General features: G+C 39.1%; 3 protein-coding genes and 1 long non-coding RNA gene across 13 annotated transcripts in view; 3 read left to right on the top strand and 1 right to left on the bottom strand.

Moving 5' to 3' along the window:
• snap91a (synaptosome associated protein 91a) overlaps nt 1-13,958 on the top strand; it is a 46,927-nt gene extending 32,969 nt beyond the window's left edge. For 2 of the 8 annotated variants that reach the window (XM_088409855.1, XM_088409854.1), the window contains 14 exons: nt 938-1,015; nt 2,467-2,709; nt 3,746-3,829; nt 4,108-4,176; nt 4,441-4,587; nt 5,955-6,026; nt 6,184-6,399; nt 8,744-8,941; nt 9,028-9,046; nt 9,805-9,895; nt 9,956-10,042; nt 10,692-10,829; nt 12,136-12,232; nt 12,398-13,958. In XM_088409855.1, coding sequence (XP_088265981.1) covers nt 938-1,015; nt 2,467-2,709; nt 3,746-3,829; nt 4,108-4,176; nt 4,441-4,587; nt 5,955-6,026; nt 6,184-6,399; nt 8,744-8,941; nt 9,028-9,046; nt 9,805-9,895; nt 9,956-10,042; nt 10,692-10,829; nt 12,136-12,216 — 1,523 coding nt within the window. In that variant the 3' untranslated portion in view covers nt 12,217-12,232; nt 12,398-13,958. The remainder of the gene's footprint in view (nt 1-937; nt 1,016-2,466; nt 2,710-3,745; nt 3,830-4,107; nt 4,177-4,440; nt 4,588-5,954; nt 6,027-6,183; nt 6,400-8,743; nt 8,942-9,027; nt 9,047-9,804; nt 9,896-9,955; nt 10,043-10,691; nt 10,830-12,135; nt 12,233-12,397) is intronic. The other 6 variants (XM_088409858.1, XM_088409857.1, XM_088409856.1 and 3 more) reach the window with 6 other exon arrangements.
• A 267-nt stretch (nt 13,959-14,225) lies between these two features.
• prss35 (serine protease 35) lies at nt 14,226-22,505 on the bottom strand. The gene is made up of 2 exons (XM_088409862.1): nt 22,330-22,505; nt 14,226-16,644 (listed from the first exon to the last, which is right to left on the bottom strand). The coding sequence occupies exon 2, from the start codon at nt 16,624-16,626 to the stop codon at nt 15,355-15,357; it is 1,272 nt and encodes a 423-aa protein (XP_088265988.1). The 5' UTR covers nt 16,627-16,644; nt 22,330-22,505; the 3' UTR covers nt 14,226-15,354.
• A 19,233-nt stretch (nt 22,506-41,738) lies between these two features.
• me1 (malic enzyme 1, NADP(+)-dependent, cytosolic) lies at nt 41,739-121,433 on the top strand. 2 transcript variants are annotated; one of them, XM_088411528.1, is made up of 14 exons: nt 41,739-41,997; nt 72,957-73,090; nt 77,558-77,707; nt 94,579-94,654; nt 94,773-94,934; nt 105,926-106,029; nt 115,330-115,439; nt 116,212-116,309; nt 116,800-116,913; nt 117,427-117,532; nt 118,708-118,850; nt 118,941-119,114; nt 120,625-120,723; nt 120,823-121,433. In XM_088411528.1, the coding sequence occupies exons 1-14, from the start codon at nt 41,869-41,871 to the stop codon at nt 120,988-120,990; spliced, it is 1,767 nt and encodes a 588-aa protein (XP_088267654.1). In that variant the 5' UTR covers nt 41,739-41,868; the 3' UTR covers nt 120,991-121,433. The 2 variants fall into 2 exon arrangements, with proteins under 2 accessions (XP_088267654.1, XP_088267655.1); XM_088411529.1 differs by lacking the exon at nt 41,739-41,997 and adding an exon at nt 72,739-72,884.
• Nucleotides 121,434-122,303: 870 nt separating this feature from the next.
• On the top strand, nt 122,304-127,427 carry LOC148425741 (uncharacterized). Of its 2 annotated transcripts, none has more exons than XR_015865211.1 (3): nt 122,304-122,466; nt 123,063-123,173; nt 127,055-127,427. It is a non-coding gene; the product is annotated as an uncharacterized LOC148425741 (long non-coding RNA). The 2 variants fall into 2 exon arrangements; XR_015865210.1 differs by having other exon boundaries at nt 123,063-123,183.
• Nucleotides 127,428-144,179: the final 16,752 nt, after the last annotated feature.

The raw sequence follows: 144,179 nt of genomic DNA, 5'->3' as shown, positions 1-144,179 counted from the left end.
GATCGTGACTCACACTTTTCTGATATGCTGCTTTGCCCCATTTTCTAGGACCTGCAATAATTTTTTCAACAAAGCCCATTTTTTTAAATTGGATTCTTCTATGCTTAAATCAACATGACCATGTCTGATTTATTCTTGATTGTACCCAAAATCTAAAGTGTTTTACGCCACATAGATTTTGATGGAGAGGTTTGCAGGAGATACTGTAAGTCAAAACATTATGCAGCTGGACCACAGATATGAAGTAGAGAGTGAGGTTGAATCATTTCAATATATTCAAAGATCACTAAAAAAATGGTGAATTCCAATATTGGGTACAGAAGATCAATTTGGCACCTAGACCTATGATTTGAGTATTGACACAAAGAACTGAGTCAAAATACAGGCAGCAACACGCCTTTGTAATTTCTGCCCTCCTGAGCTACTGTCGTATAATGTTTACATCCACCACAACATTAATACTGTAGTAGTAGTAGTAGTGGTAGATAAGCAGGCGTTTGTGAGAAAACATCTGATCCTTTAATATCGCTACATAGTATTAAATCCTACCAAATCCAAAGGCCAAGTATGTTTGTCAACAAAAGAATTAACCTTGTCCATCCCTGAACTTAACATGCTATGTCTTGTCACAGACTGCCAGCAACTCTTTTTTTTTTTAAATTATTTTGGCATGGTACAGTGGAATACCAAAAATGTTATAGACAAGCCTAAAGATTGCAAGCAACTCGTGACAACTTGCCTCATCTCATTGAATGCAGCATTATGCAGCCCCTTAAAACTCTCCTCGTGATGAGGCAGTCAAAACCTGACTGTTGGGCTGTATACTCCTTGTATTCTTATCCTGATACTGACCTCTCATTTTTTTTTGTTGTTGTTTTTGTCCATTCCATATTTCCCTCCATGTGTTGCATGGGTCGTGTTTGGTGTCATACCCTAGATGCGTTTGCACCCTCTCCAGGAGATGGTCCTGCCACTGTGGCTGCGGGTCCTGCTACTGATGCATTTGGTGAATCTGGTGGGTGAAAAAAAAAAAACTTGCGCAAGAATATTGATACACCCCCTTCCTTTTATGTATGTTTCGAGAAGTTGACGTTTTAACAATGATTTTATTAGGATGTCACAAAATTTAAAACTTAACATTTTTTCATCTCATGACTGCCACAGCTCAGCATGGTAAGCACGGTGCTTAATAAAACTATGTCTACTTTTCTTCTCCATGACCAGTAATCATAGTACAGAGGCTAAACAGCCATGTTCTTTTTCTAGGCACAAACTTTGTTTTTTATTTTTTACAAAAGACATAACAGTGTGCAAGAATGTGGTGTGCAGCCGCTTACCCTGAGTCTCCGTTGCCCCGAGCCCCACCCTCAGCTACCATACTAAACTTCTTAAAGGGCCAGACTAAGCCTGTGCTGTCCATTCCTGCTGCTGTCCCAACTTTAGTCAGTAGACATAGGTGTTTCTCTCTCCAGAGCTGGTTGTCATCGGGGTAGCAGCCATCGCACATTGACCAATCTAGAGCCCTTTATGACAATGACAATGCAGCAGTCATATTACTTAGTTTTTTTTTTCTTTCATTTTACTTGCCACGTCAGCACACGTGCACCACCTACTTCTCTTTGTACAGCTGCAGGTGTGCCCCATGCAACCAAACCCTCATGCATGTCCAAGCAAACAGCTCACCTGTTACAATTGTGAAGAGGATCGACTTGTTGCGGCTGTAGATTCTTTTGGGCTAAAATACCTCTATATGGCACCATGACACTGTTGATGTAGAATAATGAGCAGTGATTTAGTATTAGGCAAAAATGCCTTTATTTGCGGCTGAGCAATGTTGAATATTAACAGGCTGTTGACTGGTTCAGACCTGAGCGTGGAAGTGTTATTGCAGTACATCGGGTGCTTAATTTCTTATTAAATATGAGGGTTTTTTTTTTTTTGGTACTGACATTACTAACCAGGAAATAAAATGTCTCATTGGCTGCGCCTCTCACTGTATGGTGGCAGCACACCTTTCATGGCATCCTTCGAAAGCTGTCTGACCGAGAATCGTCCATACATGAAAATTTGCTGTCTCTCGTCTATAATGAAAACGAAACTGAAACGCGTGCTCATCTTTAGATAAGGCGGCCGTGTATTACCACTTGCACAGATGGTATGGGGATGGTGTAGAGGCGATACAAGGGCGTTCCTTCTCTGTGCTAAGAGTGCAGAATAAGCAAGGCGTTTTTAGAATTCATCAGTGAAGGAAAATAACACTTTAGGGTGTTTAGGGTGATAAAATAACATTGTAACATGGTTAAAATCTCCTAAAAGTTGAAATTCCATAATAGGGCACTTTAGATTATTCACAAGCATCTTGCCACACAGATATTCATGTTTTAATCCTCCACCCCCTTCCTTTCTTTTCTGCTCAAAATTCACCCAACCCTGCAACTTCACCCCCTGCTGCTTCTCCTGCTGAAGACCCTTTTGCGACGACCGAGGGGAGTGCGGATATTACTCCGGGGTTGGACCTGTTCGCTATGAGACCCGCTGACACGGGCACCACTGCCATCACCCCTCCCGCCTCCATTGAGGCGCCGACCATCGCTGCCCCCGTCGTCGCCCCCGCCGCTGCTCCCACCCCTTCTATCACAACCACCACTAGCACCTCCGACACCACCACCACAGAGACTGCAGCCGCTCCGACTCTAGATCTCTTTGGTGGTAATGTCCTTTCACTCTCATTATGCTCTTCTCATTAGTCTTCATTATGACACTGATGTTTAGATGTTGTTTGCTCCTGCTTTCGACCTCATTAATAGAATCATTGCCGATAACAGAACATCATTTCATGTATTTCAGATATCTATACGCTGCATGTTTATGTTTCAGTATTTGCTCACATATTTTTTACAAACCTCCAGAATTTCTCGTAGGAAAATGGATTCATCCTTTATTTTTTTGCCATTAGGCCAATGCGGTAAAAGTATTGCTACGGTGCCAATGAACAATGTTTAAGTGAATTGGTGAGCTTCGTTTAGACAAATGCAGTGTTTTGCCTGTATCTTGGGGCATTTTGAGCACAAGAAAATATGTTGAAATTAGTTCACTTGCTTCAATTCGACAAAAGCAATACTTTGCTCCCATCTTTTCGTATATCAAAGATTTTTGCTTTTTGGCTCTCATGGACGAGGGGCACTATATGTATATTTTCCTTCATTTTGTTTTCTATGTTCATTAAAACAAGCATCTCAAACACCCATCTAAAGGCCAACCAAAAAAGAAAAAAAAAACATTTGTCATTTTGGGGTGAAATTACAGTTCACCCCTTTGGATTCATGTCTTTCCTCCTATCTCTATCGGCAGATATGGCTCAACTTGCTTTGATTCCTAACCTAACAGTAATTGAGACAACATTTAGACAAGCGTTCTCCTACATATGAACACTTTCTGATTGAGACAGCTCGTTTGAACAATTTGCACTTTAGTTTAAGTGGAATATTTTGCAGTTAGCTGCAAAATGTGATGGTTTGAAATTGAAATACTTTCATTCACAAGGACAAACGCAATGCTTTTTTTCTTTATAATCAGAAACTTGCAATAGTTCCCTCAAATAATAGTCTGGTCATTGGTTTACATTGTATTGAGGTCACTGACCACGGAGCACTTTCTCCTTTTTCCACACCACTCTTGTTAATTCCTCATTTTGTTTACATTGGATTTGAAATCTGAAATTACGTATTATGCCTCTGTGTTCTAGATATGCTTGACTCTATGCCTGAGCAAAGTCCCACCACGGAATCCAAAGCTGCTACCACTCCTAGCGTAGACCTTTTTGGTGCAGGTACAGAAGCTGATACTCAAGTGCAGTATCTGTGTATAAAACCTTACCATACTTGCACTCTTCTGTTGAATACCTACTCCTTTCCTACTACACATCTTGATTTTCCCTGGTAGTCATATGAGAGCTATGCATGAAACCCACAAGCATCGTGTTCTCCCCAAGGCTGCCTTCTTACTTGAGCTGTTTCTACCTGCTATGCTAATACTTTTCTTTGCTCCTCGACCTCCACCATTTTCTTCTTTCTCGCACTCTGCCTATTGCTTGCCTTGGTCAATTAGACCTCCCTGCTGTTTCACGCGGGCCTTCTCCTTTGCCTGAGCCGGCTCCGTCTGGAGAAATTGTCACTGGTGAGTTAAGGTGCATTATTTAAATGGAACCTCTTCTGTTTAACTTTTTTCATGAAGGGTGCAACAAGTCTCCACTCGTCATGCCCAGCACTATTTAAAAGAGGCGGTAAAGATGCATGAAAGCCTGCTCTCTTGCTTTGCTTCCTTTGCTATAGAATGTTAGCGCTATAATAGTTTTGACGTCTTGGAAAAATATGCTGTAATAATACCGTAATTTCACTGCTTCCTTGTCTGTTTCCTGCTTCAACTCATTCTCATCTCCAGACCCTGCTCCTGAACCTGTTCCTGTCCCTGCTTCAGCTCATGCTCAAGCTCCTGTTGATGTCACAACACCAGCTGCTGTGGCTGTTCCAGACACTGATGCCTCCTCTCCACCCAACGCAGAGCCAACCCCAGTGATTGACCTTCTAGGCACGTCTAACTCTCATCAGCAAACACTCTTATCAATAATATTAGCTTGTCATACTTAGTGGCTCAGGAGTAAGAGCAAGTCGTCCAGTAACCAAAGAAAATAAACACTAACTTAAAAATTATTTTTCAACAACATTTGAGGAAGATTGCATCTGTCAGCCACATGAATTATGATGTTCAGATGCACATTTCTCTATCGGATGTATTCTTACTTATGGTAATTACGGGCGAGCTAGGCTAGTTGGCTGTTAGCAGTCAGGCCGAACAACTTTGGCTAACACGAGCAGTTTATCGCCGTCTTTTTTTTTATGCCTTATGTGTCCCCGATCGCTTTGGGAATTGGAATTGTTGTGAATCATGAATACCAGTAAAATTTGCTCAAAAAGTTAATTAAAAAACGTGGAAAAATTCCATAGGTCCCAAAGGCTTCGAATTCCAGTGAACAAAAATATGTTGGTTGCGTTGCCTAAATGTCTGACAAACACAGGTGTGAAGACAAAGTGAAGACATGAGCTAGTGACTTTTCATCCCAAATTTCGAAAAAGGGAGTTCCCTCACTTCACAAGGCACAACAGCAACTTAACACAAAGGCTTAGTGCTTTTGTTTCCTACCCACATATACAAAAAATATAAAATACTTGCGCCCACATAATTTTGAGTCACAAAATGCTATGACTAACAGGGTGAAAAGGACCCTAACATATCGGTGTTATTAACATGCCCTTTTCAGGTTTATTTTGGCCTCAACCCCATAGAGTCATGTAAAATCCTGGGTATTATCCATCTATCCTTCCAAGCATCCATTTTCTTAGTCACTTATCCTCACTAGAGTTGTAGGCATACTGGAGCATATCCCAGCTGGCTTCGGGCAGTGGGCGATAACACCATAAACTGATTGGCAGCCAATCACAGGGCACACAGAGACAAACAAAACAACTATTCACACTCACAAACACACCTAAGGGCAATTGGAGTGTCCAATAAACCTATCATGCATTTTGTTGGGAACGTGAGAAGAAACGAGACTACCCAGAGCCACGCAAGCATGGGCAGAACTTGCAAATTCCACGCAGGAAGGTCGAATCTGAAGTCAAACTCGCGACCACAGAACTGTGTAGCAAACATGATAACGTCTGCATTATAATAACTTCTTTCTTGTCATTGCACGGAACACATACTAAAATTTGTTAGCTCCTTTATGTTTCCTCACATATTGAGAACGTTCATTACAAAGTGGAAAAAGTCTTATAATATATCCTTGAATATGAAAACTCAAACACTGTTGTGCCATTATTATTATTATATTTTGTGTTGATTTTTCACTCCTTTTTTGAAAATTTATTGTGGACATTTGGATCTCCCTCCAGACACCTTCAGTGGCTCAGTGAAGGAAACACAGAGCTCTGCTCCTGGTGGACCTGGAGGCGACCTGTTGGGAGGTACAAGTGTTTACCTTCATAGCAAATTCTTCTCGCTAAAAAGTGAGATGGGATTGGCTATATCTTACCTGCAAGCCTAATGAAGAGCAGCATTATAGGAAATAGATGGTTGTTGTTTTACAAACAATAGTCACAGCCCTATGTTTTTGTTGATTAGATATCATGTCCCCCACCCTGGCACCCGCTGTGGTCCCGACCCTCGCTCCAGCTTTGGCTCCAGCTCAAATGCAGAATGATCTTCTTGAGTCAGGATTTGAAGCTCTAGGTTCACTTCCGTCTCCGACACCACCTGCGCCAGCTATACCTATGGTACCTGTTACAGTGGAACCCGTAAAAACCACACCGGCACCCTCTGGTGGCTTTGATGCTTCAAGTAAGTTCCATTTAAAGGTTTGAATTTGGCAGAAATGGTAAAGGAGGTGTAAAGCTTTTGAACATACAGTATCACAATCTTGCTTAATTTTGCATTAGTGCATCGTACACTGAAACACAGCACTTTGGGTGTCAGTCCTTAAAGGCAGCCGTAATTCTTGTTGATGGCTTGTCTGGTGCATGGATGACATCATGTGACATGCTTCTACCACTATTGTTGACTGCTTAACTTCTCACCATGGCACTGTCGATGATTGATCGGATTTTTCGCTTGTTTTATTGTGGCCCATTCACACAAGATGTGCTTTCTTCTGCTTTGGCTCTGTTTTGCTCCGCTCACTCTCCTCCACTTCCTTCATCTTCACCTTCTTCTCTGCTGGCTTCCTCTTGCTTGTTTCTTCTAATGTATAATTGGTGAGTTCAAACTCCACGGTGCATCGTAGCATGTGCACTTTTTGAAGTCCGCCTCTTGTTTAAGGATAATTTGCATGTTTAAAAAGGAATTATGTTTTCCCTGAAAGTCTGCATGAGACAAAATTAACACGTTTGTGGAATTATTTGCCCCCAGTCATCTCGAGTGTTGATTTATTTTTTTTATCCCAATGACATTACAGATGAAGTTAATAGTGATGTTGCGTGTAATGAAATGGGAAACGTATACCGCAATGATTATAAAAAACAATTCATAATAGTTTGTTTTACATATCATAATAACAATTATAATGCTCCTCATACCTATAATACTAATAATGAGACACGTTGAGGAGATGATTGTACAATAATTGTATGATGTTATTATCATGTAACAACACTCTTTATTTTTATAATAAAGAATAACACTTGTAACAAAAAAAAATGTATAGACTTTGAAAACTGATTTGGAGTCATTTTGGGGAGCTGGACCCAAATGGGCTTAGATTTATTCAATCACCACATTTTTTTTTTTTGGTATTTCTTCTGTAACACTGTCTTCCATATTGATATGTATACTGTAATCCATACAAACTTGAGGTTAGAGAAATGTGTGTGTGTGTGTGTGGGGGGGGGGGGGTATCTTTCATGGTGCCAAACAAGCATGCCAGACTGCAGTTTTTGTTTCAATGTTTGATTAAATACAGGTTTACAAAAAGGGTGATTTCCATACAAGATAGTAAAACTTTTCCACAAGTTAGTATCAGAATAAAAATAATGCATATGTTTCTACACTTGACAAGGTCACATACTGTAAGATTACATTGCGCCTTTAGCAATACGTGTATTACAGTGTAAAAAGTCTTCATTTGTAGAGACTTGTATTGTGGCAGGTGTCTCCTTATTCTGTGCTTGTGTTTACCTGGATTAAGGACATGTGAATTTACATTGCATTAATTACTTTCTTAGGATTTATGTGAAATTGAAAACAAGGAACAACTAGTTTTTGGTAGCAGTTAATTATTGCACCTTTGATGAGCACAATGCACCAGGTTGATTTTTTTTTCTTCAATATTGTATATTTCACATATATAGTCTTTAGACACTGTGCTCAATATGCTCCAAAAGCATAAAGGTAGTTTTGGAAATGCATTCTCAATGAAGCTCAAATGCAACTTTTTTTGTTTTTATTTCTGCAATATTAAACAGTTTTTGTAATCATTTAAACCACTGCTTCTCAATTATATTTTGCCAAGGAAAGAGATCCCCCAGCTTATTGCGCCTACCATAAATAGACTATAAAAATTGTAGCAATATACCTAAACCTAAAAGCAATATAAATCGACTTTCAACAACTGTTGATTATTTTGTGTGTGTGTGTGTGTGTGTGTGTGTGTGTGTTTTTACAACTGTTAAGTGTGTCAAAGTGCCTTCTTTTATTTCAATTACTCTTCACATGACAAAATCAAAGGATTTTCCCAGGGGTCATGCACCCCCCATCACTGCCATCACTATTTGAGAAGCACTGTTTGAATACTGTTGTTTTCATGTCTCATAAATGTCTTGAAATTAGGAAAAATGAACGCTAGATTTAGTTGGCACCCCGATTTTATCCCAAATCTGTTGAAAAACTCCATGCAAGGAAGGTTGTGCTGACCACTTTATTACCACTACAAGAAAAGGAAAACAAAACAGAATGTGACATCAAGTATGGTGACACTTGTTTGTAAAAGAGTTCTTTACTTAAAATGTAAAATAAAGCTCAGGGTGTACATGTTATACTAATATACGTTACACTGAGGTCACTGTTTCCCTCGCCTTATACTGTCTAATTCACATCTGCCCACTGCCTGTTCTGGCTAGATTGGGGATTAAGAGTCGTGTCATCTGCGGTGGCTTTTTAATGTTGCGCCTTTCCCATCCTTTCTTGCTAGTGTTTGATGGATTAGGTGACTTGCTGATGGCTGCCGTAACACCGCAGAGCACCGGGGGAAGCACGACAGGAAGCGCAGCAGGGAGCATGGGAACTCCCGTCACAATGGAAAACATTGCGGCTGCTCCACCTGCAACCCCACCGCCGACCAAAACTATTGCGGGGGATCTTGACTCTTCATTGGCCAACCTGGTCGGAGGTACAGCGCATGTATTGTATGAATGTCATTGCTTATTTACATGAAAACCAATGTTCCATTTCTTCTTTTTTCTTTCCTTTCTTTAGACCTAGGAGTGAAAAAAAAGTAAGTATGCTCATTGCTTTTGCCTTCACATGTCGTAACATGCTATATATGCATCCATGGTGAACAAGTGTGTCATTGTAATTGCGTTTTCATTACAAAACAAACTAAAAATTTAAATAATGATGTGTTTTATCTATTTTCATTCGAAAACCCAAATTTTTTCATTAACTGAAGCGCACCGAAAGTAAAAAACTAAACAAATAAAAGATTGTGGCTCATTTGGACATTTCATTCAAATCGGATAGTTTCATCTTCCAACCTATGTTTACATTTTTGTTTTATCCTATTTCATACTATAAATGCTATATAATGCGTAGCTATTTTTGTGGGAAAAGGCATGTTCGTTACAATTCAAAACTTAATAAATGTAAAAAAAAAAAAAAAGGACACTTTGTTTCCCTTTGTTATTCTGTCTTGCAAAGCAGACTGAAGTAGTATGATGATTTTTTTTTTTTTTGCACATCTGTAGATGAAAGCAGGAAATAGTTTTCATTGAATCTAATTGAATCGTTTTGAATTGAAAATTGTTTTGAATCGAACTTGGAAGAAAGTCTGTTTATAGCGATAGACTGCAAGATCTTCCCGTGAAAATGATGTAGTTGGCCGTGCTCGGGATGTGGGCAGTTGGAGATGGCTTTTTATGCTGAGCACGTGTCTATGTGTGTATCCATTCTGATTATTCTCCTTGTGTGTACTGTATATGTGGCAGAGGACAAGAAAAAGAATTTATAGGGCTTTCTAATGATATCTTTTTGTAGGGACCCACAGAGTGAGAAGAAGTTAACTGGAGGAGCCAACTGGACCCCTCATGTGGCCCCCACAAGCTGGACCACGCCCGGTGTACCCATGGTGAGAACAACTCTGACTGGTGGGCTGACTACACGTGTAAATTTTAATGTGCACAACCAGGCTGGTGTGGCTCCTGGCGGACCTGGAACAGCGCCCACCAGTGGAGCAATGGTGCCACCAATGAGTGCTCAGCCTGGTTTTGGTATTGTGAGTATTTTCCAGTGGTGGAAAAAGTACTCACTTGCTTTGCCTGAATAAAAATACAGATACTTCTGTATAACATATTGGAAAAAAATATAGAAGTATTGACCTGGAGTGAGTGAATCATAAGCGGCGACTCCAGATATAAACAACAAAGTGTTGTTCTGAAATCACGTTCCGTCGCCAATTCAGGCCATTTAAAAGGACCTATTTTTGTGGTGTTTTGGTGTGTTGCGCCTGTTGCCAGCGTTTAGAGCAGTGTCTAGCATAAAGTAGCCACTTGAGTTCCCCAGAGAGTATTTGGACTACTTTTCAGAGGCAGGTTAATTGTCAAAAACGACTGGACACTTTGAAGCGGACACGGTCGCCGTTATTTCCTGTCATTGTTGAACACACCTGGCTCCGTTAAATGTATTTTCTGTGGGTCTGTCACTTTGTCTCATTTAAAAAAAATAATAATAATAATTTGGGGAGAGATGTCCAAAATCACAATTTCAGTTTAAAAAAAAAAAGTTATTTGAAAAAATATAATATGACAATTCAATATTAAGTGGAAATGTGTCATCGGGTCTTTTGAAACTGTAAAAAAAAACCATCCTGCTTTTTTGTGTTAGCTTGTTGTTCCCATTTTACAAAGCACATGGACTGTGTTCAGCCCGCTGCAGGAGGACCGGGAGCTCCCATGATGCAGCCCATGGTGGGTCAGCCTTTGATGGGTCAGTCCATGATGAGACCTCCCTTCGCTGGAGTAGTTGGAGCCGCACCTGGAGGAGCTGTGGTACCAGGAGCACAAGTAAGAAGGCACACGCTATAGAACTACTGAAGCATGAACGTTTCTGTTTCAAAACATGGAACGTTTCAATTTCAAAACAATTGTTCCCAACCTCAAACTTTCTTTGCTGTACTGCCATTATCATCAAGACAACATTTTGATTTTCTCCGCAGACAAGTGTAAAAAATGTTACAAATAAGCAACACAAATGCAAAAGCATAAAATATACTAACTTAGGGATTTTCCATTTACTTTTCGTGACTCAATCAGTGTAGTACCAGTCGTTAACTTTAGCGGTTTCTCTATAGAGCGTTCAGTGAAATGTTTAATTGGCAGGTCCCATCATCGTTTTTAGTGAATCTGTGTACACGTAGTAATATCAAAAAAACAGTACAGATCAAAGTTTTGGACTCACCTTTGCATTCGGTTTCTTAAAGTAATGATGGTCACTTGTTTTTCTTTATTCAAGCTTCAAGAGATTCAAGCGTTTTATTGTCATATGTATAGTACAGTATTATTATACAACAAGGAAATGTTTTTTTTGTTCACTTCCCCGAGTATCAGACTACATTCCATATTCGAGCGACAAGTAAATAGCAATAAAAATAGCAATAAAATAAAATAAAGGTAGCTGATTGGTTCTTGCCATCCTATGAATTTTAACAATCATCCATATAGGGCTGTGTATTAAACTGACTTCTGCAGCACGACTGATGGTCCCAATCCCAATGGTAAAGCAATAATAAAAATACGTCTTGAAGCTCGTTGCGAGAATACCAAGAGTGTGCAAAGTCCTAATCGTTGCAAAGTGTGGCTAACTTGGGGCGACACGGTAGACAACTGGTTGCTACACCCGCCTCGCAACGTGGAGGTCGTGGGTTGGCTTCGGCTCCAGTCATCCTGTTTGGAGTTTGCATGATCTCCCCATACCTGCGTGAGTTTTGTTACCTCAAAACTGCGATTGGCCGGCAACCAGTTCAAGGTGTAACCCGTTTACTACATGAAGACAATTGGGGTAGGTTTTAGCACACCTCCGACTCTCATGAGAATAATCACCAAGGAAAACGGTTGGATGGAGGGATATTTTAAAGAAGCTAGAAAACAAGACGTTTTCATTTAATTACCTTTTAAGTACGTCAATTCCTATACGTTCATTTATAACCTTGATGCCTTTAGTGAGTCTACAATGTAAATAGTCAAGAAAATAAAGAGAATACATTGAATAAAAAGCCACGTCCAAGCCACTGTGCCTGTATTCTGTGTTGAGTGTTTTGTAAATACATTAACCCATGGCGAGTACTTTTTTTTTCCGAAATCTTTTCCGCAGATTTCTCCAGGGCCCGTAAGCCAGAGTCCCAAAAAGCCGAAGGATCCCCTAGCCGATCTCGACCTTAAGGACTTCTTATAACACAAATGAAAGAAGGGTATGTATATCAGTTTGTTCAAATAATAAATAGGTCAAACACAGTTTACGGAAGTAACAACCTGAAATCACGTAATGAAAAGTTTGCGATAGATGTGTTTACGCATTCATGTGTTTAGAATAACAAATAAATAAGATAATGAGGGCAAACCGTTCTGTCTTGTAGACTCAGATATTTTCCTCGACAGTCGGACGCTCCCATCGTTTACCCGGCGTCTGTCAAGATTCCAGGGATGCCAAGGGCCCTGCCAGTCCCCCTCTTTTGTCTGCTTCTCGACATGATAAAAGCCTCCTTCGTCCATCTTCTTTCTGTTTCCTTTTCCCGTGTGATGTTGTAGCACAAACTGTGAAAGTGAACCATAGCGGATTATAAACCGTATACGAATATATATGAGAATCGAATTACAAGTGCGTGCTCATGTAGATGTTTTGAACTTTTTGTCTCAAGCAAAATCTCACAAAAAAACTTATCTTGAAAAAGTTCTTGAGTGAAAGTGAAGGCATACTGTATGTGATTAGACTTATTTCTTGTGTTGAATGATGGTTGTACTTTGGTGTCTTAAGCTCCAGCCAGTCTTGTCCCTTGCCTCCTTAAAAAGGGGGAGGAGCTTCTCTTCTTTCTGCTCTAATCGGATGAGCGTGCCCAGCAGTTTCTTGACAATGATGTTGTGTCCCGTTTACGGAGAGGTCCCAATTGATGTACATAGACTACACTGGTGAATTTGACGATTGCGTCTCTATTCTGTACTGTATGTCTGTTGAAGAGAATTATAAATGTGAATCTGACATGAAACTGTAAGGAGTCGTGAGTGTCATTTTGTCATCATTTGAAGAAAAAAAAAGAACCATAATAATTATAGTGTATAGTATTGAATAAATTGTGTGGGCCTTTGAGATATCAATTGAGGCTTTGTGTTTATTTTTGTTTGTTGGTTTGTTTGTTACTATTTTGTGTCCGTTGTCTTATCTTTTAAGGATGTCTGGCCCAAGTGTGGCAAGGCTACTGTTGGAGATTATTTGTTTTGCGATGGTCGTACGTCCGAATTTTATTTTAAAGAAAAATATGTATTCATTTATCATGGAAACATTTCACTTGAGCCCCCAATGATACAATTCCACTCTTAATTACGTGCAGTGTAAAAAGAATGAAAATAATAAACCCTATCAAACCATTTGTGGAGACCAATAGCCAAATAACATTTCGACTACTGATTTTTTTTTCTAAGAACATATGGTTTGCAATTTTATCCAAACTAGGCACTGCTGTAAAATGAAACAGGTTTCCCTCAATCAAGAGATCTGCTTTTGTGTTTTACATCCCAGTGACCAAATATCTGGGTATAAACAGGTTTTTATAAGGGCACTGCAATTTTTTTGAAAGCTGTTCATTGGCATCAAAGATTTGTAGTTGCATTGAAAGCCTCCAATGAATAAAGTGTGCAGAGCAGAACCCCAATCGGTAGCCTTTTTTGCCAATGTTACATGTATGTATATTTACGTATGTGTTGACATGGATTTGAACTAAAAGCTATTTGCATTAGAAATACAATGACATATCTCTCTGTGATTTGCATTGACTTTCAAATGTAAGGTTGTACAAAAGAGATCTGATTCAGATTAGCAATTTTCATGGATGAGTTAGAATTTTATTTTTGTTGAATTTATTTTATGTATATCCAAATGCATGTAAGCCCTTTGAGATGCAATAAACGAAGGATTGAACTTCACATTTCCCCCTCATTTTTGTCTTAACATAGGGTGGATGGACAAGGACATAAGTCCATTTTCAATTTCGCTTATGCTGTTAATTCCGCTTTGTCTTTGTTACTGGGCCCTGCGAGTATCTGGCAACAAATCCAGGATGTACCCAACGTTTTGCATCAGCTGGAAAGGGTTCAGGGCAACCCAAGTCCAATTATGGAAACCTAAATTTAATAGAATATTTTGTTATCTTCATGTTTAGAAATGTACATTGGTACATCAACTTGCATCAATAGCATCAAGAATTTGGTATTTATTAGTTTTTACAAAAAAATATGGAACATCAGCAACCATAAAAAAAAACATTGCATTTCATATTACAATTGTTTTGGTATAAAACAAAATATGGTCAAATTAAAGACTTTGCATCAAAAATCAATTAAATTATCAAGTATATTATTGAAAGGTTCAGTCCAATCTTAGTATAACAGCCCCAAAATCATAATTACAGTAGTAGGCTCCCCTTTCCCTGGAAAAAAAAAAAAAAAAAGCTTAGTTTGATAAATTAGCACCATGTACTTTGGATAAGCACCAGTACAACTATGTGCACAAAGATGAAAGGAAAAAATTACATATAGATGCTACAAAGAAAGGCTGGTGTGTCAATTCCAATTGAAGTTCCTTTAAATCCAGCTCTACTGGGACAAAAAGTGATAGAATGCTATAGACGTAAAAAAACCTTTCAACATACTCATTGCAAAACAGCTTTTTAAAACCTTCATAGCCATCAAAGCCATATCACCAACTCTCCAATAAGAACTTGCAAGGCGGGAAATCTTTCCCTAACCCTTGTTGGAAAAAAAAAAGACATTTAAACAAGCTGATGCAAAGAAAAGTGTCTGACAATGAAAAATGGACAAAAAATGAAAAGCTAAACTGCAGAGCGGAATGATTTTTAAACAATTCAAATACATACAGTATATTTTTCTCAGTTTTTTTTTCAAATAAATTATAAAAGCCACAGTTCTCTTTTTGTGTTACTGAGTTCCTGTTGTTGTCAACACTGAAAGTCTCTAAGGATGTACTGCAGGGGTGTTCAAATTCATCGAGGGCCGCTAGCCTGCATATTTTTGATGTTGCCCTCTCCCATCAGCTCAGCGGAAGCCTGATAACAATCCTGATCATTTGAATCAGGAGTGTTGGTGGATGGAAATATCTAAAACTTGCGGGATAGCAGCCCGAGAGGACAGGGTTTGGACACCCCTGCTATATGGTGTTTGTCGCGCGTGGTGTGTGGTGGGAGGCACGGGCAAGAAGCGAGACAGGCAACATGTTGGTGACAATAGGTGAGGGGTCGGGGAGACTGGGTGTCCTTTGTTGTAAAGTAAGTGGATCTGTGTGGTCTCCTGAAGGACTGTTTTCTTAGGACACCTGGCACTCAGTTGAGTCCCCGTGGACCCAGTAGCAGATTTGGGCGTATTTGAGAGGTGTTATCCTCACTGCAACGTTGTAATCCTGCTGCAGCCCATTTCCATTAACATCCACCCATTGATGACCCGAAAAGACCCCGATGATCTTTCTCTTCCACTTCTTCTTGCCTGGCTCTTTCAGACGAATGTAAACCCCGGAGCCACTGGATCCGGGTTTGGCATCGCAGTACTGGTACAGCAAATCGTTGGACTCCTGCGACACAGAGCAAAATCTGTATACCAGGTTCCCCGGTCGGTCATCATCAAAACCAGAGAAGTGGATTCTTCCCGCAGGAAGCTTCTTGACTGAAGGGATCACACCCAGATCCATATGCTTCAATTTGGGACCACGCTTCAGCTCCAGAACCGCATAGTCATAATCTGCTGTCAGTCCGTCAGACACGCCTTTGAACCAACCCTTAGGCACCTGGGTTTTCTTGACCCTGGTCCACCGAAATGAAGGTTTCTCCGCTTCTGCGCTGCGACGACTACGGCTCTTTCTTCCCTTTCCTTCCTTTCCTTTACGGCTCCCCCCTTTCTCTTCTACTTGCTTCACTTCTTCTTTAGCTCCATCTCCCTTTCTCTTTTTTCCTTTGCCTCTCCCTCCTCTCCCTTTGCCTCCTTTGCCTCTTCGGGACTTTTCCTTAAGAATACCGACACGAAGCTTCTGAACGCCATCCAAATAATCCTTTCCATCATGGATGCAGTGGGCAGCGGTTAAGACGTGCTTTGGTGACACCAGAACTCCAGAGCATCCCGTGGAAATCTTGACAGTAGTGGAGAAAGGATACTTAGTGGAGAAATGCTTATCAGAAATAGTGAAGCGGGTGTCCGTGCCGTACACCTCTCTTTTGTAACGGGACCTGGAGGAGTCATTTCTGGGCCGGTCTGTCACCTCGTTGAGACCTTGCACAGACACAGAGGTATACGTGCGTGTTCCGTTCTCGTAAACTGTCTCGTAAGATAGGAGCTGTTCCAGGTCATTCAGAGAGGGTGAGGGAAGGCCACGCTGACACTCGATCCCGCATGTTCCGCTCACCTCTGCTTTGGCATGAGCTGAGAAGTTGGGACTGCTCAGAGGCAGAGTGCGCCTCTTCCTTACCAGAGGCAAATTCCACTGAGGCCAGGTGTATTCGTCATCAACTGTTGCAGTCAGCTCGGCGGCGACTGCCGCCGCAACCAACACTGTTACTGGAAGCAGCAAACACAGGTGTAGAGGGCCCATTGTCAATTGGGCCTGGTTCTGAAATACAGACAAAGGGGAAAAGGGTTACTGTGTTGACAGGCCTCGACTAAGGAGAGCCCACACTCATGTTTTTGCAGTAAAAATGATGACCAAAATTGCAGTTACAAGCTAAATTTGGATACACTGCCACTGAAGCGGTGTTGGGAGTAATGCATTACATAAGTGATGCATTACATAAATTACACACAATAAAATAGTAATATTGTACTCAATACAAATGAGATTAACACAATGCATTACCATGCATTTTTAGCCTGAAAGTGGTGGTGGGGGGGGGTGTCCCCCCAAATTCGCCAGATCGGAGGAGCAAAGTCCTGGGCAAAATGTTTACTTGCTGATCTACTACACCTGAGATGAAACAGCTGGTTGAATATGGACAATATGTACACAGAGATGGACATACGACCATGGCTTTCAGTTTTTCAGAGATAAAGACAAGAACAATATAATCGTATAAAAAGCTCTTTACTTTGCAAATTAGAACCAATAATTTGACGAGGCGAGGCGATAGTAATGTAAAGTTAGTGAAAAGAAAAGACGTGGAGGATTGCGCTCTCTCGCTGAGAGATGACACTTCGACATCAAGATGGTCAGGATATTTGTTAGGAGATGTACTGCCACTTTTCATTGTGGAGTCACCAAAATTTGGAAACCTTTTCGGCAAGATCCCCGTCGCCAATTAGCAATAATGACAAAGTAAGCTAACGCTAATTTTCATTGTACAATTGCTATAGTTGTGGTCAATGTGTATCATGATGATGCACACAAAATCTCACGTTAAACCGTATATGTTAAAAACAATAACAAATTGTTTCTAAAGCCTAAACAATGCATAACTATGCTGTGAAGCTAAATCATTGAAAAAAATCTGTATCTTGTTATGTCTTTAAAGGGTTACAATACAATATAGAGCAAATGATTTGTACTGTTTTAGGCTTAAGCCAACCTTCCTCTGGATGTGTACCGAGCGGAATGAGCTACATTTTGAATGGTAAATGCGTATTTCCATTTATGGTGATGAGAGTAATTTAAACGTACTGCAATAATAGTGTAATGCATTACATTTCAAATACAGTAACACTGTATTGTTTTGTAACTAATTTCTTTGAAATAACAGCAAACAGTAATAAATATTGCACTGCAGTTTTGAAGTAACTCGCCCAACACTGTTGATTAGTGTAGGAGCATAAACACAATGTTTTCTAAACTTGAATCTTCAAAGAAGCTTTTGCCCAGACAACAGCGATGCACATATTGGTATCTTCTATGTCAGTTTTGTATATGGATTATGCTTAATGACCTGGAATGACATTAAGTTCATGTGCTGACCTCCTAATGTGTTTGAGACCGTTTTGAGTTTGGGAGTGTTTCCAAACCTTTGACTGGCACTGTACATTGTGGTCACAGAGTTGAGCGTTTGATGTCACCAATTCATCTGTTCACACACCTACTAAGTAGGATTGGTTTGCAGGTGTGCAAGTAGGCAGGAGTGCTATGGTTTGTTGAAAATGAATTTGCCATGGTTTTTAAATAATGGAACGTTTTGGAGCCTCTAATTTTACTTATCGATGATCCAAAGCATTTATAAATACAATTCAGGATGAAGTGTATTAAACCACTCCACCTGTCTTTACAAAAGAAGAAGACTCAGAAGCTACAGAACATCAAATCTCCCGTCCACACTCATAACAGAGACATGTTCCCAACTTCCCCCACAAGGCCACACCTTAAGTTATTATTTACACATCATAGCTTCATGCAAAAAATAGCTCTATATAGTATGTTGTTTTGTTAATTATGTTGTTTAAAACGTTTTTTTTCAAACCATCCATTTACTCGGGGATGCCACTTTCCCAAGTTAGGAGGTGCTACTGCCCTGTCGGAAATTTGTGTGGACTCAGTTAAAATCCTCCAGCATTTCGTTATATGTTCTAAAATATACTTATCAATTCATTTCGAAGCCCTTCTACGTATCAGCTCTTTTAACAACAGAAGTGCAAAGAAAATCCTGACACTGATGCCTGCATTTTGATTTGGCAGCATCTACTGTATTTTGGGGTTGCAGAGCAGCTGGACCCTAGTCAACTTTGGGTGAGGGTTGTTGCCGGTTGTTCTCACAAGTAGTAAATGTTCCACTGAAATGTTAGTACCTAATTGTTATCATCTGAGTTTGAAGCACCACTTTTTCCCGGTAGACAGATCCATGCTTGTTAAACTTCTGAGCAAGTGGGTAAATGGTTTATGAAAATAGACACAAAGGAAACAGTGGGAATGGGACGAGATCTCATCACACAAAAATATGAGATTTGGATGCCACAAGATTTCTTGTCCCTGCAAAGCATGAGATCTGTTTTCTTTGGACTGTTTTTTGGTTTGATGGGTCAGAAGTGCAATGGAGAACACAGGAGAATGCTCTGCCGTTTATGGTTTGCATGACATTAAAACACGCCGCCAATACAGTGAGAGGGCCAACTTCAAAATAAAACTCACTACACTATATACAATTTGAACATGAATGCTTTGGTTTGCTTTTAATTTGAAGTTATTCAGCAGCATGTCTTTGTATAACAGCATGCCTAACTTTTCTTTCTACTGCACAAACTGTTGCTCCTGAGTCATAATCTAACCAACACAACATTGTTCTGGTATCATGTACATTGCCAATTCGGGGAGAGTGCTAAAAAAAATTACTTCATTACTATGACACTCTATTGCATTGCATTGATGACTCCTTCTGTATTAAAGTGCAGTCAGTGTCTTGCATAAATTAGCCACTCGAGAGCCCTATATAGCCTGTCGAAAGAAGACAGAATATTTTTCAAAAGCAGTATAATAGACATCAATGACTCTACACATTTGGATACTGACAGCCTAAATACTCATACTAAATAGCTGCAAACCTGCAGGAGAAATACAGGATGATTTGATTACGTTTATGTCATGTGTGTAGGGACATTTTGGTTCTCCAAAATGTCGTTACACACATGACATTACACATTACACACACAGTTAAGATAAGACTTGTAAAACATTGGATGTTGACATTAATACATACTGCATAAACAAGACCAAAAAAATCCACCATACACTGCAGCTACCACAGCTTGGATGCATTTTGTTAAACTATTGGATAAAAGGAAAGGTCTCTGCCTCGCAGCAATCGTTAATGCAGCAGCATTTGAAAAATGAGCCTGTGATTCTCCTGTTTATTTTTCTGTTTACACTTCAGAGGTAGATCGTGGATTTTCTTGCAGTCTGCTCAAAAATAAAAATCATTTTGTAAACGGTAAAATTTATACTAGGCATTATTTTATATGACAGATTTTGAAAAAAATCCTGCCCCGGCTCTTTCTTCTGGAATTAGTCTCGTGAGAAATTTCGTCTCGTAGGTGCAGCCATCAGAAAAACAATTGCATGTCCTGTTAAACACACACACATCTTTTGGGAAACAAAAGATTTTTCATACAGAATGTGTAAATTAGGTAGTAAATAAATCCAAGTTTTCCAAAAATATGCAGCTCACTTCCATTTTTTCTTAAATTGAATAAACGCACACAAACCAGGCTTTTTAAGGCAGGATTTGGACGCCTTATCCACAGTAACTCATCGGCCAGAGGGAGGCGATGTTCACCAGTTACACAGACACGCGCACACACATCAGTTTAAGCGCAGCAATTCTGAATCCGCCGCTCACCATTTCGCCAATCTTTCCTGCAAGTCTGCACAAAATGATTGGTAGCGTTATTCACAGGCTATGGATACACTGGCCACTTGCTAAGTTGTTGCATCAGCTCTATGGTTAAGAGATTTATATGGAGTTTGAGTCACATCTGTGGTTAACGTTGAGGTAAGGATGAACCATGATTCTCAGAATGAGCTCAAGACAGTGGCTTGGAGGTTTGCCACAATGGTTAACCTTCTCTTTTAGTTATGGCCACGTCTGGTTTTCTGTGTCAATAAATGACAGGACACATGTGCAGCATACGCGCTTCTGCCTCTTTGGTATGGCACTGATACAAACATATTCCTGATAATCCAATAAAGAAAAAGCTCTTTTGGATCCAAGTTAATAGAGTTCCGTCCATCCAGCATCCTTTAACTGCAAAGTCGGAAAATGTAATTTTGTAAGCTCTGCTGTGGTCATGATGTCACACAGACAACTTCCAAACACACAAGGAGAAAGCCGTTTGGACGGCGCTGCAGACAGTCTGCTATCTGCTCTTTCCAGTTGGGGGATAAACCTCCGGTGGTGTGGGTTGGAGTGGGCTTGGGGGTGGGGGGCTTCTAAAGACCCATTCCTTTCCCCATTCAGTTATATGGAAGCGCAGTATTGCAATGAGCTGCAACCCAGCATTAGCGCCTCACCGTTCAGCGATGAGATGCAATGACCTCACTTACTCAAAGACGTTTCAAGTTTCTTTCCATGCATGCTTGACAATAGCGCAAAAGTTCAGAGTCTCTACATCATTTGTTTAGATTTCCAAATACTTTACCCTATGTCTAATTTAACCTTTACCGTCATAATCCTACCCACCCATGAAGACTGTACTGATCGAGTAACATTTTGATGTAGTTCACGGTGCAAAGAGACAAGTATCAAAACCAACAACAACAGAAAGCATGTATCAGACCAGTAATGATTAGTTTCTGTACCATTTATGACAATCACTCTTTAAGTTACTACTTTCACCATTTACTGATACCACAGTATAGACATAGACCAAGACCCCCAAAATGCAGAAAACACTTTGAAAATTGCACCAATAAAATGACTGCAAGTTGAAGATTTGGCAGCTGTGTTCTACACAGCCCTTTAATGTAGTAGCCAAGACAACCTGCCAAAAGCAAAGAATCATAAAACAAGCCTCTGAGATTTGCACAATAGCTTTAATAATTGAGACTAAAATGATCTTTGGTGTCTGTTCAACTTCACACTCCCTCGGCCAGATTCAGACATCACAAGTAACACTGGAAAGTCTGCAATAACTCACAAGGGTGGAAAATGACTGATATACAGCCACCAAGGCTCTTAGTCATACGAAACCCTCACACTTGAGTTCAATCTTTTTCCCTTCAAGTAAACTTAGCAGCGTTGCGTGCCCTCTTCGTTTGTGTCATGCCTGTTGCCGTGTACACCTGATGACCGGCAGAGGGCGAAATCGTCCTCGAACGTCTCGAAGAGCACGCCAACCAAGTGTTTATCTTGGAGTTGAGCAATAAATTGCAATGAGTGTATTTTACCCATGTGATCCCAACTTGAAAATGAACTTTTCGTTCGTGAACTTTTCTAAAATAGGTCAATAAAATATTTTTTTAATATAGTGTATGAGTCAAATAAATACCAGCAAGATATCCCTGCCTTTGCAAGGTAGCTATATGAAAAAAGACTGTGCAGCACTGATTAAACGCTATACAGTCATTACAATAAAGTAATGCAACCCCCCCCCCCCCCTCCCCCAAATAGTGTGTATAAATCATTAATAGAATATGCTACTTATGGGTGCAGAAGGATTAAATCGCCCTAAGAAAGACCTACCCATTCAAAAGCAATTATAACAAATCAAATGGTATCGACATATTCTTCTGAAAAAATATATTGGTTTAAGAAAAAAAAACATAATAAACATACCAAACAAGACAGATTGCTCCTTAACTAGGAGGAAAAATACAAACTAGTCCTACCTGCTTGCATCCGATTGATGGAAATAACAAATCCGCAAAATCTTTGTCCTTTTAAAAAAACAAATAGTTACTTCATCCCACAGTTGACATCACCAGGGCGAGAGCTCCTCTCTCCTCATTGCTCCTTCTAAGTGGCTGCAAAGAAAGTTGAAAGCACTTGATGCTGAGGAGGGAGGCAGAGAGGGGGGAGGCAAGCACAATCTGAAAGACTTTTTCCCCCTCTCTCTTTCTCGTGACAAAGCCTTCTCCTCACATGTGGGTGGGGCGAGAGCAAGTGGTTGAAGCAAGTCAACGGTCTCGCATTCAATAGAGGCTACACATCACAGGAGATGTGATGTGTGCGGCCTGTACGAAGCACAAAACAGAAGCATGATCGAGCTTCATTCTGTGCCCGTGGGACTCGACAGGAATTTGTTCCAGTGGTCTCACAACAATAGCATAGGGGCGCTACAGATAAGATTGCTGCATTCGCAACACCTGCAACACTTCGACCTCTGCTGTTGCTATGGTCAAGTCATTTGCCATCTTTGTCATTTTGTGTTTATTACCTTTGTCGAATAAGGTCGTTTTTACTGTTTTGTCATCCATCAATGTATTCTTGTGGTCTGTTTCTCATCCTGTCTTGTGAGGATTTTTTTGTCCAACTGTGCTTGTTTCCCCAGTCCCTTGTGTCTTCCTGCTAATTCCCTCAGGCCGCAGACGCCCGTGTCTTGTCCAGGTGTTCCTTGTTGTCTCATTGATTTGCTTGTATATGTCAAAATACCCACATTTCATACAAGCCTAATTTATGTGATAGTGCATGAGGGAAAAAGAGCAGGTGCACCCAGACGGTATGAGGTGTTTCCCAAATTTCTTGTATTAGCTCAGCTGGGAAAAGTATATTGTGGTATTATTCCAGATGAAGCATACCTGTACTGCTGCCATATTATTCTGTACATCTGTTTTTCTTTCCACTGTCTGAATATGAATACTGTATGGGATCCAGTTGGTCTCAGCAATTTTCAAATCCGTGATTATGTTGCATGGTGTGGTACATCTGGCATGAGACAAAATATAGGCTCTGATGATGTCATTTGTAGTAGAACCTGACCTTTATAGAATCCCTTACTTGGCCCCATCCTTTTAAGCCATCTGTTTATAATATTCCACCACTGATGATAGTGAGTGCTTCTGTCCATGCAGACATGCTTGGGAGAGGAAATCAGTGGTCAGGAAGACTTGGGTGGCCATTTGCCACCTGATGTAGCTTGTTAAAACTCATGATGCAGATCATCATCCGTGAGGGCGATGACCATAAGTGTGGGTGCGTACAATATGCATAAACTACACTGCACAATCCTCTTCATACTGAATGTGCCTGTATCATCTTCTATCAAGCGTCCCGTCATATATTATAAGAAAGTTGCTGATACCTCTGGGGACAAATACTGCATCTTTCCCATTACAGTGAAATTTTTAATGTGGGCGGGAGATTGGCTGGCTGTTTATTTGAACTTGCATTCAAAGTATCAGGGAGTTTATTGGTCAATCGTCACAATGTAGCTCAATGGACCACCATTGCTCATCCCTCGGAACACTTTTTGGTTGTCATTTAGGCAGATGACACAAGTTCCTGGATATGTGACGAGCTTCTCAACATTTGCATGTATTTTGCCTGTTTGGATCACATACAGTGAAATGTACCAAACATGTACTGAATTGTTGCAAATATAAAGTGTGTCAACCTAATGAGAGCCCTCAGCTTGTTTCTCTCTTCATACAAATGTGATGTCAGTCTCAAACATACTTTTGCGAGCTCATCTGGTTTGGTAACAAACAGGTCGAGAATCCATTCTTTGTCTGTTTGTGGGTACTTTTTGGCTGGAAAGTGGTGTTTGAAGTCCTCCCCACGAGATATCAGTATTTTAAGTTGGAATCCTGCTATTGCCTGTTAAAAACGTTCTTTTTTTTCAAGATTGTAAGCTCGTCACCTGTCCCTTGACTGGGCCTTATCCCTTTCCCAAAGATGTCTTACTCTTTTTTTTTCTCCAGGAGTGAAATTTTGGAACTCACGTGACCGTAACGAATCCAAGAAATCTCAGACAAAAAAAAAAAAAAAAAAGTGTTTTTTCAAAACAAAATATCTTTTGGACGCAGATCATATATAAAATGGAAATATTTTATTATTTTGGGTGCCGCCCATGCAGCCCGGTACCAGTTGAACCACGGACCGGTATCAGTCCAGGGACCGACCGGTTGGGGACCTCTGTCTTAGTGTGTTGTTAACGGCTTGGAAGTAGTGCTTTAATGTTCATCTTGTTTTCTTTTAATAATAGGAATTTGACTTTGCCTGAACGAAAGAAAATAAATAAGCTCACCAGTAGGAAAAAAAAAAAAAAAAAAACTCTTTAAACTTTTTAAATCATTAATTAGGATTAATTTAATATGATCCGCTTGGAGTTTGATTTTTTGTTATACAAAAAAATATTTTTTTCCATACAGATTCATCGTTCTTTCTGTATGTTCTGTTTTTTTGTTTTTGTTTTGTTTTTGTTAGTTTTCCCTCTATCGTTGTTAAGTTCCAACCAGGGGCATGCTGGCCATTGAAAATTTGAGGGGAACAAACACACACTCATACCAAAGCACACACACACACACCCATGCAACCCTCTCATTCTTACCTCTCATTCATCCCAGCTCATCACTGCCTTCAAGTTGCCATGGAGACAAAGTTCTTGACACAATTGGACAAGCATTCTCCCAAACGGTTGGAGGTCATCAGCAGCAAGGGAGGATGTGTGATAGGGCAGACCACCATGACTTTGTAGGCTTTAGTAAAGTATTTGTTTATGAGTTGGCTGTCAGTGGGATTTGTGGTTAAATTGTTGACCACCAACAGGAGAGAATGCAACCTCAAATATATGATCTACCGTGGTAAATTTTTTTGCCTGCTTGTACCAACTTTCAAAATGTATTTATCATTTTGACATAGGAACTTTAGTTGTTATTTTTGCACCACAATTTCTGAAAATGTGTCCCATGTATTAAGGAATCCATGTTTGGTCCTAAAATTTCAATTTAATAGTGTTTACTATGGTTTGGATCCATTCAGATTTTATCATTTCAAACAAGCACAGTTAGTGCTAATCTGTGAAAAACATACAGATATATTTTTTGACTGTTTTTCCCCTTAATTTCCTTAAAGAACGAGTAATGTAAACGTGAAATTGGAAATCTCGGTAGGCAGCCTCAAATTTATTTTAGACTCAAGCAAGCTGAGGGCTCACATTACCTTGACGTTAATGGTGTGACAATTTAGTTAAAAAAAATAATTGTTCATTAAGAAATCAAATTTCAACTCTAAAGTATTTTTATATCATTCAATTTTATATCCATTAAAATGACAGCATGGAGGCTTGTCAGCACAACCACCCCAAAGTTCAGAGGTTGCGGGATTAATTCCAGGCTCCAGCCTTCCTCTGAACAGTTTCTCCTCCCTGAGCTTGCATGGCTTTTCTGTGGATATTCTCGACATTCTGACTTGTCTTGTTGTGTATGTGAGTGTGGGCTGGAGTGCACACACAGACACACACACGCGCGCACACACACGCACACACACACACACACACACACACACACACACACACACACACACACACACACACACACACACATATATATATATATATATATATATATATATATATATATATACAGTATATAAATGCCAGTATAAGAAGTAAAAAAATGTCAATGTTACTTTATTTTGAAACTTATTGGAACTTATTTGGAGCTTGAATATCAGTTGTGATGGATGACTTAAAATGTTTTGACATTCATCCACATTTTTATTTTTTGTCAGGGGACGGTATCAGGTCCTAAAAATAACATTTCATTATTGAATTAATGCACTATACTGGTGTCGGTTTATTATTTGTATTAATAATTTATTATTATTATTTACTGGGCTAAATTCTAATTACAAATGAAGATAAAGAGCATTCTGGTAGGGTCTGAATAAATGGTCATAAGCTTCAGTTATATGTAACAGTGTTTTAGGACAACTTCAAATAACTGTGCAATTCTGTTGAAATGAGTCTGCCAGGCTCATCTGTATTTTTCTTTTGAAAGATTTCAAGGATAATTTCCCCGATGAAGAACAAGAACCATATGTCTAGTAGAGGTTCATACAAAGTGCAGTCCATTCATCCTTTATAGTTCATTAATAATATGCTTTTTCAAATAGATTGAAACAGTTTAAAATATTGTATCATGAAACTCAAAGGTGATGTTGTGGTGCAGGATGTTCTGATGTTTCAAACAAAGATGTGAGAAAGGTGGAGATTGAGCACATTGGGCCAGTTGTTAGCATGTAGGCCTCACATCTTTAGATCTCAGTTTCAAATTTTGCCTCAGTCCGTCCTGTGTTGAATTTGTATGTACTTGGGCTGTCACCATACTGTGAAAAAAAAAACATATTTTACATTTTGTTTCCCCACTTTCAGCTTATTTCAAAGTGAAGGGTATTTAAGGGGAAGTAAACAAGAAGGAGTGAATGTCCCTGCTCGCAGCCGTTTTCACTCATTGCTTTTGCTAAAAGCAATGAGTGAAATTTTTGGTTGAGAGGTTGGGCCTGTGCACTGAGGATAGAGGGTCTTTTGTGCCTGGTGTCACACCCTCATGGGAAGTGCTCCTTTTGCACTCTCTGGTGTGGTCAACTTGTAATTATTAGAGACATATTACACTGTGCTAACTAGTGAAGCTCATCCATCTCCTTTGCCATATCCTTGTTGTACGTTTTGTTTTAGCACTTTTTAAAAGGCAGAGTTTTTTTTCCCTTTAAATCTGAGAAAACCCAAATACCCCTTTACATCGTGAAGACATGAAAGGCCACCCGCTCCATTGAACAGACCTATCTAATAAACCCACTCGCAAGGCTGCGCTGGGCCTCATTTCACTTTCACTGGCTTTATTTTGACAAATGAAAGGTCTTTTAACAAGGCTCGGCACTGCATTGCTCTATACAGACCACCATTGATATGGCAAGACATACACACGCGCATGTGCACGCACACACAGACACACACATACAAACATAAACATACACACACACAGACTACCCCAACCACAATGATACACCAACTAAAACTATTACCTGATATATTATTAAATATACATTTATAAAAATATTATCAGATTTAAAAAAAACAAACAAACTAGGGTTATCTGGAAACCAGTTCAGGGTGCCCCCTGGCTACTGCAGGAAGACAGCAGGCCGGAGACCCAAGTGCGGAAGGAGAAGCGGCTATAGAAAACAGATGGATAAAAAAACAAACAAAACAAAAACGCCTGAAAATTGATGGCCATATGAAAATTTGCTTTCTGAACACCGTACAATAGCAGTTTGTTTAAAAAAACAACAACAACAAACTTTTAAATAGTATTAAGCCTTTAAAACACTTTATTGTCTTTGTCATTTAAAAACACTATAATATACATGCCAGTTTTCCTAAAATAAAACAAGAACACCATGTTCTATATACAGTATATATATATATATATATATATATATATATATATATATATATATATATATATATATATATATATATATATATATATATATATATATATATGGCTCTGGCCTTCCTGTGTGGCGCTTGCATGTTCTCTCTGAGCCTGCGTGGGATCTCTCCGTGCGCTTCAGCTTCCTCCCACACTCCAAAATCATGCATGGCAAGTGATGAATTGGACATACTTTAAAATTTTTCATACAGTATACTGCTTGTATATCTTCTAGAATTACTATGCTAACATACAGTCACCGAGCAGATGTCTTATGTTGCCATGAACCTTGTGTTATCAAGCCAACATTTTATAAAGCATTCCACAGCGTGTCTGGTTGTTGCCAGAATGCTGGGGCTGATAAACAAAATGCAGACATAGGTACAACAAATCGAATTTATTACAAAACGTCAAACATTTATACACTATATAAATCTAATCCAGTCCAGGCATTTATTTCATAGTTTGAAATTCACTGAAAAACTGGGGAGGCATTGAAGTATAATCTGCTGCGAACCATGATATTCTGAACAAAGTGCTATATATACAGGTACTTAGTCAGCAAATGTCTGATTATTTTAGAGCAGGGGTCCTCAACCTTTTTATTACCATGTACTGGTCAACACTTGTCAAAGTTCACATCATTTATATCGTAAAACTTAAAAAAAAAAAAAAAAAAAAGAAAATACACCAAACAAAGGCTGTCATTGTCTTTCTCGTAAACATCAGACATCGCAATAACGCAAAGGCTGTCATTGTCTTTCTCGTAAACATCAGACATCGCAATAACGCAAATACAGTGGGCCACCGTGTTACGAGATTAATCCGTTGGCCTCATAAGACAAATTCAACGTATGACGAGCAATCCAAACCAATGTTAGATAGCTAATGCGTTTGGAACCCGAGGTAAAAACATTAACATTGTACATACATTTTAAAAATTGGTACCAAAATAGTATCGTAACACAAGCCACCCATGAAGTATAGAATATAGAATATATATAGAAAGGATTTATTTACCTTTGAGTGGCGCTTGTTATGCCCATATTCTCTAGTAGGGGTAGCATGCTTCGTATTTCTTGAATATCTCAGCTTCATTTCCTTATAAATCATCTTCTTACTTCTCTCTTTAATATCACCAGCAATCTTGGAATCCAAAGCTAACCCTTTCAAGTTTGAATTAAAGATTAAAATGCACTATGAATAGGGTTTTTGTAAGCACTCACAATCGAGGAAAGCTTTACTGTTCCGCCATTTTGAAACAAGCGAATAGCATGGAGACGCCGACCAATAGCAGACCAGCATTGTAGTCACGTGTTGCATGGAAGCAGTTTGACAGCAATAGTAAATAAGTGCAATTACCTAAAAACGCCAGCAGATGTAGGCAAAACAACACAAATACAGCCAACCCCCTAGGGTCATGACTGTTGTTTTTGTCATAAACCAGGGAAAATACAGTAAAGAGGGAATGAAAAAACTCAGTATTCCACATCGCAACATGAAAATAATGTAAGCCAGGGACGCAGTAACACGGGGGGCCACTGTAGGTTATTAAGGTAAGTCACATTTGCAAGAATTACATATCTTAAAAAAATGTACACGAATTACAATGATTTAGGCCTTGTCCACACGTAACAGGCTTATTTAAATTCGCATAGACTTCCCCTCGTTGTTGTTGTTTGTTCATTTAAAAAAGTCACGTCTATATGAAACCGCATTGTGCAGTTTCACATTTTTGGACAAGCCTGCTAAGTTGCTAGGTGGCAGTAGTGTTGCAAATTCTGTCCAATCAAAAATAACTTACGGGTCTGACGTAATCGGTATCCACGTCTTCAGTGGGAAAAAGAGTAGCGTGATGACGCAAATCTCCGTTGAAGCTGGTCACACGCAACCACGAAACCGGAGGCTTGGGCAAATCTCCTTTGGCCGGAGGTTTGGAAACATTTGATTTTTTTGAAAAAAAAAAGCCCGGCCACATATAGTAAATACGGCAAATCGGAGACATTTACCACCAGTTTGCAAGAACCCCGGCTACAGGTATAAGGGCATAAATCAATCATATAGCTGAATTACAAATGCTATTCATTTTAACATAAAACATGAATTAGATGTAAATGAGGCCTTATCAATGCAATCCTTTGCATATGCTAACATATACAAAAGGGACAAACGAAATTCAAATGACCTAAACGCATAAAAGGCAGCACTGTTCTGTATAACATGCTGAAGAAAAGAATTGACATTAGCTAGCATATTATCCACAGTCATAAGTTGTCAGATCAACAGCTAAACTAATGTTGGCCTTATTATCATAAATGACAACATTCTTACAAAGAAAGAACAACTTATAGTCATTCACATTCCAAGTTTGAAAGAGACGGAACAGCGTGTGTGTCACCAACAGTCACTGCTCTCAACAGAAGCCTTCCTCACTACAAAATGTAATATCAACAGCAGCCAGAGATGGTGCCAAATCAACTAAACTCAAGCCAAACATAGCACAAATTAATTAACAGTGGTGTAGTGGGGATTTTTTAAGTGGGTGTACGCGATTCTGGAATGTTTTATATATACATGGAGAACATCAATCATAGGCTACAACACCAGTCTAACTAACGTTAAATTTAATGTTTTACTACTCTCAAATAATCACAGGTTAACGTTATTAAGCATAACTAGAACCGAAATAAAAATTGAACGTGGCGTTGGGAGAAGTGGGTGGACGGCGTACCCCCGCGTACTACGCCCACTACACCCCTGTTAATTAACTCTTAAAGGGATAGTGTGTAAAATTTAGAACGTTTTTCATTACGGCCAGCAGGAGATGCTGCAGCTGCTGCATTTACCATTGTCCATAGCTATAACAAACACGGACCCCTCCGAAATGTTATCCCCCCAAGTAATATATTTTAATGATAACAAGACCTATGATTATATTTAAAACATACTGGTGGTCATTAAGGACACATTCATTTGCAAGTTTTTGAAATTTGCAATCATTTAATTTATTCCTTTTTAATGAAAATCTTACACACTGTCCCTTTATTGGGTGAACTAAATCAGTTCCAAATATCATTATTTCAGGTGCGGCACATGCGATCCAGTGCCAGTTGATCCACGAACCGGTACCGGGCTTCAGACTGGCGAATGGGGACCTCTGTTTTAGGGGATTAATGGTGTTAACATGCAAGTGAGAACACCTTATTAAAATTTTTAGATATTGAGGGCAGCATGAAACAGGACCAATGTGGCAGTTATAATATAGAATACTGTAATTTTCAGAATATAAGACACGAAAACTTAACAGAAAATTTGATTTCGTCATGTATAGGCTGCACCGGACTGTGTATCCTCAAAAGTAAATTTGAAAATACTAACACATTGATACTTAGCAGCAAGTGAGCCTTTTTTTTTTTTTTTTAATTTTATCGAAATGGCACAATATATATTTGACTGATTTTGCAACAGAATAAGAAAGCTATCGCGCTGCCATTGGTGAAATCTGAAAGTGTAGAGACCTTTCACCATGTTTGGAAACAATAGACACCATGGTACTCCATCATGCTGCGCAGAGTGGGGGCAACTGATGAGGGATGGCAGGGGGGTGCTGTCATGAAAAGGAAGTATCAGGTGATGATCAGGTCTGGACTTACACTTCATGGTTCAAGTGACAATTCTGATGTTGTCTGATGCTGTCCCACATTGCCTGTGGCAAACACACATTTCATACCTGGGACTCAGGAATCAGACTTGTCTGTAGCTTGAGCGCGCATACAGGACATATCCAGATATACTTGTGGGAGCAGAGCCTGGAGTTTAATGAACAAAATATCTTGCCACATCATCACATCATACACACACAGAAAGACACGCGTACAGAGATCCAGCCACATTGTTTTTAAGGTGGGAACCTAGGGTGGGGACTTCTAAAATCAAATAAAAAGAGAAGAAGAGAAGAAGAGTAGAAGTGACCTTGGGCAGTCCTGGGTTTTCCTCATGCATGAGAAAAAAAAATTCTCTCCTTCGTATATAGTTTCTGACAAATGTCCAACAGGTGAACCTGGTATTGTACACTAGTATTGGAAACTATAAAATGTCTTTACTTGTGATTTGGTGTGTGAATGATTGCTAAGAACTGTGTGCTCAACAATTGGCTGGAAAGCAATTCAGGGTGTACCCTGCCTACTGCCCAAAGACAGCTGGGATAGGCCAAAGCACACCTGTGACTCTGGTGATGAGAAGCAGTTAAGATAATGAACGGAGGGAGTGCTAGATTAGCTACATTTCCTTGCTTGTCCTTCGAAAGCAGTTTTGTGTTTATCCTGTTCATTTTTCCCTCAATAAAAACACAAATTCAGCCGATCATTTGATGTTCTGTAGCATGCTTTAACTGCTGCATTGTTGTACTTTTTTCGTAAATAAAGCGCTCGAGATGAAATTAGTATTGCTATTGGTCAAAAATGGTCAATTGAGTTAACTCATTGTAAAGTTCAAATACAGTAAAAAGTTAGTTAAAAAACAAAAAACTTATGATTTGTCAAAAATGAACTGGTTCAAACAAGGCCCAACCCTAGTTGGTGGCCTCTAAAATTTTAAGATTGAGATGACCAAGCAACTGTATATTGTCACTTGCAACATTTTATTGTCATCTTTCTAGCCTGCAGCATTAGTTGAGGGCGGTTGTGTAAAAGTTTTCTTTTCTAAGATATAACAGCAGGCATAAATGTAATAGAAAGTGGACTGGCATGAGGCGTTACCATGTAAACACAACTCCCATTCGGTTCATACCACATGTCACTGCTGTATCTCAGGCAATGGCTTACTTATGCAGCTAAGGAAATAAGATGGGTAAAAAATAAAAAGTGTCTTGGGCAGAAGCAGCGAGAGCGCTTTGACAACATGCAGATTGGTATCTTTGAGTTTAGAATAGATCAGCATGTGTTCTGGCATAAAGCTGAGTTTATGTGTGGATGTGTTTGCACTGACTGCCCATATTTTTTTTTCTGCTGCAATAAAAACATAAAAATACCATCCCACATCACACGCCTGCGTGCATATGAAAAATTCCCAACCGATCCTTCGACACTGAAAATAAACCAACAACTCAGCAGAGTACCTGTTGCCTTTTTTTCATGCGCCAGATGAAAAAATGTGGATGTGGGGTTTCAACCCCATGACTGATGAGCTTGTCATTTGCTTCTGAAACTCTTAAAGTACATACAGGGTTAGATGAACACTCTTTGAAATGGCACTTGAGGCTACATGTGGAGCTTGTTAGCTGACCTCTCTGACATGCACTGGGCATTATATGCAGTGCTCATAACTGTGTATGTTTAAATTAACATCCATGAGTGGTGGCCCAGTAAACCATTATCACAACATTGACTGAAAGCTGTGGTCTGGAAACCGGAGAAGTGAATCCAAAGTCATACGGGCTTCTCGTGTTATAGGGGCCTCTGAAGCAGGGGTGGGCTAATTGATGGGCTCAATTGTCAGATTTGATTGTTAAAAAACCAGATGGATGGACCAGATCATTCATGGATGAAGAAAAATAATGAAAATGAGTATGTAAATTATAGAATGTTTTTTTTCCCTGTAATTCATTATTCCTCCGCAATAGTCCATTGAATTATTGATAATTACATACTATTTTCAATTAATCATATAATGTTGTGTATCTAAAACATATGCATATTTTATGTATATAAAACAAATCCTGTCAAAGTGGAAAAAGTGCCACAAAAGTAAAAATAACACAAGCAACAAAATCCTAACAAATTCCTAATGATGTCACACGTCCATGGAAATGTGGGTAAGTTTACAAGTTGTGTGCAGACTGTAACAGACATGTAATTGGTTCTTGATCTTGAACTAACCTCCACTTATTAAAACTACAGTTATTTAAGGGGGGGGGGGGGGGCTGCATTGTGTAAAACAAATATGCCATGGTTCTCAGATCTGCAGCATCTCTGCAATGAGACCTGAGAACTGTTTTGACAAGCAAGACGTGACATTCATCCCTAAGTGTTTACACTGAGTATTCAAAAGACGATATGCTTTCAGTTTACAAAACACATACGAGAGGTGTAATTGAAAAAAAAATCCCACTACAGATATGTTGATGGTGGTTTTGGGTCACAGTCCTTCTGATTCCTTTTCAAAGGTGCTTCTCAATTATGTTTTGCAAAGCCCCCCCAGGATAGAGAAAAGTTTATGTGCCCACCCTACTTGCCCCCCCCCCCCCGCCCCCCCCCCCCCCCCCACACACACACACCCTTTGTAACTTTAACAAAAGAAAAAACAATAAAAAGCAACTTTCAACAACTGCTTTCTACTTATTACAGCGTTTATACAGATTAGTCAGAAACGGACCCCCCCCCCCCCCCAACAAAAAAGAAACAAACAAAAAAGTGCATCAAAGTGCTGAAATGGAAAATAAATGACACCAATCCTTATTTGATTGCAATGGCATGGGTTCATCAGTGCCATTGCCTCGCCGCCCCAGGGGGGCACACCCCACTATTTAAGAAGGACTGACGTAAGGGAATGTGGGGGAAAAATGTTCTTCAGACCAAAATATATTTTGAAATTGTTTGAACTCGCCGACTTTGCACATCTTTATATTTTCCCAGATAGCTTCATTATGTGAATTATGATTTTTGACGTGAGATGACTTACATTTCGAAGTTTAGTTAAAAACTCAGACTTCCTGACCTTTCAAGATTGAAAACATTGTACGTGTTTTATTAATTTTTTTCCCAAACCTTTGACAAGTACTTTTTGTCTGAACAAACAGGTAGCCATTATCTTTAAACTGCTTTCGGGGTCTGCAAAATGCCTCCTGTTCACTATACTGTGATTTCATTATGCCATCATTCTGTGACACAACTTGATTTGTGAGCCCAATTATTACTCAAAATAAATAAGTAAATAAATCAGGCTCGCATGCGCCAACATTAATGGCAGACAGACAGACACCATGGCGAGACGGCTCTTAAATAGTAAATTGGAACATTTATCCATATTTATAATGAAGATGTTTATATATCTACCCCCCCCCCTCTCTCTCTCTCACTGTCTTAATTATTTTAAAGAATGGTACTTAAAGTTTATTCAATTTTTGTTTTTTTGTCACTGTTTGTAATTGTTGTTTCATATACTCTATTGATGGATGGGTTGATTCACTGAACCACTGTAAAATGGCCATTCCTCAAGAAAAGCCACAATGTGTATCCTGCCTAATTATTGAGACAAAATCAGTTGTTCAAACTCAAAGAAACTACAGAACTAATTATGAAAGGGATCCTCCATTGTATGCTTATTGCATTCGTGATTAGCTGTCTGGAATGGTCTTAAAGGTAGAATCTTACCACTCTTCTCTGAAAAATAAACAATGGATGTTTACTAATGAAATATGTCTCAATCAACACCTCTGGGCTTGTGTTAACATGTGGTGGGGATTTTGTCCTCAACCATTCCTCCTCCCACCTGTATTTTGGGTGTGTGTGTTTGTTGTCTTGTTTTTTCGTTTGATCGGGACACGTCATGATAACAGAACAGAGGGCATATGACTGTTATCATCATGTGTATCCCATGCCCCTTCTCTTGAGTTGACATGTGGTTCTCATGTATTAAAAATAATAAAGTTTTCACGTACCCTCTGCAATGTGCTCATGCAGTAATTGATATTTGGTGCACTGAATGACTATTTCTATTGATATTATTGGTCGATGGATGCTCGATTTATGCAGAAGGGATACAGATTTTTTAACTAGTCACTACATTGCCACAACACCGGCAGCATATGAGCAGAGCGACTGGCTAATTTGTTCACTAATAATACTGTAGCTAACAGAGTAAAAATAGAATTTATCCATCCATTTTCTGTAGCCGCTTATCCTCATTAGGGTCGCAGGCTTGCTGGTGCCTATCCCAGCTGGCTTCGGGCAGTAGGCATGGGACACCCTGGACTGGTTGCCAGCCAATAGTTGAGCACACAGACACGAACAACCAGTCGTTGTTCAACACCTAAGGACAATTTAAGTAGTATGTACAATACATCTGCCATGCATGTTATAGAGTATGGGAGGAAGTGCCCAGAGAGCGCCCACACGGGCTTGGGGAGACCATGCAAACTCCACTCAGAAAGGCTGGAGAGAGGTGGATTTGAACACGGGTCCCTGAACTGCACTACCGAACCATGGATTAAGTCGTGCCTTGTAATTTTTTCCCCCCTGTTTATTTACTTATTTTTAGCAACAAGATGACCATAAATCCTTACCCCACCCAGCTGATTGATGGAATGAGAGCAACGCCAAAAAACCCGCACAGTAAAATGTTCCCATGGGTGGTTTCAGCTATAGATGATATTTACTTTTCATTTTAAGAATACTTCACTTGCTGGATACGTTTGCATTGCTGCTAACACGACTGTGTCAGTGGGCTATCAGCAACAACAACTATGCTGCATTCGAACAAGCAAGTTTGCGACCTAATCCAGACAGTAGTTCAAATGTTTGCGTAGCACCAAGAAGAACATATATTTGCTGCGTCGACTGGTTTGAGTTTACCTTGGTGAAAAAATTTCATTGAAACCGTGTTAGCTTGTTGCAAAGGTTTACAAAACGGTTGTAAGGTTATCCTTAGGACATGTTTAGCTTTCCTCTTAATGAGCCTGACCCATTTTGATTAAGCTCCTTCTCACACTACACATGTCAAATCTGCTTTAATAATGCAAGACAGGAAAGCTGCAGCTTAAACATCTCTTTTTTTCCACCTTCCTAAATATCCGTGGGCTCAAACAGTGAGACGTTATGACCACACATCAATGAAAGAGCTCATTGGTTTGGGTGGTTGGGGGAAGGTCCTATAAGGAACTAGAGGAATGCAAAAAAGAAAGTGTAACAACAGATTTGCAGTATCCACTAGATAACATTCACCCACCCTTCTTCTGCTGGTAGGCTGCTGTTTGCCCTCTGCATGCACAACACACTTTTGAGCATGCTGTTCAAGGTCCAATTGACAACAGCTATAACTCAATAAAAGAAATCCTGCGATGGAAAGTGAATGTTTCCACTAGCTGTTTTTCTGCAATTCTAGAAATCATCAAATCGTGCAGGGATTGTTCTAAGGTATCCACATTCAGGTAAACGATTTTAGCATTTTGCCAAGTCTAAATTAATGATCATTTCAGAAATGTAAAGGTCAAAGAGTTCCCCCAAGTACGTGCCAGAACAGTTTTAATATAACTCATCTTGTTGCCTTGTACTTTCACCGTTATGCGCTCTCACCTTTTGACTCATTTCTGCCCAGTCATCAGTCTCCAACAGAGCATTTAACAAGTCCTGCATCTCTATCATTGATCTGGGGTACACTTTTACCTTGTAAATTATTTAAACAAAATGATTTTATTTGTGAATATTGTGAATGTCTCAAAAGCTACCAAAAGGATAAAAACGTGCATAGCATTAAATTACATTATATTTATGCTCAATAAGCATTTTTTTAAGCATTATTTTATAATGACTCTAATCATGCTCATTTTGTAACATCACCTTAGGAACAGACAACTAATTGTTGAAGCTTTGCTGCTGTTTTTTTTTTTTTTAAGCATTATTTTATATTGACTCTAATCATGCTCATTTTGTAACATCAATTTAGGAACAGAAAACTAATTGTTGAAGCTTTGCTGCTGTGTTTTTTTTTTGGCCGATTTTTGCTTAATGTTCAGTTGTTTAATATGCTGGGGTCTCTAGGTTTGACTGGGTTTTAGCGTTTTCACAGACATGCACGATTTAATGCCGTCATGAATGTGCATTTTTCGCTGTTGTGATGAACACCACAGGACTTGATTTGCCACCAAGTGAAACTGCGAGTCCATACAATAGACTTAAGCTCACAAAGTACGTGCATCAGAAACTACAAGCAGGTGTATAGTCAGCCAGGAATACTGTTACACATATCTGTGAAGTAGAGAAGCTCAATATACGCCATATCCCTGTTGAGAAAATGTGACACAAAGAAATGGTTGGATAGATTATCTGTATATGTTTTCTATACTAATGACTAATTCATAACTTGAAAGTCTGTATAAAATATACCATAAAATAATATGCACATTATAACGACAACGACATGTATTTTAAAAGCTCTAAGACCACTAGAACCATGTGGATATTATCAACAGACATGTTTATGCTGACATTCACATGCTCCTTACTACTTATCAGAAAGTCATAAAGATTATACATGCCCTTTAAGATTACCTATGTACAGTAAATCTTTGTTTTCATTAATGATGGAATAAAACAACTTCCCCAATATAGTACACTGTGGACTCCAACATGCTTGTGTTTCGACATCTACATATTCCTTGATTCTTTTTTTTTTCTATTTTTGTGATTCTTATGGCCATCAATCAAACATGGATTTTCTTATTTGACTCTATTCCTCTAATACAGTAACTGGGGTTCACTGTGCTGCATATATCCCTTTCACCTAGTGCTAACTCTCTCTATGAAAGAGGATATTGTTGAACTTTTCCTGATAGTTACACACAAGCAGAGAGAACCTGGTTGTAATTAAGTCTCATGACATGTTAATGAATCCTCTTAGCATCAGCTAAGAGAACCACGTTTGCTGGTGCTTATTTTAGTATGCAGTAGAAATAACTGGAAGTAGGTGGGATGTGCACTTGAGACTAATGCACTAATCTACTGTATTTGTGTTAGTCGTAAATACACTCATTTTGTCGGGGAGCCGGCAAACAACTGTTAAACAACAGCCAAAGTCGGTGCTCCTGAATGTATTGATTTGGAAATGCTTTCATGCAGAAGAAGCACGATCAAGCCTCATCCCACCCAGATGTGACACCCCAATACTAATTATTAAAAGTAACTCAAAATAAACAGATCTTCTGACCATTGGATTTGATTTTAAAACCTACTCAACTTTACTGATTCCAAAATGTATTGTCAACAATATCAGCTCTTCTACATGTTGTCTGGCAGCGAGACCCTAATTTGCATGCTTTTCATAGACCTTATTTACTAATCGTGCATATGTACCAATTTATGCACATAACAAACAAGAATGCAGATTGATGATCAAGTTTATGAATAAATAAGGCAAGCACATTTTTTTGGTCCGGTTTACTACCTTGCACGGCAGCTGCCGCTTTAAGGTTTGTTGCTGTTTATTGCCATGGCGATGGACAAGCTGTCAGCAATTGGTCCATTTCCCACTCTATTTTAGTAAGTGTTCACAATGGTTAGATACAGCAGCTGTCTTTTCAAGATAACATCCATCCATCCATCCATCCATCCATCCATCCATTTTCTTTAGCCACTTATCCTCATAAGGGTCACAGGCTTGCTGGTGCCTATTCCAGTAGGTAGGGGACACCCTGAACTGGTTGCCAGCCAATTGTAGGACACACCGGGACAAAAAAAAACATTCACACACCCAGTCACAAAGATAATATCAATTCTTGCAAAATCCAAAGTCTTGCAAAACCCATAGTGTGTGTGTGCACTGTGCAGACATTCAGGTGATCAAAATATACAGCCTGAAAGACATTGAAGTGCTAGTGATAAAGTGCAGACGTTCTTATCTACAAAAGGAGGGTAGTGTTGTGTTCATGTTGGCAGGGTACTTCCCAAAAGGGACTGACAAGACTATAGCACTACCCCTGCTACATGACATCATAGATAAACCGAGTCATGCACAACCAGATGACATGTTTGCTGCAATGGCACACAGAAAATAAAGCTGTAAGTTTTTGCAGGGGATAAGTTCCCCTTTAAAAGTAGACTAATTTCCCAAACGTATGTGGGGTTCTAAAAAATACACAAGGCAAAACTCGTTTTCCTCCACCACTTTCTAAGTCATTGAATGAAACATTTCAATAAATGTTCTGAATATAAATATGAGAACATGTGACATTTCGGTAAATATGCCAAGTCATGTAGAATAAGAAGACAACTTGTGAAAACTCGTCCTGCACTCCATCTGTCAAAGGTGATTTTCTGTTGTTGGAGAGAATGAGTAATTGTGGAGTCTTGGGAGGAAATGAAAAAAACATCACTCTGAGGCCCACTATTTGGATCACATTTTGCAAATGTATTGTACACATATTGTACCTTTTCCTGGTCTTAGACACATGTCCTTCAACTCTGTCATCATCACATTTCTTCTCTTTGAGCAGCATAGCTTGTTGGGATTTGTTCAATGCAGTAAATCGCAAGAGTAGGGATGATCAAATGATGATTTATGTCGATTAGTATTCTGTATGGATATATTTTTAGTTGGGTAAATACAGGCTGTAGTGCCTTTTGAAAATCTTAAATTTAATATGCCCTAGTTCTTGGGACTACTACCTGTTCTTTTGTAATTGTTGTCCACAAGGAGGTACAATTATTTTTTTGTATACATTTGGCAATAAGGGTACTGGACATAAACATGATGAGAATAACAGATTATTAGTTTCCTGGCATGTTCTGTAGTCTGTCTTTAGAAGATGCTTTAACTCACTGAAAAAAAATAAAACAAAAAACAAACAAACGAAAAACACCCTGTTTATATTGAGTCTACTGACCAAGTTGACATATCCCAGGCAGCCCTGTTCTCACTCCATTCCTTTTCTGATAGCAACATGTAGATTGGACTGGCTCGGAGTGCTTTCCAAATCTCTCCCAGCATTCCACATGGTCTTCTACTGCCAAGTGGCGTCCTGCCTAAACCTCCAAAATAACTTCCCACTCCTGATAGAGAAACAGAAGGCAGATGTTTAACGTCCTGATGAGACTTCCAACTGAGAGGACCCCTGATAAGTGCACAAATCAAAGTGAAGTTGGAACACGCTGTATTTTGGAAGAATACTTATTATACACTCCCACTGACCTCTTTTCATTTATTTACTTGAGAGCTAAACTAGCCACACAAGCTTAAAATGTGATATTTATGCCATCAATTGTGTTAAAAGAAAAAAACAAACATCTAATTGGGTATGCCTTTCATCAAACACCTTAATGCATCCATATTGTACTGTAAGTAAACTTTACCACTGAAGAAGTCTCCTCATAAACTCAGCTCTATGCTACTAGCACTTGTGGCCGGCCTGACCGCGACTTCAAATGTCCTCGTGTTACTACCATCACATTTACCATGCAAAGGTTCTTGTGCTTGTGGAAATGTCATGCATCAGCATAAGTAAAAGCAAGATAAGAATTTGGAATCACCTGATGTTTATTACTTGAATAAAGACACTATCATTATGAAAAGATGGTTATCTATATTCATTATATAACTGTGGCCCCATTGTCTGTCTGTCTGTTGGTATCTGCTATATTCTGTTTGTCAACCTATCACAAAACAAAAAGAGACAAACATTTTATGAATAATAGTCTTTAACTCAGAACAATGTTTTTTCACTTTTAATGAGTCCAAGGCACACGTTTAACATTAAAAGACATCTCACTGCACACAACCTAAAAAGCATGACAAAAAGTATGAATTAAATGATGATATCCCAATTTTTTTTAACAAAATAATGAACTCAGTGTCTTGTGAAATACAACTCCAAGGTGACATTCACAGACCATCTTTTCATTATTCTGTTATATGACGGGCAGCAGTTGTATTGCCATTTGCAATGATAATTTCATTAACTTGAAATAAGTAAATATGTCATTTGTAGTTTCATGTGACTTACAGTACCTTAGTATAAGCAGTTAAGGATACAATATTCCATTTTGGTATTTTAAACTCACTTGAAAGAAAACGTGCCAACGGTAGAAAAAAAAACTTATTGTTTAGGCACTTCAAAACAACGACACGTTGCTAACGAAGGCTCGAGTGATGACAATAAAGCGCTTGTTGATAAGAAGTGCAGTGGTGAGCCTGCTGCGGCTGACGTGTGGTCGCGGCTCGCTTTGACCTGCGCGTTGTATTCACTTGTTGCGTTCGCAGCAGTTGTTTCTATTTAGAGACAACAACATGGCACACGAGCTGGCTAGGAAAGAATTCGGCGACGCGGAGATGCACAGGTCAGACGACAACAGAAGAGCCCTCGTGTACACAAAGAAAAGGGGCTATGAAGTTACCAGAAACCCCCACCTCAATAAAGTAAGTGTGGGAAAGAGTTTGAACGAATTTCTATGTACTGTACCACGAGCTCGGAGCGGTGGGTGATGCCTTTGAGTGTAGTAGGGCAATTGCGAAATTACTACGACGAAGCTGTTGTTAACTGAACCAAGACCGTATTAAAATCTTAAATCATTACAATTCATTTAAAAATTAAAAAAAAAGCTAAAGTGAACCAGGCATTGACACCTTTCATGGCTTCCTTTGCAGTTTGATTTCCCTATTTGAAAGTAGCTAGCTGAAAGCTAGATTTGAATGTTCCTGTGCTTTTTGTACTGTGATATCAAAGCAGCATAATATATAAACGTGAATATTCAACAAAATTGGCTATGCTTTAAAAAGGTTATTGAGATATATCCATTATATGTAAGAATTATTTTGATCTAAGCATCCAGTGTACACAAACCTGGAGAAGCAGTTGAACGCAGCATTGACCGGAGGGTTAAGTATCAGCGGTGAGTTATATTTAGCTGTAAAGAGCCCTGACTTTGGCACATACAGTGTCATTGCCACCCTGTCATGTAACATTTACCCAACAGTGTTGATAGTTAACATTACAAATGACAGGCAAACACAAATATTTATACATCCCACTGTGGCGTAAGATGGAGTCACCATTGCCTCTGCAATAGTCATAAACATTCTCTATTAAAGTAATGGTGAAGCAACGCACTTCCCAAAATGATTTGAAGTGCTATTTGTCAATAGAGGAAACCAAGCCAAATATTGCTCTATTTTAACGTTTGTTTCTGTTGCATTGATGGGGTGTCCATGTTGTTTTCAAAAATGAAAGCTCAATGGAACAAAGAGGCAATTGAGAGGAAAGGGCAAAGGGATAGCTTGAAGGTTGGTGCGAGTCAGGAAGTCAGTGTGTGGAATGAGTGGGAGGAATGTGCATTCTGTTACCGCTTGTGGGACTACAGCGACTGAAGAACATCAGCCAGCCACTCTGTCACCCTTTAACCATATACGAGGGAGTCGCAGGACAATGGGTTAAACATGTTATGATGCTGATGTTTTCAGAGAGTAAAATTAAGAATCAGACAAGAAGAGTGCTTAGTCACACAGACTAATGCTGAGCCAATTTATGAGTTAAGAAGGGGGGTGTTGTGTATGCTCTCATTGTTGTGAAAAGGCTTCTTTGTTGGGTTCCACCTAAGCAGACTCACTTAACCTGTTGCTTTGTTTGCAACAAACACAAAATGAACAATAGCTCTTCTCGTGTATTCTCTGTGGATGTATACGCAATGAGGGCCTCAGAGGTCATCAGTCCAGTTTAGCGTGATGAAATTTCTGTCCATGGTCCTGACTGACTGACCACTAAAAGTTAACTGTTTCAATTTTGTCTGCTTTCTTCGAACCGGTTTATGTTATGTAAAGCACTTTTCTTTTCTTTTTTTAGATATTCATGTAATTTCTCCACGCATGTGATGTTCTATCAGTTTTTTAGATTTACAAATTAAGCACTGGTGATAAAATCTTGATCATTGTAGCTCAGAGCAGCTTTGGTCAATCATTATTTAGAGTCCTGTTTAAAGTCCAGGACTTCCAATTCTGAAACCACCAACTGTTGCCAATGAACCCTTTGTGCTAATTGTCTAGTCTTGAAGTTGCGTGCATGCAATGTCATGAGTGAGTTGAGCCGCTGGCTCATGTTGTGGCTAGTAATACATTAGGACTGTCAAGTTAGTGGGTGGGTGTGGAGGATGCATAACCAAATGCAGGGAAGCATTTGCAAAAAAGAAGCAAACAATATAATTGAGTCAGGTGAAGGAGATGAAACAAACAGGATCAAAAATTAAATCCAAAGTAACAACAAAACAACTCCAAATAACTTAAAAACTACAAAAAGACTCAATCACAGGACTCGGGAAGAACAGGGATGAAAAACCCCCCTTATGCTCTTATTATTATGCTATTATCATAAAATGATACATATTATTATGAGTTGTATTTAATTCCCTCACCTAATTAGAATCAATTAGCTAATTCTGGAGATTTTTTTTTTTTCAGTCAATCTATCCCCTGCCAGTCGTCCTTTGTTCTCACAATGTTTTAATTATGTCCTCCTTGATGGTCGTGGTTGCCTCCTTTGTGAGAGACCAGACAGAAGTCATTGCTTCATTTATTTTTTTAATTGGGGCTTTTACCTGGATATATATATATATATATATATATATATATATATATATATATATATATATATATATATATATATATATATATATATATATATATATGTAAGTGATTTTATTTGGTTTTTGCCTTAAAACTATAAGTATAAATGTTTGGAGTGGAGGTCAAACTGGATATTCCTAGCCTCTGGATCTCTAAACTGTTTGTTTACATCTCAATTTACACTCCCATGTCCATGAATATACCCACTGTGCAAGAATGCTGTTAAACAGGGCTCCAGCTTGACCTCATTCATGTTGAAGGCTGCTTGATTTACCACTTTGGGTGTTTCATGCTGTTTTGTTTCGGTTAATGGAAGACTTTTATGACCTGAACTCATGGTGGGTGCATTGAGGCTTTTGTGGAAAACAAAAATGAGACTTTCTTTTACCTCACTGGCTCAGTCTTCCTTTGTGTAATTTTGTGAATGTTACAACATCCATATTGTATGCTTTTTAGTCCCACTTAAAAAGTTGTCATCCCACTTTGCTCACAGTTTGGGTTGTTTTTGTGTTGCTTGTGAATCATATTTTAGTACTTGTCCTTTTGTTCATTATTTTTTGTAAATCATTTCATGCTGAGGTTTTATACCGCTATAAAGTTTATATTTGCGCTTGTTGGGAAGTGTCTATATCAAATGGAAACCTCCTCATCTGCAATGACAAACAGCTTTGAGTAATGGGTTAAAAAAAGGTTCCTTTGCAGCCAGGTGAAGCCTCCTCTGTCAGTGTTGCACTTGAACCAGGCCAAGGAAATTGGAGTAGAAGGTCGGAAATGACTACTAAAGCATCTTAGTGGCCAGGCACAGGCGGACCTCTGTGGCTCAGGCAGTGGTACATTGTTGCCCTCCATCTGATTTCAGGGAGCCCTGGGGATGAGGTGTGTTTACCTCCCCCAGGTCAAGTCCACTTCACCTCTAACAGGAGCCAGTCACAGCACAACCTGCTAATTGATGCTGAGAGAAGCGGTGTTGAAAGCAGCCTGTCCTCACATTGACAGGCTTTGATTTCCTTTTAATCTCTGCACACACATTATATGTGCGCACTGGGCAATGCATGCATGTGTCCATTCCTTCACATTGCTCTTTGGTTAACTGTACCACCTCCCTCTCAAGACGGGGAGCTGCATATAATAAATGTGTTTTGTGCGTGCTTGCCATGCAATAAAGAGATGAAGTGGAGAGCGTGGTGTAGAAAGGGTTCTCTGTGGTGAAGACGAGAGTGCTGGCCACGCTCCACAGTCGTCCTCTGTCTCTCTGCTTGATCACACATTAATGAGGCATCTGTGTAGATCCCAGCCTTCACTACACCAGACCTGACGCTGGTTTCGCCTGCTGCTGCTTTGAAAAAACAACAACATCCTCTTTAAAAACTGTTATAGCACCCAAACAGGGGTGCTGTTTCCCCTTAGAAGCTGGACTAAGCGTTGGATGTCTCTTACCTACAGATGCCTATTTACTGACTCTGTACTATAGGTGACCATAACCAGTGCATCCTTCACAAAAGAGTGCAGGAACTGGGACAGCTCCTTTTGAGCCTCCGTAACAGTTTCAATTTGTGACAAAAATGCGTTGCTCAACAGAAGGACATTGCCAGATTTTCTATCCAGCAAAAGTTTGCAAAAATCAAAACCAGAACAGATACATTGTGACCCAAGAAATAAATCGGAATATTTGAACTTTAAATGTGGCCTCTTTCTTACTCTGGTACTCTGCCTTTGAGCTGAATATGGCCTATGTATCAAAACCGCAGAGAGATAGCAAAAATAAGCAAAAAAAAAGTAATATCAACTGGCCGGGTCATGCTACAATGACCTTTTCAAAGGTAAGACTGGAATGTAGACCGTCTTAACAAATAGGAAAAACCTGTGTATCTGATTGAACACTGAATATGTGATGGTATGTTAAATACTGCAAACCCTGATAACCAATTGCAGCAACTGGAAGTCATTAGACTCTCATTTTTGTGACTTTGGTTTGGCTGCAGCATTCATCAACTATTAATCTCAGATCCTTTCACCAGAACTGAATTTTCCTTTCCACATGGCCTGCATGCAAAAAAACTACAGACAAACGCATACAGCAAATATACCGGCTTACCAAATCTGCAATAGAAAAACGACTGACTGGAACATGAGGGGCCCTGCTTTTGCAGATAGGCGTCAGTGCACTCGATATAAAAACTGGCACATATTGATTTTGTGCTGAGGCAAGTTGTTTGTCTTGTTTGAGAATGCCGCTGTCTGGGTGGTCCAATGGTCTAGTCTACATCTGGAGGCTGTGCCACCAACAATTTCGTAACAGAAATTAAACTTGACTGCACCCAACGTAAAGTAATGGTGCGCTGCCAAGGACTGTATGTTTAGAATTGTAGTCACTGCAATTGATAGAGCTCAATTCTACCTGTACAATGTCTAGGAAAACACCAATTAGACTCCAATTTGCGCGAGACTCGCACTGGACATGATAGCAGGGCCTATAGGACAAGAAATTTGGGAATTGATTGTTTTGCTCTAGACCTGTGAAATTCCCCTGTATTTGTAGACTTCGTTATAGTGATTTCATATTTGTGGTGAAAGGTTGATAAACATTTGAGTTAATGCAGTAAAGACTTATTTATTGTTTGATTATGATACAAATTACAATATACAATTTGTATATGATTTATAAGATGTGTTTGTGATGGAAGTTCTGTCCGTCATAGTTGTTTTGTATTGTGTCTATTGGTTTTATGTATGGACTATGGATGGAAATTAGCGACTCGCTAAATCTGGTGCAGCCATATTTTCCATATTTTCACTGCACGCTGTCCATTAAATAAAATAAAATTACAAATTTAAGGCAATATTCTATTTATATACATAATATTTTTGTATATAGAATTTACAGACGTGACTTTTTTTGTCACCTTATTCATAGAACCTTAACCTATTTCAGGCCTGTTTGGGCCAGTGGTGCCAAAGTTTCTCTCATTCGTGAGAAAACTCTGAAATACTTACCTTCCAGTTTCAGTCACTAACTTTTCTCATGCAGTCCATTGGGAGATAATGACATGTTCCCCATTGAGCACCATTGCTTCAAATTGGGAGTGCGTCGGGATATCGTCCATATCATAGGCATATGGTAGATATGATATCATCAGGGCACAAAAGTGAACGTCCTCCAAACCTTGGCCAATATTAAAAAAAAATTAACACAATCAATAACAAAGGCTGCCTTGGTGGAGGCCACATTTCCTATTACCGGTACTTACTGCCAGTGGCAATAACTCTAGCTGTTTGTCTGTTTTGACTTGATGTAGGGGAATGATACTTGAAAACCCGCAACTCGCCCGGAAAACTCGCTCGAAAATCTTTGAATATGTTTCCATATGAGTATGTTTGTGTGGTTTGTCCCAGGTGTAGCCAGGTGTTTCAGATTGTCAACTGCTCGCTGGGGGTCAGACGTTCCTCTTAAGAGGTGGGGTGTGTCTACTAGGAAGAAAGCACATTTTCCTTACGCTCCAATAACCACTGCCCAAATTATAAAGAAAGTACAACAAATCAGGCACAACTTAAAACAAAACATCAGCATGTTATATGTAGTAACAGGGACTGGTGGAATTGTAGATATCAGCAATATGATTTGATTATGATGTCAACTCTCTGCACAAAGACTTCATCCAAATAGCACAGCTCCTCAGCTCAAGTTTTTGTTTTTGTAAGACAGTCTTCATTTATAGGAGAACAACAGAGAAGCCATTAGTCTTTTTTTCAGACAGACACTGTGCTGTGCTAGCTATGCCATGAAGACTTACTCAAGCATCTCACCTAAATCTCTCACTTCTTTTTCTCAATACTTCTTTTCTTTTAAAGTAGTATAGTGGTGGTCTTGGCCTCTCAAGAGATACAGATGCAAAGATTTAACGCAGTATTAGTTTCGGTATTACACGCCATAGGTTTTTGACTACTAGACCATATACAGTAATTCATTAATTCATTCAATAAGTGATTATTAGAAAAAGGGTCATCAGTGGTAGTGTAATGGTACACTTGAGTTTTTTTGCAGCCCAGCATGGGATTGATTCTCCTTCAGTGTCTTTAGTGTGAGAGTTCATGTAAATAGTTTTCTCTAGGCAGGTATGTTGGTTGAAGGGCAAGTGAAAAAATCAGAATTGTTGCTCTCAAGAACTGGACTTGGCCACCCCTGCTCTAGACCATGTGAATAACTATGTGGCCAATTCAGGGCGCAATCACCCACATTTCCCCCACATTCAACTGGACTATGAACTTGTTTCCATAAAAATGTTAGAAAATGGCTGGCTGGATAGGTAGCTCTAACTACACACTAGTCAATTGGAGACATTTCCATGGACAAATATGTCCGATTAGTTATCACCTTGACAGAGCATCTGAATGCTGGAGCCCTATTGGTACAGTATTTAGTAAGTCAGTTTTGAGATGCAAAGGTTCAGTGAGTTAAGGATTCCATGTGAGACTTAGACACTTTCCCAGGAGCACTCAGGCTCCTAAGGGACCTGGACTGCGAGAGATGAAAAGGCCACCTTAAAAGTCTCAGCAGCATTTACTGAGTGCTCCACGGCCTTTACCTCCACCCTCTCAAGGCTGCCCTCCCTATGTCAACAGCGTCTCGCATTTCAAGGCTATTGCACCAACAAACTTGTCTGTACATTCACAAGTTGACACTTTCTGATTTAGTCAGCCCAGCTATATCATGTTTGCTCGTGATGAGATTTTGAATACAGTTTGGAGTGCTAAAACAGCTTCATATTGGCCAGTGTGGCCAAGATGTCATGACTCACGACAGTGACAGGATAATTACAGGATCCTAAGTTGCTTGCTCTTTAATAACAGATGCACTTACAGGATTGGTTGAGGTGAACGGAAGTGCTGCTGTTTGATTATATATTGCAACCCCTTCTCTACATAAAATGCAGCAGATTTACAGGAAGTTTTTATTATTGGTGTATAACTAGTAGCATCTGTTAGAAAGGATTCTGTTCAAAGGTAACTGCCAATTGTTTATTGCCTTTAGAATAGAAATACTTGGAAATTACAAGACATTGACATTTTACTTGTCAGTGTATTAACTGAAAATACTTTGTGAATCAGTGACAAAACATAAAAAAGACCAGAAGATCTTGCTGCTTCTGAATTAACAGCCCAGAATATTGTCACCAAGTCATCTGGTAATAGTTGAGGCCCCGAAGAAAGCTCTAATTTATGCTGGATGTCATCAATGAGGTTTTCTGTGACCGCCCAAAGCGCAAATTCTCATTGGTCCTAGAAGTGAGCCTAAAAATCTGGTCTCTGCTATGTGCAGAAAACATTAACATTTGAGCAGAGTAGGACTGTTTTAATTAACTCATTTGGAGTGAAATTTATTTTGGGGAAAATGCTCAACATACTGTATATGTTTGTCAACATTAGTATATTTTATGAGAAGCTGAATTGTTTACATGTCGATGTACTCACAGATGATTTTATCTGTTTTATTCCAATGCCCAGATAATATGGTTGGCAGACACAATGTTAGTGATGCAAACATATTTGCATTACAGGGGCCATGTATATGAGAAAGCTGTTTGAGCTTCAGCTAAGATTTGATGGGAAGGTGAAGGTGCATCCTGCTGGACACAATGAAAAAATACAAGCATAAAGTGTAAGATGGGGATTCAAACCACATCTGGAATGTCCATTCTATCATTTTGTCCTAACCATTTTTCCTTGAAGAAACATTAGGAACACCAGAATTCATGGGACTCAACTTTCCCTAATACAGTAGGTGTGCACATTAAAATATGCACCCAGGGTCAGATTCATTCGTTCAAAAAAAAAAAATAATTGCACAGATTTTGCAAGGGACAAACGGGTAAAAATGGAGCAAACAAATACCGTCTAATTTAAAAAGCATGTGCAAATTGTTCCAGTAAATGCATTTCTAACTGTGCAGCTAGGCAGAATGCTTTGAGTGCACTCTGCGTGTGATTAAATGAGCTAATAAGCTTAAATTTAAGAGTGAGATTGCTGTCCTGTATGCAAATTAGCTTCATTGTTTAATGTTGAGTTCCTTGACTGATGAAAACTCACAAAAGGCAGTTTTATGGGAGCAAATAGGCGAGTTGGAAACTGGTGTAAAAGCATTCTGCTCTTTAGTGGAACCTCACCTTACGTGAGGGGGCATTCCTAATGTAAAAAGCGCTCTGTCAGTTTACGTCAGAAAATGACAACCAATCTGTAATTCTCATACACATCACTATGTATGACCATAAATAATTGGATCGATATTTCCTTGAATAATGACAGTTAAATTATAATTTATATATTATTTTGTTTCATCAGCAGATTTGCTACATAATATAAGCAATATGCGACTATCTACGTACATAAGATAGTTCATACTTGGTGAAACTGGAACAAACAGAATCAAAACTTTTCTTCAGTAAAAATCAGATACAGGTACAAAACTTACCACCATCTTTGTCGTTTTCATCATCCTCGTTTTTTTTCCCCTTCGTTTTGCATGCTCTGGCCGAAAGGTTTGCTTCATGTTGTCACCAATGACATTGCGTGTAGATGTATATTAAGTAAGCCTGCAAGCAAGGTGCTCTTGTATGGCCGTTCTATCATTGAAATCACTTTTTGAGTTGGGTCATGGATATAGAACAATAGCTGTTTCTTGAACGCACCTGCCAGATTTCACTTGCCACATGTGTGGGAACGATCAGTTTAAAAGGATGATGCCATCTATCACAAGCAGGTGTTAATTCACAACTGCCAGCAATCTTTTTACGTCCCTCTCAGCCAATCCGCACCTGATAATAGGTTTACACCACGTGGGGCACATTCCAAAATAATCATATATAATATATAATCATAATAATCATGGTCAGGCTTCTAAAACGTTTGCGGATGAGCTAATATTTGGAATCAGGTGTGTCGCTGCGGGGTAAAACATAAAAAAGTGGTAGCATAGGACTAGCATAGGGCACTTCTGCTTTAATATGTAATTAGTCACTAAATCATTTACGTACAGTTTGTGTTTTATAAACACTGATCCTTACAAAATGACTTATAACATTTCCTCACTCACTGACTTTTTTTGTTTTGTATTTGTTCCCTTAAAGCCGCATAGGTGAGTGTAGAATTAAGAACTGGTGTTACATCAATAAAGCATGCACACTGCATTGTCTCAGAGGGACCATATTTTGGAAGCTTATGCCAAGGAAGTGAGAGAGCGAGTGAATATAATACAAATACAATTCGCCATTGGTTTCAGTCCACAATCGCACGGACTTTACAAAAGTTGGGCAAATACATCAACACCCGTTAGTTAACGAGGGCCTCCGCAGACATAAACAAAGAGGCGACAGCCAGAAGCTGGAAGTCCATTGGTACCGACACATGATGATGGACACAATCGCTGCATGGTACGGTCTCCATGGCGAAAATCTAACATTTTTCACACATTTTCTAAATGAACACACAACTCCTCCCAGTCAAGTAAATCAGCACTTCAGACACACAAGGATTAACAAGTCAAGCACGCATGCAGTTGCCTGTCCGCGATACAAGGAAGCCATGGGGTAAGGTAAAATCTTGTATTGCGATGTCTTTGCTGGCATTTTCTTTTGTGTTTGGTGGATGAATTCAAATGCGTAGAATTACTAGTCATCCTAACTCCCAAACCGATCGTTGTTCACTGTTCTGAAATATGTGCTGCATGGAGCGAAACCCTCACAGCTATTCAGCAGTGTGACGATACTTTAAAGTAAACACAGATGGCAATACTTTGTTAGCTGCTGCAGAAGCAGGCGACTGCCCGTTGTGTTGCGCCACTGGCCTTCTGGCAAGCACCAACCTTCTTTAGCTCCATCTTGCTCCAGCCTACGCTGCGCAGCTCCAAGGGAGACAGACACATTTTTCTACTTGCATTTCCAAAGATTTTCTTTATTTCTTACAGTATTTATGTATTCGTGTCATAGACCACCCGAAATGTTCAGACTGAGGCTGCACAGGACTGTAATGACTTGGGTTACTGGATGCATTGAGGTGAAATGTGAGGCAAGATGTTCATTTGTTACTGTAAAAAAAATATATATATATTTAAGAGAAACCTGCACCATGTTGATAAAGAGATGGTGTTTTCAAAAATTAGGTAATTGATATTGAAACAGTGTAGTCACAATTTCGAGATGAAATGCCATTATCAAGTATCAGTACTTGATTGTCGTACTTAAATGTCGGGATGTGATCAATCAAAGTACAGGTATTTATAGAATTGATACTAAAGTTGGCATCATAGCAATACCAAAGAGTAGTGATCCTTTACATTTATTTATTATTTTGGTCATTCACACTATTCATTTGTAGTGCTCGGGCCTGGGACACACTTGCAGGTCCACCATTCCATAGCTACAATCATTTGTATTTTCAGTATTTTAATAGTTTAATACTATTTTGGTGCATAGTTGATTGATGTTACATACTACATGTAGCGACTAATCCAGTGACCAATTTTAGCCGCTCAGGTGGGTGTGGGATGGGAGATGTTTTTTACGTGCAGCAAGGAAATGGTGAGTAAATGATGTGCAAATAATGTGCTCCAATCCAGATCTTATGCTTGTGATGTTTCCAGTTATTTATTAGTTATGCATAGCATTGAGCGCTTAAATTGTTTGGCGACGTGGTGTGGCGTTTTCCTTGCGTTCTTTGCATTGTTGGTGGTGTTGGCATTGTTGCGTTGTTTGCGGTGTTGCGGTAAAAAACGTATGATCTCCCCGTCACGCATCTCCGTGCTGCCAACACACCTGTCCTTAAATAAGTTCCCAATTATCTCCTCAACCCTACCCCGCCCACCTATACCTATCACTCAAAGAGAAATAAATCATTTGGTTTTTATTGGTGATGTTATTTAGATGTATAAATGTATATTATATTTAAGTAGCACTTGCTATACTATTTTGTAACCGTATTTCATTTCTAATATGTAAATACAATTTTGATGTTTTTTACCTTGGGGTTTTACATGCATTAGCTAATTACCATTGGTTTCTATTGCCCGCCATACGACGATTTTGCCTTACGATCCCAACCCCAAAAAGGATTAATTTCGTACAGCGGGGGTGTGGGGGTTCATTGTGTGTGTGTATATATATTTATATATGTATAGCTGTGTATATATGTGTGTGTGTGTATATATATATATATATATATATATATATATATATATATATATATATATATATATATATATATATAGAGAGAGAGAGAGAGAGAGAGAGAGAGAGAGAGATGTGTATATATGTGTGTGTGTATATATATATATATATATATATATATATATATATATATATATATATACACACATATATATATATATATATATATATATACATATATATGTGTGTGTATATATATATATATATATATATATATATACACACACAAACACACACACACACACACTGTGAGCTAGCTTATTCATGCATACAGCAGTATAACACAAGCATGTAGATTGTGTATTGCCATCAAAAGAAAAAATATGATGATATGAAATGCGCTCTTACATCAATTTGGTAACCACAAAACTTGCAGAACTTGACCCAATAATCAGATAGTATTGGTGAAGAGACTCCAAATGGGTGTATAATTAGGATAATTGACACTGACGCAGATCCTGAGACCCCTTATGGGATGATAGAAAGATCTGTTATCTGTAAGTTGATGACTGATGGCAATGCCCTCAGAAACACATCTCTCCTCCTCTGTTTGTCTAAGTGGTTCCTAGGGGGGGGGGGGGGGGGAGAGCCCAGCAATGAATGAATGGAGTGCCAACGGGGGAAATGAGTGGATATTTTTGGGGGGACTAGAGAGGTCACTATTTGTTTTGGAAACAGTCCATCTGGAGTCAACTTCATGGTGGTTGTACGTTTGGCAGATCAAATACATACGATAGTAAGCATGAGCAAATGTACATTCATGTGCATTTGGGCATGAATGAATGCACTGAAGTCATTCCTCACTCCTACATCTTCATTCAGCTAGGGAGGCTTTCGCCAGCGGTCCCGTCTGTCTGTCTGCTTTGCTGTCAACATGATTGGATGAAAACTACCAGGCTGATTTAACGTAATAGCGAGCGTAGCAGGGATGAAAGCGTTACAGTTCAAAGAAGATTCGACTCAAAAACAGCATTTATCTGACAGCGCTCTGGGTTGGTCGTTGGAAAACACATTTCATTAAGCGCAAGTCCATCCGTGCCTCTTGATGGTTTCAGTTACAGTTTCTATCCAGCTACCACTTACTCCTTTTGCCTCTGCTTCTCGCTCCTTTTCCCTCTGATTCTTTACGTCACCTCAAGGCAAGTATCCATTCATTTTATATACATCTGGCCCCAATTAGAGGTCATCGTGAGCCTATGAGCTGGAACGTTAGACACTCTGGAATGGTCACCAGGCAAATGCAGGGCATTTGCCAACTATGGACATTGGACAAATGGTTTCATTTGGCCTAACGTGCAGCTATAGAAAATGGATGGATGGATGAATGTTTCTTTCATGTAGCACGGATAGTAGTTTACTCAACAATAAATCCTAGATCAACATATTTGTCAATTTAGGGGAGAACCTTGCTTTAATGCAGTGCTTCTCAACTATTGTTTTTGTTATGTGAAGTGTAATTTCAATAAAAAAAAATAAATCATCATTTGTTTTATTTTTAGTTTCAGGGACTTTGATACACTTGGTCATTTTTTTTCGGTTTTAGACCAAGCTTTAACCCAAAAAATTGCTATAAAAAATAACAGTTGTCAAAGTTGATTTACACTGCTTTTTTTCTTTTGTTAATGTTAAAAGGATGCGGGTTTTGGTATAAGTGTACCATTTTTATGTATATTATTCTTTTTTATAGTCAGCGCGTCGAGGTGGGGGAACACAAAGTTTTCTCTTTCCTGGGGGTGCTTGGCAAAATATAATTGAGAAGCGCTGCTTTTAAGTGAATATTTTTATGTATACCAGCTACACAATGTCTATAATGGCATTTTATTCTATTCTAATAATAAAAACAAATGTACTGTTCATGCACTCTTTTCAAACAACTGCATTCCTGCAGATAAATATTGTTGTTGAAATCTATGTGAAGAAAGCTGCTTTTATTCATCGCTGCATTCATTACTTGTGCTTTCTCTATTCTATGTTGGTAACAGGGTCCTGGTGGTTTTGTTTCTATAAACAGCAACCACCACACCAGACCAGGGCCAAAAAGAACTATAAATACTTACCTGGTCAGTGGCCAGTTAAAGATTGTGAGCTGCTGAGCTCGGCAGCCAGATACAGTAGAAGGAATATGATAAATGAGTGATTATTAAAAAGTGACCAAAACCACATTCCTCCCCTTTGTCCCAATTTTTCTCTTGTAAGTGTTTTCCCGTCATTTAACTCCTTTTCCCAATTTCATCCTCTAATCCCAACTGTGATAACTGTGGGATGAACCTGTCATTCCTCCCGGACATCCACTCTCTTACCCCCACCAGCTGTTTTCACAGCGTCTAGACACACATGCCACTGCTGATAAAACAAAGAGGACACTACAGCACGGGACTCAACAACGAGGGTGTTCTGAGAAAGTTTTTTTGATTGACCGGAGTCAAAGCTCATCTGTTTTCACTTTACAGCACATCTTGGCGCACATTTTCTGTCGTGAATACGGGTGGATAAGCTCCCGAGTTTATGCTTAGAAAAGTTTGGTGTTACGTGTTTGCATGAACAACATAAAGTGCACGGCTTGAAATGCCAACACCGTGCTTGTGATGCTTTATGCATACAAGGGCACAAGTGTGTGTTTGTAAATACTGTTGTGGGATCACGAAAGGAAAGCCTTATGACTCATTGTTTCCTGCGGCTGTTGGCTGTAGCCCCCGCCCTGCGTGGGGCACCACTGGCCATGAATTCATTAGGAAGTTTCTTTTGATAGCAAAAGGATGTTTGAGTTTTACTGACTCCCACACTAGCTTTGCTGTCCAAATTGGCATACAACGCATATCTGGGACAGATGTATGAAGCAAATTGTGAGACTGAGTCAGCCAGAAGAATAATTTTTGTTTTATTTTAAGCATCAGTAGGAGTAATTGAGATGCAACTCTACTCTGGCTTGTGCAGAGTTCTCGTGAAGTAGACGTGGCAGTGTTAGAGAGGTCAGGAAGATGGTGCTTGTGTAGATTTTTGAGGGAAAACCTCAGCGCTCAATGCTCCCTGTTTGGTCAGCTGCAGTAGGTTTTCCGATTCGAGGAGCCCTGACATCACCAGCTGAACTGAATCCAGATTCAGAAACACAGCCAATGTGTTCTAATTGTCCGTTTCAGTATTAGTTTCTGCAGTATTAGCCTTCCATTGCCTTTCTTTTTAACTTTGTTCAAAAACAACATTTGGATTGGCAACCACTGCAGATGCTTAAGTGTGTAAGAAAGAATCGTTTGGGGTACAGTTCTGAAACACAAAACCTATATATCCTTTTCTTTCAACACTTCTATATATACAGTATATAATTCATTTTTTTTTTTTTTTTGTACTTTACAGTTGTTCAAGTGGATGTTTGCAGTTCCATGTAACTAAACACCAGTTATATTTGTCTTTGTCCTGAAATAACCCAAACCTTTCTTCACGACCGTCTTCGACCGTCTTCAAAATAACTAAAGGTGAAAAGTGATATGACATGGCTTTAGATGTGCAACAACTATTTCCTCTTCCTAACAACAGATGGACTTTGAATCAACATGCGTTTTAGGATGTAGTTTTATCCAAGTGGACACATGGTTTGGATTATCACACCAGATAATAAAGATCCTTCTCTTACAGTAACTAGAATCAACATGCAACATATTCAACTTTTGTCTAATTGTTTATAACAGTTCAGGTACAAGACTTAGCTCACTTGAATACTTGATTATTTTATAAAACAGTAATACAAAGCCTCTTACTAAAATTTTAGAACAGTTAAATCATCATTCATTTTTAGGACTTCACATGCATATATATATATATATATATATATACAGTCAGCCCCCTGCTTACGAGCATCCTGATTTGCGAACATTCCGCCTTACGAGCGTGGATCAGGGAGAATTTTGTCCTCCGCTTACGAGCAAATCTCTCGTCTTGCGAGCATTCCGTCAAACCAGCCATTGAGTATGTAGAAATGTTCTCGCCTAACTGCGTCAACATATTCAGCAGTTGCGTCATCTACAATCATTAATAGAAACTTATGGCGGTAACGTGAACGCTATTGGTCTTACAATCTCACACTGACTGTCTCACTCACGGTGTCTAAATATATTACCATTTAAGTGTAGTGTTTGTACAGCTAAAGGGAAAAACAGCTGACATGAAATTAAATGTGCCGATTGCAGGACAAAGAATTGTCATTGGTTTAAATGTGTGTTTTTTTTTAATTAATTGTCAATACATTCCAACCGTTTAAAAAAAAAGTGCGAATAATTATCAGTCAGTCAAGGAGACGCCAATATGCTATTGGTCGATTAAGGTCACCCGGTCTCACTCACGGAGATGCTATTGGCCGGCGTCACACGTCAATCACAGAAATGCCGATATGCTATTGGCCGAACGCCTTTATCTAGCTTGATGGGACAGGATGGAAGGAAGTAGACAAAATGAGTGAAAAACGGAATGTTTTGAAGACTTTGCAAACTTTATCTGTTAGACATAGCTTCTAAAATTACTAGCAGCGGTAAAGGAAGAAATAAGAGGATGATGTTTTAGTATCTCCGTGATTTGCACCATGACTGAAAGAGTTACTGTAACACTGTAAGACCAATAGCCTATATGCGTTGCCGTATTAACTCAAGAGGTTAATCTCTGCACCCTATTACGAGTGATGATACAGCGCTATATAATGGTTGCTAGACAAGATTGCATGTCAGGTTAGTCGGCGATCTCCCGATATGCATTGGGACAGCGTCATTGTTGCAATTTTGTGAGTTGTAACCAAAGGTGAACTGACGCTCGAACAAGCCATAAGTGTGCTGCCTAGTAAATGCAACACACACAACCACCTCTCCGCTTCCACCGTGCTCAATTCACGACGGGAAAAACAGTTGACATGAAATTAAGTGTGCCGATTGCAGGACAAAAAATCGTCACAGATTTAAATGTGTTTTAATCAATAAGATGTCAATACATTCCAACCGTTTAAAAAAAAAGTGCAAATAATTATCAGTCAGTCAAGGAGACGCCAATATGCTATTGGTCGATTAAGGTCACCCGGTCTCACTCACGGAGATGCTATTGGCCGGCGTCACACGTCAATCACAGAAGTGCCGATATGCTATTGGCCGAACGCCTTTATCTAGCTTGATGGCACAGCTGGTTGGGATGGAAGGAAGTAGAGAAAACCCTGACTGAAAAAGTTACTTTGACACTGTAAGACCAATAGCATATCTGATTTACCGTATTGACTTAGAGCATTCATCTCTGCTCATCTCTGCTTATCTCAGCATAAGTCACGTCTTTCCAAAGGTAAAAGTCATTTATCCTTTGTATTTGTTATTTAATGCAACTGTACAGTAGATTATGTCACTTAATATTAATTTATGTATACAGCGTGATGATTTTACCTAAGGCTTCTGCGCGCGTTGCACGCACTCACGAATTAACATGGGTTTGGATTGCCCGCTATACGAGTAATTCGAGATACGAGCGTAGCCGCTGAACGGATTAAGTTCGTAACCCGGGGGCCCACTGTATATATATATATATATATATATATATATTATATATATATATATATATATATATTGCTGTTACTAGGTTAATAGGGCAGTAATATTAAATGCAAACAAACAAATATATAATCATACCCGATAAAAACTTTGTTATCTTAACAAATATTTTCTCTCAATCAATAAAACAACAACAGTGAAAAATGGTGTCGCACCATTGCAACATGAATACGCTGCAAGAGAGAGGAAAGTGGGGTTAAGATGGCTATCACTATTCATGACTTTCAGCCAAAGAGGTCAAACAAAAAGGCCATCCCATGTTTTCTGGCTCAGCTTCTTATGAAAAGAAAGTAAACCCTCTTCCACAATGAATAGAAAAGCTCTTTGCCGTGATCTCTGCCAGGCTGTATATCAGTGCCAAACTTTAAAGCCCCTCTGCCTGTTGACAGGCCTGTGGACTTTGGGTCCTGTGTTTGACCGGCGACTGTGGTTGCAAGCGGCCCAGTGGAGAGACCCCCTATCATTTTAGGATCAGGCCATTCACAACGGTATTTCTTTCTTTTTGGTGCAGGGGGCATTTCAACTGAAGTGATCACATACAGAAAAGGCGTCATATGAGGTGAATTACCACAGCTCAACAGACTTTATTTTGGATGTAGGTTTCAAGCTTTTTTTCTGAATTACATCATTTTAATGGTTTCCCAGAAGTTGTTTTTTTTTTCTTACATTCAAGTTTCACGTGCCAGCCTTTATTTGCAAAATTGGCAGACAAAAACCTCTGAATACGAATCCATTCTCATTTTAAAGTAAATCATTTATATTTCATATTGCCATTGTTCTTGTGGGAAGTTTACCTTGTTCTAAGGGTCACCACAATCAGTCACTAACATTATATGTTTGGCACAATTAATACAGTTGTCCTTTGTGACCTTTGCTTTTTTTTTTAATAACGCAAGCTGGAGACCATCTGTGGCTGATGTTGGAGCACTGACCAGAATGCATGAAAGACAGCAAAATTTACCACATCACTACTGGTGTACTATTTTCTGTTTATTGTAACTGCACGCTACTACCTTAGTCATACTGTACAAAGATCACTGTCAGTAAACTACTCAGATCTTCTAAGATTAAAGTTAATTTGATATTATTTGATCCGTTATTACTATCATTTAATAATAAAGAAATGCATATGCTCTGTACTTTCGGGGCTTCATTCGACTCGTGTAAAATTCCAAGGTGAACTTAGAATGCATTAAACATACATGTCCCACTGTTCAATTGTTTCAGTAATTTTTGCACAACTTGCTGTTCGCTGATAAGTGGCTGAAAGACCGAATTCATAACAGTAGCTTGAGCCTTGAAGTGATAAATACATTTTCCAAAATGTTCATTTTTGTGTTTTTCTGTTACTTCCTCTCTGTTTGTACCTTTGTTGCAACTGATGATCCTTTGCTACACCCAGCTCAGTCACCACTTCTCAGAAAATAGTTTGAAGCCTTTGCAAGCTTGAAGTTGCCAAATTTTTAGCATTTATTCTCATACACCAGTCGTACTTTCAGCTTGCCAAGTTACTGCTGGTTCTGTTCCATAACGCTCTATGGAACAACAAAATGTATAAAAATCAGGGGATGGACCCAGGAGCATGCAGAGATAGAGGTAAGAAGGGTGAAGAAATGGTTTACTGAATGTGGAAACAAGGGGCATATGGACAACAGCAGCTGTCTCGGACCCGGAAGCTCAGGAGACAGAAGACAGGCAGACAAGTCGGGGCTGAGAGTTCAACTGGGGGCAGGCAGAATTGCGGTGAGGCAGACGGTGAGTCTTCTTACCAGTGATCTAGTGGGTCTGGCAGGCTTCCATACTGGGGAAGTAAAGCCCTGTCTTTCTACCCGGCACTACTCTGCCATGCACTACTCTACTCCGGTACACCAAAAGACATTGTGTCACCTCCGCCAGTCCCCAAAAGTCCCTCTTTGCCACGCCAGTGACGTCACCAATCAACGGGCTCCAAAGTTGTCATGATCTGTTTTTTGTTGTGGGTTTTTGGGGTTGTGTAGTTTTAGTTGTCGCCCGCGTGTTTCCTCCAGTAAGTTTCCCCGCCCCTTGTTGTCCCCAGGTGTCTTGCATCTTAATTAGTTCTGTTGGTACTTAAGCCCCAGTGTTTTGCCGCGTCCCTTGTCGGGTCATTGTTCGTCATTCCCCGCTGCCTCGTCTCACGCTCCTTGTACCTGTCATTCCCGTGCTGCCTCCCGTTCCTTGTTGCCCCCCAGTAGTTTCAGTTTAGAGATTTTGTTTGTAACTTGTATTTTTCATTTCTTTCAACCCAGCCTTTTTTGTCATTAAATCACCACCACTTAAGCCTACCCTGGTCTGCCCTGCATTTCATTGGTCCCGCCTTTTCCGCATCCCGCACTCCTCTAACCGGTATGCCCCAGCGTGACAAAAGTATTTACGTATGGTTTTATAAACGGGCTACTAGAAAAAGCCAGTAGGGTAGAGCAAAGCCCGGTACATTGGGTTAGGTAACGGGTGAAAATTGAAATTTGTGTTTGTGGAGTAGGGAATGGAATGTGATTAGACAGGTTGGTGAGAGAGAATGAGCGGCTAAACAGACAGGCTGCAACAAAACATCTGGTCAGCAAAATGACTATTTTTATGCATCTGTGGGTGCATAAATCAGTAGGTGTTCTCACACAGATAGATGTTAATGAATAGCTTTGCAATCTTTGTATTTTCCAAATTATGCTTCGTTATAAAGTATTCATATCAGCAAGTCCAAGGGACAGAAATGAGGTTTAGTGGCGCCACATAAGTTGTCATTTTTGTTGGCAAAATATTATGCTCTGTCCTGCAATGTGTCATATCATAATATGGACTAACCAACATTGCCGCACTTGTATTATTCAGCAAGTGTGTGTAAAAAGCTCTTGAATAAAGACTCCTGTAATATAGTTACTTGGAAAACATGGTTCATTCCCAAATATTTGTCATACTTATTCGGCGGGAGGCAATCTACGATGTCATGTTTTACACCTGTCTATGCAAATGAAGAAAGTAACCTTTTCTATGACACAGCCCACATAATTCAATGAAGGAAGATTTTCGATTTCTGCAAATCTACTGCAGATATTGTCTGTGGTGAAATCAAATGTCCAATTGTGATTTTTGGAATATTCTGCTCAAGGCATCCATGTTGTCACTTCTCAATGTTTTTATTTGTTATTCGATGAGCATATACATATACATGTTTCTAGGTTTTACACTGAGGACATCACACCTCTCAGTCTTGCCAATCAATGGCTGTCCTTTGAACGAACCCTAATGCCTGATTTTTTTTTGAAAAGATAGGTTTTCTATCTAATAGGACAGTTGCGGTACCTCATTCAATGGCCTCAAAAAAGTGAATGATTGGGGAAATTACATTTCATGAAATAAATAATTTTCAGACACATGGTGTTATATGAGCGATTATATCACGTGACAATAGAGTGTGAGAACACTTTCCTCACACTATGAATATTGTGATAAGGAACCTACTCCTTTGGACGAAGTTAAACAAACAGTGGCATTGAAGAATTTACAGTAACTGTTTCCAGACTGTAAGGAAGGGAGTGTCCTGCTGTTTGGCTTCCATGTGGTTGTGACAGATGGGAATGAAAAGGTTGAAGGAGCATGATGTTTATGTTTGTGAACATTTACCCTTAAATGTTACAACAAACCCTCCCATTTCAGACCACTAAGATGCCCAGAAGGAATTTTATCACTTTCAAAGGAGACTTGAACTTTGATCTTTCTTGTTTGGCCAGCTGGTCTACTAAGCAGCTGTTTTTTTTTTCCTTTTTTTTCTTTTAATGAAGAAAAGTTAGGAATGGGCATGCAAGTAGTCTGAAGTTTAGGGGTGGCCCATGACATAAATTACTTTGGCTTCTGGCTTCTGGAACATGATGCTGCGGGTATTGCATGTGTTGGCACAAGGTGTGGCCACTTCACATGTGGTCTTGAGACATGTGGAAGCTTCTATGGTTTATACAGCCCAACCCAATACACAAAGAGCACGTGAATGTGGTAGTAGTCAAACACGATACAACTCGTGTTCAAACAACCGTTTCATTCGTGTTTGTCCTGTGTGTGTGTGTGTGTGTGTATTTTGTGATCCATTCCCTGCACAAATGCAAAAAATAATATTGGAGAATGTTGGTCCATTTTTATTCACTCAACCAATAATATCCACTGATAAAAAAATTGTTGAAGAAGTTGACTTTAGCTCTTGTTGTTGCAGGTAATATTGGATTACATTTGGCATTTTCATTCTCAAATATGATCAAGTAAGATTGTGTCACTGACTCACTCAAAATTTCCAATCATGACGGTGAAAATTGTCGTGAAAAATCATGATGATTAAGACATTAATAATTAAGGAAAAATATACTGGTCCCCTCTAGGATAATATTGTCATATGTTGAGATACTGATCATGTGATTGGTAATTGAGCCTGATCGCATAATTTTTAGGTAATTTGAAGTGGATTTGATATTTATTTATTTTTTTTAAGTGCTTCAAATCAATAAAATAATCCAGAGGTACTTAGGTACATTGCCAAAAGAAATATATAATGTACTGTATGCATCCAGGACATGTGTTGTACTACACATCATTACATCTTCACAAAACAGCTGGAAACAATGGAAGTAAACGTAGTCAGTGGGGGAGCGTTCCGGTATAGTCACGGGAAGCTAATGTGAAGCTATCATCGTATAACAACGATAATAGCTGTAATATGGAAATATTTTAACCTGAAAATTGGAGACAGTGTAAAGGTAACTTGCAATGCATGCAAATTGATCATTCCACTTGGTGGGAAGCATAGAGTTTCATTTAGCAAGAACTGTAATTTAATGCGCCATTTGAAAAATGGATGTGGGCAAACTGAAATTAAATAAAATAAATGTTTTTCTTGTTTTAAACCATTGCTCCACTACACATGTCAAAGGTCACTTGTTGGGACATTTTTATTTAACCCTTTCACTCCCATTTGGAGAATGTGTCCTACAGCTTTTCAAAAAAATCGCAGTGGGTATAGGAATTGTAGCAATAACACGAAGTGGCATCCCAGCGGATCATTACACACCAACTGTATCTACAGATTCTAAGAGCATTTTGTAACTTTCCCATCCACAACAAGTCAGTGCTGGGCCAACTGTCAACAAAAGGGAGGTTGTACAATTTCTCGTGAATTAATAATCTAGTTCTGCAGAAATATATTGATAATATGTGTTATATATGTGTCTTACTATAGATTACGCTCATTACTATATATTGTAGGGGTCTGGTGATCATTTTATATTCTCTGGCACATTTATATTATTAGTAGTAGTAGTAGTAGTAATAGTAGTAGTCGTATTATTATTATGATTATAAAATACCGATAGGACAAAAAAGATCACCGGACCTGAAACCTAATCTGTGCAAGTAGGATTTTTTTTTTTTTTACAACATTTTCCAAGTATCCTAGACTTATAAACAAGTAATATATGACATACATTTGATTAAAAAAAAAAAATCGGTAACGAAAGGGTTAAAACTAATAGAATTTGACTGCACTTTTTTTCTCAAAACATTGTCAAGCTAATAGATTTGGACTCGGGTATGGGCAGATCCTCTATATTGGGTGACTAAGACTCACTCAGGTGCAAAAGATGTGAACATCGCATGTACATACCGTATTTTTTAACTACAAATGCACTGCTTTAACTTTACGACAAATTGACAATGTACTTTATTACCAGGTGTGCCTTACTGTATGTAGGAATCTCAACTTGTAGTTAAAGTTTGACTCATTTGCCATACTTTTTTTCCTTGTGCCATATAGCCTTGTATATGAAAATTCTAAATAATCTGTTTAGAACTGCACTTTGTAATCTAGTGCATTTAATAGTCCAAAAAATATGGTACAAGAAACAATAGAGACACAGTACCCATGTAAAATGTGTAGGTCAGTTCTCCCCTACTCTATGCCTAGAGATTCCTCACAACAATATACGTGTTTTACAGTTTCTCTTACAGAGGGTGGAAAGAGAACCAAATCCATTTTAAGTTTTAAGTTTATTAGTGTTTACGACAAATTGATGGCTTAGTAGTTTTAAAATCAGAAGGATAAGATTTTGTTCAATTATTAAGTTATTGCAGTATTTCTCAATTATATTTTGCCAAGCCCCCCAGGAAAGAGAAAATCCCCCCCCCCACCACCACCAGCACCACCACTCGATGCACTGACTATAAATAAGATTAATATTATACCTAAACCTATATCCTTTTGAACATTAACAAAAACGCAAAATAAATAAACTTTCAACAACTCTTAATTACAGCGTGTATTCAAGTGACAGTCTAAAATTAAAAAACAAAAAACAAGTGTATAAAAGTGCCTGAAACTAAAAAGGTATAGCCCCACTATTTGAGAAGCACTGAGTTATTGTAACAAAACAAATAAAAAAATACTGCAAAATCTCTACTTTATTATACGCGACAAGTTAAAATTTTGGGCCTGAGTTTAGCAAGGGTCATAGAATTTTACATGATTTGCTTTTGCAGGCCACATAAAATTATGTGCCGAGCCGGATTTGGCCCTCAAGCCTTGAGTATGACACCAGTGGATTAGAGGCTAAACAAAAAACTGTGTCCCTGAGGGCCAAACAATATGTCGAATGAGATTTCAGCAAACTGAAATAATTGGCAGACATTTTTTGTTGCCAACTGGAAGTCATACCTGGCATCAATGCTTTACACGCCTCCACTGAACTAGTCTGTGACCCATGCATTTCGAAGCGTGCCATACACCTATGTTCCCCTCACACTGTAGATCTAGGTAATGTAACATTTTTGAAAGAAATTACTCAGAGGCTTTGAAATGAATTCAGGGTGGTTTTCATGCATAGTGGATGTTATGTGTTTTCATTCTCTTAAAATATTTTCGATAAAATATGTTTTTCTTCCTTGGATGACAGGAGGAAATATGTGACATATTTGATATAACCTGTAGTAGAACAGCCTCAATCCAAGACTAACCAGCATTTTAAAATATATAATCTCAGATAAATTGAAACTTAAGTTTGGGAGATGTATTTTACGTATTTTCTATGCAGTGTCTTTATTTGCCTGTGAAATATTCCCACATGATGCTTGCTCTTCATGTGCAGAGCAGCAGGGAGCGCAGCAAAAGTGCAATTTGGGCCCGTTGTTGTTCCAAATGAATGAGGTCTTATTTGAACATCTGGCTCTGTGGAAAAACTCAAACCCTTTTATGGTAATTGAGGAAAGTTGTAACTCAGCACTGCATGTCTATTTGAGGTCTCATAAGTAAAGACTGGACTAAAGAGTACTTCATGATGATGGACTCAGGCATTCTAAAATCAATGCCCTTGCCGCGCTTTTGCTAGAAAGGGCTGACATTTGCCACCTGATTATGTTGGAATCTTTTTAATTCAGTTTAACGGATGTCAGCACTCGTGGTTCTCAAAGTGGGAGTCTGCGGACCCCACTGCAGGGGGACCATGAAATAATGTGGGTGTTTTGGAACTGATTTAGTGTATCTTTTAAGTTATAGATTTGTGCCTTGTTCAATTTAGTCTTTGTTTTTAGCGCCGCTTCTGGCCGCTGTTGATAGTGCATTGATATTGCACTGTCGGTCTACCTAGATCAGGGGTCTCCAACCTTTTTGAGACCGAGAGCTACTTCTTTGGTACTGAGTAATATGAAGGGATACCAATTATGTGAAGACCCTGATCATATTAGTGATTTCTCACAATAATTAAGAAACATTTGTAGGAAACATATAAATCAAGTGTAATATGTAATGTAAATTTGGCAAAATGTGTTTTGTGTCTACAGTTGTTTGCCAATGAGGCGATGAAGCCATGCAAAGCTAATGCTGTTTTTGACTGTTTGTCACAAGGAGGCATGCGATTTGCAATTTTAATTGTTTAAAGTTCAATAAAGCTGAAAAGTAAGAAATATACTTGTCAAATTGAATATGTTGCTGAATAAAGATGGCACTTAAATTATTATTTTTTTTTTTTTGCAAATATTTGCCTGTTGGTACTTGGAAAATTTGCTCTCTAAAAGAGGTCCCTGACTCCAAAAAGTTTGAAAAAGCCTGGTCTACACCATGATGGTGTTTAGCTGGTTTCCATTTACAGGCATTGTATTCAATGAATACCATCAACCCTAACTAAAGCCTGACATTAAGACTTGGATCCATGCTTAACTGATGTACAACTCAATAAACAACAGATCACTGTAATTATGGCAACTTTAGCTCCAAAGACAGAGTTGCTAACAGTGTGTACTCTTCTTTGCAACAGTTTCTAACATGCATTTTATTGGCTGGCAGATCATTTATACATTGATTGACGTTTCAAGTTTTGAACTTACTGCAATCACTGTCAGACTCATCATCTCATTGAAGGTTATACTTTTTTCATGAGTCTTCTATGTACCATATGTATTTCAGATCATTTTTTCTAAATTCTGTAGCATTTCATTATTGGGTCACGGCTTATAAAACATTATTGCAGTCGTGGGTGTGAATCCACTGTCATTGAATTATGTTCCCACAAGCATATGTCCTCTCACCACTACTGCATACTAAATCTAAATAGATGGCCAAAGATATTTATATTCCTCCCAAACAGTATGCTGTAAAAATTAACAGCTGTCACCAGAATTCTCTTTCCTTTTTCATGCCATTGAACAGATCTCAGTCCTGGCACCCGAGGATTTAAGGCATGTTCGACTGCAAATTCCTCAAAAATTGTAAATTTACTCATTACATAATCACAAATGAAAAGTTAAACGTCTCTGAAAACCATATTCTATGTTTTATTATTATTATTGTTATAAATGCAATCTTGACATTTTATAAGCATACATTTGTACATTTATTAGGAATTTCCCTTGCTCAAATCCTGTGCATCTATCTATGTATAAAACCAGCAATACTCGCTGGCCCATTATGACATTCAAAAGACTGAATTCAAAATGTACTATCAAGGGGTGTAATCCTTTTCTGATGTTTACAGGAAGCACATTTTCATCTTGCCCTGACCTGATAACTTTCTACAAACTTTAAGGAAAGGTTTTTACTTATGTCTCTGAAGTAATCTTTTCAGAAACAGTTGCATAAAACAAAATAAACTTTATAACACATGTCATCTGTCATATACTCAAGAGAAAAGCAAGGTTTAACCAACAACATAATAATGCCTGCATACTCTTGCTCTAGGATACAGACAGTTCCTGGGTGCATATCTGTATTATTGCTACTTATTTAGACTGTTTACATTTCCATGCTCCTAAGTTTTTGGCACTTTAAATATTTCTCAGAAATGTTGACGATTCAACTGTGAAGGAGTGTCAAACTGTTACAAACAGGGACAGGTGAGATGGATCGTGATGATTACAGCAACGTATTAAAATGACAGACAAAATCTACTCTCTCACACCGTCTTAGTCCATTGTTTTTAAAATGTTTTTGTCATTCGGTAGTCCGTCGGGAAAAGGTTGGTCTATCACAGATAGTCCATCGCAGTACTGACAAAATGCCCACCTCTGCTTGTGATGGTATGATACACTTACCTTTGGGAGTATCCGGATGGCGATTCAGTGGTGGAGGGTGTGTACTTCTGAGCCCTATCATTTGTTTTGCCTTGAGGTGTACCAGTTTGCGTTGGTATTGCTGGTTGGGAGGCTTCCTTGGATAGGGGCTTTGTGGTCTTGGAGTTCTGTGGCTGAAAACTTTGCCTGGGCTTTCTTGCTTCTTATGATTCCTGAAGAAAGACCTTTGTGCTACTGGGAGATATGATGTGTGATTATCACCCAAATTTATCACCAACCAAAATGACTCAATCCTCATCCTTCTTTTAGCACATCAGTGAGTGCTGAATCAGTATTTGTGGCCAATAAGCCACTCAGTGTTTGGTTCATGGATCTCCTTGGGTTGTGGGGGCACAGTATGTGCACATGCACGTGTCTAAAAAGATCTTTTTTTTTACTGTCTCTACCTTGTTGCAGTGTTGTGTCTGTCACATGGATGGTTGCTTGGAGAAAAAAAAATAATTAGCTGCACACACATACGCACAAAAATTATTCTACCAATTACAGTTTTCTCAAACGAGGGGCTCATGGGTGGGTAAATGAGTTTAAATCACCAAAGTGACGGGAAAAAAAAATAACACTGTTACCAATTAACCTCAGAAAGTAACGTACTGATGGAGATCTAATCTATCACAGGTCGAACCTCAGAAATAAAAATCCCAAAATGGCATTTGAAGAAAGAACTTTTCCTAATGATACAGTATTTTCAGCTTTTTTTTGCAGCAGATTAATTTAATTTGGCATTAGTGTGCCAAAGAAGTCAACAAAACCCAGTTGCACTCTTCAGACATTATAAATATAATCATCTCAAAATTTTTGATTCATCATTTAAGTACTCCCTTTACATATTTAAATAGGATGATGTCAAATGTCTTTGCTGGTATCCATAACAGTTTTTGAATTAAGTCAATTTAATATAACGTCTTGTGAAGATAATCTAACGAGCAGAGTAGCTCAGATTATTACCAAGGGCCTTTGCTTTTACATACCACAAGCACATTTAAAATTTGGGTGACGTAAACGCCATGCTTTTTGAATTTGACGTACAGTGGTATGAAAAAGTATCTGAACCTTTTGGAATTTCTCACATTTCTGAATGAAATCACCATCAAATGTGATCTGATCTTTGTTAAAATCACACAGATGAAACAACCGAATCTGCTTTAACTAAAACCACCCAAACATTTATAGGTTTTCATCTTTTAATGAGGATAGCATGCAAACATAGACAGAAGGGGGAGGAATAAGTAACTGAATCCTCTGCCTAAAAATACTTAAAGAGCAATTTAAACCAATTTTTGCCAAACAATTTAAGTCAGGTGTGTGCCCAATCACTGATGAGTGGCTTAAAGCTGCCCTCCCCACTATAAAACACACACCTGGTAAAAAAAAAAAAAAAAAAAAAAAATGTCTTGATGAGAAGCATTGTCTGATGTGCTCCATGGTTTGCTCAATGGAGCTGTCTGAAAACCTGCAATCAAGAATTGTTGGTTTGTATAAAGCTGGCAAAGGATGCAAAACCATCTCTAAAAGTCTGGATATTCATCAATCGACAGTCAGGCACTGTTGCGTCATCTTTGGTGGACGGTCCCAAGGAGTGGCCGTCCACCAAAGGTGACGCCAAGAGTGCAGCGCAGAATACTCAGATAAAAAAAGAACCCTAGAGTCTCTGCTAAAGACTTACATAAATCACTGGCACAGTCCATTATCTCTGTGCACGCATCAACTATATGTAAAACATTGGCCAAGAATGGTGTTCATGGGAGGACTCCACGTAGGAAGCCACTGGTGTCTAAAAAAAACATTGTTGCTCGTTTAATGTTCGCTAAAAGGCACTTGGACACTCCTCAGAAGTTTTGGCAAAATATTTCGTGGACTGATGAAACCAAAGTTGAATTGTTTGGGAGGAACACACAACGTCATGAGTGTAGGAAAAATGGAACAGCTCATCAACATCATTACCTCATCCCCACCCCGAAGCATGGTGGAGGGTGCTTCATGGTTTGGGCCTCAGGGCCTGGACTTGCAAACATTACTGGAAACATGAGTTCAAAGGTTTTATCAGGATGTTTTGCAGGAAAACCTTAGACCGTCAGTCAGACAGTTGAAAATAGAAACAGGATGGATGCTGCAACAAGACAATGATCCAAAGCACACAAGTAAATCAACTTCAGAATGGTTTCAGAGGAACAAAATACACGTTAGGTATTGGCCAATTCAAAGTCCAGACTTGAACCCCATTGAGATGCTGTGGCATGACCTTAAGACAGCGATTCATGCCAGACTTCCCAGGAATCTGACTGAACTATAGCAGTTTTATAAAGAAAAATGGGCCAAGATTAATCCTGATCGATGTGCCAGACTGATTTGCAGCTACAGGAAGTATCTGGTTGAATTTATTGCTGTTAAAGGGGGGCCACAAAATATTAAATGTGATGGTTCAGTTATTTATTTCTCCCCCTTCTGTCATTGTTTGCATGCTATCCTCATTAAAAGATGAAAACCTACAAATGTTTGGGTGGTTTTAGTTAAAGCAGACACTGTTGTTACATCTATGTGATTTTGACAAAGATCAGATCACATTTGATGGTGATTTTATGCAGAAATGTGAGAAATTCCAAAAGGTTCAGATACTTTTTCATACCACTTTAGGTGGTGTAATGTGATTTTCGTGAATTTGTTCCTAAAAATGTACTTTGTTTATTCTCTCATTCATGGACTCCAGTGAGTCATCTTCTGCTTCTGCCATGTCAAAGACTGGGTGCATCTCTCGCTCAGAGATTCTAAAGAGAAGAAGAGGAGCTGTATCCACTGGCTGCGGCTGTGTTTGTAACGGGTGTGAGTGTGGGATGAAGAACAGACACCCAGTGCCTGCTTTGCAGAACTTATTGGTTCTCTGTGGAAAACAACACAGGAGAATTTGTCTTCTTGACGTATTCGTGCATTTGCTTCCTAAATACATAAAACGTCCGTATTTATAACAGCAAGAAACCACATTCCCATTGCAACAAAAGAAAAGCAGAATTTGCGCCCAAAGAGTAGCAACAAAAACCATCCAACAATTGTTAACATGGGTGAAGTTGACATTAAAACTCCCAACATTACAAAGAACACGTCCCCTGCACCACAGTAAAAATAGCATGTACCCCAAAAACTGGAAATCAATTAACAAAAGAGTGGCATACTACATAGACAACCTGACATCAGGGAGCAACACTGCAAGCTGAGGGAATGCTGAAAATGTCACGGAAGTACGCAAAGCATAGCGGAAGCAGAATGCGTAGATCTCACAGGAAATGATCAAATATCGTTGTAAATAGGATGACTCATGAAGGTTAAATTCACAATTGTACAAAATACACACACACACACACTTATTCACATCTTTATCTATATCTATATATATATATATATATATATATATATATATATATATATATATATATATATATATATATATATCAAATATGTATATCAGATCTCTATGCAAAAAAAGGTATATGAAGTTTGTTATTTAAGTTTTTTGTAATTGTCTGCCAACAACAACATCCTCTCTTTAACAGACTGAGCATGCCTGCATGTTTAGCCCCAACATATTTATAGAAAATGGATGGATATCTGTTTGTTAAATAGCAGTTCAAAATCTAATTCAATACTTCAATAGCATCTTTTTTTGTCTCCCTTTGTTTGATAGTTTATTTTAGTAAACATAATAACACATTCTATATAATTCATATACTATCATAAATACATAAATAAAATCACACATACTGTGTACTGTATATAAAATTTACACATCACAAATTTACCCAAAATTACATTCTCTTATGAAATTTAGATGTATATTTTTTTAATAATATATTGTTTGAACTCTTTTTGAGCACAGCCATTGATTCAGAGCTTTTTTGTTCTATTTTATAGTTGTTCCATAAATTGACAACTCGATCAGATACACACATTTGCTTGCTGGTGGCTAGCAAAAAACAAACAAACAAACAAACAAAAAACCACAGATAATTTGCACCGGACTATAAGGCGCAGGGGTCAAAACATGAGGAAAAAGTCGTGGCTTATATGTCTATGTGTGTCTGTATATACACAAGTCTAATTAAAAAATACTAGGAAGAAACAACATTTTTCATTCTGTTACATGTTCACACAACAGTGCAAGCCACCCGTTTTTAACGGAACATCCATTCATCCATCCATCCATCCATTTTCTATAGCCACTTATACTCACTAGGGTTGCAGGCTTGCTGGTGCCTCTCCCAGCTGTCTTCGTACTTCGCCTTGATACTTCATTTAACCAAAATAGGTCAATGGCAACCTTCATGTCCATTCTCATGGTGAAATGGTGGATGTTTGATGAGATTCTGTGTGTTTAAAGGGCATGGCCTTCTCCCTGGAGGAACGTCTGCAGCTGGGGATCCACGGCCTGCTTCCACCTTGCTTCATTACTCAGGACGTCCAGCTGCTCAGAGTACTTAAGAACTATGAAATGAAGACGGATGATCTGGATAGGTGAGCCTCAAACACTGATCGATTTCTCCCCAGTGGGTGGTAGCCACACTCATGTTCTTTTCTTGTTTCTGGAATTTTGATCCATTTTCCTGAGGACTTTTCATTGTACCGCCTCTATGTAAAATCTATACTTTATCTGGATAGTTTTATATTTAACATGAAATATTTCATTACAAACACTGGCCGCTTAGCTCAGCCACTCCGCTTCCCCTCAAAAAGTATGGCGTTATATTTGTGCCACAATTACGCACGCGCGGAAAAAAAAATTGAGCGGAGAAAATCAAACTGAGCGAGCGAAAACAGATTTTGAGAGCAAGAAAAAAACTATTGAGCGCGTAATGATAAGAGTTTGAGCGCGCGCCGATGGAGTTTGAACACAGAAAAAGAAATTGCTCGCTCAAAATTCCTTTTTGCTCGCTCGCAATAGCATTCTCGCGCTCAACATCTCGCTCTCGCTCGCGATACTCCTCTCTCCCTCGCTCAACATCGCGTTTGCTCAACATTGAGCTCTCGCTCGCTCGAGTCGTCCTCTGCGCTCGCTCAGTTCTGCTCACGCGTTACGTTTGTGCCACAAAACCAGCCAATCAGAGCTTGTAAAAGCACTTTGATTGACACAGCTCAGTATCCAATGAGATTGCTTGTACGCTATCCGTTGACGCACTCTCGTTTGCCCTGTGTTCACCCGGAAAGGGCAAACGAGAGTGCGTCAACACGGTCTTGGGCTGGAGAATTACTTTTATATCATTATTATTACTGAATTGTATCATTTGACAGAAATACCTTGTTAGTTTTTGTACTTTAATAATATAAGCCCACAACTCCCGCCCATGTCGATATGACGCACTCTCGTTTGCTCCTTCCGGGTGAACACAACAAGCAATCTCATTGGATATCAAGCTGTCAATCAATGTGCTTTTACAAGCTCTGATTGGCTGGTTATGTGGCACAAACGTAAAGCGTGAGCAGAACTGAGCGAGCGCAGAGGACGACTCGAGCGAGCGAGAGCTCGATGTTGAGCAAACGCGATGTTGAGCGAGGGAGGGAGGAGTATTGCGAACGAGAGCGAGATGTTGAGCGCGAGAATGCTATTGCGAGCGAGCAAAAAGGAATTTTGAGCGAGAAACTTCTTTTCAAGAACTTTTTTTCTGCGCTCAAAATCTGTTTTCGCTCGCTCAGTTTTATTTTCAACGCTCAATTTTTTTTTCCGCGCGTGCGTAATTGTGGCACAAATATAACGCCATAAAAAAGCGCTCTATACTCCCTTTTCCTCCCCTGAGTATTTTTCTAAACTCTTTAAACATAACATCCAGCATCACTTTTATTTTGCATGTTTCATTCCTAAGCAGTGTGTACATCATACATACTGTAAGTAGGAGTTGTTTGTTCCCATACCAGGCACAAAGCTGAACTTCAGCCTTTGTTCACTGCTTTGAATTATGAGCCTGTGCTTGATATTATCTACTTGTGAATTTGCCTCCTTTTCAAGGCCCCATTTTCTTTGTCAACCATTCCATCATCAATCATCTTCAACATCAAGGATGAGTGATTTTCTTGTGAGATGGAGTTAAATAGGTTCTTATGGCATTGTGTTACTTAAGCACCATAGCAACACAATAGCAACAACATTTTACAAAGCGTATTCCATTTTGTTTTCTCGATTCTCATGCTCTTTCGATGCCATTTGAAGTACTGAATGTTTGAGGACTTAGTGCATTTAATCCTTGGGCTATTCTCTGAAGGATTTGCTGCCATACTAGGAAAGTGAAATCAGACGTTTCACTTTACGTTTCATAGACTGAAGCCGTAACTATAACTTTGTGGCTGCCTCGCTCTCTTCATGATGTCGTTCACTGATGTTCTGGATAATGGATCGATTGTTGACCTGTCTGTGTTTCTTTACTGCAGATTTGTCAAAAGCCACATTGAAATTGTTGGACTGCCTAAATATGTTCTGTTCATCGATAAACATGTGAACCAAAGCAGATTCAACGCCCGATTGTCTGCATGAAATTGTAAATGTAGTAAAGGATAAAAATAAGTGCCACAAGGCTGACTTGTACCCGAAATGTGGAGGTATAAGACTAAAATAGAATGTTAGTTATTATATTTTATAATGCCATAGTGTAATGCTCAAGCCAAAGTCTGATCTTTGCTCAAACATGAGTTTTCCATAATGTATGAGCAATAAAAGCCAAACATATTCAATGTTTTCAAGATTGGATTTGGGCCACTTAACACATGGTCTTTTGGTTCAAGTTTGGATATTTCACAATGATATCTCAGTCTCAACAGCCAGAGTGTAATTCATGAAAGATTGACATCATCTTCCATCAATATTGGTTAGCTGCACTAACACTCATAGTGGTCGGTAGAGCAGAGCTATCAAAACGTACACGTTGAGCATGAAACTCAGGCATTTCTGGCTATTGTCATGCTCGCTCGCAAAACTTTGAATTTCTCACGCTAAGAAAAAGTACCAGTGGGAATAAAAATGCTTGGACACACAATAACCACAGTCAAAATGATTGCAGGACTGGCCTGCCTTCAATTCACTGTAGTACCACCTCCCAGCCCTCCTCTATTATCTAATTGGGTGCATCGGATCGTGCACGGTAGAGCTATTCCCCACTTTGCCATGCATTTGGCACGGGCGGATGTACAGGTTTCATAATACTTACCGGTAATTCATGTCTAACACGGCACCTATGCGCCACGTCAACTTAAATTCACCGATCACTATATGGATGTCAATGCTGCCATAAAGACTCATGTTCATTCGCTGATTAAGGACGCTTAGAGAGTGCTCACCAGTTATACTATCATTGTTCGATATTGTACAAATTGCTGCTAATGTAAGAACAAGATGTAAAACGCGTTGAAATGCATTCAGATGTTTCAAACTACCAGAAATAGAGATTGAAACACTAATATAAACAATGTGTCTTTTCTGAACAAAACAAAACTCCAACACAGTTTAGCTCTGGAAGGGACAGTGAAGATGGCTGGACTTGAGCCTTGTTTCAATTCGCAGCCTTATAATGCAGTCATTCTCAAATAGTGGAGTAGCGCAGATAGATATGAACCAGGGGAACGGGTTTTGTATTTGCTGTGTGAAGGATGACAACTTTTGACTGCCGAGAGAAGCGGTATATGATTTTACGTCTAAACTTCAGAAAAGTGTGCTGGCGTAGACTAATGCAACGTTCACACTGAACGCGACAAAGTGCGTCATTTACGCTCTACGCGAGGCGTTTTGTCGCGGGGTCAAGATGATCACTTTTGTGAAGTCACTTTTTGTTGTGCAAAGGGAGGGGAGTGAGCTTGCTGCGCACTTTAAAGTGGATCCGGAAAGGAGAGCATTGCTGAGAACTTTCACTGTACTGGGATGTAGCAGATCCAATATTCTCTCCTCCTCTTTACTTCTGCGTAGAAAAAATTGCAGGCTGGTTGTGGTTTTATGATGAGTGTCCTTGTACTCTCTAAAAACTTTAAAATGTACAAACGTAAGTTGGTCAAACTGATTTTGGGTACACCTAGAGTCTCTTAACATCTCTTAACAGCCCTACAAGTATGAATGTGTTAGTTGGTATTGTCTTAAGCTCCCCACTAATTTAAAAATCTAAACCAGTATAGAAAATGGAAATCTGTCAAGTCAGTTTACCCTACCTTTCGTCAAAGTCACTAAGGATAGACATCAGATCAATTATTAAATATATTAAGGATTGGATGAGTGAACTGAAATTCCTGAGGAGAATCAAAACAAGATTCATGATGAATTTACCTGACGACTATTTTTCTTCAAATCTATGGACAAAATTCAGTGGTTGTAGCGTACTTTCATCTTAGCATCTGAAAAAGTGTTAATACATTCTTGGCAAAAAACAAAGTGCAAGAAGAAAACAAGAGCTCGTTTCATATATTACGTATGGCAGAAACTAATATGGTTTTCTCAAACGAAAACATTTCTCAAGATCGGCCATCACCGTCAGGCATTGTGCAGCTGCTGCAGCTTAATGTATAGCAGACAGGGTGTGCAATCCTTTCATCCATACAACAAGAGCCACCTTGTGCTTCATAACTTATGGAAACTGCTCTGATTCGAAATAACAGTTTTTGGCATGCTCTCCCTAATTTGGGTCATATGCAACTATTACTTCCCAGTCTAGGAACGTGAACAATAAAGAGCCTGTGCAGGTTTTTCCCAAGAATACAAGTCGTCATTTTATAGCACATCTGATATGTTTCGCTTGTTTGGCTTTTCCGCTCACTTTTTTGTTTTACAAACCTTCTCACAAGTTTTTGTTCTTATGATCTCTCCCAAGCTGTTTTTTGCAGCACTGCTTTTTGTGCCTGTTAAATCATTGAATATGAGACTTAGAAAAAACCTAAATTGTTGTGCCTACCTCCTTTCAGCAGATATGGGTCCTCAAGAGGATTAATATTAACTTGTTATTTTTTCATTCTCAGGTATGTGTTTTTAATGGGACTTCAGGATCGCAACGAGAAGCTTTTCTACCGTGTGCTTCTGTCAGACATTGAGCGATTCATGCCCATCATCTACACACCGACCGTGGGCCTCGCTTGTCAGCAATATGGCCTGATATTCAGACGACCAAGGTGAAACACACACACACACACGTACACCCATACAACTACATGGTTTGCTATTAGCAAGCATTTGCAACGCCAATAACTTTCCAGGTCATGGTTTTTTTGTATATATATATATATATATATATATATATATATATATATATATATATATATATGCATTTAAAAAAATAATAAATGTCATTATTATCACTTCCTGGATGTTGTCAATAATTGGCGGAAATTTCCTGTCATAGAGATTTGCTATTTCCATTTTTTGTTAAACATAAAATGACTTTCCATGAAAAATATTCTCCCTGTGGCCCTTTAATTAGTATGTGTCAACATGGGAGCATGCCAGCAAAATCTACCAATGCGGCAGTTTGTTATCAATTGACCCATTTGGAAATTGTGGTAACCCAACATTTGCTCTCTCTCTCTCTCTCTCTCTCTCTCTCTCTCTCTCTCTCTCTCTCTCTCTCTCTCTCTCTCTCCCATACACACACACATGCACACCTACACACATACTGCTTTCTATCACCTCAGTTGTTTGGGGTTATTAAATGTTGCTGCACAGCAGTACATCCCAATTATATTTTGCAAAGCCCCCCTTGCCATGCTGATCATAAATCAGATTATCATCTATAAAAACATTGGAAGTATACCCCAAACTGTATTCTTTTTAACTGTGACACAATGAAAAAGCAATATAAAAACTTTCAACATCTACTTTTATTTAAGCACTTTTACAAGTCAAATGTTTGTCGAAGTAAAAAAAAAAAACAAAAAAAAAAACAATTAAAACAAATGCCAATCAAATGTCCCCCCGCACTATTCGAGAAACACTGCTTTATAGAAAAGAGAATATTTCACCATCTGGGACCTGGTTTGGCTTTCATCCTAAATAATGCATCTATCTTTCCTGAGCTCATCTCTGGGTTTTATAATAGTTTCTAAAGGTAGTTTTAAATTTAAATTTCCTGTTTGTATATTCTCCATGTGCTTGCGTGGGAATTTGTATACACTCTGGTCTCCTCCCACATTCCAAGAGCATGCACGGTTGGTATATTGAAGACTCTAAATTGTCCATTGCTATCATTGTGAATGGTTGTTTGTCTTTTTGTGCCCTACAGATGTCTTGGCCATCAATGTTTGGATAGGCTCCAGCATTTTCCTCCGTATATATTTCATCCACATTCTAACAAATGATTATTTGTTGTAGTTGGCAATGATGAATATTGCTGTATGCACTTTGCAACACATACAGAAAGGAGATGACTTTTTGTTGTGTTGTCAAGAGGTCATCTTAAACGCATATTAAAATGAGTTTAAAGTAACTGAAGTAGCACTTACTTTAGCTGACAGAGGAGTTCTTAGCATTCAGCAACACTGCCATGCCACTATGGAATATAAATCCACAAACGTATCCCGGCACTTTATTAAATGGTATGTTTACTTCAGATGTCCGATAGAAACCAAAGCTTATCCGTACATAGTTTGTTTGCAAAGTAGCCCTTGATTTCCACATTCCTGCAGAAAAAAATGTGCAAAATACTCCTTATATGTTTCATTCCTCCTCGTACTTAACTGACTGCGGTAGTCATTCTATACACAGTCTGGGTTGGGATAAATCTCTGTGGGAAAAGACATGCTTCACAAATCTAGCTGGAAATTGGACCCCTGCAATTCTCGTCAAGGTGTTTAAGCGAATACAATTTGGGGCACATACCGTACATTTCTACCCTATCAATAACACATTTAAAATTTCTGGTAGTTTCTTTCTGTGGTAGCTAGCTGCATAGTCTTTTATTTTTTATTTTTTCAAGCCAGAGATGAAGTTACCTACTGGTATTGTTGGTGTACAGATTTTTCCACTGTCTTGGCACCATGAAAAATATTGATCTCACACTTTTTGCACATTTTTGGTCGGAGTTTATCAATGATTAGAATGGTATTGTTGGTATTTATTTTATCCTGTATATCGTTGAAGTTAAGCAGCATCTTTGTACTGCCGTAACCACCAGAGGAACCCCCAATATTTTGGGGGTCAATAAATTGTGAAAATAACAACCACATGTGTGGACCGACGAACAGTATCTTGTCTTTTAAAAAAACATTAAAGTCACCAAAATGGGACTGCTGATGTTTCGACAACATCAGCAATATAACTGTATAGATTTACATACACAGCTATAGACCACAATAAATTTTATTCAATGCACTTGTAAAATGGGTGCGCTGTATAAACTATATACAATACTTTTCAAAACAACCTGGGAAAATTGATTCATTGTGTTTATTCTGGGATTGACCGATCCTCTCCACAGTATATTGACCCTGGTTAAAATGGCTGGATCGGTAGCAAATTATTTTATCAGAACCAGTCCCAATTCTATCCTCAACTTCACTTTACATGGCATGTCTAAGAATCGTGGGAAAAGTAGTCCTACCTTATGGTTTTGGGCAGACCAACACAAGATGAGCCCAAATGTTTACATTGTAGGACCTGTGCAATGTAAATGACACAGCCAGGTTTCTGACAACTGCCGTGACTGAGTAACAAAGGTGGAATAGTGGTGATTGCACTGACTTGGTTACTGCTGTTGAACTGTCAACCAAGATAGAATTTAGCATCAGCAACAACCGGTCATCAATTTTGCTAGCAAGATAGAATTTAGCATCAGCAACAACAACAATTTTTCTAGCACGTAACCTCAATTTTTATCTTTTTTTTGTCTGTTCTCCACTTGAAGCAACACCCGTGTAGTTGTATAGTAAATAAAAAACAGCGCCAATGTAGTTCATTACCAGTGAGACTATTTGTTTATTTGTAACCTTAGAGCACACAAATATTGTGTGAATGTGGTACAGTGTGACAATGCTTGCTTGTATTTATTTAACGCATATTTGGTTATTTTGGTCTCTTTGTGTCTGCTGGTGATGCAGGAAAGTGCCACACAAGGACCAAATACTACATAAGGATTAAATACAAAAAGAAAAGCTTTAAGTCTGTATTTGTGTGTGTTTTTTTGTTGTTGTTGTTTTTAATATTCAGTTTTATTAGCAAGTTTTTGACTTAAAAAAAAACAAGAAAGTACAACACTCTTGTTTGGCAGTTCACTCAAGGTGTGTTCTATTCAATAAATTTACACATTAAGACATCTCAGATAGCTTGAAAAATGCTTATTTAATGCAGTTAAACAGCAAAAATAAAAGATTTGTAAATTTAAAATCCGCCTTTGACATGTTCCTTTGCAGTGCTAAATTGATCAATTGTATTTATCTTGTGTGTGAACATACAGTATGTGTATGTCAGTGTACATGACAAAAACAACAGTCCCATTGTATGTATGCATGCAAGTGTGTCTTCTACATAGACCACCATCACAGCTCAGATTAGGTCTCTAATCACTGGAACTCAGGTAAAAAGGTTTTCTGTACGGAAACTGCAGCCTTTTCTTGTCATGCTTGGCTTTACCAGTTAATCTACTTCATGGAGTCTAAACATTCAGCATCAGATCTCTCCAGAGGGCCAAAGGTCAAGCGCTATTAAGTGTGAAAACACAGTAGAATCACTGATCTTTTGATGGGGCAGAGAGTAGTGAGAAAAAGGCACACATTCACATATCACAAGATTAGCTGACTTATAGGTTTTTCGGCTCAAAAAACAACAGTTTCGTGGTGCACGTTCATCTTTCTTTGTTACTTGTTCTTTCTCACCAAACAAGCATTTGTGTATATTGGCTGACAACTGACCATCTTCGATGGTGATTAATGATTGTTTTGTTCATCCTATGTCAGCTTCTCTCTTGTGAAGTATTCCATGAAATGCTTAATAAATGTTAAAGCTGCTTCAAATGTTAGGCTCTTCAAGGGGCTCCCTAGGTTCTTGACATGAGCCACTCCATCTTCTGGATGGTGATGGATGATCAAGTGTAGGGTTATTCCTGGAACTCAAGTAGGTAGGAGGTTAAAGTTGAGAAAGTGTTCATCCATTGTTTGCTGCATAGAAAGTCACATGAAGTAATAATGGGATTTATTTAGAACTGATTTAGATTTAAAAAAAATTGAAGCTGATCACTTGATTCCTGTACAGTATGTGCAATCGCAAAAGTAATACTATTTCAAGTACGTTTTGCTTTGCTTTACATTTGGCCTGTTTCAAGAGTCCATCCTAATAGCGCATGGTATCTCACACCATTTCTCACCAATCTCCAAATGCCAGCTTGTGAGGACATTTCTGCAGTGACCCCCACTCCACACCTCTAGAGAAAGATAAGAGTTTTACTCATCTCCACACAGCCCGCTCACTCTTAGCCACAAGCAGTTGACTGTAAGAGTCATGAAGAGTTGATGCCAAAACACCCTTCTATAATGCTATGATTCAGTCGCTGCAGAATGATGAGCAGTGGTTTAGTTTTAAGCAAAAGTGCTTTCATTTATGGCTGAACAAGACAGTATTATCAGACGGTTAGACTAGACTGCTTCAAACATATACTCTAGGACTGAGCGTGGGAGTATTATTGCAGTACATTGGGTAGGTTCTGCTGTAAAGTAATGCTCATTTTATCTCTTTAAACTGTTGAGTCCCCAGGACTAGCAATATTAAAAAACTATGGGTTCCGACAGAAATGGTGCGAATCCCAAAAATTGCGCAGTAAAAAGGACAAAGTAAGTCCAAGGTTCAAACTGCATTTACAAGACGTGAGCAAAAATCAACACCAGATCGTAACAGATGTCACAGAAAAAAAAATACTTAAATAGATTGAAATTACATTTAGCATCCATCATCATTTTATTCATATCACAACCAATAATATAATGGTCCACTTTTTATTTTGAGTGTTCGTTCGTTTAATTTGTCACTGATACTAAAATAATTGTGGAGTGTACTTTGCTTTGGGTCTAAAGATACTTTTTAAAAGGCATTTTTAGAAAGGGGGCGACAGATCCCAGAATCTTTGTCTGGGCAGACAGGTCCACTGTGCAAGATTCTGTGACATAAATGTGAATGGTTTAAAAATGTGGCCCACAACTCGATGACCTTTTGAAAACCATTGCACTATCCAGAGCAGGAGTGTCAAACTCGTTTAAGATTGAAGGCGCATGGAGGAAAATCTATTCCAATAAAATCATGGTATTCATTAATGAAACTTTAAAACAATAACTTCAATTTTACATGTTTTAGACAGAAAAACAAAACAATTGAAGGATTAACTGTCTAGCTGTTTTACCATAAAATGTTTCTATGGCCAATATTACACAAACGTTATTTCCAATAAAGCTGGAGTACGATGATCAAATCCTTTTCAAGCCTTTATCCAATTGAATACAGTACCATGTAAAGTTCAAATTAATACATTCTACAAAAATAAATAAACCAAACCACAAAAAAACGCAATTTATCCCAAGTATCCTTTGACTTCATTTAAAAGTCTTTGAACTCCTTTTTTTTTTAACATTTTCAGATCGAGGTCTTCAATAATGATAGTTATAGAGCATACTGTATTGCCATGATGCACAAGAAGAATTAAATACCTGAACATTTCTCCATCTGTTTTAGCACATTGTATCAGCTTTCTAGCTATGACCACACACAATTCAGGTTTTCTATTTAAAAAAATAAAATAAAATAATGATAAGTATCCAAACTGTGTGTGGACCTTGCTTTTCATGCTTCCCTTCCCTCAAAGCTTTCCTAATCTCATCATTCACATCGTGTGAATTACACGACTTATCTTTTGCAAATACAAAAAAGCCTTTGATTTCACTAAGTTTGAATTTCATTCAAAAATTCATTGGCACGATGAATATGTTTTTATTGGTTGAAAAACACAAATGAAATTGAAACCTGGATCACAGGCTGAAACTCATCTAATAAACAGCTGGGTTCATCAGGCCTGTGGCTGTAATTTCTTTAGCAGTGCCTTCCTGTACTGGAATGATCCCTTTCCTGCTGTTTCTTGCCTGGTGAGTTATGTAAGGCTGGCTGAGAAGATAAACTGGAAATCCACACCCGTCGTCTGGACTCCTGAAGTTTTCTATTTCACCCAGCCATCCACGGTTGAAGTCCATCCTAGAAATTCCATAACCTCACACTCTGGTTCCTGTTTTCTTCATTTTGCAGATGGAGTTTTTTTTTTTTTTTTGCCACAATGTTCCAGTAGATGTGACCGATGCTGATAAGGCCGAGTAAACCGAGTGCATTATAACCCCAAGCACCCTTGAGTTTCCTCGCGCCATAAATGCTGTTGCGTGGAAGACTGGATTGATTTCAGTGGGCTGCGATGGAATGATGTTGGGTCTTTAACTGATTCTTACTTGTGTAAAAAGAGGCTGATTCAGGCAGTGTGTTGAGTGCTGGGATGGAAAAAAACCTCAAAGTGTGGGCACACCAAGAAGGGTGGGAGGCAGAAGAGAAGAGTCCATTGTCTTTGTAGGGTTGAAAACTGGGTGGAGAGTGTGAATGGAAAGTAAAGCAAAGTGTCCAGAAAGAAAATTTCTCATGGTCAACGTTTCCCGTAAAAGCCATGAGTGGCTTTTGGTGGTCCCCAAAAGTTAACTCGGTCAAGTTTCTTCTTCTGTCTCAAATTCTGCAGGAGAGCTTTTCGTGAAGGAATGACTTTGTTGAGAAAATGCTACGGTATTAGGCAACCACATAATTGCATAACAGCTAATACTAAATAGTTTTCCACCTACTGTATATGGATTACTGCATGTTTTTTTTTTTTGCTATATCCTCTGCTATATCTTTCATGCTCATGGGTTGCTTTTCCGTGGCTTTATCTTTTGTTAGAATCACTTTTTCCCTGCAATGGACCATTTCATGTCAACGGGTCAGATACAGTATGTATGTTAGGTCACTTTGTGTCATTAATGTGTGCATGAACTGGTTCTGCCAGAAACCATTTTCCTGTGAGTTTAGCTCTCCACCAATTGGTCATTTGCTTGGGTACTTAGTGGCAAATTGTAGCAGCAGTGTGCCAAAGCGTTGTCTGAAAGAATTCTCAGTCATTTATTCCTAAGGTCGTTTGACTTCAAAATTGAGGAAATCTTGCATGCAGACTGAAGTACTTGTCTGGTTTCCCTGATCCATTTTCAAGAGATGATGAGTAAGGGTAATACTACTTCCTCTCATATTTCATGGAAACATTGTGTTTTACATAAAATGTTGAACTTTCATAAGCGTGTTTGCATGATTGTGTTCCATGGAAAACCATTTACATTGTTGAATGGTACTTGTGTATGGAAACACATTTAATTGAGTAGTATCTTGCTCAAGTATTATGTTGTGAGTCATCTTTGCAGCTTGTGGTTGTGCACCACATCTGATAATAAAATCAATTTTAATTGTCTACTTTATCCGTTCTAAGTGCTTGATTGTACTTCATGTTGTAACGGAATCCAGGCAAACATCCTTCTGACAATGGTGTACACTTTGATGTGCATGTTCATTAAAGTGACGTGTTCTTCCACAGTCCTGGATTTTTTTGCGTATTTCATTTGTTTTGTTTCCTATCTTGTTCAATTGCATAGTCATTGCAAAGTGTTTTGTCCCATTCGACTTATACTATCAATAAAGGCCAAAGTGAATCACCCTCTTCCAACCCTCCGCCTCCTCTGTAAAATTCTCAACTCCAACTATCTGTAAATACACTCACCACATTCTTTAATCCTTATAGTCTTCCTCTATCCCAGTGTCTCAATTTCCTGCATTTAGCTGAAATCAGCACTGAAACCTGTATACTTCTTGAAAAAAAAAAACAACTAGCGAATAAAATACAGTAATTAGAGCCTTTATAAAGGAGATGACATAAACGATTTTACTCTAGTAAACCTTCAAATAATAATTGATGTTTGTAATCAATGCAGTCAGTAACCATTGTAAAACCCGAATATTGGGAATTTTTGTGTTTTTAAATGCCATGTAAAGGCACACAATAAGCCATATAAACTCAGCCGGGTCTTTAAAACCCAATACACCTAAGTAACCTTTTTTCAAACCCAATCTTGGTCATGTAAACAAATTTCATGTTATCTCTTCTGCAGCACACAAACCAATGTCTCTTTCACGTTGCAAGAAAATATGGTTCTTTTGATACTGAAGTACTATTGCATTATTGCTGCAGAGTGTGAAATGAAAATAATGGGTTTTATTGATAGTAAAAAGTGTGAAGTGCATCATAATGTTAACTATGTCACAGTCTCAATCAGAGTATCAAAATGAACATAGTCTTTGCTAATGTTTATAAACGGAGATATCTGGAATGTTTCAGACACAATTTGCTCTATTTTCACAGATTAGAGCCAAGCAAAAGCCAAGCAATCCTTTCCTCAGCCCATTTTTTAAATCATGAACTATTATTACTAAAAAATTGTGCCACATCATAAGATGAGGTTGCTTTTTACATTCCGACAATGTTATTAGTGGTCACTTGGATATGTTCTTGTGGGAGGAAAAAAAAAAGGTTACCTGAAATTTGTGACTGGAAATGCTTTTTTTCCCTGTTGTCACCCTTTGGACCTGCCAACTATAATATTAATTCCAGCAAAGCTACGCAAGGACATTCTCTCTCTCTCTCACACACACGTACACGCACACAAAAGTCCATAGCAATCAGCACCTTAGGAAAAAGATATTTACCAGAAACACTCAGGAAGTGTTAAATGCACACTGGAGAGTGAATTCCAATAGCAGGTAAAGGCATCATTTGAAATTTGTACACTTTAATATCTGAAAAGATCAAATTGAGCAGAAATGGTTCTTTGGCCTCAACCACAAAATAATTTTTCCATTCCTGAGGCATTATATGGGAAGTTCGCTTGTATTAATGTTGCTATGCATGTGTGTAGTTTTTATTGGCAAATTATGGCAGTGGCCTGCGAGTTGCTGGCAACCATCCAGGTTCTCCTCCACCTACTGCCAGAAGACAGCTGGGTTTGGCACTAGCAAGCCACGACCCTAGTGAGGGTAAAGAAAGACTAAAACAAATGAATTGATAGATGAATTATCACAATTGGAAATGTGATGCAAGATTTTTGTGTCAACTGAAACATGGTTTGCCATTTGGTGTGGCTTAGTGGTGACAAAAAAAAAAAAAAAGTAACATGGCTATTATGTCCAAAAAGCATTTGGCTACATAAAAAAAAAAAAAAAAAATGATGAGATTATCATGATTTAACTTTTTTTTCTTAGTAAAAGTAACACATCAGTATTTCAGGAACTCTCTCCAAATAGCTACTTGCATTATTTTACATGGAGACAGAATTTTCCAATGAAACACACAATCATCTTTTCATATTGGGTTTCATATTTCATTCCTCATTTTTTATTTATATCTCATCCCAAATAAATGAGCATCAAAGTGGAAGTTTGTGGGGATATCTCTATCGTCGCAGACTTACTAGTCGGTTACGTGTCCGTAATGTGTCATCATTACTAGCTAAGCATTAGAGTGAGGAGTTATCAAAACATTCATTATTTATTTTATTATTAGAATAGATTATTAGAGTACTTGATTACTCGAAATCTGACCCTTTTTTGTTCAAGAAAAAACATCATTCAAACAAATGGCTGTTCTCTCTGCGGTGGGAATGGCTACCCGTTGTAAACAAAGGAACACCTATGTGGCACAACTTGCTTTTAATTCATCAAGGAAAACATTAAATTAAAATTTGACGCATAGACTCATTAAAAAAAGAGACCCTGGAACTGTCAATCAATTATATTTGGATTATTCACCAACATTTGGATGGCATGGTGATGACTTTTCATGGTAAGGGTTTGCATGTACAGTTGTGCCACACATTACATGTACAGCCGTGTTGGTATATTACACATGGCTGTAAATCTGTCTTCCTTCAGTTTTGATATTATGCTGGAGAGTCACATCGAAGAGTTTACTGGTGTCTTTATCCACATATACTGTATGATTCATTGGTAAAATTACACTTGAGCCGAGGGACTCCTACTTGCTTGTTGACACATTCATAGGGATGCGCTAGCTAGACTGTCAAATTAAAAAACAGTCAATACCAAAGCTGTGCATCATCTACTACTCTCTTATTTTCATACCCTTTTCTTGCAATTTGAACATTTGCTTTGAAATGAAAGATGAGACCTTAAACTAGTCAATCTGTAAGACAACCATATGCCTATTGCGGATTTTTCAAAGTGTGAGGGCACTCTTTTTGCTTAGCTCTTTTCAGGTCATCTCCGTGGAGTTTTAATTGGATTCAGAGGTGGACTTTGGCAAGGCTCTGTCCTATTTCTGATGTCAGTGCTGTGAATGTGTTATTTGGATATATGCGCTGGGTCACTGTCGTGCTGAAAGGTGAAATTCCTCTTTACTTTTGGAACAGATGACTGTGTTTGGAAGCCAATTTTTTTGTGGTATTTGGATCTGTTCGAAATTCCCTCCACCTTGACTAAAACAAAGGTTCGTTCCACATGAAGAAAAGTAGTCTAATACTGCCACCACTATGCTTTTCTGGGTTTGGTTTTCAACCATACAGTGTGCTTAAATATATGGTGGAATTATATGATTTGGAATGTTTGGATGTGTAGGAAGAAATCAAAAACAAAAAAACAAAACATGTCACACTGATCACAAACTTTTTTCAGGCTTCAAAATGAACAAAAATCTCAAGCGTGTGACCTCTAACACTGTTGTCCGAAAGTTAGTCTTCATTGTGTCTGCTCAACTTTATGTGGTTCACTAATGGAGCGTGTCCAGCACATTGAAGATTAAGCTAAAAAGGTGAGGTTGAAGAATGGTGACTGGTTGTATTTACTCTGGACATGGGTCAAAGACTCGGGGCCATCTTCTTGATGGGGCTCAATGTGTTTGGGGTCACAGTGTGAACTGGCTTTTCCACAGTCTCTACAGTGGGTTTTGTGTTGGGCTGCAGATCAGCGGCAGTGGTGTTTCATGTCATCAGGTTGTTTTCTTTACCCTCTCTGTTCTCGCCACGCTCTTACGGGAAAAGCAGACATGGCTGCTCATTGCTCTGTGCTCCGCCTTTCATCTCGAGAAGGAGGCGACAGCTTTGCAGCACTACTATTTCACCCGTAACTTCAGACTAATATTATTGGCTATCAAACTCCAAACTGACTCAAAACGTATGGTCTAAATTGACTAAATCCTGTTCCTCTGTAATGAACAACATTTTAAGGCAGATGGGTATACACAATTTGATACTTGCACACCATAGGTATTATACTGTAACTAGACCCATGACACTTGGATGTTTATTTCAGCTTCAGTGGTTGAACCTATGACTGAAAGCTGTACACTGGTAAGGAATGTGTTGTTATTTTGTTGAAGTATTGCAGTTAATTGCACACAAAAACCAGTCCACCCAGAGGGTCAAACAGCCAGCTGCAGTGACTGAAGTACAACAATTGCTTAATCTTTTGTTTTCAACATACTTTATATCTTCAAAGATAGAATGTTAGGCAGGACACGAGGCTTTTAAAGTGATTTAATAGCCATAAACAGCATTTTGCCTTTTATTGTTAACTTCCAATAAACTCCTTCACTTTTGTGATGATCCCTTCCTGAAGTGTAGACAGGCTGAAGTGACTGAATTTCACAACAATGCACACACCAATTGTGGCATCTCATTCTCTTTCTCAGTCTCTTTATGGTAATAGAATAACCGGTTTTAAATTCCCATGCATTCCCCATTGATTCACCAACAAATACCATCCTTAAGAGAATAGCACTATGTAACACAGTGAGAATGGATTTAAAAGCCATTTACTCCTGATGTCATGTATTCAAGTTCACCTCTTTGTTGCTCTGGTAATTTTTGCCAAGACATACATTCAGTGTTGGACCTGTAAGGCTATTAAAACAGCTCCCCCTGTTACTCTACTTTGCCAGGGTCAAAATGTCATGAGTTCAACAGCACATGGAAGTGCAGAGGGCCAGAAAATGAGTAATGGATGAGAGATAGGTCACCTGTAATGTTTTTGTTAACATTGTCTGACAGAGATTAGGGCATTCCCGCCTCCATGCTTGTCTGCTTTGATCATCTCATACAGTTGTTTTGCAACTGTCATATGGTGCTTTCCGTCTCATTCCTGCTTGAGCTCCTCAAAGTCCTCACTATAGTTAGCGGGGCTTCATGTTCTCCTCTTTTCAGCAGACAGAAAAAAAAAGTGCCTACCATTCTTAAGTTAGCTATATATTTTTCTTTATTACAATTAATGGATTGGTAACTGTAAAATGTAACATTGGTCATATTTTATGTGTGGATTTGTTATTGTGTTGTGTTTTTATGTAGAGTTTGGGATTTCCTCAGGACTGGCGCCTGTTTTGCCGAGGAACAATTTGAAACCCAAAATAATAAAAAAAAAAATCGTGATGAAGCAGGATTTTGGAGTGTGTCTCATGCAAAATGGGTGCGGAAATGCAATCCTAATTTGTGTGGCCGATGGCATACCAAGCTTTAATTGTGCAGTTGTCATTGGTTCATTTGTACGTATCGTTAGTTTTTAAGACTCAATTTTTCAGCTGCCCGTGTAGTTCAGTGGTTGATTGAACCTTGCTTTTCTAGTCACTAAGTCACGGTTCGATTCCCGGAAGAGATGTGATCATTTTCAACATGCTTATGATAAATATTGTACTTTATTTCTTACTTTTGCCGTATTTCCACTTCTAGCACCATGAAAAGCAACCAGCGTGGTTGTTTTTTGTTTTGTGTTCCACAGTCTTTTTCTGTTTGTTTTTTGGAAATGCTATGACACATAACTGACAATGCACTGTCTGTCAAGCCACTGTATCGTTGTAAACCTCTTAGGCATCACCTCGCCATCTAGTGACGTTAACAAAGGTGCCGGAGACTTCAAAACACATTTCAAGTAATGGACTAGGCGCTTCCACAAAATGTGTGCCGAGGCTTGATTCGATTTAATATTTTGGTTTTGTTTTACTGCCTATTTTATTATTTGCTCGATTATGTACCGTAGTCTGCTCGGTAAGTGAACAGAATAAGAACTTAATTGTGTTGGTATTACTATGTGTATGACAATAAAACTCTTGAATATGGAATTTGGGGAAGGGGCCTCACTGCCCGACTGCACTACGTGACCAATTTAGGAATCGGTTCGGTGATTTCGGCATTTTGTTTGACAGCAATATGAGCCTTTCAGGGGCCACATTCCAAACATGGCTTTTTGTGGCGAGTTGTGATCATTTGCGAGTTTGGAAAGTTTGAATACATAACAGCAGGGAAGGGGAGTATTTCTCTTGTGTGGGAACATTTCTATTTGGTCACTCCTAACAAAGATAAATCTAACTCTATCAGATGAATTATTTCAGATATTATTTATTTGGAGCATGTTGGATTTGCTTATGAATAACTTCATTTAGGTTGTGTCAAATAAAAACAAATCATTGAAAACCCACAACTGTAGAATAGCTTTTATGTCTGAATAAAATTAATTCATTAATATGGTACTCTTGACACCATAGCACAAAAACAGCACTTTTAGGAATTTTAACTGTTGACTCTGTTGTCTTGGTCCTTCTGGATCTGACACCTGCTTTTGATAGAGTTGATCACAATATTCTCCCGTCACGCTTAAATGCTTGTGTGGGCATTGGTGTTACTGTTCTGAAATGGTTTCAATCCTCCCTCTCAGACAGAAGCTTTTATATCCAGCTGGGACGCTTCCATTTTGAGCTTTGGGGTGCCTCAGGGTTACATTTTGGCCCCTCTCATTTTTTAAATATATACGTTACCTTTGGGATCTATTTTTGGAAAACACAATGTCACGTTCCATTGTTTTAAAGATGATCTTGAGCTCTATCCGTCATTAAAAACAAATGACCCAGCCTCTGTCCAGTTTCTGAGTTCCATAAGACATTTCACTTTTTTCTCCCGACAATCCTGTAGTGCCGTCATTGCACAACCAGCTAAATCATAGAATAATCCACACAGACTACTTTGGCTAGCCATCAGAAGACAATTCACCGGTCAAGGAAATGTGTGAATCTCTTCAAGCTGTCAATTTATGGAACAACTATAAAATAGAGTTTAAAAAAAAAAAAAGTTTGAAAAATATATTAAAAATATAAAATATGTCTAAATTGTATGAGAGCTTATATAAATGTTTGAGAAAATTTGTGACATGTACATTTTATATACAATATACAGTATGTATGATTGTATTTATATATTTATGAATGTATGTACGAATTATGTGCAATGTGTTTATATGTTCACTAAAATAATCTATCAAACAAAGGGAGACAAAAGAAAATGTTATATTAATTTTGAACAGCTATTTAACTTAGACTGTTGGTGTTGAAAATATACATCCATTTCTATAAAGATGGTGGGAATAAACATGCAGGCATGTTCAGTTTGTTAAAAAGAGGATGTTGCTATTGGCAGACAAGAACAACAAAAATTAAATAACTAAAAAAAAAAAAAAACTTTCATATATCCTCTTTTTGCGTAAATATTGCGTAATATAAATATAATAAATGTTATGACCTACGGCTTATAGTCCAATGCGGCTTATCTGTGACCATTTGTTTCTGCTGCGGCTCGTAGTCCGGAAAATACAATATATACAGTAAATAATAATGGAATTTAGACTTCAGTAACATGCCGTGATTTGCTGTTTCCCTGATTTAGTGATAGTTACAGTTGGTGGAAACATATACAGACAGTGTATCTTTACTCAACCCTACGCAGTCAATTCTGTTTTATGGAACAAATGTACAGTGGGGCAAATAAGTATTTAGTCAACCACTAATTGTGCAAGTTCTCCAACTTGGAAAGATTAGAGAGGCCTGAAATTGTCAACATGAGTAAACCTCAACCATGAGAAACAGAATGTGGAAAAAAAAAAAAAACAGAAAGTCACATTGTTTGATTTTTAAAAAATTTATTTGCAAATTGTGGTGGAAAATAAGTATTTGGTCAATACCAAAAGTTCATCTGAATACTTTGTTATGTACCTATTTGTTGGCAATAACAGAGGCCAAACGTTTTTTGTAACTCTTCACAAGCTTTTCACATACTGTTGCTCGTATTTTGGCTCATTCCATGCAGATCTCCTCAAGAGCAGTGATGTTTTGGGGCTGTCGTTGGGCAACACAGACTTTGAACTCCCTCCACAGATTTTCTATAGGGTTGAGATCTGGAGACTGGCTAGGCCACTCCAGGACCTTGAAATGCTTCTTACGAAGCCACTCCTTTGTTGCCCTGGCTGTGTGTTTGGGATCATTGTCATGCTGAAAGACCCAGCCACGTCTCATCTTCAATGCCCTCGCTGATGGAAGGAGATTTTCACTCAAAATCTCTCGATACATGGCCCCATTCATTTTACCCTTTACACAGATCAACCGTCCTGGTCCCTTTGCAGAAAATCAGCCCCAAAGCATGATGTTTCCACCCCCATGCCTCACAGTGGGTATGGTGTTCTTGGGATGCAATTCCGTATTCTTTCTCCTCTAAACACGAGAACCTGCATTTCTACCAAAAAGTTCTATTTTGGTTTCATCTGACCATAACACATTCTCCCAGTCCTCTTCTGGATCATCCAAATGCTCTCTAGCGAACCGCAGACGGGCCTGGACGTGTACTGGCTTCAGCAGGGGGGACACGTCTGGCAGTGCAGGATTTGAGTCCCTAGCGGCGCATTGTGTTACTGATAGTAGCCTTTGTTACTGTGGTCCCAGCTCTCTGTAGGTCCCTCACTAGGTCCCCCCGTGTGGCTCTGGGATTTTTGCTCACCGTTCTTGTTATCATTTTGACGCCACGGGGTGAGATCTTGCATGGAGCCCCAGATCGAGGGAGATTATCAATGGTCTTGTATGTCTTCCATTTTCTAATAATTGCTCCCACAGTTGATTTTTTTACACCGAGCGTTTTACCTATTGCAGATTCAGTCTTCCCAGACTGGTACAGGTCTACAATTTTGTCTCTGGTGTCCTTCGACAGCTCTTTGGTTTTGGCTATAGTGAAGTTTGGATTGTGACTGACTTGACTTGACTGACTGGTTGTGGACAGGTGTCTTTTATACCGATAATGAGTTAAAACAGGTGCCATTAATACAGGTAACGAGTGAAGCATCATTAGACCTTGTTAGACCTCATTAGAAGAAGTTAGCCCTCTTTCACAGCCATGAATCTTGCTTGTTTGTTGGTGACTAAATACTTATTTTCCACCACAATTTGCAAATAAATTCTTTAAAAATCAATGTGACTTTCTGGGTGTTTTTTCCACATTCTGTCTCTCATGGTTGAGGTTTACCTATGTTGACAATTTAAGGCCTCTCTAATCTTTCCAAGTTGGACAACTTGCACAATTAGTGGTTGACTAAATACTTATTTGCCCCACTGTATTTATGTCATCTTCCTATTCAAACTATAAACTTGTTTTACTTCTTGAATTTGCCTGATGTGTACTTTTGCTGGCCTTAAAAGGATTTTTACTGTTGTGGCCTGCCGTCTGGATGAAAGGTCCCATATTATTAAAAGATGGGCTTCCTGTAAAAAAAAAAAAAAAAAAAAAAACGCACTGGACCCCACACATAGACATGATCTCCTTTATCCTGGGATTGTCTCACAACAGACATTGATGATAGTCCATAGGAAAAACAATAAGGTGGTGAGCATGATATGAAGGAATTTATTTTACAGGCTGAGGGGGCCAAAGTAAGCACCAGTCATTAATATTGTCCCGCTAAAAACTGTAAATACAAATACGTAACCTTTAATCTATAGTAAGTGCAACCATTGTTTTTCTTTCAAGTCATATTTTAGCACTTTCAAATGTTGGCTGTGTTGTTTTATTGTTGATCCCAAAATGTTTTTACAGTTTGAACGGTTTCAACCAGAGGGGGTAGTGACATATTTTTTGTGTGTCATTCCAAGGGGTCTGTTCATCTCTGTCCATGACCGTGGCCACATTGCATCACTCCTACGGAACTGGCCAGAGAAAGACGTCAGGGTAATGTGTCATTAAAACACTCTATTGCATGGATGGATGGAATTTAAATGCATGGATGGATGGATGGAAGGAAGGAATATTATATCAATGCAGGGAAGATTGTGCTGATTGTTGACAGGCTGTTTGTGTGACCGACGGTGAGAGGATCTTGGGCCTGGGGGACCTTGGCTGCAATGGGATGGGAATTCCAGTGGGCAAGCTTGCCCTTTACACAGCGTGTGGAGGCGTTCCCCCACAGCAGTGCCTGCCTGTCCTGCTTGATGTAGGCACAGATAATGAGGTAAAAGCAAAAGACTTAATATACATTGGCAAATTTGTCTTACAAAATAGTGAAAACATTCTTATATTACGTGTAGTTGTGACATTGTATAAATTGTAAAAAAGTAGTGTCTAATGATACATTCAATTGAATATACTACAGAGGCGAGATATTAAAAAATAAATAAATCAATAAAAAAAAATGTGGTCCTTGCAACACATTAAAAAAAAATAGCACTGGCATCAAAAACCTTTTTGCACATTTATCCGAGGGATTGCACTGGTAACCGGCTTTATTGGAAACAGGTAAGTGTCCTGATTTAGTGTAAAAAGAACATCTATGAAAGGCTCAGTTGTTCATGAGCACGAATGAGGTGAGGTTGTCCACTGTTAACAACTGCGCGAGCAATAACATATCTCAATATGTAATTGCAATGAATTTAGGGTTTTCATCCTCTATGTATCCTAATGTCTTATCTGCATGTTATCAGGCCAAAAAAAAAAATTAAAATCCTCTCTTAATAGTCATAACTCCCTCAGACAGCACTAAAATTGGTCATCATTGGGAAAAAGGATATTGCCATGTGGACTCAGAAACACTGTCAGTAGTTTATTGCTATAGCTACAGATACGTATCAACACTCAACCTTTCAAAGTGAAAGCCACCAGCTTCTCTGGGTCAGAGCTTATCTGAGATGGGCTAACGCAAAGTGGAAAAGTGTGCTGTGATCTAATGATTCCACATTTCAAACAGTTTTTGGAAAACATGGACATTGTCTCCTCCGGCAAAAGTGGAAAAGGATCATCCGGATTGTTATAAGCACAAAGTTCAAAAGTCAGCATCTGTGATGGTATAGGGCTGTGTTAGTGTTAATGCTGAAAGGTACGTGCACATTTTGGAGAAACATATGCCGCCACTTTAACGGCTGTCCTTGCCTATTTCAGCAAGCTAGTGCCACATTCTACATCTGTTGCAACAGTGTGGTTTCATGGTGAAAAAAAGTCCTTAATATGAGAGTGGACTGCCAACAGTCCAGACCTATCCCCCATTGAAAGGCACACGTTGAAAGTGACTTGACAATAAGAACCCTGAGTATTTAGCCTACAAAATATACATTAAGCATAAATAGAGAAGAATTGGTCCTCCAAAGCTTCCTCAGTTCCCTAACATTTTTTTTTCTTTGGATGGCATTAAATTAAACTGAATGAAAAATCAAAGTGGAAAAAAGTAGAACCTAAAACATTTGTTGTCTGTATAATGTATTCTCTTGAATATAAATTGAAAAGCATTTGCACCTACAATTGTATTTTTATTTTATTCTGTTTTAGACATTGATTGTCCTATCACCTTTGGAATTGGGATATCATGATTTGAGGGATGATAACTGGCCTAGTATTGAACCAACAACAACAAAATCCCTGATTTCAACTCATTTCTAATTACCGTATTTTATTCCTTAGTTTAGTCACCTCATTTTCCACCTCACCACACCTGCTTGCCTACTCTACCAATCAGCCAAATCATCACAGTTGCAGCTCATGACCTGTTCAGTATTTAAAACGGTCTCACCCTCAAGCACTCTTCTCTGCCAGTCGACATGTGTACCGACCCGGACAGTCTTTGTCCTCCCGCCTGCCTGCTGCCCTCGTTTGTCCACACGTGCATCAACCTAGCTTGTTTTTGACCTCCTGTCTGTCTGTTGTCCTTGTCTATTGTCCTTGTTCGTCCACACGTGCATCGACCTAGCCTGACTCTGACCTCCCGCCTGCCTGCCAGCCGTCCACGTCTGACTGCTCATGCCTCAACTTGGCTTGATCCTGAACAACCACCAAAGTTACCATACTGTCTTCCTCATGCCAAGCTGCAATCCTCAGGAAAGCAAAAAACAAACCTTATCTGCACTTACCTGTCTGTGCGTGCTCTTGGGCCCTCTCTCCACTCGTGATTGTACAATCTGGCCAACAATGGATCCAGCACGCTGCTCCTTTACCGCGCCGTCTTCCGTATTAAATCTACTGCCCGCTTCTCTGCCACCCGACGCTCCCGAGCCCCAAGTTGGTGTTCCAGAATGCTACGAAGGTGACCCCAAAACCTGTGAAGCATTTTTAACAACCTGCTCCCTGCTGTATGCTCTTCAGCCCCGGACATTCGCCTCCAAACAAGCGAAGGTGGCGTTTGTTATCAATCACCTTACGGCAAGCTAGTTTGTGGGGAACGGCGGAATGGAGGAGAAAACCACCCGCTTGTCTCCTCCCAGGCACTCGAGGAGGAGATTCTGAAGGTTTTCGGGCTCAGTTACGCCAATGCGTAACTGGGCACGGGCCTCCTCCAGTTGCAACAAGGCAACAGAGCATTGGCGGATTACGCCATTGATTTCCGGACAAGAGCCAGCCAGAATCAGTGGTACGCACCCACATTAGTAGACAACTTCTTACATGGGCTTTCGAGTCGTCTTGAGGACGAATTATTGTCCCACACGCTCCCCACTACCTTGGATGGGTAATTAATCTGGCGACGCAGATAGATATTCGCCTGCGACACCGGCTACGCAAACGTAAACAAGAGGCGTCGCATCAGTGGGCGTCTTCTTCGGCTAGCGTGAGTTCCCCCCGGGCGATGACGTACGTCAGTGCCTTCTGGTGGCAGGAGTGGGCCGAAGCAGCCAGCCCGTGGCCCGTTGACTCCTGAAGAGAGACTGCATTGCTGCGCTGCTCGCCTCTGCCTCTATTGTGTAGAACCAGGACATTTTGTTTCCGCCTGCCCTGTAAAAGCACATTTCCCAACCCTGAAAGATGTGAAAATGCGTGAAGTGACACTTCCCCTGTCTCGTACAAGAGCTCCTCTACAAGTCCATCTTCTCTTGCCTGATGGTGCCCAAATCCAGGAACCCCTGGTGGATTCTGGGGCTGACGCTAATGTAATGAGAAAAGAAATGGTAGTCCAACTTGGCCTCAGAGGCGTCCCGCTCTCCAAACCATCACCAGCCCGCGCCTTGGATGGCGCCCCTTGGGGATGATAACTCACCAAACAGTTCCTCTCTCTATGCGCCTGTCAGGTAACCATCTGGAGAAGATTCAGTTCTGCATCCTGGACCAACCCAAAATTTCTCGATCCTGGGTCTACCTTGGCGCTGCCGCCATAACCTCCACATTAACTGGGAGATGGGAACTGTCCTTAGTTCGGACCATCCTGTCACCTTTCCTGCCTCCAGCGAGCATCTGTTCCTCAATCCTGCGCAGAGCTGCCTGTCCTGGCGGACATTTTCGGCATGCTAAAAGAGTATCATGATCTCAGCCTGGTATTCAGTAAGGCCCGAGTCACTTCCCTGCCTTCTCACCGAGAATATGACTGTATAATAGACTTACTACCTGGGACAATGCCTCCTAAGGGCCAACTTAATTTGCTGTCAGGCCCTGACCAACAGGCAATGCAGAGGTACACCAACGACTCGTTGGCGGTGGACATCATCCGCCCGTCATCCTCACTGGCAGGAGCAGGCTTCTTCTTTGCCTCTGTCTTTACCAAGCTGGACTTACGTAACGCCTACCATCTGGTTCGGATAAGAGAGGGTGATGAATGGAAGATCGCCTTCAACACCCCGCTTGGCCACTACGAATACCTTGTCATGCCCTTCTGGCTGACTAACGCCCCAGCGGTCTTCCAAGTGCTCGTAAATCACGTCCTGCGGGACATGTTGGACAAGTTCGTTTTTGTGCATCTCGACGATATCCTGATCTTCTCAAGGACCCTGGACGAGCACATTCGCCATGTCAGAGCAGTTCTGCAATGCCTACTGAAGAACTCGTTATATGTCAAAGCTGAGAATTGAGAGTTTCACGCCCCGTCAGTTTCATTCCTGGGCTACATCATTGTTGAAAACAGCATCAGCATGGACCCTGCGAAAGTGTCCACCATCTCTTCCTGGCCGGTCCCTGAAATCAGACACAATTGCAACGCTTCCTAGGACTTGCTCATTTCTACAGGCGTTTCATTCGAAATTACAGTGCCGTGGCAGCCCCGCTATCATCGCTAACAAGTCCAAAGGTTACTTTCCACTGGACACCCGCCGCCGACTAGACCTTCCAGATCCTCAAGAAATGTTTCACGTCAGCCCCGATCCTCCTGATGCCGGACCCAGAGCAGCAATTTGTGGTTGAAGTGGATGCCTCTGACATCGGGTTTGGGGCCATCCTGTCCCAGAGGTCGCCCAAGGACGTAAAACTCCACCTCTGTGCGTTCTACTCCTGTCGTTTGTCTCCAGTGCAGAGGAATTATGACACTGGAAACCGTGAACTCCTAGCTGTGAAGATGGCCCTTGAAGAATGGCGACACTCGCTAGAGGAAAGCCAAATTCCATTCCTGATCTGGACTGACCACAAAAACATGAAATACACCGATCTGCCAAACGACTTAACTCATGCCAAGCCCGTTGAGTTCTGTTCTTCACAAAATTTAACTTTTCACTCTCCTACCGTTCTGGGTCCAGGAATATATCCAGGATGCTCTCTCCCGACAGTTTCAAGAGGAGGAGACTCCCAGTGCAGAACCCCCATGTGTCCCAGGCGTGCTAACGTGGGATATTGAGGAGAAAATAAAGTCTGCCACCAGGGGGACAGCCCATGGCCAGTCTCTGCCCAGTCAACTGCCTGCCGGTTCCTGAAAACCTTCGCTCAGAAGTCCTGCAATGGGCCCACTCTGTTCCAAACACACCTGGCATCCCGGAGTCCAACAAACCATGAACCTCGTAAAACAACGGTTTTGGTGGACCTCCATGGACAAAGATATACGTGAGTTCATCCAAGCCTGCCCGGTTTGCAACCAACACAAGTCCACTAACCAGCCTCCTGCCGGTCTCTTGCATCTTCTTCCTGTTCCACATCGACCCTGGTCACACATTGCACTTGATTTCGTTACCGGTCTGCCCCCATCTAACAGCAACACAGTCATTCTGTCCATGGTCGACCGGTTCACCAAGATGGCCCACTACAATCCCCTCCCAAAAGTATCCTCAGCCAAGGAAACCGCCAAACACCTCCTCCAACACGTTGTAGATCTGCATGGCCTGCCCCTCGATGTGGTGTCTGATAGGAGCCCACACTTCCCATCATCGTTTTGGATGGAGTTTTGCTAGCACATCAGGGCTACCGCCAGTTTATCCTCCGGGTTCAACCCCCAAACCAACGGGCAAACGGAAAGGATAAACCAAGAGGTCGAATCTGATCTGTGATGCCTAGCTTCAAAAGATCCATCCTCCTGGTCTACCCAACTCCTGTGGGTGAGTTTGCCCATAAGTTCATGACCAGTTCCGCTACTGGCATTTCTCCATTTGATGTGTTCACGGATTCCAGCCCTCGTTGTTCCTGGCTCTGGACAATGATGCCACCTGCCCATCTGCTCATGCCTTTGCCCGATGATGTAGCCGGTCCTGGGCTCGGGCCTGCTTGGTTCTCCTGCATGCTAGAGAGCGTTACACCCAGACTGCGAACAGGCAGCGCACCCCGGCCCCAACATATCAAGTAGGCCAGAAAGTCTGGCTATCCACCAAAGATCTGCCACTTCGTGTGGAATCACTTTATTGGGCCCTTCCCCATCTAAAAGGTGCTAAACCCTGCGGCTGTACGCCTCGCTTAACCACGCTCCATGCGGGTTCACTCCACCTTCCACGTCTCCCGTGGAAGCGCTTCCTCTTCCTCCGTCCCCTCGTTTCAATAATGGTGGCCCTGTGTACGACGTCCGGCGTCTGCTTAGATCCTGTCGTAGGGGCAGGGGCCTCCAGTACCTGGTAGACTGGGAGGGGTATGGTCCGGAGGAGCGATCATGGATCCCCTCTTGCCAGGTCCTGGATCCCGCCTTGATCGCGGAGTTCAACCGCCTTCACCCTGATCAGCCCTCCTTACCATCCGCATCTCGTAGAGTGACCCAGGGCGCTGCCCGCCCTCCCACACGACATGTGTACCAACCCGGACTGTCTTTGACCTCCTGCCTCCCTGCTGCCCTCGTTTGTCCACACGTGCATCGACCTAGCCTGTTTCTGACCCCCGGCCTGTCTGTTGTCCTTGTTTGTCCACACGTGCATCGACCTAGCCTGACTCTGACCTCCCGCCTGCCTGCCTGCCGTCTAGGCTTGATCCTGAACCACCACCAAAGTTCCCATACTGTTCTCCTCCTGCCAACCTGCAATCCTCAGGCAAGCAATGAACAAACCTTATCAGCACTTACCTGTCTGTGCGTGCTTTTGGGTCCTCTCTCCACCCGTGATAGGTATTCACTGTTCATGGCTCAAACAAAGAGGGACAAAAACTCCAGCAATTGGCTTTCATTGCATGCTCCTGTTTTTTCATTTCTAATTAACTGGTGTACTCATAGGTAAAGGGTATTTTCAGCATTCATCTCAATGGAACACGGCTCTGACTGTGACGCTCGTATCATATATATCCATTGGAAGGAGAGAGAAAAATGCACACAAAGTCAAAGGAAAACTGATGAACCATCATTAGGTTGATAACCTTTAAAGCACAGGAAGCAAATACATTTCACATTTCAAACAGTTTCTAGGAATAAAATAAATACCCATTCAATCAATCACTAAATCAAAGAATAACTGTCCTTCATAGGAAATGCCCACATCAAACAAATCAAATATTTCAAGATAACAAATCTAATAAGCAAATCAGTCGCCTAAAGCTTTTAACAAACATTTAAACCTACCAAACTCAGAGTTCAGTATAATGCTATGTCAACAAAAGAAAGCAGCGCAGGAACTCTCTTCTTTAATTTAAGCAAAATAAACCAAAGAACATTCACCAACCATTGGTGTCTTCAGGGCAAAACTCCTAGGTGAAGCCATTTTGCTGGGGGATTCTGGGAGATATAGTCTTTGCTGGATGATTGTGGGGGACATAGTCTTTGTGGTAGTGCGAACATTTGACCACCAGCTACTCAGTTTCAACTCAACAATATATAACATAACTCAAAGGTCATTCATAAACTATACTTACAGTAAAGTAGGCTATCTCACCATTTTAGTTACTTTCGCAAACGATACATCATAATTTGTGGCAGAGTTTGCCATTCGATTGGTATGTTCAAAATGCATATGCATCAACGAGGGATACATGTTTCACATCACCTTGAAAAGCATGTTAAGTGGTAATCGTAAGCAGAAACAATTAGTATGCAGTGAAAACGTAAAGGTTTTACAATAGAGCATGAATAAAATGTAGAAAATAACTTCAGTCAGACTGACTATTCAAGATGAACATGCAAAAAACTGATAGTATTTTGTTAAAAATAAATTGACGTCCAAAAGAAAGTTCAACATAATTTATAGCATAGGTCACCAGTTTATATCCACACCATTTGATCCAATTTACCAAGACAAACCATATATATATATATATATATATATATATATATATATATATATATATATATATATATATATATATATATATATATATATATATATATATATATATATCTATATATATACAGTGGTACCTCGGTACTCGACCATAATCCGTTCTGAGGTGGTGGTCGAGCACCGATTTGTTCGAACACCGAAACCAATTTTCCCATAAGAAATAATGGAAAGTATGTGTGCACAAGTAAATGTGCACAAGCAGTACATGATAAAGATAAAGATAAAGATAAAGATAAATAAAGCATTATAAACCATTTTGTATAATTTACTTACGTTTTGGAGAGTGGTTGATGGCATACAGGAATGGATGTGGAGAGGACGGGAGGGAGTTACTCCTTCCATGATGACGCTAGCTAACTGCGACGCGAGGTCGGACACTCGTACACCACGTTCATATTTTGCTATAATTTCCTTCTTCGGTTCAATAGTGGTCCTCATTGTTTTCCTCTTTGCCTTCCCCTTATCACTGTCTTTCTTTGGACCCATTATTAAGGGCTAGAGCAACACGAAAAAGTTTAAATCCGGGAAGAAATACTCGAACAAACGTCTTACTCCGCTGGCGGTCTGAGTTGAACTGGCGCTTACCCGCTGGCCGAGAAGGGCCGAGGAGCGCGTTCGGGTCGGCTCGGCTCGGCTCGGCTCGGCTCGGCTAGTCGAGAACCGAAAATCTGTTTGAGGTCCGATGCGTTACCTACTTGAATTTTTTGGTCGAGCACCGATTTGGTCGAGTATAGAGGCGGTCGAGTACCGAGGTACCACTATATATATATATATATATATATATATATATATATATATATATATATATATATATATATATATATATATATATATATATATATATATATATATATTATATATATACACCTAATCTCATTTTACCAAGGAGGCAACCCACTTTTACCACTGATGTTTGCCAGCTGGGAAAGCACGTCCCTCTTGTGCACTTATGTGCAAATATCAGCCAGCTAGAAAACTGAGCACCCAAATGCATCCATTTCTCAAACATTGAGCAGTTTAGCATATGTCTGTAGTTTTGAATGGATTAAAAATAGTCAGCATGCATGTCTATATTTACACATCTCTGTGTAGTATTTCAATGTAATTTTGACAAAGGCGTGGCAAACCTAAAAGGGTTCTGTGCCTAACACAGTGAAATGGACCCGTCAGAGGCCTTTTTTTTTTTTTTTTTTGCATGGACAAACTTCAGATGACTCAGCTGCTGCACCTAAGATCATTACCCCCAAATTCTAATGTGGGTTAGTAAATAATGTAAAGTATAGTAAACAATGTACTGGATAAAAGGAGCAACAAACGTACGAGTGGGAAAAATGACATTTCTCGGCTTTAAACCGGATCTGTCGTGCTCAGAAGGAGATATACCTATATATGTACAATTGATTCTGAATCATAGTAAATCAGAATCTTGATTGTTATGTGAATCGATGTTTTTTTTTGGTCACCCCCCTACATTACATTTATATTTCAAATGCACTTTAAAATATGCTTTGATGGTTTGCTGTGGATGTGAGTTTTCAAACAAACAAGGCATTGAGAATGAATTGTCCACCCGGCTCTAACGTTTTAAAAAAATCCAGCGACGTGTAGACAGGGCCTTACTTACTCACATGAAGAAATACACAGAGACACGTGGTGCATGTTTCCATCAGTCATCAGTAAAACGTCACTGACCGGAGTGATGAATTTGATATGCTGACAGATCTTCAGTCAATACTACCAGACTGCCCATGACTGGGGTTAGTGACGGTTTGAGTGATGGATGAAAAGTTTCTGTCAGTTATTAGTCTCCCAGAAAAACTGAATCTGCACATCAAATAATCCGAAATACATATCTTGGAATGTGGCGGGACAAATACCTACAAAAGCATTGGTAGCACATGCAAAGATGCAAAGGAAGGCTTGAGACAAGATTCAAATCTGGAATCTAAACTCTCAACTGTGGTATAAACATGCTGACTATTGACTGTCCTGGCCTAGTGGTGATTTTTTTTTTATAAAAAAATTACTGTATATATCTGTTCATTTTGTTCTTAGATATGATTACATCAAACTAGAATTGAAGTTGGAAATACAGTATGTCTTGATGAATATAAGTCGGTTGGAAATACAGTATGTCTGGATGAATAAATGCACACTTATTTGCTACAATTGCAAATTTGACTTCTTAAAGAGATTAGAATACTCGTCTGCCTGGCTGTGGTTGAATTTTCCCTTTTTAAAGTCATTCTGAAGAGATGACAGCCCAAATGAGATGTAATTGGCTAAATATACCAGCTACATCTGTCTAGGGGCTGAGTTCTTGTGGATGTTGGTTTCATTTGGGCCCTGACTGTTTTTAGGCTGCCTGCTATTATGGGATTTTCTCTGTCATTGAATGGATATTGTGGGGATCTCACTCACTCACTCACTCACTCACTCACTCACTCACTCACTCACTCACTCACTCACTCACTCACTCACATACAGTGTGTGTGTGGGTGTGTACGTGTACATATATATATATATATATATATATATATATATATATATATATATATATATATATATATATATATATATATATATATATATATAAAGGCTTGAGCTATTGATGATGCAGTTTTTTTACAGTACTTTTACTGTACTTAATGTCTTAAAGTGACATAGCAGCAATCTATCTGCTGCAATCATGTAACCCAGCCTTGATACAGTCGTGCAGGGATTGGCAGTTTGCACTGTTGTATGTGTATGCATTTGTTGCAAATTTTGCAAGCTTTCCCTATGACTTTTCGGTATTGCACGTGATTGCATCACTTTTGATTTGACCACCAAAGTAGCACTGGTATTAGTCCATGCTCAGACATCAAATGATCACGTTTTGCCTGTTTAGGTTGCAATTTACCTTGGCCAACTCCAAAATGTTACTAACCAATAAATGCCTGCCAGGAAATGACTTGTCAGCTTGATATAAATAATGTTCTGGCCTGGTTCTCGACCTTGCAGTGGAAGGGGTCTCTCTCTCCCTCTGTCCGTCTCTCTCTCTCTCTCTCTCTCTCTTTCTCTCTCTCTCTCTCTCTCTCTTTTTTTTTCTCTCGCTCTTTTCCCTCTCTCCTTCTTCATGCCACTCTCTCCATGCTTTCCTTTTTTTAGAGCCACTGTGTAATTATATTTTCAAATTGCATGAGAAGTAAAGGATGCTCGCTGAAATGAGGCAAAAGCAGCGGCCAAGATTTTCGGATTAAAACTTCAAAACTTTGAGACGTTTGTGCATAGTCATTCTAGGGAAAACTATCTCGCTTCGAGAGGAGTTAGGCTCACTGCCCAGTGAAATTTGTATGAACATAAAAATGCACTGTTTATTAATTACGAGGGTGAGGCTTATGCTTGTTTACATCATGCTTAACAGCAGCATCAGCCCTCACCACAAACAAAACCAGAAAATGAAATATGCATGTGTGAGACAGCATAATAATTTTGCAGGACATCATTATTTATTTGTTTAAGTATTCATTAATCTTATTCAATAAAGTAGCATTCAAAATATTGTAGTTTCATCTTCTTGTTTTGCTCTTCATTGTGTGCTTTTCAGGCATTGTTGCAGGATCCACTGTACATTGGGCTCAGGCACAAGAGGGTGCGAGGCCAGACATATGATGACCTGCTGGATGAATTTATGAAGGCTGTGTCAGACAGGTATTTTCATTGAAGCTCTCAGTTCATCATTTGCCACTTCCTCTTAACAGTCTCCCAATGTGACTTTCAGACGTACAGCTCTTTTAAGCCATTTGGAGCCTGCTATATATGTGTGCAGTGTTAGATGCAGACACATCATGTAGGATTGTGCTGTCTGGAATACAATTCACCAGTAAATGATTGGACTTTTATGAGTGGAAATTGGGGTTTCATGCTATTTAAAACCGTATTTAACAACCGACTGCACTTGATGACCAGACCTTCTTGAAAAGAGATCAGAGAGCCACTAGAAGCACCGGAGCTATGGATTTCATAAGTTCATGTCCTTGATGACAGTTTTATGTGCATTTGATGTATTTGAGTGCCATTACATATTTATATGTATGTCGCAGTAGCCTACTAGAGTAGCCTCATGGCCACTGATGTGCTTATGCTAGGTTCGTCCTTGTCAGAACTTAAGAAAGGACAGAAAAAGAACTGGCAAAAAGAAGCCACAGTGCTAATAACTGGGTAGTTTCTCAAGTACAGGGAAAGGCTGTACTTTTCTCTCAAAAGTAGCCAGATTGGTGGAAAAAATGAATAATTATAGTCTTTGGAATTGGATGAATGATTATAGCTCTAAGGACTTGCAAGTAATATTCAGTACATGTTTATTTTTCTGCCTAACACAACAAGAATGAACCTGTTTAGTTCATATAGCCATGGCAACACTATGGAAAGTGAAAGCATTTTGAAACTGATATTTTAAAGATAACTCAGTTGAAATACAATCATATGCCAGAACTATTACATTGAATCAGCCCATCTGCTCGCTAACACTACACACATACACACATACACACATACATACATACATATATACATATATACAGTATATATATATATATATATATACATATATACAGTATATATATATATTGTTATGTTATTGACTTAGTGAAGAAATATACTCCTCTATGTCAACATAATATTAAATGAAAAAGATGAGTAAGCCCTGCATCAAAGCTAACCAACCATAAATACATAACCCAACACAGCAAAGACAAATAATTAGTATTACACTCACATTAAACAGGCGTCCAACTTCACACCACTACAACATAAACATTCCTCTTTGTCAAATGTGGCACTGAATCCAATGAAGAATTATTCTCACATTTTTAGCTAATGAGTCAAATGAAATATTGATTTACATGTACCTGTGTGTCAAATTTTCCCATGGGCTCACCACCTATTGGAGGGCCGATCGGGGTGCAATCTAAGTGATTAAAGCCCCAGCTACAGAAGCTGCTTCTAGGAATGTGGAATGTCATTTCTCTGGCAGGGGAGGAGTCCGATCTGGGGTGCAAGGTCAAGGTTTGGACTAAATATAGTTAGGTTCACCTCCACATGCTCTGCGGAATAGTTTCTCTTCCAATCTAGAGTGGCTCACCAAGAGAGGGGCCAAACAGGTATAAGGCATATTCATGGGCTTCTGGCACAGCGCCTGTACATTGAAGTTCTCGGTGGACAAGAGGGTATCCTCTTGCCAACTTTGGGTAGTTGGGGTATTGGGGCCTGAAAGGCACTCACCCCAGGGGACGCGTGTCTTGGCACCAGGAGACCTTAGGCCGCAGTTAATAATTGGACTTGCAGCCACATGCCGTTGACATTCAGGTGAAGAGATGGGTGGAGGTGTCATCCAACCATGTCATGGGGATGTTGGTTTTGATGATGGGGGAAGATCCCAGTCCGAGCTGGCAGACTCAAACCTATTGTGAGGGCCATCACTGCCCACCTCTTAGAGAATTTTGCTGGCAGCACGTGGGTGTTGAGACGCCTCCATTGTTGAGCTGTATGGTGGAAGGCACCTTTAGTGGTGGAAGTCCCCAAACCCGTTAGAAGACTCCAGCTGTAAAATTTGCTGTCAAGTTGAAGAAAGTCTTATCGGCCCATTTTGGCCTGTAGGACTCCAGCAGCAGCTGTATATTGGGCTATATTTTTCACTATATTGGAGTTGGTTTGTTAAAAACATTATATTGCTATACTTACTTTGAAGCACAAAGCAAAATTTAAAGACCTTAGTTTCATACCCTCCTTTGAAACTCTAACTGTAGTTTAAAATTCAACTTTGAAATACCAAGATACCCTAGTTGGATAATCTTCATTAAAACCCTAACCTTAACTACCGTACTTCCCGCACTATAAGGCGCACCCTCAATTAATGACATATTTAAAACTTTTTCAATCACAATATAGAAATACTCAAAGTAATAACAATAATAACTCAAATAGTAACTCTAAACTCTCAATAGCACAATAACTCAATGTCAATATGACCAACCTTGTTCAACTGTAAGCACACAAAAGAAACAGGTAAAGTTTATTTTAGCAGTTCATTCCCCATCTACGAATCCCAATCTCAGTATTGATCCATATATAAGGCGCACTATCAGCTTTTAAAAACAAATGAGGCTTTTAGGTGCGCCTTTTAGTCAGGAAAATACGGTACTTTAAATCCCGTGTTCACACATTCTGACAGCTCAAATTTTCAACTCCTTTTTGCTACAGCTATCAAAAATTGTGACCACTTGTAAGATGAACCCTGCTTTAAAAATCCTCACTGGTTGGCATTGTAGCTGTCTACTTTGAAACCCAAGTTCAAAACCCTGCTTTGATACTAGAACTCTACTTTGAAACCTAGCTGTGAAACCTTAATCAAAGATTGAAATCCAGCTCTGAAATGCTAACTCTAAATTGAAACCGTACATTAAAACTCTTAACCTTTGTTTAAAATTTTACCTCTCCCTAATGACTTTAAAACTTCAGGTCACAAATTCTGACTACTGAAGTTTTCAAGAGGTGTAGCACTCCAATAAGTATGCCCTAAATATAGTAATACTTTTATTTTAATATTTAATTTCAGAAGTGAACCAATTAAAGGATGTTTGGCTGTGTGTCACATTTTAAGGTGATTTTTTTTCAAAATCAAACTCACATGCAATAGCCTGAAAGTTTCTCCATTTCTGTTGTTGACAGATGCTCACATTCTTGACCAAGACCTGCACACACAGACTTAACAAGCTTGTTGCCAAATCAGTTTGAGTCTTGGAATCTCTTATTCTTCCGCAGAAGCCATAAACTCAGACCGGACAAAGTGAAATTATAGTATGAGTGAAGCTCACAAACATTAGGCTGTAATGTTTGAAGTTTGGGGCTCTTGTCAGCCGTCTTGACTATCACTGATTACATGTACATATGTTACCTTTGTTACTTTATGAATTCGGCAAAGAAAGTTGTATAATTTGAAGGGAACATTTGAATTTGCTGCATAGTACACTCATTGTTGCTTGCAAAAGACAATAAAAAGTCACTTAGGTTTATTTGTGAAAAGTACTGTACGATGGTAAGTTTATGTGATGGAGTAACCTAGGGTAAGTCGTGTGCTTGGTTGGGACTGAGCAAGTCAATCTATTAAGATCTAACCCTTTTTAGACCCTATTATAGACTAAAGTACAATTGTCTATATTTCAGTTTTATCCCTATTCCCGCAAAATTTTGCATTTTCGAACTTAACGTTACCAGGTCGTTGTATATGAATTTATCAGACAAACATTGGCAAATCTAAAATAATACAATAAAATAATGCCACCACTTGACAATATAAAGAATAGAAGAGAAGAGAATGCCTGCACTGTCATTGTACAGTATTTGCAAATTTCTTGATTTGTTTGATTGGCTCATTATGCTCATGTGATCACAACAACCTTAAGTGCATGTAGCTCATACACAGTTTGTGACAGTTGGCTGTAGGACTAAAAAGACAGTGTGACTGGACATATTTTATTCAACGGAAATTGACTATGGATCAACATGAAACCATGACTCAGTCAGACTTCGACTGTCGTCCATCATTTGAATACCCAGTTCGCAATATACACAATGCATTTCAGATGAGGGGTTCACTATAGTATAGTGTACCAGAAAGGGGTCACAATTAAAATATGACGTTTCATGCAATGAGGTAAAATGAACAACACAGATGTCCTCCACATGTACAAACACACACACGCACAGAAACAGCCAAACGCTCCCTCAATCTTCACTGGCTCAACACCAACCCCAAGAAGGTTCTAAACTAGGAAGATATTCCTCTTTCTCCTCAATCCCACAACCCCACTTAGTAGTTAGATGGTTAGAGAATGTCAGTCAAGATTTTTATTTCATATTTCAATGTCTATCATTCTGATATTTTTGTTGACGTGACTAAGCTTTCCTACCCTGTCATTTGTCCCCAAAAAGATAAACCTTACATTTGACAAATATACAGTATATTCTTGTTTTATCTTAATTAGGAGAAAAAAAATGCTACATCCTTTACCTCTGTAGATAACCCTCAAGTCCTGCTTTTGTGTGAACTTGGTGACCTTGCCAGTAAGACGTTACACCAGCAAAAGTGGAGTGCCCTGGATCTCTTTTCTCCTTTTACTAAAAGGCCCAACACAATAAAAGGTTTATAGCGCCCTGCTTTGTCCCGATAGTCTTTGTTTTGTTGCAGACCCGCGGTGTTTTTTGAGCTGCTCTCTATTTGACAGAAAACACATTTTCTCCATACAACTCAGCTACTGGTGGCAACCATGTTTCTCAGTTTCACAATTAGAGAGCAATTTCTTGTAGTGCAGCGGAGGGAAAAACACAAGTAGCACTCCTTTCAGGACATTTGAATTTTTTGGAAAAGTAAAAATCTTAACAAAAAGTAGCTTGAAAATTATAAGACAGAAAAAGAAATCTGCCTTATCTGTAATGATTAAACCAACAAATGATTTTACCTCCTTTTTGGGTGGACAGCACAACAGGTGTGTATTGAGTTTTGGCAGGACTGTTTACGTGACCTCTCACATTTTCCTCTCCTGGTCACTCACCTCACTGAAACATGAGCTCTGGTGTTTATATACAGTTTCCAACGACATGACATCTGTTGTGGTAAAAGGAATCAAAATTATTTCTACACATCTCCATTTGAAGAGATAAACATCCCTTTTCAAATGCATTGAACATGTATAATGTAACTATATACAGTGGGCCCCCGGGTTACGAACTTAATCCGTTCAGCGCTACGCTCGTATCTCGAATTGCTCGTATAGCGGGCAATCCAAACCCATGTTAATTCGTGAATGCGTGCAACGCGCGCCGAAGCCTTAGGTAAAAACGACACACTGTATACGTATATTAAAATTGAGTGACATAATCTGCTGTGTACTTGCATTATATAATTCATACAATGGATAAATAGCTTTTACCTTTGAAACGACGAGACTTGAGCTGGATGTAAGCAGAGGGGGGCAGAGTCCAACGCTCAAAGTTAACACGGCGATAGATATGCTATTGGTCTTACAGTGTTACAGTAACTCTTTCAGTCAGGGTGCAAATCACGCAGATACTAAAACATCATCCTCTTATTTCTTTCTTTACCGCTGCTAGTAATTTTAGAAGCTATGTCTAACAGATAAAGTTTGCAAAGTCTTCACAACATTCCGTTTTTCACTAATTTTCTCTCCTTCCGTTCGGCCAATAGCATATCGGCATTTCTGTGATTGACGTGTGACGCCGGCCAATAGCATCTCCGTGAGTGAGACCGGGTGACCTTAATCGACCAATAGCATATTCGCATCTCCGTGACTGACTGATAATTATTCGCACTTTTTTTTTTAAACGGTTGGAATGTATTGACAATTAATTTAAAAAAAAACACACATTTAAACCAATGACAATTCTTTGTCCTGCAATCGGCACATTTAATTTCATGTCAGCTGTTTTTCCCTTTAGCTGTACAAACACTACACTTAAATGGTAATATATTTAGACACCGTGAGTGAGACAGTCAGTGTGACGTTGTAAGACCAATAGCGTTCACGTAACTGCCACAAGTATCTACTGATGATTGTTGATGTCGCTACTGTTGATTCTATTGACGCAATTAAACGAGAACATTTCTACATACTCAATGACCGGCATGTCGAATTGCTCGTTAGGCGAGAGGTTTGTTCGTAAGCGGAGGACAAAAATCTCCCTGATCCACGCTCGTAAGGCGAATTGTTCGTAAATCAGGACGCTCGTAAGCCGGGGGCCGACTGTATATTCAACAAAAAATATAAATGCACCACTTTTTGTTTTTCTCCCATTTTTCATAAGATGGACTTAAAAATGATTCCAGATACACAATATTACCATTTCTCTCAAACATTGTTCACCAATCTGTGTAAATGTGTGATAGTGAGCACTTCTATTTTGCTGAGATAATCCATCCCACCTCACAGTTGTGCTACATCAAGATGCTCATCAGCCGCCATGATTAGTGTACAGGTGTGCTTTAGACTGTCCACAATAAAAGGCCACTCTGAAATGTGCAATTTTGTCTCACAGCAAAATGCCACAGATTGCACAGGCATTGAGATTGCGTGCAATTGACATGATGACAGCAGGAATGTCAACCAGATCTGTTGCTCGTGCTTTGAATGTTCATTTCTCCACCATAAGCCATCTCCAAAGGCATTCCAGAGAATATTGCAGTACATCCAACCGGCCTCACAACCGCAGACCACGTGTAACCACACCAGCCCAGGACCTCCACATCCAGTCGGTTTATCTCCAAGATGGTCTTAGACCAGCTACTCAGACAGCTGCTGAAACAACTGGTTTGCATAACCAAAGAATTTCTGCACAAACTGTCATAAACCGTCTCAGGGCAGCTCAACTGCATGCTCGCCATCCTCATCGGGGTCTTAACCTGACCCCGGAACGTAATAGACTTGAGTGGGCAAATACTCACAGTCGATGGCGTCCTTGCTGATGTCAATGTTGTGAATCGAGTGGCCCATGGTGGTGGGGTTATGGTATAGGCAGGCATCAGTTATGGACAAAGAACACAGGTGCAGGTGTTGATAGCATTTTGAATGCACAGAGATACCGTGATAAGATCCTGAGACCCATTGTTGTGCCATACATCCATCCATGACCAAAACGTTTCAGCAAGATAATGCACGACCCCATGTTGCAAGGAGCTGTACACATTTCTTGGAAACTGAAAATGTCCCAGTTCTTGCATGGCCAGCATACTCACCGGACATGTCACCCATTGAGCATGTTTGGGATGTGCATGACCGGCGCATACAACAGCGTGTACCCACTAATATCCAGCAACTTTGCGCAGCCATTGAAGAGGAGTGGAACAACATTCCACAGACCACAACTGGCAATCTGATAAACTCTATGCGATGAAGATGTGTTGCATGGCATGAGGCAAATGGTGGTCACACCAGATACTGACTGGTCCCCAAATCCCCAATAAATCAAAAAAAAAAAAAAAAAGGGGCGGACTTTTCTTGCGGACAGTCTAAGCCACACCTGTACACTAATCATGGTGGCTGATGAGCATCTTGATGTGGCACACCTGTGAGGTTGTGAGGTTGGATGGATTATCTCAGCAAAGCAGAAGAGCTCACTATCACACGTTTAGGCAGATTTGTAAACAACGTTTGAAAGAAATGGTAATAATGTATACCTGGAAGGATTTTTAGACCTTTAAGTCCATCTCATGAAAAATGGGAGCAAAAACAAAAGTGTTGTGTTTCTATTTTTGTTAAGTAATTTCAGTCATCTGAAATGATTGGCTAATCTCAGAATAGCAAAAACCATCATAATTTCAAAACTGCAATGAATATCAAATGATATCGTTCAATGCTAGTCCAGGCAAAATTTATTTTCTGACTTACATAGCTGTCATTATCAATGAGTGAGTTAAGTGATTCACTACCAGCGCAGTAAAATGGTAGTGAATGAGTTAAAATGGGTTTGCGACATAGACGACAGTATTGCTATGATTTTTATTTCTATCATTTAACTCGGCCCAGCAAAGTCATGGTGCATGTCTCTTCCACAAAGTCAGTCCTAGCTGAGCCATGTGACCCTGTGATCAGTTGAAAATAAATGTATGAATAATAGCATATTTTTGCAGACACTTGTTGCTAGGCAAAAGCTAATGTTCTTCCACCTAATATTGGCATTCAGTCACGCTGTTACTCTCGTTGCCATGGACACCTGGGTTGGGTGTTTGGACAGGGTGATCCATTTGTAACTTGAAAAATTGATCAACTGCATCAGTAGACATTTGTTGTTCCTTTACAGTTTACTGAACTATAGTTTTGAATTTTACCAGGTAAAAATCATTTTGGGTAATACTTTTAAACATCTTAAAATACCTCCAAAATAATGAAAACGTCTTTGTTAATGATCATGTGATCTATATTAAGTAGCCTTGCGTGCAAGGCATTGTGGCTGCCTGGGCAATCATTTACGAATTATGACCATTAAGAAATGATCGCTGACAGACGATGGGTACGGAAGAAATGTTCTGCTGGGTTATATCCATATACATATCCGCCCACTGTTATGCTGGACACTTGCCTCATAGATGCCTTTTGCAGTTTTTTTATTTATTTATTCATTTATTTTTTCTGCTGGAGGGACTGTGGATACTCCTTGCTGGTTGTTTCACTTGGGTCTGTATATTCCTTTCTGGGCAATTGCGTGGCTTTAACACTGGGTTTTCGAGGGAAAGGTCATCCAAATGACCCCTTTATCCAGTTCATTCGTTCCTTTCTCCATCACCACTGAGCTTTTAATCTTGTCGAGTGAGCTGCCTTTAGCAAACCTTCTGTAAATTCCTCAAAAGAAGGGCCATCTGGAACTTGGCATTCCTCAAACAAAATATCCCTTCAAAATGTAATTTCACGGCTCATAACGCTGAGCTTATTTTTGTTGCATAGCATTTTTACAAGCTATTCTTGACACTGGCTTCTGTGGTACTACATTTCATTTGATTGATCCTCCATAGAGCAACCTGTTAAACATTGCTGTTGAAACTGTGTGCCCTTTGTTTTGTTTTGTTTTTTTTTAATTGTTTTTGTCTACATATCACTATTTATCTTTGCCCTCTTTAATGAAACTTACAATGTGGGAAGCAGGTGCCATCTTTTACTTCACGATTGGGGTTATGGTTTTATTCTAGTGTATTTTTTGCTGATGTTTTGCTTGACATGATTTGGCGTTTTAGCTTTGCTCTGCATGTGCAGAAATCAACACTAAACCCTGAGCTTGTCAACGACTGAAGCGGGCAGAAAAACAAAAAGTGATGTAGAGCACCCTCCTCAGGACAGCATTAAAACTGCAGTTAAAGCTTGTGGATTTTTCCCTGTTTATTTCAACCATAACTAATTAATCGATTTATTGAACAATGTAAAATGTATTTCTTTTTTTTTACAGGTATGGAATGGACTGCCTGATCCAGTTTGAAGATTTTGCAAACGTTAACGCGTTCCGTTTGCTCAGCAAGTACAGAAACATGTATTGCACATTCAACGATGACATCCAAGGTAGCTGACTAACCTTAGTATGGTTATTAGCTTACATAACAATAATATCCAACTACAAAGCTGTTTAAACTGGCCCCTTCAATGGTAATGCTCCGTTTTGGTTACTCTCAGGTGGTATTTTGAGAAATATGGTAGAAAAAATATATTGTCATTGCGAACTACAGCCACACTATTGCACAACCCACTCAAACAGTAGAGTTGTCATGTTTAGAAAGGAAAGTTGCTGTTTTTTCGATAGACTTCATTATATCTACAATACAATTCAAATCATAATTGTTAGTGTATTGGTTCACTTAGCTGACCCCCGAGCAGGCAATTCAATTCAATTCAAACTTAGTGATGTGTGAATGGGAGATTTTGATGTGTGTCTGTTCACTGAGAATGAACGGTGACCAATCCAAGGTGTCGGCTCGTTTTCGTCCACAGTTAGCTAGGATAGGTCCCCATGAATCTGTAAAGAAAATGGATAGATGGATATACAACAGTCATGTCAGAGCATAGTTTCGTGGACCCTAACCCTAACATAGGAAATTTGTTTACATAATTGTGAACCATTTGTCCAAGGAAATCCCTCTGGTCAGTGTTCATTTGAAAAACAATGTGACATTTAGATTTAGGCTTTCTGAGCCACTAAGCAAAGAATAAGAAGTCTCCGTTATGCAGATAACTTGTTTACACTAACACACTATATAAACGCAGGTAACAATGTACAGTATATGTCTTATGTATTGCATGGAGTGGTCCGAAATTGACGTTCTGGAATTCCTCTCAGGCACTGCTGCTGTAGCGGTCGCTGGCCTTTTGGCGGCCCTCCGCATCACGGGGAGCAAAATGAGTGACCACATCATTGTATTCCAAGGTGCTGGGGAGGTAGGTTTTGCCTGCATACTGAGACTAGACTATTCCGACTTGATAATGGTACATGAGATGAACTGAGATTTTGTGTTAAAAAGTGAGGAAATTTGTAATGGCTGATAATTTGATTGGTAGGTTTGTGACATCCATGTCAATTCTTTTCACAACTTCCTTGCATTGCTCATCTAATTTTGCTATTAAAATGTAACATTTGCATTGTTTTGAATGGCGGGTTCACTGAATGAGCTTATTGACAAATTTATTGATATATGTGTATATTGAAGGATAGGAGGTTCTAGTATGGATTTATGTGTAATAAGTAATGACACCAGTGTTGCTTCCCTACAACTGTTGTAAATGTTTGGATTCATGAAGGTAAAAAGTTCAAACAAATGTTAAAAAAAACTGTTTGTCTGTCTGTCTTCATCTGTCCAGACACACCCTTGTAACAACACATTATAAAATCACCGAAAAAGTCTTATCTTCACCGTTATGTTTGTACCAGGCAGCGATGGGGATTGCTGAGTTGATTGCAATGGCCATGGAGAAAGAGGGGCTTGCTAAGGAGGAGAGTTTGAAGAAGATCTGGATGGTGGATTCCAAGGGCCTCATTGTCAAGGTGTTTTTATTGAAATACTCTTATCATAGGTACAGCTGCACCTCGGTACGGTTGGTATTTTCTCCCCTGTGCTTACATGTTGACATGGCTCAGTGGTAGAGTGGTCGTCTCCCAACCGAGAAGTTGTGGGTTCCATCCCAACCATTGTAGCTATGTCGAAGTGCCCCTGAGCAAGACACTGAACCCCCAGTTGCTCCTGATGCTGCCTCATCAGTAGGTAACTGAGTAGCCAGTGCAAAGCGCTTTGAGTGCCTAAGGTTGAATAGTGCTCCAAAGTTGAAGTCCATTTACATGTTTTTTCTTCTACTGACTACTCCCAAATTTTAAAAGCATGTAGGTTATTATATTAACTGAGCACTCATACTTGCTCATCGGTTTGAGTGTTTAATATTTTGTTTGTGTCCTGCAATTAGCTGGCGACCAGTCCATTCTGATATAAATATTAAGGATCGCTTAATAATTGTGCATTCCTCAACATGGATCACCCACTTTGACATTGTCCTGTTCTTGGAGGGTCGAGATCACCTGACGCACGAGAAGGAGAGGTTTGCTCACGAGCACCCACAAATGAGGACCTTGGAGGAAGTGGTTCGTGAACTGAAACCCACAGCTCTCATTGGTAAAGGCCAAATATAAAATAATAAAATAATAGAATGTCAAGGAACAAATACTACAGGTTGCACTTGTTAATGTAGACCAGCACCCCCAATAGTGCCGCTACCACTAACTCAGTAGTACAGTTCTTATCACAGTAAATGAATGAATTGACTAAAGAAATAAATATTAAATAACCATACAAAGAACTGTCTGTGCAGCAGTGACTGCCATTTTGTGCTGGGTGTGAACATAATTGTACACTGCATTGCAAACTACAGTGGACCCCCAGTTCACGACATCCCTGCCTTACGTTTTTTCCACCGTACGACATGGACCGCGACGTTTTTTTGGTCCCTTCTTTCCGCCATTTTTTTCGCCTTACGACACCTCAAACATGGCGGTCAATGTGTGTGCGTGACACTGCGAGTCACTCCGCGCTCATATGTATATACATGTGTCACTGCTTACGTCACTACAATACTGGTCTGCTATTGGTCGGTGGCAGGACTCCCTAAGATACTGGTCTACTAGTTCTGGAGATACTGGTCTGTTATTGGTCGGCGTCACTCGTTCCAAAACGGCGAGCCGTTAAAGCTTTGTTCTCCTGTGAGTGCTTACAAAAACACGTTTATTGTGCATTTTAGTGCTTAATTCAAACTTGAATTGGTTTGCAATGCCCCAAGGCATGCATTGGCCCCAAGATTGCTAGTGATGTTAGAGAGAAGTAAGAAGATGATTTATATGGAAACGAAGCTGGAGATAATCAAAAAATACGAAGAAGTCTAAGCTAGCTAGGCTAGGCTAGCCTCACTATGGAATATGGCCATAACAAGCTCATCAAGTCACTCAAAGGTAAAATAATCTTTCTATATTTTTTATTTATGATGTTATTTAATTGTACACATGTACAGTATATTAAATATAAGTAACACTCACTATACTATTTTGATACCATTTTTTCATATGTATTTACAATTTTGATGTTTTTACTTGGGGTTTTACACGCATTAGCTAATCAACATAGGTTTGGATTGCCCAGCATACAGTGAATTCGCGTTACGATCCCAACCGCGGAACGGAGTAATCTCGTAAACCGGGGGCCCACTGTAATTTATCGCCTGCTTTTGGGGAATGCAAAATGTCTGTTCTGTGAACCAACAACCCCTTTTGTTGCTTATTTCAGCCTTTACATTTCAGGTGTGGCAGCTGTGGCTGGCGCCTTCTCAGAGCAGATAATCAGAGACATGGCATCCTTTAACAAACACCCCATCATCTTTGCTCTCAGCAACCCAACCAGCAAAGCCGAGTGCACTGCTGAGCAATGTTACACGTTCACGGAGGTACTGTGGAAACTTATACGTTTTCATTTAGTTTACAAGGACAATGCATGTACTACATTTGAATAGATAATAATACTGGCCTTGTCCTAGGGGAGAGGCATCTTTGCCAGTGGCAGTCCATTCGACCCCGTCACTTTACCTGAGGGGAGGACACTGTACCCTGGTCAAGGAAACAACGCTTACATCTTTCCCGGTGTGGGCCTTGGTGTCACCGCCTGCGCTATTCAACACATCACTGAAGATGTTTTTCTCACTGCCGCAGAGGTAGCATTGACATTTGACACAAGCGCATACAGTATACAATGAATACACACCACAGTCACAAACACACCACAGTATATACTCAACACATCAATGCAGCCTCCATTCCATGACCTGCCTAAAAAAGATCAGCTTCAATTAGATAAAGTAGATAGATAGTAATGGAAATAATTATCCATTTTTTTGTTGGATAACTATTTCCATTTGAAACAACTTATACAAACCTAACTCTTGCATTTTTATCTTCAAAACATTCACAATGTATTTTCAAGTCAGTAAGAACATTTGGCCTTCATTATTACAGAGCTGAAAATGGATGGATGTGTGGGTGGATAGATGTTAATTTACTTTATTGTATTAGGTGTGCTTTTGTATGTTTTTTTTTTCTTCACACCATCTAGAGTTTGTCGTGATTGGCACCGTTAAGAAAGTCGTGTTTTCATAGGTATCGGTGTGTGTGTTTAAGTGCAATATTTTGTTTTTTTTAACATTAAACAAAAATCTATTAATTTTATTAGCTGTCAGAAGCCTCCCCACATTTTTCTTTTGAATTGATGGTAGCATTTCACAAAGTAACACCATGTAAAAGAAACGTGTGAAAAGATATGAGCGTTATGGTAAGCACGTTTGTTCACACTAAAGAGGTCTTAGGTTTCAATTATACAGTACATGGAGTTGCATGCATCAAGTTAACTGGAGACCTAAATTTGGTCATGGGTGTGAATGTGAACCCCATGGAAAATGTCATTAATGAAATACTTTGCGTGATAATGGTGATGTAAGAAAAACAAATAAATGAAAAAATATACATTTCTAAACACACATACCACACAAATGAAGAATGATAATAAAATACTACCGTTTGCACTATTCTTAACAATAAAACCTAAAGACATATTTGTACTTTCTTTTTTTTTAGGGTTTTTTTTTTTTTTTTAGTTTTATTTTGGAATTTTCACAAGTGTTGGCTGAAGGATGGTCTAAAAAGGACTGGTATCAAATAAGTCAAGGATTAATGCAATCAATTATTTAAGGTAACTAAGCGGTAAAGTAATCAATTATTTTAAGTAATTTTGTATTAAGGTCAAATATTATTTTAACTAATGACGTATAAAACTAATTGATGACTTTAGGTATTTACTAAAGTCATCAATTACTTTAGTTAATGAGGTCATTTTATTAATTTTGGTAAAAAAGTAAGTTATTACTTTAAGCACTAACATAATAAGTAACTACAAATTCATTTATCAACAGCAAGACTCTCCTTTAGCCAAACACCTGAAAAAAAAGGATCATATGTCTTTGGGAATAAGTAAGTGAAATGTTCCTACTTACAGTACATCAATTGAATGTAGGAATTATTTGGCATTGAAGAAAGCCCACTAAACCTTTTGTCACACAGTCAAGTATCACCAAGACTAAAAACACAATAAAGCCCAAGGGGCTTATTTTTTCTGCAGGCCACATCATAAGGAGCCATGAAACAATAATTTGTGTGTTTCCCGTAAAACAGGCTCTTGCTGACCAAGTGACCGAGAAGGACCTTTATGAGGGAAGATTGTATCCACCTCTCAGCTCCATCAGGGAAGTCTCACTTGTGCTGGCAGTTAAGGTGAGAGTTCAACTCTCGTGCAATTACAGTACGTACATTTTTTTAGTGCCCAATGTATGTTCATTCGTTCATTCTTTCCATGTGAAACGTGTGTTGCAGATAATTGAATATGCCTATGAGCACAACATAGCAACGCTTCGCCCAGAGCCTTCTGACAAAGAAGCGTTTGTACGTTCGCTAATTTTCACCACCGACTATGATGACTTTACTGAGGACTCGTACCGCTGGCCAGAAGACACCATGACAATACAGTCATGCAAACTTTGACATTATGAACCTCTGTGGAGTTCAAGTATGCCACTGTCATTCAAATATAAGGACAGAGGATCTTTATAGCATACAGTTTCTTTTTACAACACTGTAAAAGTGTGAATTTTACGGTAACAACACTGGTATAAAAGCACTATTGTTTTATTGTCTTGTTTTTGTTTTGTTTTTTTGAGCGATGCTGAAAGAAGTTTCCAAAGTGTTTTGGGCATTACCATCCGCACTAAGATTCTCTTTGATAAGATTATTTTAGCTATTCAGTGAAGGTAAAGGGGGAAAGTCTTAACCACAGACTTGTCACATTGCGGCTTGCAACACCTATCAAATCTCTATCACCTACCAATCTTGTGAATTTGCACCGCAAAATTATTACTGTATTTGGATAATACCATGTACTGTAGTTTGTGAAAATATTTTGAATAAAAATCGTTTTGATTGTGGTAGTCTTTGTCCAAGCCTTCCTTTTGTACAATTAGCAAATGTATGTTCAAAGGATGGTCTAAACTAAATGGAGAGAAATAAAAATATATACAATTAAAAAATACATATTAGTCCTGCTCAAAATAATCTGATGATTGTTCATACTTTGTTCAAGGCAGTTGCCTTGAAATCCAGTTTTAATAGTCTACGTATCAGCGTTTGAAGTTGTTGTCCCCCCCCCACACACACACACAAACTAAAACAAATGATGGTTCATGACACGTGGTTAACGACAAATTTTATGTCATGCAGATATTTTCAGAGGTACAAAATTAATAAAAGACAACATTCAAATGGCAAATATCTGGGACGTTGGGTAAATGCAGGCCTTGTATTGTTTTATATTAAATCAGTCTTCTACCTGTTGAAATATTTTCTGTATTTATAACCAGTGTTAGGAGTAATGCATCACAAAAGTAAAGTAATTACTGTAATGCCTTACTTTTTGCTGTAACGCACTAATGTAATATATTACACACAAAAAAAGTAATATTCTACTACTTACGAATGAGAGTAAGGCAATGCATTACAATGCATTTTTAGCCTGAAAGTGGTGGTGGGGAGGTTCTCCCAAATTCGCCAAAAACACCGCAACATCGGAGGAGAAAAGTCCGGGGCAAAATGTTTACTTGCTGATCATCTACCCCTGAGATGAAACGGCAGGTTGATGGACATACGACCATTACCAAGTTCGTCAGAGATGGAGACAAGAAAAATCTAATTGTTGGGTGCACTTTGTGTGCAACACCTAAAAAGTTGTCCACTTCGCCAAATAGGGCCAGTAATTTGGCCACCATTTAGACCGGTGCCATAGTAATGTGAAGTTAGCGAAAAGAAAACACACGGAGGATTGCCCTCTCTCGCTGAGAGATGGCACTTTGACATCAAGAGGTCTGGAGATCCATTAGGAGATATGCTGCCGCTTTCCACAGTGGATCACTAGCATTTGGAAACCTTGTTGGAAAGATCACTGTCACAACTTGCAATAATGACAAGGTAAGCTAACGCAAATGTTCACTGTACAATTGCTTTTAATAATACTGCACTCTATAAATCGTACTGCTCAATGTGTATCGAGATGAAGCGTACAAAACAGTTAAGCACCTTAACAATGATGTAGGCTAGCTGCTTACGTTAACCCCACCGAAACCATCTATTTTAGAAACCTCCATCCCTGACCCAGCCAGCAATCTATATTTCCAGTTATGGTGGTGAGAGTGATATAAATGTAACGCAATAGTAATGTCATGCATTAAATTTCAAATACAGTAATATTGCAATGTAACTAATTACTGTACTTTGAAATGACGGTAATAAGTAATAAATAATACATCACAGTTTTGAAGTAACTTGCCCAACACTGTTTATAAGTGAGTCCTCATCGAGTCATCATACGTCACACAATCACCACCTTTGTCAGTTACGGTAAATCCAAATTATAAAATTATGGTACTGTATTTAATTACATGCTTTTTTGTGAGTGCTAAGTGGTGCATACAACAGGACAGCCACAAGAAAAAGTTAACACTAGCTTGTGACTATTGGTTTTGAATTAAAGTAAATACGTTCTGACGTTAATGAATCAATCCCAGTCAGACAGTCAGTACCAGAGGCATTGGCTGGCCCACTGGCACATCCCAGTATGGAATCAATATGGAGGCAACTGGACCAGTCAGCATTCGGTGTTGAGCATCCCGCCTCAGGCAAGTCTCTGTAAGATAAACTTTTGCATTACTCGCTTTCCTTGCTTGTCCCTCCTTTCAAATAACCCAAAATTGCCCAGGGCACCAATTCCTTTCACATGTGGATCAATATGTCTCGATGTCAACACCATCCGTTGTGCATTAACTGTCTGGAACCGTCGTTAGTAAATGGCATATCCAGTAACCAAAAAAGTTGGAGTGATTTTATGTAGGAAATGGATGCATGTTCAGATTAACCATCAAGGACACTACAGTTTCTTTGCCAGGTTGCTTATGTGAGTATCATAAAATCAAACTGCATTCAGTGTAAAAATACTGGTTCGGAAGGTAATAGTAGTTCACGTTAGGTGCACATCAAGTTCACATCTAATTATCATGGTTAGAAGTGTAATGGCAGTGCATTTCAGGTAGGAGCATTAGAATAGCATTTTAGCTTCAGAAAGTATCAGAATAAACTATTTTTACAGCATAAGCTCTGTTCCTGTAATTTAAAATGTATATTTATATAAATTTGGTAGCCTTGTAAATGTGTGTGAGGTATATAAAATGAAATAACTTCTTTTGCGTGTGTGTGTGTGTATATATATATATATATATATATATATATATATATATATATATATATATATATATATATATATATATATATATATATATATATATATATATATATATATATATATATATATATATATATATATAATGTATGTATTTGTGCGCGCGTGCGAGCGTGTGTGTGTGAGAGTGGGTTTGAATTCATTTCACAGAGAAGTTACTTGGCTTCCATGTCCTAAACATATGTGATATATATTAGCCCAAAATACTCATTAAATTCCAAATACCTTATTTTTTGTTTTTATTTTTTTTCCAAGTGTCAGGGTAAGAAGTCTGAAAGGGTCGCTTCCACTCAATGAGTTAAAAAGGCAAAAGCGGTTTTATATGTTAAGTTTCCACATTTCAACACATTTTTTGCAGCCGTCGATAAGAAAATGACTGCACTGGTGATCCAAAGTGTTTTTCTGTCATCACCTTGAAGCTCCTCCTGCCACCTTTCTTGTCACTGACAGGCTGGGCGACAGCTCCATCTTTTTGACCTTGTTTACACTCTGACGTTAAATTGCACCTTGCTAGGACCTTGTGATCAGTGCCAATCAGCAAAGGCCCTGAGGGATTGCCGCCTGTGTCTGTCTGCCCATCCTCCCTGTCGTCTGTCTGACACTCAGCTCATATTGGCTTGATTACCGACTCTCACACAGCTTTTCCTGCAGAAACAAGCTACCCTCGTCTGGCCTCTGTTCGCTGAACACGCACCACTGTTTGTGTTGTCATAACCAGTAGTGATTTTCTTTTTAATTTCGTATTCATGTCCTGCTGTTAGTGTACATTTGTAAGTGGAAACAAAAACAATTGCACAGTTGTTAGAAAGGTTCAGTGTACAAGCCTTGAAATGTGAAAATAGAGTACTAAGAAATCAAGACACTATTTGAACATTTTGCGTGACAAGAAGAGAATGATTAAAAAACAACAACAACAAATACAATATGATAAAATATGACAACCAGATTGAGTTGTCACAATTTCTGAAAGAGAGCAGCAGAGGGCGCCCTAATACACAGTTTACATGCGAATCATGTAATCAGAAAGTAATCACCCTTTTCAGGACGTCATGCTAAACCGCTAATTTGCTAAACCAAATCATTGTTCGAGGTAAACAGGACTCAGGTTACAGAACTCTTGTATCTTTGTCTGCACTTTCTGTAAATGCCTAAGATGACTATACACAAGATTACATCTGTTGACAGTTTACTGTCAACCAAACTATGAAGTTTGGAAGGACAAAAGAACAGCAAAAAAGACTTAAGGTATCTCTGTATTGTGATGAGTTGAAGAAAGGGCAAACTTTTTTCCCCATATTTCTGGAGTGTTGGGATGGAGGGGTCACGATTCTTCACCGGTGCTTTGGAGGGCCACATAGGAACAATCACGTTCATAGCAGATGTACGTATGACAACAATGCATGAATGCATGTCAAAGAATATCATATACCATGACAAAAATAAAAAACTATATTCAGTATACTGATTCGTTTTAAAATGATTTTGTTTAAAATGCAATGCATACATACACACACGCACACGCGCACACACGCACGCACGCACACACACACACACACACACACACACATATATATATATATATATATATATATATATATATATATATATATATATATATATATATATATATATATATATATATATATATATATATATATATATATATATATATATGCATTGCATTTTAAAACAAATCAGTATACTGTATATAGTTTTTTTTATAATGGTACATGATATTATTTGACATGCATTCAGAAATGTATGATGACAAATAATGACAAATAATGAATACCGTACTTAAGAACAAATTTCATGTATGTATATGTGTGTGTGTGCGTGTGTGTGTGTGCGTGTGTGTGTGTGTGTGTGTGTGTGTGTGTGTGTGTGTGTGTGCACGCGTGCAAGCAGGGGCCTTCAATCGCCCAACCCTGATCTAAATAATGAAATAAATAAATGTAAACAGCCAGTCGCCACATCCGCTTTGCAGATCGAGATCCAGGTTGGATTGGAAGGCACCTCTGGCCTTCCGATGTTGAGTTTACATTAATCCCTGATGCTTGCATGCATTTTTTCCTGGTACACCAGTTTCCTCCCACATTTTAAAATATTAAGTTGATTGACACCAAATTGTCCATTAGTAGGTGTAATTCTTTATGTGAGATTGCCTGAGAACCAGTTGATGGTGTACGGCATCTCTCGCCCTAAATCAGTTGCACAACACCATCCATCCTGATGGGGATAAGTGAAGATGGGTGTTAATTTGCCTTATCAGAGAGGCCAATGAATAATTACAGAAACTATTTCCCCTGACACCTCAATGTACTGTATAATACAAAATATCATGGTTTGGACTTTCTGTGTAAAACAAGTTCACAACAATATTGTATTTATTTAGGACATCATGGCGATTTAATATAAAGTCAGACCCGCTGTACATGGCCTTGCTTCTAAGTCGAAAAGTCCCATAAGCGATCATTGGCGTAATTTGCAGAGATGGCTCTGTTGCACACTTTGGAAGGACCTACCACACAGGTTTTAGCATCTGAGGTAGTGATGAGTGCAGGTTTCAGACAGCCTGTTGTTTCTCGTGCGGGTGCCGTGTACGATACCAAGCAGAAGCGCCGATGCCTCAGTGACTTTTTCATAATTAAATGAGGCCTTACGCTAGGGTTGTTTCTCTTAAATTTGATGTGACGTGCGACTACGACCCGAAGTCGTGTTTAATTAATTTTTGCAGCAACACGGGGAGCTGGGCGAGATTCCCTGCAGCTTCATGTTCCAATAAAAAGTCCACTTTGGTGGCATTTTATGCATCCCTGCTAAAATGCATTTTCATGCAAAACCTTTACTGGTCCAGTCATCAAAATCCTTCACATGAGCTTATTGTTTTTATCTTGATTCATTTCATGCAGCATTATTGTGATATTAAAGGCATTCTATTCTATTACATTTCTAACCAAAGATGCTCGCTAAGTCGCCTTCAGCTGCTGAGCATGTCTTTGCCGCCTTTTGAATGTCGGCACATGCTAGCGAGGCTTGTGCTTATTATTCTGCTGTGGGCTCCAGATGGATCAACACATGCTGAAATTATTACAAGGAAGCGATTTGCATCTGACCTAAATCCCTCACTTCTGCTCCACTATAAAAATAAGTCGGTCCAACAACATTCTGTGACTCTAAATTGGATGATTTGAGCAGAAGCTGTTTTATCACAGAAAGAAAAGAAAACACATTTCTTTACTGAAATTCCACTAAATTTGACAGGTGACTTGGGACCTTGATGGACGGACGGATGGGCAAGCGGGTGGATGGACAGGCAGACGGATGGACAGACGGAGAGACCCCAGCAATTTGGGCACTGTACATGACTAGAATATTATTCAATGATGTGGGTGCAATTCAGGCAGTAACTAGTGAGTTAACATTGCCAAAGTGTTTTCATTTCGGATTGTTTCACATGGAACCTTCTGCATCCAGATAAGTGCTCTTCCAGCATTTTGCGCTCACTGTCCTTGCCTTTTTTTGGGGGAATTTTGCTGAAAACGTGATGGTTGGAAACAGGTGAACATTGGTCACTAAAAAATAACCATTACGTTCAACAATAGCAATCATCCCTGAAGCTACTCCTGAAGTTAGTTTGGACAATGATTTGGATGCTTTGCAGTTTGATTTTGGCACTTGCATTTGTCAGCAAATAAACAGACTTAGTTCCAACGTACACTGCATTTACCCTTTTATCGATCAGAAATTCCTGTTACCTTCATAATGAAGCCGCAACATGATCACTGTCTATCAGTGCACTAAATCAACGGTTTTAATCCATGACACAGTATAAAGGTCCATTTTCGTCTGTTTCTGGTCACAAGTCATCTAGAACCCAGCCCAGCCAACTTGGGGAAAGAGGCTAGGTGCACCTTGGACTGGTTCTAGTCAGAAACAGCGCTAACTTTATATAGACAAAAGTCTGAGCCGACATTCAAACCCTTTTGAATGTGAGGTAGATGAGCTCGCCACATGCTACACCAGAACGCCCACAGCATCTTTGAAGGAAGTCAATAAAGAAGAAAGAGGACACAACAACGGACTGAGGGATCTTAATTGTGTTCATTCTTTTTGAGGAATGAGGTAAACACAAGAAAGCTTTTCTTTATGCATTTTTATAGAAGCTATTTGACTCTCCGTCAACCAATGCAGCGATGGTTTCCACCCTTAATGTACCATAGATGGCACCTGAATGGAGGTTTAAAAAAAGATTTTTTTTAAAAAAGTGTTACAATACAAATTTGCTTTTTATCGCACCTAAAAATAATATACAGTAAATACTCCAGGGTCGGCTAAAATTTTAATATTCAGATTTTTAACCACACAAATATAATAGATTATTTATTTTCTTATCATAACTATGAGAAAAAAGTACAATTCACCATAAGATACTTCTATATGAATACAATCAATCTTTTATCAACATGTTTTTGTAGCAATTTCATTAGTATCTTATATGCCTTTGTTCATTGGGTTGGGAAATATAATTGTTCTACTGTAAATGGACTTTCACTTATATAGCGCTTTTCTACCTTGGGTACTCAAAGCACTTCACACTAACTAGTCACTTACCTCCTGATGACGCAGCATGAGGAATAATTGGGGTTTCGGTGTCTTGCTCAAGGACACTTTGACATGGTCTTGATGGTCGGGGGATCGAATGCACAGTCTCTCAGCTGGGAGATGAGCACACTACCACCGAGCCATGCTGCCCTCCTGTGATATTTGATGCGCTGTTTTGTGTATTTTGACTAATATTACCAAATACAGTTTCATCCTCTGTATAAATAAATGGCTTGTTAAATGTTGTTTTGCACTGAGAAATTATTGTACCGTGTAAAAAATATTTGTACTACGGCACATCTTTCTTTGCGCTATCTACAGTAGCTGTGAAGGTGTTCATGGTTATTTTTATTGATATTTCTTGTCATTTTATATGCTGTGGCTAGTAATACTAGACCATTTTAATTTTAATAACACCTATAGAATGATGAACCGCATATTTTTTTAAAGTAACTTGTTCCACTCTGCATAGCACATGCGCAAGATTCAGGATCAGGGTTGACAGAAAAAGGTGAATAACACGGATAGGCAGGCGAATAGATGGATGACAGAAAACAGACAAATGGATGTCGTGACACTCTGTCATAGGAAAATTATACTGTGTGATTTTCTGCTTGTGTAAGTGTCCCGAGTTTTGCCGTCTGCATATAGCTCATTATCTATTTTGAGCAGGCACAATGGTCTGGAGGCCAGCCGGAGCCCCCTCCGCAACCCTCTGCACAATACCTGTAAACAGTGAGCAACCTAACTGAAAACAGTCTGTCTTCCCAACATCCATACTGTCTGAAAATGACAAATATAATGAAAAGAAAATGCCAGGGCTTTTTTAGGCTTCATCTGTAGACGGTGAGCATGTGTTCAATTGGAAGATTTTTGTGTTGACCCAAAATTCCATTCTTTCTTTTTGGTGTATATTCAAGGTGCTCGGAGACTTAGGGAAGTGTTTCTTCACAGCAGCTCTTTGGATATCGAATAAGCTCAATTACTTTGATGATATTTCAAAGGTGATTGGTTTATCCCATTAATGCATCCACCCTTGACCCTTTTCCAACGTGGCACATATACAGGCCTCTACATACATATGTATGCCTGGAAGCGATGAAATTGCAGCTTATATGAGTTATCTTCAACATTCCAAATGAGGCCTATATGAACCGGAATGACAATTGTGGTCATTTTTTTTCATATAGGTCATTCAGTCTACATCTATCCATCACTTCGACCCACCAAGAGCTGAGCAACAAAATGAGATGGGAGCAAAAAGAAAAATTAGAAGAAGCAGCCTTGTATCTGTCATGCTTTAGTTAAGATGTGCATGGTTTAACAGTAATTCAATGAGATAAGACTAGTCAACATGCATGTTTTGCCGCCTGTCTCAGAAGCTGAGCGACAAACACAAATGCACTAGTCTCCTGTCAACTTGCTGGTTTCTATTATACTGCACTCTGATGTTGTGATGTGATGGACCTAATTCTTTGGATGCTTTTCTTTAAGTGAGTTTTGTGACAAGGTTGGCATACGCTGAGCAGCTAAACGTCGCTTACTCCAATAAGACCTACTGTAAAAGCCAAAAGAATCAACCATTGCAAAGATATCAAAACGTAAGATTGATCGCAATCATCAAAGGTCTTTACAGTATTTAGCAGTTCATTTGCGCTCTGTAACTGAATCGAATCATACTTTTAGCAACATCTCACTACACAGTGGTGTATTTGTAAATAGGGGTTCGAGGTTCAGATCCAGGCTCAAGCCTGTTTGTGTGTCGTTTCTATGTCGTCCGTGTCCTTGTACAGTATTCCACCAGGTCCTCCGAATCCTCTTACATTTTGATGGGCTTTTCTCTAGTAGAAGCACATTATCAATTGTTTATTTGTGTTTTTGAATGCAATGCAATGCAACCCAAAGATGTCATCTATGTTGTCATCATTTTATTACATGTGGATGTTGTAGTTCATTGAGTTGAATTCTACACTATTTCACTATTTTATTATGGTTAACTTACCGTTCAAGCAGCTGTGATTTTGGTGGATGTGATCGAGGTGCAGGCAGACAGAGTGTGTGGTAGATGTCACATTGTTATTCTCTAAGACAGGCATGTCCAAACCCGGTCCTCGTGGGCCGCCTATCCTGCATGTTTTTGATGTTTCCGTCATCCAATGCAGCTGATTCAAATGATCAGGTTTGTTGTCAGGCTTCCGCTGAGCTTGCTGATGAGCTGATCATTTGAATCAGGTGTGTTAGGAGGACAGAAACCTTCAAAACATGCCGGATAAACAGCCCTCGTGGACTGGGTTTGGACTTGCCTGCTCTAAGACAACAGTGCACATTAAACCCTTTGAATTAATGTAGAGATCTATTCATTTAATCAACTTCCATCAGATTCAAGTAATTCCTGTGGACACTGTGTTTTTTATTCTTTATTCAGCAGAGACATCAAAAATGTTCTCTGTGTGTAAATGTTTTTTCTTCGTTAACTAGCTCAGTACTACTTAAGACACATCCCTTGCTGAATTTTGTGATTGCATCCAGATGGTATAATCTCCATGAACAGAAATGAGGTCTTCATGTGACCCTCATGTGTCTCACCATGCTGGTCTTTTTGAGTCGGTCAGTCTCGCTTTTCCTCGCTGCTCGTGTGGGTTTTGGGGGTTTGAGGGCATCAAGGCTGGTCAGTCAAGTTGCTTAGCTCCAGGCAATGGGTAAACTCGGGCAGGTCTTGGGCCTAAAGTGCCGCATCAGATTTGCAGTTAGTTGGTCTGAAGGACCACTGTGATGGCTCGAAATATAATCGAATTGGAGGAGCACTAATCCACCAAACTGGTTGGGGCGGGTTGTAACTCTGGTGTTCCTTAGAGTTTGGCCCTGAGGATCATAAGGTTACAATTTCAAGAGTCTGTAAAAATAATGGGCGATATGACATGAAAGTTGACAATTCAGGAATCCTTGCAGGCCAACCTACCAGAAAAAGGGCTTTAGGCTGTTGGAGGGTCAAGCTAAAAGAAAAAGAAGGAAGACTGTTTTGTGACCTTTTTGAAAACATCCACAGTTTTCTACCGGTCATTTCATCAACACTGCTTGACACTTTAATTTTTCTCTAGCTTGTAAAACATGATACACTGGTACATCTCTTAACTATCTTCTTAGGTTGTGAAATGACCACTATGAGACAGGTGGCCTGATTGATTGACAAGAACATGTGACAGAAAAATCACCATTGTGAAGGAAACAATATGTATTTGTGTGTTTATGACTTGAACATGTTCACATAAGAGGAAAGGATGAAGCAAGGCTTGCCAGGCTGCTCGTAACGTATATCACCATTGAATGCAAACACTCACAGGTGTGTACAAAAGCATATCCGCGTCTGATCAGTTATTTAGGACATTCACTTTCAAGACAAACGTAGAGCCTGCAGGCATCATTTCTCAAATTAAAGCCGATGTAATCAGATTCAATTACGTCCAAAGGGAATGCCCTTGTTTGAATCTTTTTTTTTCCTCTAGTTTTTCTTTGAGAGTTCAGCTCATGAAATTAATTGGATCCAACCCCTTCGTGCTTTATTAAACGTGACACACCTAACAGGCTTGCTCTTAATGTCAGACAATATGGAGGAGAGTGATGGGATGGTATTAGGAAAATATAAGAATAATTAAAAATAAATTATTGACCAGTTAATTTGGCAATCATGGTCAATTAAGCAGCACTGAGAAAATGTGATAATTGCACCAGGCCTTTAGCCTCAAAATGAACATTTTGACACTGTGACCTGCTTTTGCCTTGAGGGTAAAACAATATTTAGGTGGGGTAATTCAACATCTCATTGGATCTCCTACACCCCACCCCCCCACCTCTCTCTCATATATACAAGTATAAGTACAAGAAACATTGATGGGTTGATTTATGAAGTAATATAGTATTTCATACTTCATATTACACTAACATTGTATACTAATATATATATATATATATATATATATATATATATATATATATATATATATATATATATATATATATATATATATATATATATATATATATATATATATATATCAACATTAGAAAATTGCTCCTCAAATTAATGTTATTTCGGTAAAAGGTCGGCTCATTCAGTGAATTTAAAGGGAAAACATCTCATAATTATTTGTGTAGTCTATAGAAGAACAAAACCATTGCCGGAATCCCAGTTATAGCACATTTCTCAGCTTCAGACCAGCACATTTCTGAGATTCAAAATTTGCATCAGTTTGTAAATGTACGCCTGAGCAACAGAGCAAAACAACCTGCCGTGAGAATGCATTGTGGCACTCGTGCTGTGCTGTGTTCCAGACATAACAGCTTTCGTATGGCTCGGAGGTTATGGAAAGGAGGAACGTTATATGCTTCACTTCCTCACAATAATAAGCAACGCAGCATTACTATACAAAAGTCAATAACTCAAAAAAAAAAGGCATAATTTCTGCTGGTGACTTCAGTCATAACACATTTATTTTGTCTGTTGACCTTGCCAATTAAGAAATAGAATGAGGTACCTAAAAGATAGATTTAATTTCAGGGCTATAAACTGACCGAGGCATGATGTCCTCTTGATGGGGCGGGGAGGTTTAATGTTACGTCCATGTCAGTGTTCATTTTTCACTTGGGCCGCTACCCATGTACGATGGTATCCCACACACAGTGTGCACTCTGTGCGTAGAAAAATGTGTCCCTGGGCCCGGTGTAAGGAAAATCAAGTTCAAATCCTTTACAATAATATGTTCAATATGGCCCGCTAATGTAATGTTTCTTTTTCTTCCTTTTTTTTTTTTTTATCCCAATACACCCATAAGGACAAGCGATTTGGAAAATGATTAAAAGAAACTAATAAGCCATGCAGACTTTCAGCAATTGACAAAGGGTGACTGAGCACACCAGGAGCCAAAGAAAAAAGCAATAGCTTGGCAGCATTGTGGTGTCCAACAGAGATGTTTGAGGATGCATGGCAGATGAGTGGTGTACATAGTGTGAAAGATGGTGGGTGCACCAAATGTGTGGCAAACCATATATACAGGCGAATTGCATATGTTTGGCTGTTGCCGTTTTTTCATTAACCTGCTCCTCACCCGAGAATGGGCAGTCATAAGTTACGGCACACTTCAATGGCAAAAAAAGGAAACAAAACAGCAATCACAGAGTTCATGGTCATGATGCAGCTTGCTGCTCCTGAAGACGCATATGTTACATTTACTAAAGCCAAACCTTTCAACATGCAGCTTGTAAGTAGTGTGTATTTCTTTTGACAGGACCCTTGTTATCCTCACAATCCTGTCATTTGTATTGGTGAGCCATCAAGTTGTTTTTTTATGAGGTGTGAAGGAGAGAGGGACACATGATGGGCACATCCTGTACAGTCCTTATTAGAATGGGAGACGGTCCTCAATGCTGTGACCTTTGTGACCCCACATGTACATTCATAAGCAGGCCCCCTCAAGCCCCGGGCAACAGACAAACAACACAAACATGCATCCTACAATGTATTAGCGCTGTGTAAGCATATTCAAAAAGATATTTATTCTTGGGAAAATTGGATTATTCAGTTACATTTAATGTTGTTCAATGGTCAAATGGGTGTCAGTTAGGATCAGTATACTTTTCATTCAAACTGTAAAGGAGTCATTTTCAACCTCATGTGGTGTCAAGAAATGTAGCAGTCCCTTTACAAATGGTTGTATTAATAAGAAAATGAAGTTTCTAAATATTTTCAATTGGTTATTTTCTTTGAATGTGTCCCTGATTCTTTGCTCGAGCTTCTTATAGCACTGTAAAATGTTTTGAAAACATTACATACAAAATGACTACTTAATAAGCCATGACACTGAAGTGTTAAGAATTCGCTCTCTTGTATGATGCTGAAAAGAAAACGACATTGGCTCCATTAGACAGGATAATTATTATTATTATTATTATTATCGTAAGGGTGAAGAATTGGCCAATGTCACTTGTCCACATGTTATGGACATTCTGCCCTGATTTACCAAGTGACCATCACTGTCACCCAGTTACCAAAACTAAAGAGACAATAACTGAGAAACACACATTGTAAAACTGAACTTTATTTAAAGCTTGAGGCTTTCTTTGTGGTTTAAAGGGCCCGTATCATGATAGTTAAACTTTTTGGAGATTTTAACAATGTTAACCATGTAATCTGTATTTGAAGCACTGTTTCCCTTCATTGATGCATTTTGAAACATTCCGTGCTAATTCCACGCTCTCGGCTCCTGCCATGCCCGAGCAGATAAACATGACTTGTGAGAAGCCTGATGAAGATTAGTAAGCGTTTGTACCACCTGTGCAAGAGTAAATACACACACGCGCTTATCCATGTTTTTTAGTTTCATTTTGGGTCCGGTATTAAGGAGGAGAGTTTTTGCACCGTTTTGTTTATTAGTTACAACATTTCACTGTAGAAAATGACCAAACTGGGAGCAAAACTGGACAAAGTATCACCAGGTGGACCAAATTAAACTAACAAGAACATAGACAGTAAAGGCAGAAACATGTTCAAAATCCCACAACAACCAAATCCAACCAAACATGACAATTGAGTATGAATAACATAAAATGTCAAAAACATATCAACTCACCCAAAACGACTGTCCCAAATTTATTTCAGTACAAAATCCATTCATCTTTTTTTTCCTGAGAAAAACTTGCTTATAGAGTTTTTCTTCGCGTTTCATTTCCAATAATAAAACATTTTGTATCGACGTGGACGTGGAAGTCGTGTCGGTCCAATTTCCGTTTTGCTCTTCTCCAGCTATTGTGGATTGAAAAAAAATCTAAGAAAATGTCTGCGGCTCTGGCGTCAATGTGCGCTAATGCTAACATTAGCTGGTTAAACAACATGTTTTTTTTTCTTTTTTTTTAAATAACTTAAAACATGGTTAAACATGGTGGATCAATATAGCATGCGTTCCTGCAGTGAGTGTCCAGTTACGACATGTTCGACGTGAGGGTTCTTGAAGGCGTTTTAATGGGTCGTTTGGCTATTGCCACTCTCTCACAAAAATATGGGCTCGTCCACAATATGTCATTGCACAGTGTACAGAAGCCTTCATACCGTTCAAGCGAATGCCCAGCACCTCCGGGCTCAGGCAAACATGATGTCTGCCTGGCAACATTTGTTAGCTAAATTCTAATTGGCTAAAAACTCTTCACTAAACCCGCAGAACTCAGCAGGAGTTTAATCAGATGGATATAATATGACACAAAATGGAGAATAATTTTACATATACTATATATATATATATATATATATATATATATATATATATATATATATATATATATATATATATATATATATATATATATATATATATATATATAGTAATAAGCAATTAAAAATGAAATTGACTTTTATTATAGTTATAATAATTATTATAGTTTATTATAGTTATGATAATGTCAGGTTGTATAAGGCCATCAGAGAAGGCCTTGCTAGCCCTCACGGCCAACCACTGGTGTTTTGGCTCCTTCATTCACTCTTCTGGGGTAGGCTCAAGCAACTCACACCCTCATAAGGATAAATCATGCGGTGAGTGGTGCAGCTTCAGTAAGCAAGATGTTTCCCTTCCTGGTTAGAAATATCGGTACCACAAAACTCACATTTAATAAGACGTTCAATCATCAATGTGCCTAATGCGCTTTATAAGCATATGTTCAAATATGCTAAGTAGAAAATGCCAAGAGATGACCTAGGTCTTTTAAAGTTTGCAAAGGGTAAATTGCTGCAGTGCCATTCATAAAAAATAAAAATAAAAATGCACACATGCAAAGAAAATATGAAAAGTCATTCTAAGTTGTATTCAAAGTAAGATTATTCTTTTTTATGCTTCCATAATTCCATATTCACCATTCTGATGAATTACTAATTCACAATGAGAAGGGAGGTGTACTAGCACAGAGAACGGCGTAGGATTACTCTTTGAATATGCACTTGAATCCAGTCCACTGCACTTTAGCAGAATGGTACGCCTTTCCAATGAAATGTTCCCTCCAGGTTTGAAAGTGGCTCGGGCCACTCTTGGACCCCAGGGCAAGGCATTCATGTAACGGGCCAAGCGCATATTAGACACATATGGTGCCGAAACAGATATAGTTATAAGCTGTCATCAAATAATCAAATTATTCATGTTTCAGGGAGCAATAATGGAGAAATGTGAGCAGAGGTATGCGGCCCGAATCTCTCCTAGTGGGATGTCTTTGTGTGGGCTTGGTGTGCCTGCAGACAAAGGCTTGTTACATGCTGCAACCCATCTTCTCTTTATCATTCATCGCAAAGCATTCCAAATCAAACATCTTGAAAAATTATAATAAACCCCTAATTATTAAACATAACGAAGACTTTAATGTTAATTCACCCTTCACCAAGAGGTCTATGGACAGTAATTCTAGGATGTATGTAGATAAGGTCAAATAATTTGTCATAACTATTTGTGAAAACTCTGATAATTTTGAGAATGGTTTCATGAGAAAAGTAACACACTGTATGTAGTCTGAGAACCCCTCATATATTATGATATCCATTTTTTGTGCTTTATTAACTAGCCATATCTGCATGTAATTATGTTGGGGTAGACATGTTTGTGTTCTGTCCTTAACATCCGTGCATTTTATTCCCCTTTGAGGAGGGCTTGAAATATTGCATCCAGTTTGATACTGAGAAAAAAATCTGAATGGACTTGATATTGATCCTAGGGTGCGTTGTCATTAACTCATTTACTGCCATTGACAAATACAGACATAAGTTTTATTACATTTCTACTGGGCGGGCAGTGTATGAGTTAACAAAGATTTTGGACTTCCTGTTATATGAGTGTCGATGGCTGTAAATATGATAATAATTACTGAATCTATGACATCTATAGCCATCAGTGGTAATGTATGAGTTAATTATTAATGACTGTTATAGTCAATATTTGTTGCAATTTAGTGTTTTTTTATGAATGCATGCATGTCCCATCTACATAAATTTCATCTTCGGTAGTGTTTTAAATGTGTCCTCGGAACTATGCAAAATGCACACAAAGAGGATAATGGGATCGTTTGGAAGGAAGTTGCCCCTTCAATGAGTCGCTCGCCGCTTTGTCACTGATAAGATGAACGAAGATCAATTTGCATTGATCCAGATATGCACGCAAACAATTTAATTAGAGTCTTATCCAAGCAGTGGCTGGAGATGATGCACACTATGCAAGCACTAGAAAAGACAAGCCGTTGTCCCTGCGCCCTGTCCGCACTCATCCCATCAACGTCAACGGATCACAGCATCTTCGCAGAGAAAACGAGTTAGCAGAGAGGAAACGAGGAAAAAACATGCACCACTAAGCCCACCAAACCCCAGGCTCTGCTTTTTTTAACCCACGCCTCCGCCTCTGCCTGTGCCCCGTCTGCTCACTACGCCCCCACACGCACTGCCGCCACCCTTGCAACCCAAGGCCATGCACCCTGCCTGTGCATGACAGCTCGCAACATCCCCTGCCACAAATGTTTTCCCCAAGCATCCACTTCCGTGACCCTATCAGTAGATAGAAGCTCCCCACAACCGCTGATGGAGGGCTCCTCTCACTTTTTTGAATGTGTCAACAATTTCTGGCTTGTTGGCCAGACACTTCATCTTGGCTATGTACCGTATACTCTTGTGTGTATCTGTGTGTTAGTGCGTCTGTGTGCGTGCATTGCGTATGTGTGTGCGTCTACGTGGGTCTGAGGCTTTGTATCTTGGAATGCATGTGTTTTTGTGTTTTTGTCATGTTGTTTCTTTATAAATCAGGAAAAGAAACAACCATGTCATTCTTCCATAACTTAATCAGGAGTTACACACAAGAGAGGGCTGCTACAGCAAGGACCTCCCTGATCATGTTAATGAGGTCCCCTGGCTATATAGTCATTGAAGTATAATTGACTTGTTCGTCTCGTATCTTCCTAATAGACACTCTGACCCAGAGCACGTTTATTTTGCTATGAGAAATGTCAAGAAGGATTGGAAGTTTCTTCCATGTGCCCATTAAAACTGAAGGCATGCCACCCTGTCTCCAGCCAGCCGGGGCTGCCATTGGCTCCCTGTCTCATTATGCAGATGCCAAATGTAAATAAATGATTTGCAGATCACTGCTGCCCCCACCGTTTCCCCCTATCCTCACCATGTCCCTTTTTCACAAAACTGTGGTCTTTTTTTTGTTGTTTTTTTTTTTTACAAAGATGGGCAAGGAGGACAAAAAGCAGGCATGTGGGGGTGGAAAAAGGGAAAGCACGAATCTCCATGAAGCACTATGAGGACGTGTTTCTTCTGAAAAAATAAACACAAAGGTAGTAATTTGAATAAGACATAACCCTAACTTGAAAACCTGGTGAAGCGCATTGATGTTGTTACTGCTGCGTATGTCTCCTGGCTTTCAGGACCCATCACAGTCAAAGTAGGGACCATGAGGCATGCTGCATAAGTGAGCGCCGGGCAAGGACAAACCAGCGTCTATGGTCACACGCTTGTGGATATGAGGGGAAACATCTGTGCAAATCAGCAGGCTTACCATCCTTTCGTGTCCACCATTTCTTTCCAGCCACTTTGCGTGGTGTATAAAACCGCTTTCTTGTTTTGCACCGAGAAAGCTTCTTTGTCAGGACATTATGTCTTACCTTCCCAAAGCGTAGTTTTTACTTCCATAAATTTTGTTTGTATATATCCTGGCAGAATTTTCGGATTCTTTTCATTTACTTTTTTTATTTTGGAATGAATGGGTATCTGCGAAAAGTTTTGTTGATTGGGAAAAAAAGGTATTTTCATTATTTTCTAGGAAAAAAGTGAAACAGAGGCAATTTATTTTTAATGAGATGAGTCACTAGATGACATAGTGTTTCTTCAAATTTGCCCTATAAGATCAGAGTAAGAATAGCAAATATGTTTCGATAAAACACCAATTCATTCAATCTTCTGGCACATTTCTGCATCGTTTACTCATTCAAAATGTGAACATTTCTTTCATTTTTTTTATTCATTAGTCTATTTCGATTGTTGACAATATTTTCACTTTTAGCACATATTTAATCTTCACTTAAAATTCCGTTTTTGTCATGCATCTGGTTAGAAAATGTATGGTCCAAAGTGACCTCTGCAGGAGCACTGATGAAACATTATGGCAGTCCACATCATTTAAGTTGCCTGTCCTTCAGTTAGATGGAGCTGGTTGGTAGAAACATGGTGAGAAGGACAGGTGGATTGGAACTAATAACAAGCACACAGAAACACAAATGTCCAGATAATAACTACAAGGACACATGTTTTAATCAGGGTAAAACAAAACCAAAAAAAAAGGCCAAAAATTACAGATCATGACCTTCCCATCCATACTGTGTGTCTGTCCAAACATTTGTCAACCCTTTTTTCTGTGGGTTCTGCGGGTCCGTCAGTTTTCTAAGCACTATTTGGATGAAACCAAATGTTGCGTGTGTTTAATTACAAACATAAGCATCAACCCTTTGAAACTGTTTTTTATCAAGCACTAAAACGTACATTTGGTTGTCCTTCAGCAAGTGGGCTTGAATGTTAGTTTGTGTACAACAGTTTCTTAAGTATCTTTGTCTTTGCCCACTTGTGCATCATGATAATGCGCTAGCTCACTGATGAACAACTAAGAGCAGTGCAATTAATGCAAAATAGATAAGAGAGAACTGGTGAAAAGCAAGATAAAGAAAATGGGAACAATAGTAAAGTGTTATTGGAAGAAAAACACATTATATGCCCCTGAATATCCACTTCAGAAGCATGGTCATAGGATTAAATTGTTTTAAATCATCAACATAAAATATGCAAATGTATTTTGTGTCCATACCCACTGGAGGTGCGAATTCTATCTTAATCTCTCCGTAATTGAGGACAGAGCTGAATCATTTTACCATGTTTTAATTATCTATTGATGCCAAAGCCACTATGGTCACCGTCTTCATCTTCTCTTTAAATAAACCCCAAAGAAACGTTTAATTCCTTCTTTGAAGCAAGGAATCATCCTCATAATCGAATAGTCATTTACATTCAATGATAATGATAAAGTGGCAAGGTCTTTTAATACCCTTTTTAAATAATGGACTTTGGAATTAAATAGCCGATTTAAACAGCAACTTTGTTCACTCAATGTTTTATATATATATATATATATATATATATATATATATATATATATATATATATATATATATATATATATATATATATATATATATATATTAGTTCAGCAATAAATAATAATATTGCATACTGCAGTGAAAAAAAAATGTTTTATTTTCTGTCCAATAAACAGAACGATGCTTCATGGTCTTTTGGCTTTTGTCTACTGAAGTCCCACTAAAATCAATAGATCAATTTCATTTATAATAATAAACCAGCATATGGTTCCATAATTCTACAGTGCAGGGCCAATCATTTTACAATTTTGCGAGTATAAAACACCTTGAAAATGTCAGTTGATAACTTAAAATAGCTGGTTGTACTTTCAAAGATTATGATTAAATATGCGGTGGACTCTTTTTAAATATGTATGTAAGTAAACACAAAAAGCCTGATTTTGGTGCAAATGTGCTGATACGCTCCGTGTGAAAATGGGGGCATCTTCATTTTGCTTCCTGTGTAAGTCTACTGTACGGGTCCAGTTTGGGGCCGGGTTGCACTTGTTCTGCCGCACATAGGGTTGCCATGCCCTGACACACTGATAATTTGGTCACAAAAAGTAAACTATATTTGCCAAAAAAATTGGTGCATCTTAATTTTCCTGCAAGACTAGTCTATTTTACCGTGTTTGTGAATATGGTAGACCAGACAAGCTTCGCTCTGTATTCTGGGGGATGCAGCGGGGTTGCCCAGCAACAAGTCAAGTTATAAAAAGTAGACTATATTTTAGACTACCTGAAAGGTGATCTACAGTGCAGCACACATGGAAATCATAAGTTTACCTTCATGAACATGCACCAATGTCATACACAGACAGCAGTTCTATTTTTACTTCAACAACCTCAAACTCAATTGCTCATGTCTTTAATGCAAGTGAAGGATAAAGCCAGGTATGGCCTGGGAATTGGCTGGTTCAGTCCCAAAATGGTGCACATATGCTATCGCCCTGCTACACAAAAGCCTATCTGCACAAAGTCTCAGAAAAAAAACACCTATGCGTTCAGTTTAGTTTGCGCTTGCCACTAGACTTGCTTGACTCGAATCAAGGCGTGGGAACAATTTTCACTCTGAGTGGCCGTTTAGCTAGCAAATTACAGCAAAAGATTATGAGAACTGGAAGTGACAAATGCGTAAAAAACAAGGGGGCCAAAGTTGAAACCTTTATATTCCGCATTTTTATGAAGAGTGTCATTGTTCTATTCAGGGGGCAGTATGTGACGTTGCTGTAAAATTTCCCTTTTATCGACTTCATTGCAACTTTGGTTGGCTGCCTACTCTTAAGTATTAGTGGAACTGTTGCTTCAGGCATTTAAATTTGTTTTTTGCATTTTTTTACTTGTTTATTCTGTCTTGTTCTTCCTGCCAGTGTAGTTGTATGTTGTATTCGTCCATATATTTTTTTATTTTTCTTCCTGGATGCAGGTGGGATCTTCAGTGTCTGTTTTTTTTTTTTTTTTTTTTACATTTCCAGCTTGGAACTTGGTTTGGTGAAAGCTCTTAAAGGAGGAAACGTTTTTTCACATTTAAAGTCTTTGTCCACTGACATAATTTTCCTCCAATAATTGCACATTCCTCCCTCAGTACAGAGACGCTTGAGGGCGTTATGGTAAATGGACTTTCACTTATAAAGCGCTTTTCTACCTTAGGTACTCAAAGCGCTTTACACTGACTAGTCATTTACCTACTGATGACGCAGCATCAGGAGCAACTGGGGGTTCAGTGTCTTGCTCAAGGACACTTAGACATGGTCTTGATGGTCGGGGGATCGAACCCACGACCTTTCGGCTGGGAGACGACCACTCTACCACTAAGCCATGCTGCCTACGAATGGGTATCCCAAGTTTGTAAATCGACTTTCTCATCAAATGCGACAGGTGTTGCTATCCTAATTTGTAGAATGATACCTTTTGTAGTTGAGCCTATTTTGGCAGATTCAGATGAGCGATTTGTACGCGCTTGTAAATGGTACCATAAACAAAATCCCCTTGGGCCATTTAAATATATATATGCTCTTAATTTGGATAGTCCTCTTTTTTTTTTTTTTGCTAAATTTTGCATATTGCTGCTGCTCAAGACGATCATAATATTACTATGGGGGTGACTCTAATTGTTTTCCTGACCCTGATTTGGACCCTGTGGCAACTGCGCCTACATTAAAGTCTGTGCAAGCTTTAATTAATCTCATTAGATCTTGAAATTTAATGGACAATTGGAGACTGCAACATCCATTAGAAAGAAAATATTCTTTTCCCTTTAGTTTGATTGGATTGACTACTTTCTCATTGATTCTACTTTGATTGTCAGTCATCAGTTCAACTTATAATATTTTAATAATACTGTTTAATAATAATATTTTAATTTCTGATCATTCTCCTGTATGTATGAAAATGTGTTTCAAGACAGGACTGTGTTCATATCATTTTAAACAGAATCTGGCATTAAGTTGAGATACTGTAAGTCTTTTTGTGAACACATTTCAAACAACAATACAGCTTTTTTTAAACGTTAATGACAAAAATGAGGTATCTGATTACACACTGCCAGAAGCATTTAAAGCTGTAATCAGGGGTAACATCATCCCTTATCTGTATTTTTTTCAAAAGGTTAGGAGAAGTTCATGTGTGAAGTCCAGACTCAATTCTCTCCACTGGAGAAGCGTATCGAATTTGAAAATCGGAGAATGTTTTAAAGAAAATCTTAGACTTCAAATTTGAATGTGGCAGCATTCTTGGCAATCAGGTTTCAACAATATATTTAAGCTTAAACAAAAGCAGTTTTAGCTTGGAAATAAAGCAGACAGTGTGCTAACTAGGCAATTGATGAGTGTTGAAAAGGCATTTTATAAAACTTCATAAATGATAAATTTTATAAAATTTCAGTCAATAGGGATGTCATAACTGACCCATTACAGATAAAAGATAATATACTTATAAGAAACTTGTACACTGGTAATTGTCATTAAAGGAGGCTATTTTGGGGTTTCTGACTAAATTAAAACTAGCCACTTTATTGAAATTGCTGAACAACAGCTGGATACTGATTTTACATGAGACGAGATTAAACTTGCTATCCACACATTTCCTAATGGAAATGCTTCTGGTCCTGATGGACTTGGTATTGAGTTATATAAGGTTCACATTGATAAACTGGCTACTCTCTGTTGCTTTCTCTGTTGCAGCAAGTCTTTAACCAAACCGAGTGGGAGTATATGTTCATTGCGTAACAAAAATTTGACTTTGACAATTGATTCGTGGCCATTGCCAGAATGCGCCTTGACCAGTGTTAATAAGTCCTCTCCATTTATATTACATACATTAGGGCACTAGCCAGGGTTGTTGCCTCTCAAATATGTGTTTTGCCTTGAAGCACAGTGCTTGAACTTGTCGCCATTGCCATCAGGTCTAAATCCAGAATAAGTGGAGTAGGATATAATGCATTTGAAAGCACTATTTGTTTGTATGCTGACAATGTTATTCTGACACTCTCCGATGTTAGAAAGTCTATCCCGCCTCGCCTTGATTTAATTAAGGAATTTGGGCAACTCTCTGGCTTTCCCTTTAACTGGGAAAAAAGTGTACTCAT

This window comes from Hippichthys cyanospilos, chromosome 3 (assembly GCF_059441005.1).
Source record: "Hippichthys cyanospilos isolate Australia breed blue-spotted pipefish chromosome 3, RoL_Hcya_1.0, whole genome shotgun sequence".
In the NCBI taxonomy this organism is placed as follows: Eukaryota; Metazoa; Chordata; class Actinopteri; order Syngnathiformes; family Syngnathidae; genus Hippichthys; species Hippichthys cyanospilos.
The sequence above is the reverse complement of the archived record's forward strand: the minus strand, read 5'-3'. Positions and strand labels throughout refer to the sequence as shown.

Coding starts and splice junctions, on each gene's coding strand:
- prss35 (XM_088409862.1), bottom strand. CDS start 16,626: ATGGGCCCTCTACACCTGTGTTTGCTGCTTCCAGTAACAGTGTTGGTT.
- me1 (XM_088411528.1), top strand. CDS start 41,869: ATGGCACACGAGCTGGCTAGGAAAGAATTCGGCGACGCGGAGATGCAC. Junction 94,935..105,925: donor ATGTAGGCACAGATAATGAG/GTAAAAGCAAAA, acceptor TGTGCTTTTCAG/GCATTGTTGCAGGATCCACT. Junction 120,724..120,822: donor CACTTGTGCTGGCAGTTAAG/GTGAGAGTTCAA, acceptor CGTGTGTTGCAG/ATAATTGAATATGCCTATGA.